General features: G+C 40.3%; 2 protein-coding genes across 6 annotated transcripts; both read right to left on the reverse strand.

Moving 5' to 3' along the window:
• Nucleotides 1–6,368: 6,368 nt before the first annotated feature.
• On the reverse strand, nt 6,369–55,216 carry PTBP3 (polypyrimidine tract binding protein 3). 5 transcript variants are annotated; one of them, XM_030511688.1, is made up of 15 exons: nt 38,713–39,542; nt 37,790–37,861; nt 31,446–31,521; nt 29,940–30,109; nt 28,919–29,065; nt 24,206–24,370; nt 19,869–19,979; nt 18,218–18,392; nt 14,857–14,934; nt 14,072–14,208; nt 11,468–11,501; nt 10,748–10,840; nt 9,959–10,175; nt 8,784–8,861; nt 6,369–8,060 (listed from the first exon to the last, which is right to left on the reverse strand). In XM_030511688.1, the coding sequence occupies exons 1-15, from the start codon at nt 38,731–38,733 to the stop codon at nt 7,928–7,930; spliced, it is 1,707 nt and encodes a 568-aa protein (XP_030367548.1). In that variant the 5' UTR covers nt 38,734–39,542; the 3' UTR covers nt 6,369–7,927. The 5 variants fall into 5 exon arrangements, with proteins under 5 accessions (XP_030367548.1, XP_030367547.1, XP_030367549.1 ...); XM_030511687.1 differs by having other exon boundaries at nt 31,407–31,521; XM_030511689.1 differs by lacking the exons at nt 37,790–37,861; nt 38,713–39,542 and adding an exon at nt 55,103–55,216 and having other exon boundaries at nt 31,407–31,521.
• Nucleotides 55,217–84,652: 29,436 nt separating this feature from the next.
• HSDL2 (hydroxysteroid dehydrogenase like 2) lies at nt 84,653–105,132 on the reverse strand. Its single transcript, XM_030469902.1, has 11 exons — nt 104,918–105,132; nt 101,760–101,923; nt 101,236–101,334; nt 101,013–101,127; nt 96,874–96,977; nt 95,801–95,899; nt 90,098–90,292; nt 87,727–87,798; nt 86,206–86,382; nt 85,563–85,691; nt 84,653–84,956 (listed from the first exon to the last, which is right to left on the reverse strand). Exons 1-11 carry the CDS (start codon nt 104,932–104,934, stop codon nt 84,844–84,846), a joined length of 1,284 nt encoding a protein of 427 aa, XP_030325762.1. The 5' UTR covers nt 104,935–105,132; the 3' UTR covers nt 84,653–84,843.
• Nucleotides 105,133–118,515: the final 13,383 nt, after the last annotated feature.

A 118,515-nucleotide genomic window follows, 5' to 3' on the forward strand; every position in this document is an offset into this window, starting at 1 on the left:
AGGGAAGGGAAGGAAAGAATGGTTTAGAAATGCTGAAAAATCAGCCAGCAACATTGCTGTGTTCTTTGGTAAGAACTAAACCTGACAATTTCATTTTTTGTCAGTTCTTAACTGAGCATTTTTAGTGAGAAAAGAACCCACAATCCTGCCTCCAAGCACCCATCCACATTGCAGTGACCAAAATAATTCATGGAGCTACAGAGAGTTCCTCCCAGATAATCAACAGAATTCATAAAACTGAGCAGAAGAGTTATCCTATTTTCTTTAGCTTTTGAAATAAGATGACCTTATGTCTTTTTTTTTTTTTTTGTTAAGATCGTGTTTTTTATTTTTACAGGCAGCGACACTTACTCACCAAACGACGTCTGCAAATATGTGCTCTAGGGGTGTGCTAGGTACCACCATACCAGGGTAGAAATAGAGACTGTATCCAACCACAGAGCCTGAAGCATTATGCAATATCCTTCAGTTAGTCCTCTAAAGTTTCCAAGCATGGAATAATGTGGCTTTTCAGACCAAGATGGGCTCTGGAGGAGAGAAAAACCCACAAAATACCCTCAATAAAAGCTATTATAAACCCTTCATCATACGAGCAATATGGACACATAAGAGAACCAGTTAAACCATAGCTAGAAAAACATGTTAGGACATTTAAAGCAGGTGCCACAGAAGGTATGCCTTTGCTTTTCAACCAAATAATTTGTAATGCTTGGATTAAAAGCTAAGATTCTCTCGGATGGACACTGGCTGGCTGTACTTGAAGCAGATTGGAAATAAAACCCAGGACCTAAAAGTGTTACATGGATAAACTGACGTAGTCTAAGCAGCAAATATTAAGGGCTGGGAATGATGACTAATTTGAGACTGAAGTTTTATTCTCCTTATAAGAGCTCTTTTGGGGTCAAGCAACTTATGTTGCTACCCTGCAGTACCCTAAAGAGGTTTGTTCTCATTGTCAATGTACAGTTTCTCTGGAGTTTTTTTGCAGCATCTGACAGCAAAAGCGTAGGTCTGGAAAGAGTCTCTGGGAGGATTCACTTCTCCAAGGTCTCTTCTCTACCTCTACCTCCCATGCTTCCTCTCACCTCTGTATTCTACCATGTGGCTTCCACTTTCACATTTTTTGTTTCATGTCCTTGTACTCACCTGCTACAACTCAAGGACAAATATCCAAGAGCACTTAAGAAAATGCAAGAAGGTTTTATTTTTAAAAAGTACATTATCTTGTGTCCAGCTCTGTAAATGGGTGAGCCCCAGTGCTGTAGAGTAATCTTCTGGCGCTGATCCAAACCATATGAGATTTTTATCTGCTGGCAAATCCGCCACTTACTGCCCTTTCTGTTTCAGGTTGCAAGTAAGAGAACAAATTCTGGTATTAGAAAAATTATATCATGCTATTTACAGGTGATTTTTCATTTTCCAAGATGAACACTTATATTAACTGCTTAGGGAAAAATAATTACTTGTGATTATATTACAGGGGTACAGCAGACAAGAATTTGAGATGGGATTTACTGTTGGTTGAGGAGCACAACAAGTAGGCATTCCACTCTCCTACCACGCTTCCTCTGGCAGACTTGGCCAAAAAAAGACCAAAAAAAAACCCCAAAAAACCAAAACCTCATGAAATACTTAAGTATCAAGAACAAAAATCAAGAGTTGCAGTTGGGGACTATATATCTAGCATTTGGAGAATATGCATTTTGCTGAAAGCCTTATTCCAGTCTAATCTATGGCATAGTAAAAGAGAAAAAATAATTCTAACTAACTGATGAGGCCCTAAGGCTTAAAGTGTCAAAGAATGTAGCAATCTTCAACTGCAGTACTGGCTCAGGGCTGTAGAATAGATTTCAGTCCTCCTGAAAATGAGGATTTCTGCCCTGCTCAGGGGAAAGTTTAGATGCTGCTGAACTTCAACTGTCACTGAAGATGTGCATTAGTCCTTTTAAAATACTTTTGATAAATAGCTTTTGCTTACATGGCTGTGTATGCTAAAAGGGAAAAAAAAAAAAGGCAACCAGAAAATAAGAGATTATTAGCTGCATAATTATAAGACAAAAAAAAAAAAAACCCAAAGTGATAGACAAGAACACAGGAAAATTTAGGAGAGTACAGCTGTAACGACATTTATTAAATGGCATGCTACAACAACTAGAGTTAAGAATTAGGTATAGATACCAAGCAACCAGCAAATACACTAAACTAAAAGAATCAGCTTTAAAAATAATCTAATTAACCATGCACTACACGGTCAGAAAATAGGTTTCTTTAATATTACATCTTCTTTTCAGTTCTAAGTCATATCAACAATCATGGAATGCTTTTTATGCAATGACACAAAGATGCTTTACAAATGAAAGCTGTTGCTTATTAAAGTATAAATTTTATTTTATTTTTTTAATATAAAACATTTTACGCTTCCATTTGTTCCCTAGAACACTTTTGCCAGGTTTCGAAAAAACCACAAAACGTGATTTTACAAATATTTACAGCATTTTCTTGGGTTAGATGAACATTTTTATAAACTGAAAGGGAACATCTATGAACAGATCATGTAAAACGAGGGAATCTCAGCAATTCTTAGTCATGCTATGTGTCTCTTGAACACAGCACTAAAAGTAGTCCATTAACCTTTGGCTTATCTCACACCATTTGGTTCACATTATAATCTCATTTTCCACTGGGTTTCACCCACCAACAGTGATCTCAGGTAAAGGCCACTTTGCGTTGGGTCTTCCCATCAGAAAGGAGCATAAGAGAAAACATAGGTTTTCCACAAGATGTCTCAGTAAAACCAGAACCGTCATTCTTTGGTCAGAGAATTAGGTGATGTCCTGATGCAAGAATCTGCTTGGCTAGCAACCTTTGTCTTGTGCTGCTGCATTTCTAGGGTGAACCTTTGCAGAAAGTGGATAGCATATTCCAAAAGAATTGGAAAGTGCTTAAAATGAAATAAGTACATAGGTGGTGGCTTCCCACTCATAAACAATGTGCAGTTTCCAAGAACTCAAAAACTGCTTACAGAGACAACATTAGTCTGCTAAGGTAAAATCTTTCTTCATCTATGTAAGCATTTAATTTTTTTGGGACTGATACAGGCACATGTTATTACTATTCAAAGTTAGAAATAGGTGGGTTATGCTTGGATTCCTGCATATTGTGGTACAAAAGAGAAAACTGCAATAGTAAAGGCAGCTGAAACAGCTGTAATTCACTTCTTGTATAGTCAGTAGACAACATTCATCTTTTACTATACAAATATACAACTTATAGGGGAAAATATGCATTGGACTTAAGACAGCAATAGATACGAAAAAACACTACATCTAAAACCACTGAAGGCACATAAACTTTGGTCCAGTTTTGTGTGTCATCGCACCCCATCCCCGCAATAAACCCCTGAAGTTAAATACCTCTGAAATACTCCATTCTTTCTTGAAATAATTCACAATCCCTAACTGTTCCAGATTTGCTTTTAAAAGAGCAGGCAAACCATCTTGCATATAGCAAACAAATCTTCAAAAAACAGAAGATAAATATAAAGAAAAGGTAGGTTCTGCTGTAGTTAACAACATAGAGGGCAAAAGGTAAACAATTCATTTTGTAAGCAGTTGACCTCTCATTTGAAAAACAGCAGTATGAGCTAACGGTATACAATGACATGAAATAGGTCCATATCCCCTATAAGAAAAAAACTCATCACTTTCCTACTGATGTGAATCAGAGGAGGGCAAGATACTTGATCACACAAGCCACACTGGCAGTATTATTAGAGAGGTGAATAGTCTTCTCAGCATGCAAATCGGTTTGCCATCTGTAATCATAAAGTGTCATATATAGGCAAACCTCCTCAGATATGTGGAATACCTTGGGCACAAAATCAGTGCACAAAAAATATGTGTAGCTGACGGGACCAGCAGATAAGGCAACCAAGTCAAATTATAAATCAAAGTTTCTAAAATTCTTCTGGTGTTCAAAGACCTTTGAAGAAATCCGAAGAAGCAGAAGTTCTAACATTATGCAACAAATCACAGGTCATTTGAAAAGGCACTACGCTGGTCCTAGGTTGTTAAAAAGGCTACAGTACACTTTGAACTTAGGGTGAATTCACCAAAAAATACAGAGTTAGAGGTAACCCAAAGCTGATTTGTGGACTTGATATGTACATAGGCAGAGAACTCTGCCCTCAACCATTCCAGTAACTGTAGTCAGGGTATAACCACTAGTGGCTTAGAGTACAAGTTCCAGGTTACACTATGATTCACAAGTAATTTAAAACAGAATTTGAGAACTTACACTAAAGAAATTATGAACCTCTCTTTAACAACTTAAGGCCACTGTATAGAGAAAATGGAGCCAGAATCTTCTTGGAAGTTGCACAGTTACAGGACAAAAGGCAACAGTCATAGGATGCAGTATGTTTAAAGCCTAATTACCTATTAGATGATAAAAAATGAGGCAGTCAAATGAAGGCAGTCCAGCACTAGAACAGTGAGGAGAATACAGAATTTGTAAAATCTCAATTCTTGGAAATACTGAAAACTTATGTGAACAATTCTCTGAGCGACTGCTCAAAGTTGGCCCTATGCAACTTTGAGCCAGGATTAAGGCCTCCAGAAGTTCCTTTCCAACCTACATCGCTGTCAGAATCTATAGAATAATCCCATTCTTTCCCAAATCTTGCTTTTTTTCTTCACAGGTATCACTGCTCATATATGCTTCAGAGAACCAAGAAATGAGATGCAACTATGCTTTAACAGCCAGGTACTAAAGAGTCAAACACAAAGTCTAAGAATTACCCCTTTTGATCTGATCCTTCACTAACAATGCATTATGATAAATAAGAGATTATGGGTTTGGTTTTAATTATTTAAGGCAGACTACTGATTGAGATAAACTAGCCTTAACTAGTGCCTTCATTCTGCAAAGCAAAGAGTAAGATGCACGGTTAGTTTTGAAGCTTGTCTGTACTTCCCGTAAAAGCAAATCTCCCTAAGAAGCAACATCTTTAAAATATACACAAATCTAAAATTAAGTTGACAAAAATAGCTCAACTACACAAGTACAACAAAGAGAAGTAAAAAAAGATACATGATAAATGTGTCACAAAACCAAAAAGCAAACATCATACTTTTTTATTTTTAAAACACTCAGATTTGTCTTAAACTAAAAAAATACATATATGTCTTGTAACTTAAACTATAGGTGTCTACATTTCAAACAGCATGGAGTTCAGAGCTGACATTAGCTATATTCTAACACTAAGTTAAAACAGATAAATTAATCCTTTCTCTTTTTGAGAGAAAGTCAGAGGCCCTCATCCCCTTATGCTTGATTAAGCTTTCCCATCTTCTGCTGTCAGTCAGTTAATTAAAATACGTGATTCACATGTTTGTATACACGTATCATCAGTATCCCTGTACCGCTCCTGATATTGCACGTTAGTATTAGCTCTCAATTTTAAGGTTCCTTTTTGCCTGCTTTAGAGTTACATTCATATCTAACACGATTCCTCTCTGCTGTAGCTGTAATTCTTGAGAAAAGTGACAAACTACATTTTATGGATAATGGCGTGGTATTATGAAAGCAATTTATGTGCAATAAACAAGGAACATTCCCAGTCCAGCAAGATTCTCTAATTGATATCAGTGTGACTGCTAACAAGGTAAAACATAGACGTGAATTGGAATTAAGTATCCTGGTGAAAAAGAGCCTATGCAAATGAACAAGCCTTCTTACAACTGCACTTGGCTAAAATCATAAATGCATAACTTTGTATCATGCTCTGGCACCCCAGAATTACTTATTTTCTTCTCTCTCTTTTTTTTTTTATTGGTTTCAAAAGTCACAAAACTGAATTAGCTATTTCTGAAAGAGGAAAATTGAAAGACTACCTCAAATTCCAATGGTAACATTCTGCATTATTCCTAAGCCAATTTAACTTTTCAGTAAATAGTATATTCTGAATACTTATTTATTTGTGTTGTACAGCACTTGTTATCACTACATACATATTTAGTCAGCATTTTAACTACTGTCAAATAGCACAATTTGTTGCAGTCTGGCACCATCTTTACTATGATTGGCTGCTGCAATTAATCTACATACATTAAAAAAAGGCAAGCTACTGCCTTGCTGATTTTGAGAAATAATTCAGAGAGAAAATTTGAAAAAGCTTACTAGAGAATATTTAGGTCATGTTAGAAACATGCTTTTTCTTTGAGAAAGATAAAGTCATACAATTCATACAAATTAATGAAAAAACCCAAAAGTGGCTAAACATTTCAGCAGTAGTTAGAAGTAAATTAATGTTATGTTTGAGAGGAATACCTCTTTAAAAGGTGGGTAAGTAAACACAAGAAAGAAAATTTTTTGTAATGAAATTTAATTTTTCAAAATACAATCAGAAAGTCACAAAAGTTTATATGTATTTTAAACACCAAACCTAACTATCTCAGCATATTCTCCAAAGAGAAATATACATTCACTATCAAATATTTTTTCATACTTACAAGACAAAGAATGACAGCTCTTTATTACTTGAAGATTAATACTGGGAGAAAAATGCAGCAACCAAGATGTCTCTTAAACAGTTAGATGAAGTCCAGAAACTGGAGTGAAATTTGCTGTTTGGTCTTTCTATACAGGCTTTTTTTTAGTGCATTTTTTTCAGCCAGGTACTGGCATCGAATAACGCAACCACGTAAATTTGAAGAATCCCCTCATAATTACACAAGAAGTTAAACTCATTCTCACTTAAACTCATTAAAGTCATTCCCACTTCTATGCAATCTCTATACCAAAGCACAAAAGACTGGAATTCAGAGTGTTACCGGGGGGGGGTGGGGGGTGTGGAGGGGGTGTGGATATTTTGAAGTATCAAGAAAAACATTTCTAAAAAGACCACGAAGAGAATTTTCAGAAAGCCCACAATATATTTTTCAAGAGACTACAGAGAAAACTCTAAGCTATTGTATCATAAGCTCATAGTAAGGCACATAATAGGAAATTAAGTAAATACATACTAATTTAAGTATTAGACATTATAGTGGTACAAAAACTCTTGAGGTTTAATTTTTCTGCTCCAAAGATGACCTTAACAAAAATAACTTCTTAAAAAGTTGTCAAACCATCAAAGACCTGAATATTTTCAGTAAGATTGTAAACATTTTATTCTTTAAAGAAATGTAAAAAAATTCATTGAAATCAGGACTATTTTCTCATTTTCTCTAAAGTACTATCATACATCACTTCGTAGTAAAAAGACATTAAACTTCCATGCCAGGATTAAGTCAAGCTACATGTCTGATACCACATATTGAAGAAACTTGTCAAATATCTTTTACTCTACAGTGAGAAGGCACTGCCTTTTCTCTAATAATTTAACCCGTATGAACAGCACAGTTTGCTTTTAAAAAAAGTTATTTGTAAAGATTTGCCAAAGAAGGAGCACATACCCTGGCAACATAAATACTATTCAGAGGACACTCACAGTCAATGCTTGCTTTTCTTCAAGAAACCCAAGCATTATTTCACATTCAAATTAGTGTTTAATCTGTGTAGTGTAGATTTACCATTTTGTTAGAAATACTTTTTGTTTGGTATGTTGTAAAAGTTCTCTGAAATGTTTTGAAAGGCTGACTTTAAACAAAAGCTAAAGGGATGTTCTCAAAATATAACTTTAGGTAGGAAACTTGGGGATAAATATTGTTGCTAAAGCGATTTCATAGAGGAATCTTTCTATGGGTGAATATTAAACTTTGATCACATACTGTCAGCTAAAATCAGAAAAGATAATCACCTAATTCTTTGTGTACGAATGAGCTTTTTCTTTTAAGAGACAGAGCTGGTCACAGCTGTTTCAGCCTCTATTTGAAGATTTTATTTAATATGTGATGCAGTCTTAAAAGGAGAGTTCACAGAAAAGTCAGATTGCATATTTTGCGAAGGAAACTCGGAGGTGATGCTTTTCTCCAAGGTCACGATTGTGAAGCGCAATGAGAGCATGAAAAGCTTCTTCCACAGAGCCCAGCTGGATAAGAGCCATTTTGCAATCTTTCCTGAAGTACAATAAAAACCATTATTAATCCTAAACAAATTTTCATTGCACTAGCCAACACAGAAAAGTGGCTCAAGTATTTTTTCAGCCACATCACACACACTGAACACACTTGTATAGTGAAAGAATCAGAACTAATTATGCACCTGCTATGCTAAAATGAAGAGATACAGAAATTTTGCAGATCAATGGCCTACAGCCATGCCATTCTTCCATTACACCACGCTTCAAAAAACAGGGTCAAAATAAGGCTTGAAGACCTCTAAGAAACACTTCTAATGTCCATATATGTGGGATTATTTTAGCTGGTATGATCATGCTAAAATAATGCTGCCAAGCAACTTTAATGAATGTTAGAGCAGGTTCACTGTCTTCTTTTATATGACATTTTACAAATTCACAGCCAGTATTTCTTTTTAAAGAAACGAGTATTTACTTTACTTAAACTTATTGTAGTTTGAACACGTGGAATTCATCAAAAGGCTGAATATTTTTCATAATTATGCTAACATAGTTTACCGTTAAAAATTTTGAGATCTGAATTATCATAAAAATTGCCATAGCTGTACGGCTTTTGCCTATAGATTTAAACACGGAGACTTTTGCCTATACTTTTATTTATATTTATTTATTATTTTATTTTTATATATATTTATTTCTCAAAAAAGCAATTAGCCATCCTCCAGGGTGAAAATTTGCTCAGCATTTTTACAAGACAACTTACTGGATGAATCTGAAGGCTTTCACAGTAGATCCTGTACTTGCAAAAAGGTTCTTCATAGCCTCAACAGTAATAGAAGGCCTATTTAAAATAAAAAACAAAACAAAACTGAAACAAAACCCCTCAACTTGTAAAAGAATACAGGGTTCTGTAATAGTATCAAAATCTCAATTCTGGCTTCTAAATTAAATTTGAACAGCAAAAACTATCTCCACCAACTCAAGCCGTGTCAACTTTAGCTCAAACATCTTGGCTTTGACACTAAGATTTAGCACCACAGTGTGCTACAAATACATTTCAGATACACTCTACTGCTTTTCATCCTACCCTGTTCCTCCCTTAAATTAAGATTGCATAAAAATCACATAAGATCTTAACCAATACCTTCAGGAATACCTTTCATCTCGTAATTACTGCAAGTGTGCTTCACATATTTTCAGTTTTGAAAGTTTTCTATTTTACTCAGAAAGACATTTTCTAAGTAGTTTTGGGTTTTTTTGTGGGGGTTTTTTAATTTTCAATTTTTTTTTTTAATTTTTAATTTTTTTTTGTAATTCGGACAAAATTCCATAGTTTTCCCTTTTCCCTCCCTGCACAGCTGCTGAACAAAAGACGCTTGTAAAAACTTATGTTTTGCTCTTACTCCACACATTGTTGACAACATTCTAGAGAGAAAAAAAGGTTGGTTGTTTTAAAGAACATGCTTCTTAATACTTCTTCTTTATAATAACTTACCCCCTATGTAAGGGGTCTGAATTCTGTAGAAAAAATTCTTTAAAAAGTGTTAGAATGATTAAAAACTGCATCTACATTAAACAATGATGCCAGTGACGAATTTGATGTAATATAACTCCAGTACATTATCTCAAAAAACATGTCTTTAATATTCACAAGTATTTATAAACACAGGACTTAATATTTGAAAAGCAAAAGCATATTCTCAAGAAAATGTAAACTGTATTGAAATGCAAAGAGGAGCATTCAATCAGTTCCATTCTTTGCTAAGAATAAAAAGTGAGTTAAAGGATTCAGTTATTGCTAATTATGCAGCAGAATGATCCAAATTCTTAGGAAAACGTAAAAGGCCAAGGCAATGTAAAGCTTATATCAGACTCCGTAACTTAAGAACATAAGCTAAAAACCATCTTTACAAGACAATCACACATGTAGATACTCACGGGATGTTGGAGAGGTGCAGGGTGGCAGATGGAGGAAAGATATTTTGGAAGTTCTTAGAGCCAGGCTTCTTAAAGCGATGTAAAGGGCTATTGCTATAGTCCTTCGTCAGACCATTGCCTTCTTGTCCCTCAGGAGGAAGTTGAATTATTTGATGTTTTGAAAGAGTAGCACGAAGGACCCTTCCATAAAGCTTTTGTCCATTCAAGTGACTCATAGCTAACCAGTGGAAATAGAATTGGAACAGGAATGAAGGGAAAGGAAGAAAAAAGGATTCTTTGCCTTCCATTTAGTGTCAGATTTCACGTTCTAAATTTAAGCTGCAACTTCCAAGTTTACCAGGTGGGCTATGCCATAACATTGTATTTAAAACAAGTATAAGAATGTAAGATATCCTCCAGTTTAAATGCAACAAAAATGCAAACAGCATTTCAATAAACAGCAGTTGATTATTCTTAAATAGCTAGATATAGGATAAACTACAGTAAAATTGTATGATGCATTAGTAAGATAAACTACAAGAAAATAGTATAATGCTTTAATTCTAACATTGACTAGATTGAGATTCACAGGATTTTTTTTTTCTTTTTTAACCACTACAGGAAAATAATATTTTTTTTTTACATGAAAGCAAACGTTATGAACATTAAAAAGGAAAAGCTTGTATGTAGTAAAGCATCACGATGATGGATTTAATTTGTTTATGCTTTTGTCACTCACAGAAGGCAAATTCCTCATCTGTATCACACTCAGGCTAGTTTAAAGCATAACTGTGCCTTAAAAATCAGTACCTAACTGAGCCTGGGTTGCATCTGCCATCTGAACCAATGCGTTGCCTTTTTTCTTAAACATGATCTTCACACGATGTACATCACCATACATACCTGTGGAAATCCAGAAAGAAAATTTGTCCAGAGCATTACTACAAACAGCACAAGGGCAAATCTGGGGTTTTTGACTAACATTATGGTTACAAAGAATAATCACCTCATTAAACAGGTTGGTTAGAATATTAGTATGAAGGAGATCTTTACATTTTGTGTATTATTTTCTCCGGCACAGAAATGGGGGAAACCCCACAGGATCTTAGTCATAATACAGCATATTTATATTCAGCTGTTAAATAGTGCAACAGTGTTAAAGTCCTCTTAATAGAGGCATATTAAATATTACTATGCCAACAAACATTGTCCTCTGCAACTGATGTACGTGCCAATTCTTTACTCCATTTCCTTTGATTCAATCTTTGTTTTTTCATTTCACTTTGCTTTCCCATTCTTTGAAGTAAACAAATTGGACCACACACTGAAATTCTTCTGATGCTGTAAACATTGTGCCATTTTGGTAACTGTCGCCTATGACTACTAACTCAAATGATTGTCATTTTAAAACTAGCACATTCTCTTGTGCATTTTCTGAACAAGGACAGAGAAATGAATCTTGCATTAGCCAGCATATGTCAGATAAATAAAAAGAATGCTAGCCCTCAAGGTATATTTGACATATCTTACCAAATAGGATGAAAAGTCCATGTGGTGTGATGGCCTGTTTAAAGGATAAAATGAGCATATTATTTTTAAAGCCATGCAAATGAAGAAATCTATTCTAGAAATGCATGGTAAACAAAAAGAATGGAAGAGATACTGCACACTAATATATGAACCTGTCTCTTCAAAAGCCATTCCCTGCAATAACTACAGTGTATAGCATTGTTGTTAATATATATTTGCTATGCACATATAAAATATTTAAACATGCTAATACTGCAGCTCATGCATTTTCATCAATCCAGACTCAGTCTGTCATGCTGAAGAAGTTATTAATATTTCAAGTGGCTTAATTATTTGAGCTCATTCTTTCCAAGCTAGCAGTTCACTCCCTGAAAAATAAAAGACATTTGCTAAACTAGAAACAGAAAAGAGCATTCAAGAACACTTCTGTATTTTCTAAACAGCAGACAACAGCTTAAAACTAAAAGCAGTTGCTTCAAAATGTTCAAATGGATACACATACCATATTTATATATGAAGCAGATAGAAAGCAGTATTTAAATTGTGTTCAACTAGAAGATGTGAACAGAAAGATAAATATTGAATGAAATAGCTTTCCTTCAGTGATTTTTAATTACATCCTTGTGTTCCAAGCCTTCCAAGCACCAAAGAGAAATTTACACCCTAATGCAGCCAAATTTTATTCAGCTGAGGCAAAGGTTTTTCCAGTACTGAGTACTAAAAATATCTGGGTATCAGAAGTGCTACTCACACTCTCTAGCCTTATTCATTCTCAACTCGCAACATTTGAAATGTGTACCAAACATACCTAAATTATTAAAAAACATCAGATAGTGCAATCTAAGTGTAACGCCATACCCTTGTATCATCAGCATTATTACTAAATAAGGAACAATTACTATCAATATAGAATTTAAATGCTTCTAGAGTTTGGGCCTTCTGGCCCAAATATTTTAATTCAGCACAGAGTTTATTTGAAGAAATTTTGTAACCAAAGGAGACTGCAATATTTATACTAAAAAAAACTTTCTGGAAGACAAAACCAGTTAATTTAAAAGTCATGAGGGAATGCTGAAATGCACACTGAAACCCTGCAACATGGTAGAAATATAAGTTGAAACAAGGTCAACCAGATTTTCTATACACAGAAAAGTGAAGGGCTCAGACAACCACTACTGAATAGCAAGTGTTACACAGTTGCCAATAAATGTATTTACAACAATTTATATTTCCAACAATTAGCACTGTTGTACATTCTTATTTTTTATCTTTTAAGAAGTTGAGCATTATTTAATGCATTCATGTTGTATCATGCATTGCAGCACAAGGTTCTGTATGACAGCTTCTTATATATATTAGTATTAAGTAAAGCAGCATGTCCAAAAAATATCTTCGACCTTGCTTCACATATCATTAGTCTTAAAAAATGCACTCTTTTAAGACTCAGATTGCTTGTGGATTGCGTATCCACAGCAATCATCAGAAATTTACTGATCAGATACATTGACAAATTAAAGAAAAGTTGACTTGTCTTACAGTCCTAATCTGTAGCTGTTTCTTTTGATGCTTACTGTGAAGTTCAGCTATTAGAACAAAACCAGAAACACAGCAATTACTTATAAATTAAATAAACTGGTCAACAGATTTTTAAACTTCAGTAATATGAAAATAACTTTCATTTTGCCAATAACTCCTAATTTTATCAGTTGTTTGGTTAAGTGAGTCTAATGTGTGTGTAAAACAAACAATTTTATATTGCTGTAGTAGAAGTGCTTATCAACAGTCAAGTAGAATTGTGTTTTTAGGCATGGCCTCCATAATGCTTGATTGTTTAATTTTTTTTTTAAGGGGTGTACATTGCTTTTAATAAAGCATAGATCAATGTGGAGTATTTGAGTAACAGAAGTAAGCTTATAGAATGGTCTGTGTCATTTTTACTATAAAAATAACTATGCAAGTTGTCCTTGGCAACTTTACTGCCAACATATATATATTGAAAAAAATAAATAAAAATCTGTGTGTGTATTATGAAATGTGAACATGTGTATTTAATAACTTTTTAAAATGGATTTACAGTGATGTCAATAGCAAAGTGCACCTGTGATCTTCCTCTCCAACCTGGGATAAGTTGCAAAAATTAAAGATCTTGCTTTGGCATGCTTTTATCTCCTTTTCTCTTCCCTCGTGTTTCTCTCACTCCTCATGATTTGTAACAAATAAAAGTCTTTGGCCTTTCTAATGACAAAATAGTTCACAAAGGAGTCATATTAACAGAGGCACCAGTAAGTTTAGTTGTAATGTATGTTGTTTACCTCTTCAAGCATTTCTCACATCTGACCATGGACTTTTCTCTAATTACCAGCTACCCTGCTAAAACAGGTTTTCTAAAGTAAATTGTGTTGGGAAGCTTTTCACTGCTGACTGGAGTTTTCAAGCATCATCAATATTGCAAACTATCCCAAACAAGAATAGAGCTGTCCTGTTTTTTGTATTATCACCACTGAGATTTACTCTCTTACTTCTTTAGCTAATGTCAGTTTGCAAGAAGAATTCTGGCAGTTGGTACAAGGTGATACTTGCATCAGTTTCACCAGTCAAACTTACTTCAGAGTTGAGGTTGCTGACTAGTAAAACAGAATTGGCTGGAACACTAGTAACACCAGGAAGAGTCACTGGTGCAGGCACTGATGATGTGGGAGCAAGAGAACCAAGTGGTGCAGGAACAGCTGGAACCGAATAACCTGAAAGGGTATTAATATATGACGTTACATCTCAAAGAAGAAAAGACATTTTAGAAGACAAAAGCAGATTACACTTGGCAAAAAACATCAATACTCAATTAAAAAATGCTTCTAAGGAATTTAGTTATTACTAGTATTTGACCAATAAAGCAGAAAGCACCTCCCCTCCAGAAATGAAGAAATATTCAGAAATATTCAGCTATACCAACAGACCCAAACAAAAGGGACAAGCCGAAAAAAGAAGAAAAATAATTTAGCGCAGAAAGGAAAAGATTGCTGAGTCTAGAAGACTATTTATTTCTCATTTTATAGCCAGAAAAGGGAAGACTTCCTTCTTTAGCTTTGAATTTCACTGAAGTCTTACGATTCTTACTAAAACATATGCTTAGTTTCTTCAATTGCAGGTAATCTTTATCACAGCATTTAATTTCTTGATCATATTTCTTAAATGATAAAATACTTCAGCATGTGAGTTTTTTATTCAGAAATTAATTTTGCTGAATAATATGCGAAAGAGAACCAGAGTGACTCAAATGAGCACTGTGTTCCAATTGCAGTGTTTGAAAACAATTTGCTGTGAACTAGTGTATTCAGATAGACCACTAGCCACATATACAAACACTGCATTTTTAGAAAACAGAAACTTACTTGCAGCTGGAGCAAAGCTCATGGCTGGAGCAAACCCAGGAGCCCCTGCATATGATGGGATGATGAAATTTTGGGTGCCTAGAAAGAGCAGACACATCTCCTTTTAAAATTTTTAGAAAACAGAAGAGACTTCAGCAGTAAGAATCAGCTTCTAGTGTTCTGACCTCAGTCTGTGACTATGTCTTTTATAAAATGTTTGTGTTAAAAACTCTTATTAAAATCCAAGATTCAATGTTTTACAAAGACAAATTTCAGCCACATTTGAAGACAAATATTCCGCTTAGCCTCAATTTTCCTCTTTAAAATGAAGCCAGAGCAAGATGAAATATAGACAAGTTTGAATAGTAGAGCACAGCATAGAATACTATCCATTAAAGTTAAGATACATTAAGATACCTGTGGTGCAATGTTCCATAGTTTCTAGTCACACAATGGAAATGTATTCTAAATGCCTCCTGGAAGTAAGTACACTTGAAGACATTTTGCAAATGTGAGATACAGCTATTTCCTAGATATTTCTAAAACCAGTATGGGCTAAATAATACAAACAACTACAATGAATCTGAAGTTCTGAATTTTACTAGCTACTGAGATGCATAAAGTATACCTATTTTGCTTTTTAAGGAGATCTACTTTACCAGGTTATATTATTTCATAAACAACCAGGGTTTTTTTATGATCCTCCTGGCAATCAAAAGCATTAAACAGATTTGCAATATTGAAATATGGAGAATGCCAGCCTCAAAGATAGCTCAGTGATTTTCACACTAGTATGTGGAGGTAAGTATTACCCAGGGCAGCACACTAACTTGTATTCTAAGACGCAGTTAGATACAAGCTCGATTTGTGGTTTCTTTCATATATTGGCACACTAGACTTTTTTAAACGGGGTATATGTATTTAGCAAATACATCCTACAAGCCTGGCAATATCTCTGTTTTACTACTCAAACCTCCACCATTGACTAAAATAGCTACATTCACTAACAGATGGTTATTGACAGGGACGATATAACAGTATAAGAAGTATCTGTTATGAATTACAAAACCAACAAATGAAACAGACACCACAGATCAAGTATTCATGAATGCTGCATCACATTACACCTTCTCTTATCTGTAGCAACAAAGTGTCTTTCATACAAACAACTGAATCCATTTATGACTGCAAAGGAAGTCATTGTGTTCTTGAAATACACACACTGGTGCATTATATTGGCAAGTCCAGGCAATATAGATATTAATCACTTATTCACACTCCAAGAATGGTAATGGAAACACTAATGAAGAAATAGATAAGGCACTTTTATTCTGCCGAATAAGACATGCATGTTGCATACTGATACCAAAAATCAGGCATGCAAAAGTCGTCAAACAGAAGTAATGCAGAAAGAGCTGGAATTCTTTGTTGCACTTTTTATGTGTAAAATCATTTGCTTCATGGCTAGCTTTCAAAGCAAGCTAAGTCATGTATCTCTGCTTATGCTCACTGGGTGAGGGAACTCTTTAAATGCAGAACATTCACAAAATCTGCTTATTTATAGTGCAGCATCTTTTCCACCACAAGCAAGTGAAAAAACCTAAAAAAAAAAAAAAAAAAAAAAAAAACCACCAACAAACAAACCCACAAAAAAAAAATCCCACCAAAAAAACCCCTCAAAAACCCCCCAACCCCTCCCCCCTCAAAAAACCAAACCCAAAACCCCCCCCAAATTTCAAAAGCAGTTCAGTTTTGCTAGTAGGATAACTTCAAGTCTACAGAAAAATTGATGTATTATTCTGATAGTTACCTGCTTTATCTTCTAATTCTCCATCGAAAATATATTCACTAGTAGTAACATCGGAAGTGCAAGTGCTAACATGACTCCCAATATCTTTTCTTCATGTCATGCAACTGAGGACTATCAGAACATGCCTACGGCAACGTATGTGTGTTGTCACCACTGATTGCAAGGCTAGAAGCGTGCTTCTCCCAGTCTACAGCTGGGTTTTTTTAAAAAAGAAAAATATCTATGCAGCTGCTTCACTGTGACTACACTACAAACATATTTTGATGAAGGCATCACAATTTTCTTTACATCGGCACCTCTGCCGTTCTTACTGTTACAGTAAATGCTCAGACTGAGAACAGGATTGCTAGCAATGACAAGGTTGGAAGAGCGAGGAGGAAGGAAACGGAGATGTGCGCATGTGTTTTCCTCCAGAAGTATGCATACAATGTTACCCCTGCTCCATAAACAAGTTTGTCCTTAATCTATTCTAATTTTACTTTCCCCTTTCATTGACATTTCAAATTGTGCAAGTCTAATTAACCAGAACATCTGATCTATAACAGCATGTTTCCATGATGCTCTATGGCAAATCCTCAAAAACATTATAAAGATGGTTGTACATTATATTAAGATCCAAGGCCTGCCTTCAAGGGAACCAACAAAAACAATCCAGAAAGTAGTGTGTGCAACTCACTTTCTTACTCTAATCTAAGCTACCAAAGCCAGCTATCCAAAAAACCCAAGTCAAACCCAGTATCTGCTCTATCACAGAAAACTAAACGAAAAAGGGGAATTCTTCCCCAGTCCTTCTCCAACCTATTCAACATGCTGAGACAGTTCTTGGCTGTGTATTAGTGCTAATGGTTGTCATTAGAAAGAAAGAAAAATAGCTAAAATCACTCAAATTGCATTGTGAGCACTTCTGCCAGATCATCATATTAATCTGTTTGGTGATTTGCATTGTTGCCGAAGCTGATTAAATAAGGATACCTGAGCTATTTATGCCAAAAAGGCTTCTCCAGTGTAGCTTCAAGCAGACACTGTATCGTCTACATCATGGAAATGACTTCTAAAATTCATAAAAATTTCTAAAATTTTATATTTTAGAAGGTGACAACAAAACATACATATATATATGGGTCTAGTATTTCAAAGTTTCTTGTGGTTTTGTTTGTTACAGGAGGCAATTATCCTAAAATAACAATAAATAAAAGCTAACACTCTTCAAAAACTTATTTTCAAGCAGCTTTAGGCAAACAGTGTCAACTTCGAACGACTGTCATTGACCATTCTGACATGCAACATTTATTATACTACCTGTACCAATGATATAACTCCACACCATTCTACAAATGTAGCTTTTTCACACCGCTTTGAATTAGCCCAAATGCATTCCTCTTGTTATAGTTTCAGATACTCGTATATCTTGAGTAGTACTTTCTGCTTTCCGTACAAACTTTATTTGACCTAACAAACAGAAATGTAAACAAAATGTACCCTTCTAGGAACCTGATATGAAGCTAAAGCATAAGTGCAACATAAAAAGCATAGTGACCTTATTGTGTATCACTAAAAATGAAGGTTTCTTACCATAGGCAGGAGCCATGGGTGGCTCCAGAGGTTGTTGGCCATCACCAGAAGGAAGGTCAGGGCGAGTGAAATCTCTGCTTTTCTCATTGTTGTACTTTACCTTAAGGCTAGCTAACTTGGAGAAGTCAATATGCAGGGTGCAGCACATAGTGTAGATATCATGGCCATCCAGACTCTGAAGAAAAATAGCAATTTGTTGTTTTTGTTATAGTTTGTTTTCAGAGACAAATCACATAGAGGCAGCCACCACTGTAAGTTTATTTTCACCCAACAGTTGTATCCAAACTGAAATGCATCTTATTTCTAAGGTGCTGCTTTTACACACCAAGTATACAACTTTGATGCCACCATCCTTACCATAACATCCTGTGTAGAGTACTACTGCAGTCCACTAATTAGTATTATGTTGCCTTGTGCCAATGGGCAAAACAGCTTTAAATAGGACTTGTCTTTCTTGCTGTGCTTCTAATCTTACTTGTCTCCCACTCAACACACGGTATCAGATGCTAATAGCAGTATTAATTTGAAGCTTTTATTGCATGGAATTGTCCTATACCTAAACTGGTAAAGCGCCTAGAACACAAATCTTATGAGGAGCGGCTGAGGAAACTGAAGTTGTTTAACCTGGAGAAGGCTCAGGGTGGGATCTTTTCACTCTCTACAACTGCTTGAAAGGAGGATGGAGCAAGGTGGGGGTTTGTCTCTGCTCCCAAGTGATATGACAAGAAGAATCAGCCTCAAGTTGCACCAGGGAATGTTTAGATTGGATATAAGGAAAAACTTCTTCACTGGCCGGGTTGTCAAGCACTGGAAAAGGCTGCCCAGGGAAGTGGTTGAGTCATCATCCCTGGAGGTATTTAAAAGACCTGGAGATGTGGTTTAGTGGTGGACTTGGCAGTGTTCAGTTTACGTTTGGACTCAATGACTTTAAGGGTCTTTTCAAATCTAAATGATTCTATAAAATCCACCTCTTTAAGAGTAGCTATGCTCAGAAAGATCACTAAAGTAGTATTTTCTGCTTCGACCAGTCATAAAAGAATCATGATGGATGAAGGGGGGTAAAACACACTCAAAAGATACTGGTTTGTTATAATTATTTAACGTAATCTAGATTGGAATTATAATTTCTGTGAAATCTTTAATAAGGTATAAATTATTATTAATACTGTTCTGTAAGAAGAGATGGTATTGTTAACAAACAGGCTATAATCCCACTTACCTTTACTAATTTCCAATATATACTTATTCACTAAAACACATAGTGAATTTACTTACTGGACTAACTTGCAAACAGAATTAGATAAATATTCTGTGCCTTAAATTTTGAAGCTGAGAATAAAGTCAACTTCAGTAACAGAAGTAGGGTAAAAGTTCCATTCACTCTAGTCTACTGGTAATTTAAAAAACAAACAAACAAAAAAAACCACCCTAATGCCAAATACCACTTAATACTTAGCAGAATCTATTCTTCTATATACCTTATATGGGAACTTTCAAATTGATTTTATTTATTTACTAATATTGAAGTGACCACACAGGTTAAAGGGAAATACAAAGTGTCTCAGGCCCAGCTATCCTTAATGTTCCCCATTTCTCTTCGAGGGTGGGAGGGGGACCAGCAAAACAATCAAGCTGAATACAGTACACTTACCATTTTGGCATAATATGCATTCATTGGATCAGCATACTGGAGCAAAGCTTGGAACTGATTGTTCCTAATGAAGGTAATAATCCTCAAGACAGATCCAAACTTAGAGAAAATCTGGAGAAAGAAAATACACGGACTTTCAGAAACAATGAATAATTCATGCACACTAAAATCTAGCATTTAATATATCACAGAGATTGCTGAAAATTATTTCTTTTGTGAGAGCTGAAGAGAAATTGAATGAACTTAAGAGTTTTTTCCATATTAACAAAATAAAAGAGGCTATAAAAGATAATGAAAAAGGATGGAATTTCCTTAAAGATTTAGCAATGGCTGTTCAACAGTCAAAGAGTGGGGAAGGCCAGCCCAAACAGGTATTTGTCCAATGTCTGCAGAGAAACTGTGGATAATCAAGGTTGAGGTTTGAGAAATAGACTTGACAAATCAGTTGAGATCGGAACTGCAATCTGCCTTTCAAGGTATGCACCTTTATGTTCTGTACTTCAAACAAGTTCTGCAAATTTGGTGACCAAAAATACATCTTAAATAGTTGATGTGTCTACAGGTTAATTACCCACAACCACAGTCCAAACTAGAAGACAAAGTAGGAAAGAAGACAAAGACCTAGTTTGGGAGCAACCCCTCTAATTTACGATTGAATGGTATTTGATTTATTGCAAATGCAAGCATTGCAGAAAAAAATAATTTAGAAGTCTGAAATTAATATACATACACTCAAAATGAGAGTGTGAACTACATGAAGGTGTCTGTACAAAAGCAAAGCCACAAAGAACGAGGGCAAAAGTATAGCTAGGGCATACCATGCAAGTGCAGAAAAAGTATGTCCAAATCAACAGTGGAAGAGGAAAGGTGAGTTTGGAAAGTACCAACAATTTTAGAACAAGTTGTTAGAATCAATGCAAGTCAGGAAAGCAGAACTCTCCCATCCCCTTCCCACCCCAAGACAAATACTAAGCCTGGAACAGAAAGAAAACGGCAGGAAGGAGGACCCTGGGAACTACAGGCCTGTCAGCCTGACCTCAGTAGTAGGGAAGGTCATGGAGCAGATGATCCTAGTGAGATCAAAAAGCATGCATAGGAAAACAGGGGGATCAGGCCCAGCCAGCATGGGTTCATGAAGGGCAGCTCCTGCTAGACCAACCTGATCTCCTTCTATAATAAGGTGACCCGCCTGGTTGATGAGGAAAGGACTGTAGGCATTGTGTATTTGGACTTAAGTAAAGCATTTGACACTGCATTCTCCTGGAGAAATTGGCTGCTCGTGGCCTGGATAGGTGGATTCCTCACTGGGTTGGCAACTGGCTGGATGGCAGAGCCCAAAAAGTGTTGGAAAATGGCATCACATCTAATTGGCAACCAGTCACCAGTGGTGTCCCTTAGGGCTCGGTGTTAGGGCCAGTGTTGTTTAATATCTCCAGTAATGATCTGGATGAGGGGATTGAGTGCACCCTCAGTAAATTTGCAGATGACACCAAGTTGGCTGGGAGTGCTGATCTGCTGGAGGACAGGAGGGCTCTGCAGACGGATCTGGACAGGCTGGATCGATGGGCTGTGGCCAATTGTATGAGGTTCAACAAGGCAAAGCGCTTTGTCCTGTTTTTGGGCCACAGCAATGCCATGCAACACTCCAGGCTTGGAGAAGAGTGGCTGGAAAGCTTCTCAGTGGAAAAGGACCTGGGGGTGTTGATTGATGGAGCTGAACATGAACCATCTTGTGCCCAGGCAGCCAAGAAGGCCAACAGCATCCTGGCCTGTATCAGCAATAATGTGGCCAGCAGGGCCAGGGCAGTGATCATCCCCCTGCACTTAGCACTGGTGAGGCTGCACCCTGACTCCTGTGTTCGGTCCTGGGCCCCTCACTACAAGCACTCCAGCACTGAGGTGCTGGAGCATGTCCAGAGAAGAGCAACAAAGAAGCTGGTGAAGGGTCTGGAGCACAAGTCTGATGAGGAGCGGCTGAGGGAACTGTGGGTGTTTAGTCTGGAGAAGGGAAGGCTCAGGGGGGACCTTATCGCTCTCTACAACTACCTGAAAGGACGTTGTAATGAGGTGGGGTTGGTCTCTTCTCCCAAGTAGCAAGTGACAGGACAAGAGGAAATGGCCTCAAGCTGCACCAGGGGAAGTTTAGACTGGATATTAGGAAAAATTTCTTCACCAAAAGGGTGATCAAGCAAGTGGTGATCAGGGCAGTGGTGGCATCACCATCCCTGGAAGTGTTCAAAAACAATGCAGATGAAGCCCTCAGTGATATGGTTTAGTGGTGGCCTTGGCAGTCCTGGGGTAATGGTTGAACTTGATGACCTCAAAGGTCTTTTCCAACCTAGTTGATTCTATGAGATAAGGACAAGCATCTCTTGCCAGACTATTAGGCCTAGAATCCTGGATACGGGACACACTATCTCAACCCTTTGTGCCCAGTTTTTCAGAATCTCAGAAACAAGGGTTTTATGCTGCAGTCGACGTTTTGTAATAGAAGACAGAACAAAAAGCTTTTTCATACTAATATAAAATTAGCCACTGAGTTCCTGTTCATAAAGCACCTTCCCTTAAGAAAGACCTAAGTACAGCTTCTGAACATAGGCTTTTCCATGTTTATTCATGAAACTAAATATACCTTTTTAAGATAATGAAATACCATTTATTCCTGTTTGGTTTTAAACCTAAAACTCACTGTATATCAATTTTGTTTCTGCAAAGATAACACTAAATATTCTGTTTCTTATAAAAAATATTTTAAGGTGAATTCTGGTTAAAAAAAGTGTTAGTTTCTTGACAAGCAATTGTAACTTAAAAAATACAATCGAAGTTTTGAATGACAGCTTGCCAGCGAAATTTCATTTCCATTAATGTTACCACACTTATAAAGTGATGTTACATTGTTGCTATCAGGCACAAAGTGCTGCTTTAATAAGAGGAGACTGACTCCTGTTAAGAACTCCAAATAAGCTCCCTTTTCAAATATTGCTTAATTCTCTAGACCTATTGCAAAAGTAGTTGAGTGATGGCCATTGGGCAACTCAAAGACTAAAAACATCGTTCTGCTGCACTGAAGTAAATATTAATCAAATTTAAATAAATTAACATGAATCCCTCTTCCACTACGTGCTTAATAAAACAAAACAAAACCCCACAACTAAACAAAACCCCATATGAGGTTAGATCCAGGAATTGCTATTGCACTATTAACCTAGTACAGCTCCCATAACCACAGGAGTTTTTTCATGCGTTATTCTGAGTGCACTAATGATCCTAAACAGTAGACAGTATTTGCACAGGCTCAATAATGAGTGAATGACACTCAGAGATACAAACAAGAGTTTAGATAGGACAAATTGCTACATTGCTACAAAGTGACAACTATAGTATACGAGTTAGTATCGTAGAGGGGAGATACTGAGAAAGGAAATATTAAGAGATAAAAGGAAAAATAAAATGTTGGTAACAATGAATAATTGTTTGAGATGCCAGTAATGCAGCAAAAATCTTCCAAAACTGCAGCTTTTTGTAAAAATACCCCAATTATTTTAAATCACATTAATTTAAGAAACTCAGATTTAGGGCATTTTTTTTTACTGCACACATTTACTAGTAATTATGAAAGCTTCAAGTATTAAACCCTTTGCAATATCTGAAGAAAGTAATAAATCCTTCAGGCACAAAGAAGTAGTCTTGTAAAGTTATTGTTATTAAACTTACAGCTCTCAACAGAGCACAACAGCGCATTAGGATAGAACCACCACCTAGCAGGAGTTATGGTAATGTCTTTCATAGCTATAGCCCGCTTCTGTGCCAGGCTTTCAGAGGCAGTTAAAGTAAACGGCATTCTAACAGTTGATGAACAATCAAAAACATTTGTCCAAGCAACTGTATTTGTATATTACATCACTTGCTTCAAATTATAGAAGTGAATATAAAAGTCTAAAATACAATGCAAACCACAGAAGTTACTCAATAGAAAGAGTGCTAGAATATGGGTCCACAAGTTCATAACAATCATTTCAGTAGCTCACCACATGGGCATAAATTAGAAGTTACACCTCAAGTTTGTGACTGCTTCCACAGAAACCAAGGAACTAAATGAAATGAAGGACAACATGAAAAGCTGCAAACAGAAGCCCTGTTTACTATGATCTTTTTTTGTGCAAAACTGATTCAAGCCTAAATCCCCATATTGCAACAAATAAATTTAAAATTACAGTCCTCATTCAAACAATTAAGAATGCACAGCTACTTTAAAAAAAAAAAAAGTTAATTGACTTACAATGGCAACAATGGAACAGATTTTAACTTTTTTGTTGTTTTTTAGCAATCCTCATTACCTGATACAACGCTTCTATAGTGACAGGGTAGTGAAGATTTTCAACAATGATTCGAAGAACTGATCCTTGATACGGATGGTGCCCACCTTCAACAGCATAAGCACTTGGAACAGCCTGGCTTCCAGGATGCGTAGCATTCACAGCTTGCAATGCAGCTTGGACTCTCTGAAATCACGACACAGCAGACACCACAATTACACACATACAAATTACTAGTTTCTAAACAAAGTTCTTATACAAAGAAAAGCATGTATAATGAATTTAAAATGCAACTTTTAAAAAACATATTCCCTTTATCTGATCAGCAGTTCAAACCCCATGTTAATAGGAAAATCATACCACTTCCTTCCCTTCCCTTCCCCTAAAAGAAGTCAGATCATACTTTCACATAATTATGACTCTTTTTTAGTTAAACTGTTCCTACTTTGTAATGCCATATAGACATAATTTTGCTTTACTGTAACAGACTAACAGTCAGTGTACTAAAAACTATTAGCTTGGCTTTACTAGGATTGCATTCTCTTCAGGAACTAAGTTTTGCTGGGGATAAACTTAAAGGTGCATAGCCTGCTCTTCTTTCTGAGCCAAGCTATCAACACAAAAATCACCCTGAAATCTCACTCCTCAAACTGCCTTATTGGGACTTTCAAAGTCTCTACACTTGTTTTTGATGGGCTTTCCTCAGAAAGGTCTTCAGACTGAGAGTACTATGGACAGGTGTTCCTTCCCAAACATAGTGCTGTGACTTGAAGTCATGTCTCAGTAACACTATTTCCTTGGAAGATGGACTAAACATGGCACACAATACAGATGTTAGCTAGTTTCAGAAACCCCTGCAAAATAATCTATACTTTAGGCCTAAGGCTAGATATTAAGTCAGTAATGTGGTGTTCAGCTGCTCTGCTAGTGTCTCCAAAATAAATAAGTAAATAAAACTCAAATGTAAAAGTGGGGGAAAAAAAAAAAGTAAAATAAAAGTAGACAATGTTGTTTTTATAGAAGGAGAAAGCAAGTGTCATACACTGAGCTGAAAATAATCTGAGAAACAGATACAAGCAGCTTTATTTGCAGGATGAGTATAGTTTTCCTGACGCTGTTACATAAATCACATCCTTAAAAAAAAAAAATCTTGTTATTTTATTTATTTGTTTTTGCAGATAACAAACCAATCCAACAATCTGGAATAAGGAAAGATACAAATAACATTTATTAGATTGACAAGCTTGCAAGATTTCAGTGACTTGTGTCAGCACAAATTAAAAATAAGCACTTATTTTTGCCCCAATCACTACTTGCAACATTCTTATAGAAAACAAAATCATGATACACACATCACAGTATATAATTTATGTATCTAAATGGGAGGTCAATTGCAATTCATCCAGGAATCAAAAAATCCAGATTTTCACTGCGATATGGTGGTTTGTATCCTTTGATATTATTGTGCAAAGAGTACTTTCGTGTTTACAGATTAGGATTTAAACCACCACCTGCAATGTTCAATTCATATTCTTACGAAATCAATTTTTCATACTTCAAAAATGCATGGAAGAAATTAATTATATTGTTTGGCATGAAGTTACGCATCAAACTGATGTTTTATCAGTGAAAATACCTACTTTATTGGATCTAGGGTTTTTCTTAGAATAAACAATCAACATTAATTTTAACCCTGTTATCTTTTTTAAATTTGAACAATTTAAAGATTATGATTTGCTATTCCCGAGTTTGGCAAGGCCTTGGAAGAGCGACAAAACCATGAATCTTTCAAAAACAGGTTACATGACCCCTCACAATAACATTGATATCTGACAAAGTACAAAGCTTCAAAAGAGTAGCTTTTGGGGCAGAAAGTGGTTCATCGTGTATCAGTTGGGTTTATTCTTCCTTGTGTTCTTCAGATAGCATCTACAGACCACATGATTGGCAATTAACTTTAAGAAAACACAAACATATGTTTTTGTGGTATTCCTGCTACTATATTGTGGACATGGGGAAAAAATCAGGACTAATTATTTAGAGAAAAGATTTACTGGAAAAGACATAATATTTTTTTCATGTTCTGAAGCTACTGAGAGCTGTTACCTGTTAAAAGTTAGGAACAGCAAAAGTTCTTTCAAAACATAAAGTAAGCAAGTATTTCTAAATAGTGTAGAATACAATAGTAGGCTCACCTACAGCAGGCTGCTTAGAACTGTTTCCCGTCAGGTTTTAAATGTATCTGAGGATGGAGATTACACAATATCTCAGAGCAACCCATTCCAATGTTTGAATGAGAGTAAGAAAGTTTCTATGAGAAACTCTTACCACTATGAGAGTAAGAAAGTTTCTTAAATGGATTTTTCTGTATTTGAAATTATGCACATTGCCTCTTGTCCTGTCACTAGGCACCACTGAAAAGTCTGTCTCCATTTGCAGACATTGGTAAGATACCCCCAGGCCTTCTCTTCTTCAGGCTGAACAGTCCTTAACCATCTTCACGGCCTTTTGCTGGATTAGCTCCACTATGTCTATGTTTCTCCTGTACTGAGGAGCCCAGGACTGGACACAGAATTCCAGATGTGATTCATCAGCATTGAGTAGAGGGAAGGTCACCACCCTCAATCTGGCAGCAACACTCCACCTTCTGTAGCCCCGGGTGCTGCTGCTGGCCACCTTTCCTTCAAGGGCATGTGTGCTGTCCACTAGGAACCTCAGGTCCTTCTCTGCCACGCTGCTTTCCAGCTCATTGACCCCAGTGTACAACAGTGCCTGAGGTTACTCCTCAGGTGCAGAAGTTGCAATTTCCCTTTGTTGAACTTAGTGAGGTTCCTCCTGTCAGTCCACTTCTCCAGCTTTTTAAGATTCTTCTGAATGACAGCACAACCATCTGGGATGTCAACTAGCCCTCCTAACTCCGTGTTGTCAGCAAACTTGCTATGGATATTCCCCCTCCCATCATCCAGGATATTAATGAAGATGTTAAACAGTATTGAACACAGGATCAAGCCCTAGGGTACTCCATTAGTGACTGGGTCCCTGCTGGACTTCATGCTACTGGCCACAACTGCTTTAGCCTTTCAGACCACTTCACAGTCTACTTATCTAGACTGTATTTAATCAGTTTGTCTACTGGGATGTTATCAGAAATAATGTTCAGAGTCTTGCCAAAGTCAAGTTAAACAACATCCACCACTCTCCCCTCATCCTCCAAACCAGTAGTCATCTCACTGTAGAAGCCTACCACATTGGTCAGGCACTACTTCCTTTTCAAAAACCCTTGCTGACTTTTCCCAACCACCTTCTCGTTCTTAGAATGCATGAAAAAGATTTCCAGGATTAGTTGCTCCATTCCGTTCCCAGGCATCTAGGTAAGGCTGATCAGCCAGTTGTTCCTTGGATCCTCCTTCTTGTCCTTCTTTAAGATAAGTGAGAGATTTGCTTTCTTCCAGTCCTCAGGAGCCTTCTCCAATTGCCATGACCTTTCCAAGGCTGTAAGAGTGGCCTTGCAATGACATCAGCCAGCTCCCTCAGTACTTACAAGTGCATCTCATTAGGGCCACAGACTTTTGTTTATCCAGTTTGCTTAAACGTTCCCTCGTGAGAGTCTTCTCTACTTCCTTCATGAAGACTTTCAAGCTGTCCTCAGTGGTTTGGTATTCTGAAGGGCAAGTTGTAGCCACTAAAGTCTGAGAAGAAAGCATCTAGTACTTCAGCCTTTTTCACATCCTTTGTCAGCAGCGCCCCTGCCCCATTCAGCAGCAGACCCCCACATTCCCTAAATCTTCCACCTGCTGCTTATTCACTTTGAGGGGCCATTCTTGTTGCCATTCATATCCTCCCCGAGCCAACTCTATGTGGTCTTTGACTTTTCTAACCACATCCCTGCATATTCAGATAATGCTCTCTATATTCCTCCTCAGTCACCTGTCCATGATTCTATCTCCCTCTTTTCTATGTCTGAGTTCAGTCAGGAGCTCCTTGTTCATCCAAGCAGTCCTCCTGGCACCTTCACTTGATTTCCTGCACATCAGGATGAACCACGCCTGAGCTTGAGCTCCTCCACAGTAATTTCAGACAGAGAATTCCCTATCTGAAAGAAGTTACTGCTTGGATAACAAGAGACAGAAATAATATCTATCAGAATTTGACTATTGGTGTAGTGGAAAGTATTGTGTTTATTTACTAAAGTTGTGGTTTAACACTGATAGGCAGCTAAGTACCACACAGGTGCTTGGTCACTTCCCCCCAGAGGTATGGGGGAGAGAATAGAAAGGGTAGAACTGAGAAAACTCATGGGTTGAGATAAAGACAATTCAATAGGTAAAGCAAAAGCTGCACGTGAAGCAAGGCAAAATGAGGAATTCCTTTACTGCTTCCCACTGGCAGGCAGGCGTTTAGATATTTAGACAAAGTAGGATACCACGCATAACAGTTACTTAGTAAGAAAACCACCATAACTCCAAACATCTCACCTTCCTCTTCCTTCCCCCAGCTTTCATTGCTGAGGATGTCATATGGTACAGAATATTCCTTGGGTCAGTTGGGGTCAGCTGTGGGGGGTGCTGACCCAACTTCTTGTGCATTCACTGTCACGGCAGTGTGAGAAGCAGAAAAGGCCTTGACATTATGTAAGAATCACAAGCTACTAGGAAGAAAATTCACTGTCCTAGCCAAAACCAGTACACAACTCATATGCAATTCTACCCTGGCAAATGGAAGTACTATACTTACAGCCTGATTAGGTGAGCTTTCAACCTTAAGTTCTCTGTGCTTGGAATACTGAATATAAACAGGCTGACTGTGGAGATGAGGTGTAGCAAGACTACAGTAGTTCACCAGAGCAGCAGCAGCTTCTTCAGAAGCCATTTCCAAAAATGCCTGAAACCAACACACAGGACTTTTCAGTGTTGTGTTGCTTACAGGAGAGAACAAAGCATCAAAGCACCATATTCCCAGTTCTAGTCTCACTAGAAAATGATTATGTGAATGTACAGTATTGATTTGTTCAGCATTAAAATGCATGTTTAAGGGGATATTTGATCTGATTTGTGTGTTTTCTTAAAAGGTTTTTACATTGTAAGTACAGTAAGTCATTAAAGATAAGTATGACATATGGGAAGCAGTGCAGCTAAAAATACCACACTGCTAATGAATTTATTAGATTCCTGAATGCAAGCACTACTACCTAAGTAGCAGATACACATACTGATTGGAAAAGCAGGAACAAGATACTAAACATCAGTTTGTGCATATTAACCCAGCTTACTGCTGCAGACAATTTTTTTATTAGTGCCTATTATTTTTAGCATTTCAGTGTTTATTCATAGTGTGAATTACCCTATTATATCTAAGAGGAAAAAATAAAACAAAGCAAAAAACCCTAAGCTATTTATTTCAGATTAAAAAGTTAACATGTATGTTAGTTATTTAATCAGGTGGGTTATTTCAAGACTTGTGTCAACATCAATAGTAACAATGTAGTTCTTTATCATCTATATATACTTACACAAGGTGGATGTAATGTTTAGCAATATTACTAACAAGTTACTAGATCATTATTTAATCCAAAAGTGTATTAAAAATTAAAATATCAGGACATTCTTTCACCTTTGAAAATACTGGGATCTTGAGCTATCAATGAAATGCCTAGATATTGTTGCAATCATTGCAGCCAAATGCAGCATCAAAATGGTCCTAACATGAACCACACCTTCAGCCTTGCTCTTATAATTGAAAATTTAAAATTACATACCTGACATTTTCCTTTTAGCATCAAAAAGTTGGTTACTTTGCCAAAAGGGACGCCTAATGAAATGACTTCTGCTTCAGTAGCATCACTTGGAATTTGACGAATATGAAGGACACGTGAAGGGGAGCATGGTGATCTGTCTCCTTTAAATTTCTTCTTGTCATTCTCATTATCTAAAATATTTTAGGAGGGTGATGGACAAACAAACAAGGCAAACTAATTACACAATGTAAGTACCAAAACCTAAAAAAAGATGAACTGCTGTCTCAGCACTTACATTAACTTACCTATAGCTCTCTGAATCCCAAGAAAGATCATGTATAACCAAAGGACAGTTTAAGAAGACCCCTTTTATCTGTTCCAAACCTCCACTGCAACTGGAGTGTGTGGTAAGTTTGTTTTGCTTTGGTTTAGTTTTGGTTGTTTGTTTTCTTGGGGGGTGAGGGTGGGTTTTTGGGCTTGTTTTTTGGTGGGTTTTTTCAAGTCTTACAGATAGAGAGGCTAGTAACTTCTTCCCAAATGCCCATGTAACACATTTACAAATATTAAATACATGGAAGAGGGGAAAGTAGTAATTGGGAGGTAATTTTTTTTTTTTTTTTTTTTAATTATTACTAACCAATCTTCCTGCATGGTGTGGATTCAGCTGTTACCTCAAACTTTTTTTTTTCTTAATTAAAAAAGCCTGCTGTCCCACATGATTGTAAGTTTTGAAAAGTCTTCAGAAAAGATAGACAGCAGTAAGGCATGAAATCAATGCAGATGCTAAAGTCTTCCACTTAAGCAAACTGCTTTTTTTCTTTCTTTTTTTTATCTTTTTTTTTTTTTTTTTCCTAAATGGCACCATGTGCTCTGTATGCATTCTGAAAAATATGAATATGCGGCACACTTGTTGGGGATGAGACTTTAAAACAAACAAAACCATACTAAACTCATATCAGTACCAAGCCACAACAGGGTATAATACCATTAAGGCCCTACAACTCATCCTGTTTTGTTAAATCTACTTTTCAGGTTCAAAATGGAAAAGATATCCTTGACTTAACTAAGTTGAGGATTGCTTGACCAAAGAAAGCAGGAAATTAAACCTAACAGGAATTTTGCCTTTAGTTTAAGATGAGAGGCTTTTGCAGAAGCAATACTTTCTGGGTTCTGACTCATTATCAGAGGCAGTGAAATGGAGCTAAGTGGCAAGCACAACATTTTCTCTTTACATCTTCACTGAGAGTTACAGGAGTTTTCAGATCAGTCAGTCAGCCAAAAAGGACAACTGACTTCAGAGCTCCTCAGTATTTTCATTAGGTTGGCTAGACTCCAATAGGTTTACTGTTGGAGTCAGATTACAATTCAGGCTTGGTGAGGATGCTCACCGTGACCATAAAGAACACACACACACTCTACCCACCTTCCCCACCCCAAAAAAAAAAAAAAAAAAAAAAAAATTAAATAATTTACAGAGAAAATACACACTGTTAAAGAACTGTGATAAAAATCTTTTCTTATGTATACCCGCAGCTGGAGTGGAATTGCTCATGGTAGGCGGCCTATTGCTGACACCAGAAGAAAGAAGCTTGTCAGGTCCACACTGAAAAATAAAATACAAGATTACTAGTAAAAACTGTTAGAGAAAGAGCTTGATATAAAAGTGCAAAAACTCCTGTAATTTATTCTTCCCAAGAACGTCCCCTTTCTATACACATTGTCAACCAATGCTGTGAACTTACTTTTCAGGAAAATGTGCCAACCACACAACTTTTCCTTCTCTCTCAAGAAGTTAGCAAGTTCAGCTGTGTTACACTTTCTACTTTCTTAATATTTACCACACTACAGTTTACATTTTAAAAGAATAGCAAACACTTATGGAAAGAAATCAGCTGGCTGCAGGCTATGGGTCTGCAATACAACACTGCTTCCAGACATAAGTAAACACACAGCCACACAGATAAAGTCAGCATTTGAGACTGGACACAGTGGACCTTGAGCAAAACTAAATCAAGACATATTTAAATATACCTACGGCACTTTTGTTAAAACCTAATTCTTGTCCTAAGAACTTGATGGTGGATCATACCTTTTTTAAAAAATACTGAATATCTAAGTATATGCTTTAGGAATGCTGACAATTTGAGGCTCTAACAGAAAATGGTTTGAGCACTACAAGTTCTTCATTCAAAAATCAGTGCCAAGCTGCCAGTTAAATCAGTTTATTCTTTAAGACTGCTCTATTATGCCAGTCAAGCATCTAAAAGTGCTCCAAAATGCCAAGAAGAAACAAGGTACCACAACACCTCTAAAAGGCAGTTAAGGTTCCTGAAACTTTCACCACACTCTTCCATAAGAACATTTTCATTCAAACATTGAGATTAAGGTCCCCTATAGGTGGGACCCTAGTCCTTCCACCTTGGACTTTGGTGGAAGGAGAGGTTCCCATCATCCCTGCCCCAGTATTCCCACCAGCTCATGATCATGAACTGTTTATCCTGCACCATTTCTGGTCCCCAAGAGATTTTCCATGAGATGACTCAGTCCTCCAACCTGCCAGCACTCTATGCTGAGTTATGTTAGTTAGTTTATCAGCTAAAAGAGGGGTTGAAAAGTGCCAGAATCCAGCATGAAGAAAGGGGTAGAGATACTTGAAGGAGACAGGACTAAGAAAGCATCATTTTAGGAGCAGCAAGCCATCATGCTAGCTAGTATTGGCTGTGGAAGTACAGCTCGTAGAGGACTGGCTTATCAGCTGTCTGTGCTTAAGGGAGCAGTTTAGGTTTTTTCATTCATAATCATAACCATGTTTTCAGGCTGCTTTTCCAGTGTAAGGAAGGTCATTAACAGCAGAAGGCTGTGACCAGTTTAGGGTGGTGAAAAACCTTTTCAGCCATATTTAGCTGCTCATAAAGGAGCACAAGTGTTAGGGTAGGATGGAGGAAAAGATGACAGTGTTCATTCCTCTCCGGCAGCAGCATAGACAGTATTCGTGGTTACTACTGTTAACCACAAAACTGCACCTTAACAATATGTTTAAATGCAACATCTAAGTGTGGCAAGCACTCTGCAAAACATTTTTACGTTAAAGAAATAAAAAATACAAAAAATTTTAAAGAATTTCCAATTCTCATTCTTTCCAGTTGCTACCAATTAAATCCATTTGCAACAAAAATATAGGCTAATGTGAAGAGCAACCTATTCAGCCGAGCGACAAAGTACACCATACATCATACAGCCCAAGAAATGCATCTTTCGATGGTCACATTTTAAACTGATCTCTTTAAAGTTTGCCAGTTAAATTGTTACTAGATGTCTGATACGTATCACATTCAGTCTGTGAAAACCCATGGTGTTTTAGCATGTTCGACTCTGACAGCAGGTGCCTTTTTAGAGCAACTTGTTGCTACTTCATATTTTCATAAATGCTGGCCCCAAACACATATTTCGACAGATAAGTTAATTTCAAGGATTTAAAATGCTTTCTCTCAATTTTGTATTTAATATGCACTGCTATTAAAAAAAACCCAAAAACCAAACCAAACCTAAAACAAACAAAACCACAAAAGACTTCTTCGGGGGGGGGGGGGGGGGGCGCGGAATCCAACCTCTTCTGTTTTTAAAAGTTGTCTCAGTTAATTCAGCTCAGGATTCAAATAAGCATCTTAGTGCAGAAACCAGAATCTACTACTTTGGCAAGCTATGTAGTTATTGTTTTTGCAGAAGTAAGGAAAATGTAAAGATTCTTACAAATTAGTGTAAGTTGTTCATGTATTAGTCTACAAATGAGAAAAATATATAAACCATGAACTGTTAGACATACATATGTGACAAAATTTATAATTTACCAAAAGAAAATTTGTTTTCAACTTAAATTTCACTGCCAGCATCAGCAATTTACAGCACTGATCACTTTGTAGGTTTGGAACATGAAAATGCAGCTGATAAATTTGATACTGATTTCTGGGCAAAATTTTTAGAGGATATCACAAGGATTTACAATAGAACACCATGTTGAGCAGATAGATCTTAAAAACAAATTGCAAAGACCAGAATTTACTATCACAGATAATACAGGAAGTCTATAAATCAACCATAATCTGAAAGATAATTTAGCTTTCTCAGGACAAGTTCTAGTGTATTCCAAAAGAAATGTATGTAACCTTCTCAAGAAGTACTCATCCCTTTTAGGCCACCCCACCACTATAGTTTCATTCAGTAATAATACTGCTTGTGGGAATTATGAACAGTTGCTTGGAAAGCGTAATTTGATTTTGGACATTTCTTTAAAAACAGGTAAAATTTATAGTGCTGAGTAACCAGTCTAGTAAGGGGCCTCTACAAAGCGTAGCACTCAATGATAGGTTAATGAAATGATTAATTCTTCTGTATCTACCATGGTCAATTTCCCTGAATAAATAAGGCATATTACACAACTTCAGACTACAGCAACAGATGCCCTTCCTGAAACTACTTAAGTTCTTCTATGACTTTTAAATTTCCGATAGTAATATATGTTAATGATTCTGCAATTCAAGTATAAAAAGCACTGCACTCATAGTAAAGAGGTGTAACAAATATCTGAAAGTCAACAACTCTAGGTTTCTAAAGTCTTTTCAAGTCATGTATAGTTTGGAACTCTAAAATACTTCCTCAGAACATGTCATTTGTCAGAACTATGGCAGGTATCTATTCAGCATTATTTCTGGAATCAGCGAATCCTATCCTGCCTTTTCATTTTTAAAAAGGCTATGTGTAATTAAGACCATCTTTTTTCCCCAACTTTTAACTGCAGTTAGAAGTGCTTTCCTGCAGTGTTTTCCTCCTCTCTTCCTTGATAGTCACAAATTCTTCAGTACAGTTTAATTAATTACAAATGGGGTAGTCTCAGAGAAACTTCTATTTCATCTGATATATATTGTTTGTTTTCCTAGAATATAGCTACTCACCTTTCTAGACTATTACTTCTAAGTCAACAACCAAGAAAAATATGATCACGGGGTTTTTTTACTATAACATAGCTAGAACAACAAAAAAGCGGGCCCAATTTTATGGGAAAAAAATTCTTTCAAAAGCACCTTTCTTCCTGCATATAAATCAAAGCTTTGTATCTTTTTCTATAAGATTCTACATGGCAACAAACTAATTACTGTTCCAAAAAGGGTACACTCTGAAACATCACAATTTCAAGCTATACCAGTGAAAAATTATTGTTAAATGTAAATTAACTGTTCTAATGCATACCTTATTAATTTTTATAGTACACGATTGTAAAAAAAAAGTAAATCTAAGGGAAGAAGAGTGAAAATTTCTATCACCTTCTACTTCTGCAGTAAGCTCTCCAAATACTTGTGATATTCCTTTATTTTTTCTTCCACAAACCATGTTTGCAAAGATGCAACTCCTACTTCCAAAATGAGGATTTAATGCAAAGTGCAATGCCACTTGTGCCAAAATAAAAAGATTTCAAAGAAAGTGCAGGTAAAATAAGGGTAACTGCAAAGTTATATATTTGTATTAAAAATAAAGTAAATTTACAAAGAAAAAGTGCCATTTTGGTAAGCTGAAACATAAGCTTTACCACAATCAAGCAAGCCTCCTTTCCTCTGCTGCAAAGATCCCTCGCAAACACATTGGCTGAACAGGCTGATTTTCAGTCATCCCAGAAGCACATTGTTCTCTCACACGTAGCTGCTTTTCTGCAGGCTTGAGTGCTTAGTGGCTCTGTTACCAATCCTGCCTGCTCTATTCCTTCTGTTATCAACTACTGAAGCTCCCTGTTACACTGGTAACAAGATACTGTACACTTTCAGTCATGCAACAGTAATTAAAAAGTGAAAAGGAAAAGAATTAATCAAATTTCAGGCTTGATTTCATTAATGAAATTCAGTTGATTTCATTAATGAAAAGATGGTGTTCTTTTTAGAACAACAAATAATTAGAAAAGCTGCAGTAGTATATACTGTCGTACAAATTAAATTATCTTTCCCAATTGTGATACAAGTTCTTCAGTATGAAGTTTCTATGACAGAAAAATAACTTGAATAAACAATTCCTAAAGCAGATGCCATACCGAAGTGGGAAATACAATACAGACTCCAAAACAGCCTAAAATATGCTATATTAAGTATTCAGCAAGAATTTAAAATCCAACAATTTCAAGAAGTGCATAAAAAGTAATTCTAGTAACTGTCCAGTCATCCCATCTTAACTTTTGCAATGTAGATAATGGAATAGTAGAAATCATGGAATCACTTCACCATTTTTCTACAAAACAGCTGGAAAAAATGGTCAATAACAAACTGATTACACACATTCGTGCTATTGTCTTTACAGCTATTCCTCTTTTTCGCAACATAGACTGCTTTTTAAGATTGATGCAGCAGTATAAAATTTAAACAAACAAACAAACAAAGTATTTTTTAAAACCACAAAAATGCTAACTACATTAGAGATACATCTTAAAAATGCGAGGAGGCAAAGAGGAATCCAGCTGTTCTTGCATATTTTCAGGTTATCCATAAAGGCAAGCATCCACAACAGCAACTTCCACATCATAGCATCCTGGCAAAGCAGGTCACCATCTCCCCGTTTTTTAACATTTGCCTTGCCACAGTTTAACAGATGTTCTAGAAATACAAAGTATAACCACCACATAAAAGTTCTGAAGTGTAAGTCTAGTGCAAAGCCAACTCCCTGTCTTTGGATGCAACATATAAGGCATAAAACTTCAGCAGACTTTGACTAAAAATCGACTAAGCAGCATCAAACTTAAAACAAGTACTCTAATTTTATACATAAGGACTAGGTAAAGAAATGTAGCTTTGACAATAAAAGCCCTGAAGTCATATTTTAAGCACTTTGAACATTTTGCATGCAGTCAGTTCCATTATTGCCACTTAATACTCATGTTTACCTCTCACTATAGTAGCAGAAACCAGAAATCCAGGTACTTGTTATTCAAAGAATTAAGGTTATATTTAACTGAATGTTTTTTCTACTATTAACAGCACTCATCAACTACAGTAACAGAAAAAGTGAAAACGTAAATTCCAGACAGACCTCAGCCCCATGCCCTAAATATGACCTAGGCATTTCTCTTCTCTACTTTCCGCACATTCTAAGAACTTTATTCTTCCATTCTCCCCAAAATACAAAGGCAACTAAACGTAAGTCAGGTATAAATACCATGAGTTTTCATTAAGCAACAGGATCAGGAAGAAGACAAGAGTCTTTTTGTCTGTATAACTAAGAACTATTTAAAATCTAAAGTATTTGGTCACTTTACCAGCATTCCAATTCCTATATAAACTGAAAATACCAGAATGTTTATATTAGGTCAGTCCAAAAAAAACCCAAAAAACCTAATACCTCTAACCAGCAATGTCCAGGAAAGACTTTTAGAAGAAAACAAGCATACAAGATTATTTTCTCAAAATATTCTCCCAGAACCACACAAACATACATGCACAGAAACACAAGTTAACTGAAGTAGAAAAGGCCACATGATACATATCCAAAGGCAAGACCAAACATCAGAGATATGAAAATGCTAAACACTTCAGTAAATGTGTTAATATAGTGTATCCTTCACAGCAATGATTTGTACCACACAATGAAAATCAACATCTAAGTAAAGGAAGAAGTAGAAATGACATTTGTCCTTAAAATACTTTTATCCTGTGCACAGGTGAGTTGTTTTAATCAAACTTCCCCTTAGGAGGACACTAATATCAGTAATCAAAAAACATGCCTACAACAAAATTCACTGCAGAACTGACTGACTTCTAGACTGCTTTCCCAAATTTTACGGCAGTTAGCCTGCAGAATAAGGTTATATTAATGTACGAACTAAGCTCCAAGTAACAAACCTTTATGCTTCTGGGACATACGTTCCTTATGTGTTCCTTATTGGTTCTGACCTTGTGAAACATATTGCAGGACTAGAGGATAAAGGGATAAACAAAAGGTCAGAAAATGTTTACAGACAAGGTTTTGTCTACTTACACAATAGAATCATACAACGGGTTGGGTTGGAAGGGACCTTAAAGATATCCAGTTCCAAGCCCCCTGCCACAAGTTAGGGACACCTTCCACTAGACCAGGTTGCTCCAAGCCCTGTCCAACCTGGCCTTGAACACTGCCAGGGATGGGGCAGCCACAACTTCTCTGGGCAACCTGTGCCAGTGTCTCACCACCTTCACAGTGAAGAGTTTCTTCCTTATATATAATCTAAATCTCCCGTCTTTCTGTTTAAAGCCATTCCCCTTTGTCCTATCACTACATGCCCTTGTAAAAAGTTTTGGTTATATCCTCTGAGTCAGGGGCTGATAGTTTGCCATTTAAAAATGGTCCTTCCACAGCATTATGTCATTATTTTCATAGGGGCAATGGCAGACCCAAAGGGCAACGGCAACCATCCAAGCACCAGTACACAGGCACAACCTGAGCGACTTCCTCTGTAACATTACATCAGCGTTCAGGCTTGTGGCTAGGACTTCTAAGAACTGATCTGATCATCCTTCACCTTCATGCATTTCTACCACCTGCTAAACAGGACTCCAAAGAGAACATTTCAGCTTCTTGAACTGTCAATAACTTGACAAGAACCACCCCTGCAGAAGGCATAGAGTTTGTCTCTATGTTTCCTGAGCATGGGGTAGTATCTTGCATTATGCTTGGATCATGATTTTTGGGCCATTTTTTCAGCTCTTATATAAGGCCTGGATGTCCCTGTTCCACCATCTGATCCCACTGGGTAAGCAGGACTGTCCATTAGGGCAGGTCAACTTACTACATGATGGGTTGAGGGCATTTTTCCTTTCCGCAGCCAGTACCAGAAGCCAAGGGGCAAGCAGCAGTCATGACTCCATTCCCCATCACTGCAGATGTTGCCCAGACTCACTTATAGATGTTTCATTCTTCTTTTTCTGTTAGGATATAGTTTTCTCAGGTCAACAGCAGCCTTGGCTTCAGAATCCAAGGAATACTTCTGTCTCTCTGTGTGTTTTCTGCCATAAACTCTGCTGGTTTGACTGGTCTCCTGCTGTTTATGCATAATACATTTCAGGCATTTGGACCCATTCTGACACAGCTCAGCACAACAACATGTGCAATTTATTGCTTTATCCGGTCAAAGGCATTTTGTTGCTCAGGCCCCACTCAAGTGTGGTTTCCTTCCTGGTGACTTGGAACAGTCACAGTGAACTGACTTTATCTTGTATGTATATTCACCAAAATCCTACCATTCAAAAAAAAAATTTGTTTCCTTTTACATTATCAGTGGAACCATTGCAACAATCTTATTAGTCATGTCAGTATGAAGACAGAGCGGCCACATCGCTATTTGACACACAGAAACTGTATTTCTAGTCCTGCAAGTCCGTCCACCTCATTCCTCTTTGATTGCAAGTCTCACATTCAGTTAAATTTCAGCTATCCTTGTCATCCACCCCTTGGGCAGTGTTTCCCTAAACTATGATGCCATCAACATACTCCAGGTGATCTGGGGCACTGTACTCCTCCAAACTATTTGCATAAGTCTGTGACAGATGCTGGAACTATGCTTCCATCCCCCGGGTAGGTGGTTCCAGGTGTACTGTGCTCCCCTCCAGGAAAGCCAAACTGCAGTTTATACTCAGGGGCCACAGCAATGGATAAAAACACACTAGCTATGTAAATGATCAAATACCAGGCAGCACGGGGGTTTTTTTGTTTGTTTTTTGTTGGTGGGGTTTTTTTTTGTTGGTTTTTTTTTTTTTGCTTTGAGTTATACTGTAGTTCTAGCATAGTAGTTCTAGATATTGCAGCGCCTAATTGTGCTGCTGCCTTATTCAGATCTCTATAATCCACAGTTAAACTCAAATCCCTGTTGAGTAATTTTGCACTGGCCAGAGAGGGCTGCTAAGGGTGAATGGGTTCAAGTAACTATTCCTTGATATTCTACTTCTACAATAAGATAACTTATGGGACAGGCCGCGTATCTTATGCAACAGACCAAGATACCTGTTAGATTTATATTCTTGTCTGCGCACTGCATTGCAGCTAGCTCTAATGGAGTCCTGCTACCTACTCTACTCCTGCAATGGCAGACAGCTAATACAGCAAAGTGGTGTTATCACTCACATCCACAACAGCTACACCAAATGCCTACAATGTCCATATGGGTTCTTAGCATCTCCATTCCTTAAAATGGCAAAGCCCAAGATGCAAGGGACACCAGATCCCATCCACATTTTGTGGTGCTTCCAGTTTCTTTTAGTAAGACTGAGTTTGGCTTCTACCACACAGAGCTTCCAGTGGCCCTTGGTGACTCTTCTGATGATGAATTGTACCTTTCCACTCAGGGTAAAAGGGAACAAGGTGCATTAAACCCCTGTGTCCACCAAGGCTTGATGTTTTCTTGGTGAATGTGTGCCAGACCACCAGACTCACAGTCCAGTAAATTCCACTATCGCCAGTAACATCACCATCCTCAGCTGGCTGGGGGCAGAACCTCACCAAAGCCACTTCTTGGAGAGGGGTGTAGGAGAAATCTTATGCTGGTAAGACTGATAGTGTGAGGCCTTCCTCAGCCTGTTGTGGCTTAACAGCTCTGTGTCAGAAAATGACAAGGACCAGCTCCCCCACAAAGAATGAAGAGCCCAGAGCAGAGAGCAGTAACAAGACCAGCAATTCAGCGCCCTATCCCATGGTATGCAGGTGAGGCAAGGAGAGCCAGTGCCAGGTTCCACTGGGAATCCACATCCTTCAACAAGTCCATAGTGGCAAGGCAAGTCCACAGTCAAGCTGGGAAGTCAAAATCAGGCCCAGTGAGCATAATCAGCATCAGATACAGTCCAGTGCAAGTCCACAACAAGATGGGACCCAGGTAAAGGTGCAAGCCAGTCTGTGGGTCAAGGTCTGGATCAGCAAGGTTCTCAGCTAGCCACAAGCATGGCTGTCATGGAACTGCAGACAGGCATGCATAGGACATAGCCCAGGCAGTGTCTGAAGACCTAGGCCTAAAACAGAGCCCATAGGCAGAGGGTGTACGTGGAGGCCCCAGAGTCATCAAGATCTTTCAGTGCACTCAGGGGCCTGACAATGTCTTTCTTGCTGCTTGGATTCACATTCCCAAGGCGGCCAACTCGTTGATTGTCCACAATTCTAACACTGTACATAGACCACAGCCACGATGCCTCCCAGTTATACACCTTTAAGCTACTGATACACACATCCCAGCATTTAATCATCAAGTTACTTGGTTTTTCTCTACTCATTTATAGTCAGTCTTTAAATCACTATTTAAGGGTCACGTGGTTTCAGTTTCTCGTATCATTAGTGGGTTTTGTGACTTTTCAACCCTTCTCCCAGTCTAGCAGAATCTGCAGCAAGAAACAACCTCTTCACATGGATGCCAGGGGAGAAAAAGTTAAGATAATACTACTCAGAGTGCAGCCATACAGCCTTGACTCCTATTTCTTCAAACTGCTCCTTAAAGAGCAGACACTGCTCCTCCCCTTCCTCACTCCAGGAACCACAGATGCCGTAGACAGCATAATGAAGATTTGCTATATCCGCTATGTACTGGGAGTTGCTGAAGGATAACAGAAAAGGGTGAAGGGAAAAACTTTAAGTCTAGTTGTTACTGTTTTAGGTGTTTCAAGATGATCTTATATACACTATTAAAACACTGTATCTGGTAGGAGTTAGTGTTATCCTACATCATACTGAATAGCAGCTAGTGTTACACATGTGGGTTGACAGCCACTACATACACTATTAAGTACACCTCACACAAGTATTGGGTACACTTCCTGCCATACCCCTGGCTTCTCTCCCAGAGAACTAACCCAGCAGCTGTAAGTGGTCTCAGCATCGTGGAGACCTTCGGACAGCAGGACACTGTACAATCGTCTTTTCACAATCCAAAGCCTCCTTCACATCCTGCATCTGACACCAGCTTTTTATTAATGGCATGGTTTAGGTCAGGACAGGCTGACACTGATGTTAATTAGTATGCTATAACTGGATTCATGTGAGGAATGTGGCTTTTTTTTTTTTAACCTCTGCAAAAAAATGATTAATAATGCAAGAAACAGCACAGGAACCACAGAAAAGTGGTTCCGTCTATTCCCCCTTTCCTTGCTGAAAGGAGCAGTGGGTGACAGAGGATTAAGGTGCTGAGTGTGTCAGTTCTAGACATAAAAGCTTCATTACAGATGTCCCTGGATATCCTTGATGGTCAGGCCTCCCAAAAGATAGAGAACAGTACTTCTTTACTGATTGGTGGAACTCTGTTACTTGTGGACTGGTGTGCTGGGTCACCAGGCAAATATTCCTATGTAAATTCAGTTTGGCCTGAATCACACCATCTTTTTTTCCCCTGTCACCTGCCCAATTGTGCTTAACCTAACAAAAATTCAGCCCTTAACAACTATGTAGCAACATCAGGGAGGCCCATCTGCGGGCATCCAACATCACCTTAACTACTCAAGCAATGTCAACTCAGCAGGCCAAGACCTATGCCACCGTGGCTCATGAACAGGTGATCAAGAGAAACTAAGTAGTTCAGATGTTAAAATGCTAGGAAACCCACATAAAGAATTTTGCACCTATTTATCGTCTTAAAACTCCTATATAGGTTATTACAAACAGCCAGCTACCACAGGGGAGTCCTGTTCTCTCTGAACTACACTTGTAGTTACACTTCAAAGCTGCTTTAGATTTATCACATTTTAAAATTCTTATACAAAATGTCTTGCAATATTCCTTCCCTGCAAGCACAGGTGAATACGAACACATGGCACGAAAACTCACACGCATTTCAATGACTTGAGACTACTTAATAAATCAACTGAGAATACTTCTTTGATAATTTCAACATTTAAATATCTATCAAACGGATAACAAAACATTAATAAAATAAGGCATTGTCAATTTTCAAGGATTACAAACTATCAATGACTACTCCCCCTTGAGCAGAATTCCTAAAAGTTAAACCCTATTTAGCATTCTAAATCTATGGATGATCTTTTAAAGTGCTCCGTATTACAATAAAAGATAGACTGATTACTAGATGCATTAAAATGATAGTTTGTCAAACTGGAGGCCAGAAATGCACCCCCAGGAAAGACATTTCACATCCCTCTCGCCTAATGATTACATCCCACAAGACAACCTGGGGGACTCTGGGCCAGGCTTAAACATGGAATGGAAAGCTACATACAGAAACCAAATTCTGCCCTTTCCACCTCCTGTGATAGTGCCCGTATGTACTAGAATGTTACTGGTTTACTTGGTTATCCCAAGTTAATCCTTTCTCCCCTTCTCCTGGAAGTTACACTGCAGTTGATTGTACAAATTTAAGAGTGAAGCTCAATGCTTTTCACATCCAAGAGTCTACCTCAGCCTTTTCTTATAAGGGCTTCAAATATATATGTAAACTTATACTGTACTGTTGAATTCAAGTGAAAAGTTATTAAGTAACATTCTCAATTATGAAAAGCATCATTTAACTTTTCAGCTGCAAGCATTTATCTGCATTAAGAGTCAACTGTTTTCAGAGAACTGCATAGCTACTCTATGAAGTAAAACAGATTCAGCACGTTAACTTGAGCTCAGATGGAGAGACCTCTACACAGACTACCAACACAAGGAAATTTAAGTCTCTAATGCTCCTGGACAAAGATCTCTGACATTTTAAATAGAAATTTCCACTGCCAAGTTGTTCTAAAGGTGGAAGTATCATGTAGTGCACACCTCTGCTATATATTACGACACAAACACTGAACTCTCTACCCCTTAAGGTCTGCAAAATTGTGCAAGTGTTGGATCAGGAAAACAACAATAGTAGGTTATTCCATGTAACTGTTTTTCTTTTGTTTTTGTAAGGTAAATAGTAATTTGTCTTTTTGTGATGAAGGCACGACAAAAATCAACCAGCACAACTTGGTAAGTACATCATTACCGTTGCTTTCCCTTCCTGATCCTGACAACTATTCGTGGAAACAGGCCAACATTAAACTTTACTTTTTCCTGCCTTTAATAGAATGACACACTTTCCAATTTCCCACAAATTCTCAAATTACTGTTTGTATATGAAGATTGTCTTAATGGCGTGAAATACAAATTAAACTAAGGACAGCTTAACTCTCATCAATCTGCTCCTAGTGCAGCACGTAGAATTCAGCAGCATTCTCCCACTATTACTGATCTGAAGTACAAGCAAAGAGAAACTGTTATCTGCACTTGCCATAGAGCAGCATCACACAGTCTTAGGAACTGACTTAAGGTTCTTTTGCATCACTATTAGATAATGTATTTGGGATATAAGACAACATATGGGGAACCAGACAATCTAAAACCAATCAAATCAAAGGAAACTCAAAATTAACAATGTTGAAGTAACAAAGTGATTTGCAGATCAGCTTTCAACACAAGCTGTTCTCTCCCTGAGCAGCTGCATTTATACAATAAAACAACTGAAATCCATGCACTTCAGCATTTCCACTTTAAGAACAATTTATTAGCAAATATGACTTCGAAAAATGTAGTAATTTACAAAAGACCACAGGAGGGACAGGCGTATTACCAAAAACCTTTTCCCCGCTTATTTATACAACACTTTGCACATTAATTTGGCTTTCAGTAAACCAGAATAGATTAATTGGAAAGTAATTAATCTGAAAGTCAGAATAATAATTTATGTGTTGCATGTTCCTGTTGTTTCCTTTTCCAGTGTACTAATACAGCCTATTCATACTTAAAGCAACTAAAATAACACCAGTTTAAAAGTTAATTTCTCAAATTTATTGAGGGGTGTTCCCATTTAGAGACAATAACACCTTTATTATTGCAGCAAAACAAAAAAGTTTCTGGTTTGTACACTAGGAGAACTGCTAAACAAGTGTCACCAATATCAAAGATGTTTGTTTGTCTCTTCCTAAACATATTAGGGTCTCTGAATAAGCGTAGTAGAATATAAGATCCAGCTATTGCTTCACTAAGTGCACAAACATGAGTGAGCAAGAGAAGTGAAAATTACAAAATACTCCATTTCTGCATCGAAGACATTTACACTCTAATGGGGACATGGTAAAGAACTGCATTGGAGATACCAGTCTAACAGTATGCTGTTCACTTAAACTGAACAATAATATGATACTTCAGACTTTCATCATTACATTTCTTTTATTACTAAAGAATAAAAAAAAATCAGTAACCCTAAATCTGCATCCAGATGCGCAGACATCGTTATACTTCCAGCTGTCACACTTGGGACTGACTACTTGAGTATTTAAAATAAGATACAACGTTACCCAGTATCACCTTGGCAGTTTGATGCGGAAAGTCCAAAAGAGACATCATGACCAGGCTCCACAGGTCAGAATACTATAATATCATACACTTTGTATTTATGCTTGATACAGGGCAAGAACTTTCCAATAATATTTTGGTTTGGGTTTTTTTTTTTCCCCGATAATTTAAATATAAACTTTACTGGCAACAAAGATTAATGCTTCCTAGTTAAACCCTTAAATACATGAGAAAGTTACTTCAGTATATTATTTTCAAATATATTCCTTTTTAAAAAAATCAGTAGGACACTCAACACAAGTTTTACTAAAAATTTCAACCTAATTCTTAATAAGCAACTGAATGTGTGAGCATATCTGTAAATAAACACTATACAGAATGAAGTCCTGTACAGTGAAAAGATACCTTGCCTTAAACCTAAGGTTTTTTGCTTGAAGTCACAAATGTATCTGTATGATGTGATATTGTGTACAGTTTTGCACCATTTTATGCTTTACAATGCACAAGTCACATGATGCTTACATGATGTAAACATCCAGTAAGCCATCTCTTTTGAATTTGGCCAGAAGAAAATTTACATAGTCTTATAAAGTACAAAAGTGCCATAACTGGACAATCTGATTTATAATTTTTTATTACTAAAGGTTAAAAATAAGAAAGAAATACAGCTAAGATAAACAGAACAAAACCATGAGGCTTATGACTATCAAGATGGTTTCAGCAAGAACAACAACAAAAAAAACCAAAACAGTAAAGGTTATAATAAAAGTAACAATGAATGTATGTGAAAAGCTGCAAAGAGATTCCTATCTTCAAACAGACTGCTAAGACATCTGTAAAACACAGTATAAAAAAATGAAGAGAAAACGGAAGATGTTAGCAAATTATCACAACGGTAAACAGGTTAAAGAAAGAAAAACATCACTACAAAGTAAAAATGCGATGAGCTATGGATTTTTTTTCTCTTGCAAAGGAAACAGTTTAACAATGCACAACACATTAAAAAAGAAAACAACTGGCAGGATCACAATTGCAATCAACAAAATTTCTGCAGAATTTCTATGTGAAACATAGTTTTACTGTTAATTTTAACTGTAGTTCCTTCTGAAAACAGAAGGATGCATAAACATGATTCCAGTGTCAATCAGCAGGTCTACCTTGGATTATGAAAGATATCTACTTTTGTAACTTCAATTTCTATTTTTCTGCAGAATTAAATACACATAATTTAGTTTAAGCAAATAATATTTGAGGAGAAAAATTCTCACTTTCTATGCATCTAAAAGCCACCATGAATTCATAGGAAGCTAGCAAAGAGATTTGACTCTCAACTGATCAATCATTCATTTTAAAAGCATGAAACTACTTTTTCTAACTTATAAATTTTCAGAGCCTTAAAAATTGACTGGGGGAAAAAAAAAAAAAAGCCACCATAAAAAAAAAGTTCCTATTCTCAAATTAACCATGACACTCTAAAGACACATGTTTTGGATTGCTTGTCTTTTGAGTACTTAATTTTCAGCTTCACATTTAAAGCTTTTTTCACAGCAATGAAAGCCAGAAATTTCTTACTGTTTAAAAGGAAGATTCATGTTCTCAAGCAAATACAGAACTCTAGGACTAAAAGCTCTAAGAATTGCACACTTAAAGTCAAGTAGCTAGAAAGTAATAGAAGTGTGCATGATCACATGCATCACATAAATTAAGTATGATTTGAATAAGCTTTTGTCCTAATAGATGAAAGATATGCATCAAGATCAACAACAGTGTATAATACTTCTATTCACAAGCTCAATTTTCAGTTACTACTTAATGTTTTCTAGGAGAGTAGAGTTGTATGCAGGAAAAATACAGTCACACCTACGATACACACAGTTCTTGTCCTTCCTCCCCACTTCCTTAGCAATGCTGCTTACCGGTTTCTCACTGCAATGACACTCTCTTATGCAACAGTCTCTGTTCCTCAACCCAATTCTGCTTCATCTCTTGGAACAATTAGTAATAAACTAGTGCTGTAAGCATCATCCTTTAGATTAAATCTTCAGTATTAATACACTAATTATGTAAATGAGGGCAAAGCCATAATAGACTGTCTGGAGACTCATGAGACAGCGTAGCATTAATATACCTCTATTTTTGTTTAGATTCTCCTGCGTATCCAGAAAGCCTACATCTTCTGTTTACATAAATATTCCATCTTTCCAATATATATGGACAAGCTCTTCTCTCTTATTCCCTCTCCTGAATATCACTAGTCACACAAAATGACCTTTTCCCTTCAGCTTTACTTCACAATAATACACCCTCTAGCAGTCTCCATTTCTTCCAATTCTCAGTAGAACGCACAAGTTAGCTGGCAAAATTATTATTTCCCCCAATCAAAGTACACTGTGAACTGATTTAACAGTAATACTAAAATGATTTTACTGTTAAGCATGACTTCTTTAGTTTTAACCCTACCTTTTTGCTAACAAACATACAACCAACTACAGGAGAAACATGATTCTGAGAAGAAAACCTATGCAGCAAATACAACTCCTGAATTTTATTAATACTTAAATCCATGCATCCTGTTAATATTCTCTGTATTTTATAAAGTACTAGTAACTATATGAGTTACCACCTTTGGGCAGTCTACAGTTTTAAATGAGATTGCTTTGGTTAAAGATCAAGTTACTAACACTTATCAGCCTAGAACACAATTTTAATCTAGTCTTTGGAGTGCATATTTTTGAGAACTCTGGATCCTGCTGAGACCTGTCTTTTTTCTGGCCATCCGTTATGAGTCCCTCTCCCTATCTTTTAAGGTACATACTGAAGCAGCAACTAGTACCATATATTCATACTATAAACAGCTCCTCCAAGAGAACATTGTTCACAACATGCTAGGCCATGCTTGTCACAAGCATGCAATAAAATGATTTTGCACACAAAATAGATGAGCCCTATGATTCACAAAAATAAAAAATGCCTAAAGAATCATAATCTGTTCCTTAATGATTCTTCATCACAGACAATATTTATGTTATTATTGTCCAGTCCTCAGCCCTACCCCGGCCAATCGTTACATGGCAAAAATAAGCAAAAGAAAGCAGAGGCAATAAGGGAACACAGCACAGACTGAATGATATTTACATTTACATACAAGTCCCATTAGTGTATACACATACAAATATACACACATACACTCGAGACTTATTTTACATGATGGTAAGCCAAAAATTGTCATTTGCAGTGCCACTAGCACACCAATTTCCCTACAGAAACTATGTTATGGGATCCTGCAGAGAAGATTTTGCAATGAAAAGCTATTTTCAATTTACTTTTACATTTTTAAAGCATTACATTTTACTTCAATACGGTGTTTTTCCTTTTTTAGAGAACAGCCATTGTACATGCACAAGCTCTATTTCAATAAATTGAAAGGCATATACTAGTGGATAAAACAGTGGTTTACAGAATAAAAGAAAATTACATACAAACAAAGCCTTCTTCAGTGACAGACTTAGGTAACACTTCCAAGCCAATGAAATTAAGACAACTCAGTTTCTGAAGCAACAGATTACTGCTTTTAATTCTGGGGGGAAAAAAGGCAAAAAAAAAAAAAAAAAAAAAAAAATCTAGAAATGCATAGAATTATAGATACTAATTTATTTTGTTTATCAGGAAGTGATGTCTATACTCATTGACCTTTCCTTCAAACACTACTATAGCTCATGCATGAAGTTGTCCTATAAGACTGGACAACATACATAGTTTTGCCACCCATACTTTCACTCACTCTTTGGCACCCCACACCTATAAATACTTGGTTGTCTGGTGGAGAAATACCAAGGGGAGTGGGGGAGGTATTATAAATTAAAACTCTTAAACAGCTCAAGAGACTGTGGATGCCTACAATTTGTACTCATCTTCTGAAACTGACCAGCTTTATAAGGAGAGCAAGCTTTTCTATACCTCTATGAAATTTTGTTACACAGAAACAAGTTTGCTAGCACTGACAGAAACCAAATGAAAAACAGACCACCTACTTTTGAGTTCAAGAAGTCTCCTCCACAGAAACTGAGTTTTGCACTACAGCTTCCACCACATCCAAGGTTTTATACTGGGCACAGAATAACTTCAAAAAAGTTCATTACAGATTTCAAATTGGCTGTGTTTTGGGAAAGGACAGGTAACCAAAATGAGGGGGAAGAAACAGACATGAAGCTAGAGTAATCCTTCTGGTAACATGAGATCAGAACAAATAGCTTGTCTCTATAACATGGATCAAGAAGGAGAAATTAGAGACTAGAAAACAGTAACAGGTGAACTGACAAATCAAAAAAAGAGTAAGAAAATGAATCCACTATAGTGGGTAGTAAAGTGAGAAAATGAACAACAAAAAACCCCACAGAAATGGAACTGGAAAAAAGATCCTAATTAAGCTATGCACAGCTAGACAGGAAAAGAAGCCCTAACAAAACCCAGAGGGATTACTTGCAATTTACGGATTAAACTAAGACACCTAGAAATGTTGTAAGTCAGTAAAATACTCAGATGCTACAGATGCTATATTCCTTTAATTTGCAGTGATCTTTGGGGTCACTGTGGCAACATGCATTTATTTCGTGCTGACTGCCAAACAGTATTATAAATGTTTCCAGCCTAGAAAATGTTATGGTTAAAAGGCTGAAGGCGTATAGAATAATGGCATCATTAGGGTTGAAAAAGACCTTTAAGATATGGGAACCTGTATCTCTAAGGGTTGAAGCACAGTTTGCACATTCAAATGCAGCCCTTGAAGTATGTTGTCACTCTGGACAAGTGCAAAAATGTGCTTGAATCCTCCATTCAAAAATATCTGTGGCCTTTTCCAAGTATTGCAGTTTAGAAATTTCCTAGTAAGCAAGTACCAAAAGTTGGAGCAATACTCTTAACCAAATCACTGCAAAGTGCAGTGGAACAGATCTGGAGCAACCTGCTTTTCATAACACATGGAAGTTATTTCACATCCTTCTCATGTGCCACTGCAGCCACCGTGCCACCTAAAGCAAGAAACGGGTTACCAGCCCCCAATTTCTCCACATGGCCTCATCCCAAACCAGAAGACAGATTTTATTTCTGCCTATTCCAAAACAGGTTTTGGATCATCCTTATTCCCATGATTAATGCAACGACGCTCCCAAGAGATTGTAATGTTTTGTTTAAATGGTAAGATCCTACTAGGGCGTACTGACCCCACCATACACTTGGCATGTGTAGCATGCATACTTGCATGCATACTTGCACAGAGTGTACATACGCAAATATTGTTTTGATTCCTTTGCTTCTGGTATTCACTATTGAGACAGAATGATCTGTCTTCTCCCAGACTCTAAATGCTATTATAATACCCCATATCATTTAGTGAATAAGAATAGCAGCAACTTACATTACTTGTAGTACAGTGTGATTAAGAAAGTTCATTGCAAAGATAACGGTTAGATTATTGAATCATGTAAGCATTCATTCCACTGGCTTTCACAGGAAATTTTGGGTGTGGTTTCCCGGTCAGTTGCAATGAGCAGAGGCAATCGTGCCATTCCTCACCTTTGTATTTTCACAGCTTTCCCTGCAGTGACTAACAACTGCAAGGCAGCATGGTAGCGGAGTAATTTACACATGACAACTGCTACACCACAAGGGAGGTGCAGAAATGCATGGCTGAGGATGGTGCTGCACTTTTGGCAACAGTCCTGAGTTGGAACAACTTTAGCTAAGAGGGAAACAGCAAGAGCAGGGAAGAGCGATATCAACAGCAACAGCCAAAATAAGTTTTCCTTTTCACCTATCCACTCTGCAATGCCACGTCAAGAATGCTGCCTCTTACTTGAATGTAAGTCACATCCACAGACCTGAAAAGATAGGCTGGGTTTTCACACACTGAAATGAGAAAGAAAAAACAAACCCAAAATTTTTTTTTCTCAAATGTCTTCCAAAAAGATTATGCTGCACAAAATGAAATTAAAAGTACAATGGTCAAAAGCACCAAAAGTGCAATTCCATGCAACTGTTAATGAGTGCAAAAGAAAATAATTAATAATTGTACCTTGAAACAGCAGCTGTAGGCATACTTTTATTATATAACTAACTCCCATCCTCATGTTCTGTCACAATATTATGTTTAATCAGGATATTCTTTAAAAGAAAGTCAACCTAAACCCACTTGTGCGTACCACTTAATACCTCCAGAGCTGCTTCAACTAGCACAGGATTAGTTCAGCATAAAACTTGATAAATACTTCCTGGTAGGACCCAGCATACTTAATTTCTTATCTTCCCCCATCAGGCACCTTAAGCAGATCAGTTTTCTTGACTATATACCAAATCAAATAAATAGTAGGTCAACAAGTGATAAGGACACTATAAGATTGATTCATATTTTGCTATTCTCATGTGTCCGATTGTGACAGGTGATTCCTTCTTCTGATCATACCAGATATTAATAGGAAACAAGTTTGTTCAGTGAACTGCAAACTCATAAGGAGAAACAATTTAATTCATACTAGGTCTACATTAGATATTTTGCAGAAGCGCTTAACTCAAGGTGGGTTAGAAACAGGGACTGATGAAGCAACTACATGATACTTTTATTCTACATAGAATATAAATTCAAAAAAGGCTTGCAAGCCAAAAACCTAAGGACAACAACGTGCAGGTGGCTGATGTCTCTAAGAGCTTGAATATCATCTTCCAGAATTCAGAAACCTTGTTAAACCTGAAGATTTAATCTGGTACCGGACTGGGCTGAATTTAACTTGCAAATATAAATTCCACGGCTGTGTTTACTGTTGTTCTTGGCTTTTTCCCTCTTAATAGCCAACAAGGAAGTTTCTAACCTCAGTTAAAAAAAAAAATATATATATATACATCTATATACATATCTGGGCTGCCTTCAGTAGTCAACAAAATAGTGTAGTTCATACCATTAGTAACTTCTTCAAATTTAGTTATATGAACTTAAATCACATTTTCCTCCAAATGCAAAAATCTTAAATAAGGAGCCAAATTCTTCGCCAGAAAACAGTAGATTTTTTTTACAGCTTTCTAGAAAATCTTCCTGATCCAAATAAAAACTGTTTCTCTGTGCTCATGTATTGTTGCCCTCTCTACATATAAGGTTTGGATCTAAGTTAGCCTCAATATCCCACAGAAATAAATTAAGCCCTGTATTTAATGTGTGTATTAATGTAAATGAAGTGTAATTTTACTTCTTTCACTCTTCCTCTTTGAAGGACATTTAACAAAAAAAAAAAAAAAAAAAAAAACAACCCACAAAACCAAAAACAAACCACAACAAAACTCACAAGCTGATTTATGAAAAGTTATAGGTAGGGCAATCATGGTCTTAACAGCCTGCATCTTCAACTAACAGTTTGAATTCTCAGAAAGTATTTAGCATCTTCTACCAAAAGAACATCCTCAAATCACCAAAAAGCAGGCCTTCCTGAACTGTCAAAGGCAACATTTAACAACTCGGAGCTTACTCTAACCTGCAGTTATCATCAGACACCTGTATTATTACCGAAACACCTAAAAAGCTCTCCTCAAGAAAATTTCTTAAAAAACCCCACTCAGTTGATTCACCTTTACTGTACCCTTCATCTTTGCCTTACTGACAAGCAAGTTTATTAGCAAGGTTCTATTCTGCAATAATTTGTACAGTTTAAGAACTACATACATTTGCTCATACTATTTCTACTCGAAACATAACTAATATCAACCTAAACTTATCTTTAGTACTAGTATCTCAGGGCAGCACACCAACTAACGCATACCTCTTTTTCCCTTCTCTCTCAACTGAAATAACAAATCCTTTATAAAATTTTAAAAAATTTGAAGAAGAAACTCCTCATTCTAGCTGAAAGAAAATAGGAACCATACACTCAGCTTAAATTGCAATTCCCCAACCTAAGAGTAAAAAAAAAAATTTATATTCTTAAAGGGATTAGAATAAAAATAAAATTACATGTTACTCATAAGCACAACAGATAAAAAAGAAGATTCTCACTCCAGTGAGAACTTTCTTAATATTCTTTCGGAATTTTCTAAGAAGTAGTTTCAAAGCAAATGTGAAAAAGTGATACATTTTTTAATAAAGTTTTCCAAAAAGATATTTGCTAAGACTATTGGCTTTTTCTGATTAATCAGCATTTACACAAGATTGGTTTTGTCAACCTGCTTCCCTATCAAGGTTTTCACTGCAGCAATGTGAAAAGATGCTAGAACAGTTTGAGCAGTACTGCTTTGATCTGTCAGAGAAAAAAAAGGAGAATAAAAAGTCCTCTTAACTTCTGTTTCAGAATTCCTAGATTTCAAGAACACTTAAGATTTTACAGGTCACTGAGGATCAGGATGCACTTCAACTTAATATCTACATATTTACATGAAGTTAGAAGTACTGTCTTCACTGATCATCTCCATTTTCACGTATGTGTACTGTCACAATGAAAAAACAAAAGAAACAGTAACGTACTTTACTGACATTAGGTATAGCTACTTTCCTGGGACTGCTGACTTTCCCCACTGCGGACAAACTTCCCAGGCTTTGGATTTGGAAATACCACTAGGCAAAGGAAAAATATACCAGCAATCATGTTTGCACTTAAAAATTAGTGAGGGAAGTTGGCAGTACACATACTAAACTTAGTTTTATTACTTACTTTCGAGTTAAGAAAATTTACGAAGACGTATGACAGAAGTCAGCACACATCACGCTACCGCAGCAGCGGGACTCAAACTTGCCAGAAATACTTTTACCTTCTGAGGACCACATACCATATAAACTTTTATCACTGTAACAACTTACCGTGTACCTAAGGCCTTCAGCACAGTCTATAAAAATGCATTTAGGACTACACTAATAACCATTCTGATTATTGATTAACCTTGTAGAATAAATGTAAATCAGTTCACTTCCACATATGCACCTCTATAAGATACCAGCTACTGACAGCAGCACCGCCGCGTTTTCTTCTGCTACATTAAGGTACTTGAGGCACAAAACTTATAAGTTACCACATGGAACTACAATCTCCAAAAGCTCATCACGACGCCCGCTCACCGCTACGAGAGCAGCGCGCCAGTGGGCTTTTTAACACGCTACGAGAAGTAACGCTACAATAAGGCTAAAAGGCCGACAGCAAGCAGCACCGGAGAGGCGGGCACCACCTCGGCCGGCAGCCCCGCGGCGCAATGGGCGGGCGGGAGGGCGGACCGAGCCCCGCGGCGCGGCGCGGCGCAGCGCAGCGCCCGCAGCATCCCGAGCCGCAACCGCGCTCTACTCCCAGCGCGGCGCCGGACGCCGGCCTCGCTGCCGGATTGAAGCCAGCCGCGAGCAGCGGCGCGGAAAAAACGAGCCCCCGACTCCGCTGAGAAAGAAACAGAGGAAGAGGGGAGGGGAGGGATAGAGGAAAGAGAAGAAAGTGGGAAGAAAGGAACCCGCACGCGCCGGATACCACAGAGCTCTCGGCGAAGGCGCCCGGTGCCTCAGCTCCCCGCCAACCACGGCCGCTGGCTTCCTCCTTCCACAAGTACCTGGTGGAGCGGCCCGCGGCAATATCCCCACCCTGAGCCCGGCCCCTCCGAAACCCGGCCCCCTCCAACACCCACCTTTCCCCTCGCTGCGCTACCTCCGCCGGGGGCGGGGGGTAACCTCCCTCGGCCCCCCCCTGCCCACCCCCGGCGCGGCCAGCCCGCTGCTCCGGGGAGGAAGGAGCGGGGCCGGGCCGGCCCCCCGCCCCCGGAGGCCGCGCCCCGCCTCAGGCGGCTCCAGGTGAAGCCCTCCGGGGGGTCGCGGACCCCTGCCCGCCCCTCGGTGCGGCCGCGGCTCCCGCAGCGGGGCGGCGGCGGCAGGTACTAACCCATCCATGGCCCGGCCAGCGGGAGCGGCGCCCGCCCGGGGCCGGGGCGGGGGCGGGGCGGCCGGGGCGGCCCGCGGATGTCAGCGAGCGGCCACCGCCCCCGCCCCGCCCTCCGCCGGCAGTTGCGCATGCGCGCTGGGGGCCGGCTCCCGGCGGAGCGAGCGCGCCTACGGGCGCGCGCCCGGCCGGGGTTACCTCAGCTCCCACCCCTACCCTCCGTCTTCCCGCGGCGCATACGCGGAGCTGGGCGCGCTGGGGCGGCCGCTGGCGGGGCAGAACGGTCTCACGTGCACCGGGAGTGGGCTGGGTGCTGGCGGGTCGTGCTCTCCAGCCGCAGAGCTGATGGGCACAGCGCTTTGAAAGCTCTCGTTCGTGTCAGAGCTGGGCTGTGAATTGGCCGTGCCCCCGCTGGGGCAGCGGGCAGAGGCCAAGAAAAGTGCGTGTCAGGCCTGTGGAGCGCGGTGGGAAACTGTTGGGTAGCGCACAGCCCTGTCTGGTGGCCTTCCGGTGTCTGAGGTGGCTGGGTGAAGGGCCAGGTGAGGTGCTTCGGCATCCTGCTCCTTAGAGGTGGGAGGCCAGGGGGTAGGAGGTGCTGCGGAGCCACTGGGAGCTACCAGATGAAGCTGGGAGGAAATGTCTTCCTCTATTCGAGTCCAGCGTAGTGCAGACTTTAAGGATTTGCCTGAGCTAGCTCCGTTTCTAGTCTATGGCATTAAAGAAACATGTATCCTCAACCAAATGAATGAGTCACAAGACAAGTCGTGCCGTTATCAAAGTCCTGTGACTCTGATAGGCTTAAGTGGGAAATAGAGACCTGCCACAGTTTTTGGGATAAAGCACTTTTTTTATTCTGTCTCTGTAGAAATACGAGATCTGGATGTTTCTCATATCACTCCTGACTTGAGCCATCCAAGAACATGGGAGAAGAAACAGCTTCTCTGCAAATGGGTTGAATATTCTGTGTGAAATGCCAGCGCTTCACATGATGTGGAAGTTACAAGTGTAACTTGTACAGTACTTGTACTTGTAACTCGTACAGTGTGTACGGCTGAGGGTTAGAGGGAGATAGTGGATAGCAAGAGGCCCCGCTGGTCTCTAAACCCCTGCCAGGAACAGGAAAGATTAATGTGTACAAGAGATGTCTTCGTGTTAAGCATGGGATATTATAACAGTTGCTTATTTGCACAAAATCCAATGCACAAAATCTGAAAGTAAAAGCTAAAAGGTGGTGAAGACAAGATAATGTTAGAAGCGGGGCAGATCCATATGCTTTCAAAAGCCTTTTGCAGGTTGGTGCAAATGGTGAAATCTTTGACATAAACTGGAAAAAGGCTTGCATTTGTATTTGTTCAGTGTCTAACACAATCACAATACATGACAGCGTCTTTTACAGGAAACAGTGGGATTTTTTACATATTTACATCTCCTGGAGTTCACTTGGTGCAAGACTTAGCCTGACACACAGGCTTTTGATGATTACAGTTCCCGATCCTCTCTCCCTTCATGTAATGCGAATATATTTAGCGAGTTAACTGCGAGCACTTCCTGACAGATGATTCCCATCATCTGTGTCCTGTGACCTGCTGGATGGTATTTGCTTTGATTGTGACAGGACAACTTTTGAGTCCTGCTGGAAGGAGAGCATGTGGAATGACTGGAGAAGAAGCTGGTAGGCAGCAGTTTAGAATCATAGAATCATACAGTGGTTTGCGTTGGAAGAGACCTGAAAGATCATCTGGTTCTAAAGCCCCATATTCACCAAGTACTTGGCCCAGTCCCTGCCTTCATCAAGGAGCACCTTGATGAGTGCTTTGGAGTTCATGGCATATACACATCAAAATGGGAGACTGGGCTTGATCAGAGGCTGTAAGTTGAGAGTCAGCCTGAATTCTTATATCTGGGAAAAGTTGCAGTCTTGAGTGAAAATTGTGAGAAGTTTCATGTGATTTCCACCTTAAACCAGGTTTTGGTTTTATGGTTATCATCACTTGCAAAAGAAATGAAGTTACGACTGTATTGTGTAATTTAATTAGTCTAGTTCAAAAGCAACTTATTGAAAACAGTAGATTTTGTTAAGAATATAGGAGTGTTGAAAAGTTTGCCTTTCTGTTCCCCCATGAAATGCCGGAGCGGGACAGATCACCATAATCAAAACCCCCCACCCAGCATACTGACAGGTGGGGCAAGATTCATTTGAAAAAATGAATTTTAGCCATAACAGGATAAATGATATTTCAATAAGTTATGATGAGAAAAGGAGGAGAGAATATACATATGATTATATGTTTTATATGTATTCTAATATGTATGTTAATACATACTTTCTGATATTAGAATATACATACATGCATACTAGAATATAATAAATATTTCCAGTATATTAGAATATATCATATATTAATTACATTTTTACAAAAATTTAAAAATTAAAAATATAGGAATTTTGGAATCCTTTGAAAGGTCTTTTCTTTAGAGGTCAAATTGTCAAAAATTCCTTACAGTTTCATCCCTTGGCACACATGTTTCTTGTTACAAGTTAAATATACAATGTAATTTAAAAACACTACGAGGGTTCTCCTGTAATTGGTCTGTATACTGTAAAAATAGAAGTGTGTTTCTCCATAATCTAGATTGTGCTGGCATTGAAGAATGCTTTTAATTTAATTTCCAACTGCAGTTCACAAAGCCAATTGAAAATTTGATAGATTGTTGTAATAGAAAAAGGAAATAAATCCTTTGTGATAGGGCCTGTGAGCCAGTTGTTCACACATGCAGGGAGCAACAGAAAGGAAGAAATATTTAAACATTCCCTTCCTGGGAGGGCAGGAACAAAGCAGAGTGAAAGAGATAAAGAGATAAAGATAATGTAAGGGAAAATACTTCTGGAAAGCAAACTTGGGGTTTGGGAGTTCAGTTCCTCTTTCCCTGTAATGCTTTTAGTGTTGGGGTTTGGGTTTTTTTCTTTGGTGTGGTTTTTTTTTTGTTGGTTTTTTTTTTTGTTTGTTTGGTTTTTTGTGTTATTTTTGTTTTGGGGGTGTTTGGTTTGGTTTTGGTTTTATTGGTGCACTTGTTTTACTCATTCTTTTATTTTCTGCTTGCTTCCCTGGTTGGTTTATCTGTTCCTTTTTCTCCTTTTTCAGTTTCTCCAAATTGCGTTCTTCCTGATTCATGTCAAATTCATGTTTCATGCAACTTCAGGGAAGTTGGTGGAGTTGTGCTGCCCATAACCTGTGTGTGACTGATTCTGTTGAATGGATGTGCTGTGTTTCAGCTGCCTCTTTTATAAGGACATATAAACTGAATGATGGTGGTGTTTACTTTAAAGAGGTATATGGTGTCTTTTAATTAAATAGAACTTCAAGCGAGAACAGGGGTCTGTATGTACAGATCCAATTATAGGATCAGGGCCTGAGTGCACAATAATTAGCCTACTCAGCATGCAGATATGATTCGACAGACACAATCAGTCAATGTGCTCTATTCTAAGCAACTGTGTTTATCTGTTTTCAGCAGCACAGCATTTTATTAGGAATGAGTTTTCTTTGAGGTTATTCTAGGTATAACACCTACCAGATTTTTCTCGTTCATATCTTACTGATATTCCTGTTTTCCATGTTACTAATACTTTCATGCCCTAAAATAACTAAAAAAAACCCCAACAAAAACAAAACCAAAAACAAACCCAAAAATCCTAAACTGGCCTGTTTTTCTGTTTTGTAATTTTGTTCTGCCAAATTTATCACACAAATCCATTTATGGAATTTTGCTGATCTGTTTATCACAAAATAAAACTTTTTATAGATTCTCAACACTGAAAATGCTTTATCTTTTTTGATTCATTAAGTTTTTGATGCTTGCCACAAAATCGGTATGTAATCTTCAAGTCACATAGTTCCCATGTGCTGTAACAAGGAATGCAACATTCTGTGTATGCTGTTTCAGCAGCGAAAGAAGATGCGGAACCCCCAGTTCTAGACCTCTCTATTTCTTCACTTGGTCTGATGTGGCATGACTGCCTACCATACTATGCTTTAGTTTGCACATCCATAGGACAGAAATTGTACTTACTATGAAACTCAGGGAAATTAATTTGTCTGAGAAAAAAGATGTTCAATCTTTTCAGTGAGCTATGTAGCACCACCTTTGTTTTTTTCTTGTCAGGTTAACAAGTAAACAAAATACGACTTTCCAGCTTTTTTCCAACATCTACTGTTAACTCATTCTAAACAATACACAAAATTACCGCAAATTATCAGCTTTGTATGGTTATCGTAGTAAATCAATAGTTTAGACATCTTTGTTACATTTGCTTTTTATTTTTGCCATCCAGATATATCAAGTAATTGCTATATGAGTGCTAACTTACTGGAACAAACTCATTAGCTTATGGGTTTAAGTTTTTTGGTGGTTTTTTTTTTTTTTTACATTAATTAGTAATTGGCACCTAAAATGTCTTCGAAACTGCTTTTCATTTAATGGGGATATATCCTCTTCTCCATTTTATTTAGCTCCTGTTTACTCAGAAATTTAATATGTTATTGTCTTCCATGTAATTCTTCTAATAGAACTTCTCGGTTCTTTGTAACATGTTACGTGTACACAGTCAGATGTGCTATGTTTCTGGTAATACAATACAATATAACTTCTAGCATGATTTTTTTTTTTTAGCTTCCTGGAAAAAAATTAGGGATTTCTTGCCAGGGTAGTCACTGACTAGGACATTTGGTTTTGCTCTTACTTGATAACACAAGGCTTTCACTAGCAACTGTAGCTCAAGAAGTAAGAGTCCCGATTAAACCTGACAATTCGCTGCAACTTTTGCCAGCTCTTCAGCTCTGCTGGCCCAGCTACTTGTAAGGTCATTCCACAAACTGGATTAGGAAGAGTAACCTTCTCTTCCTCCACCTTTTTGTGGGGGTCTATCCAGTTGTCCAAAGTGCGGGTAGGGATCTCCAGTAATGCTGGAGAGCAGACATCCGGAGAGAACAGCTGTGGAATTCCATGGTCCAACCCTTCTCTGACTTACCATGTACTGAGACAGCTGGCAGCTCCTTGTCGGGTATGGCCTCTGCACTAGACTGCCCACTGCACCGTGGCTCAGCACTGCGTGTTGCAACTTTGACTCCACTGGTAGCTTCTGGAGAGAAACTGAACAAGACGTTTCCTCTGAGCAAACCAATTCCTTTGAGTGAATCATTGACAGTGACAAGTAGATACCGGGATTTACCATTCCCTGTCTTTCACAAAGGGGCCTGATGCACTGCAGAAATGGTGCGGAATCTTAGCAGAATTTTACTGGCAGTGAAGAAAAAAGGGAGAAGTTGTTTTGCTAGGCTACTAAAAGCTGTGCTTTCCAGAATGCTAAATTTAATTCAGACTGAAATCGCTGTGTAGCCATGGTTCAAGAGCAGTTGTTTTTTATTTTGTTTTCCTGAGAAGTAAACTTGACAAATTTCCATTCAGCTGATAAGTGAGAGAATGCGTCAAAATGTATGACATTAAGTTACTACTAATAAATTTAGTTATAGTTGCTTCACTCTAAAGTCAGAAATATCCTCGAATAGGGAAAATGTTCTTGTAGTTAGGAATTGGCTACCGTTCAAGGTTATGGTGTGTCTCCTGATTTCAGTGCAGAATCATTGTAAGACCAGAGTAAACCTAAACAGCATTTGTTGACAAACGGCAGCAAATTAGTATTTGTCTATCTCAGGGCATTGCTAAGAGAATGAACTAATTATCAGTAATGGAAATGGCATAGGTAACCTGTTAACTGTAGTCCTAAGTGGAGTGCATTGCAGTATTTTAGTCTAGGGCTGCCAAGATCTAGGAATACTTTGCAGACATCCAAGTCACGTAGGGTGGCAAAAACCCATGTGAGGACAGTAAAAGGCTTTGTCAGAGTTTGAATGTAAAGAGTGTTAGGGGTAGTGTGTGATACTTAGGAATGGCAGAAACTGAAATACACTTTTTTGCGCCTGTTGACAGCAAAGTTTAATTTGTTACCAGAGCTTAAAGTTAACTTTGAAGCAAGATCTAGCAAACTTGGGATGTAAATTTGTGCTCCAAAATCAGCATTTGTGCATTTAGATAGAAATGCCAGAATGTGTAAAGTTGTGAACATACCACCCTCGAGTGAGGTAAATAAATTCTGGTTTAAAAGTTAATACTGGGCACTGGGCAGTTCAGGGGAAACTAAGAATGTCAACAAAAATCCAGGTTTAAGCTCAAGAGGTAGCCATTTGGACCACAGGGCAGACAGTTAGTAATCAAAAGACAGGCACAAGATAAGAGCAGGACTATGTTTTTTCACCTCCCTAGATAATAATTTTTCATTGCTGGTAAGACAGTACCAAACACTTCCTGTTGTGTCTGACTATTCTGAGACAGTCTGTACTGTGAGAAAAACAAAACATAATTCACTAGGATCTATCCAGTAAAAATGGCAACAAAGATCTAATCCTTAGTCCTTTTGTTTGCCCTTCTCCCAAGATCCAATTAATATGAATTCTTGGGTGTGTATGTAATACATCACTAATCTGGTGGCAGTTTTGGGGGCCTGTGGCATGTTCTCAACCTAATTCATAATACATGCCTGGAAATGGCCAGTGAATATTATCCATTGCTTCTCATTGCATGTTTATTGTGCTGAAGTGAGTTATTCGCTGCCACCATTTACAGACCTATTTAAAGTTACCGGGTGTGGCAGAGGGGAGAAGCATTCAAGCACATTTATTAAGGAGGTCTTCCAGAGGCAGAAGCTACTGCTGAAGCTGTAAGGACAAGTGGGACTCTCTTAAGAAGCCCAGTCTCACTTTTCCATGGCATGTTCCGGTAGCAGCAAGAAGAGGCTGCTCCCCAAAGGAAGGGGAGAAGCGAGCAGCAACAGGGCAGGTCACGTGGTGGCCTTGGCAGCAGGATGCAGTCCCATGGCACCAGTGGCAGGTGAGCAGAGCAGAGTGGTGACTGCAGCAGGTCCTTTTGACACTCTGGTGAGTGTCAGGGAAAGAGAAGGTAACATGCCTTGTCCAAGGTGAATGCAGGAAATCCAAACAACAATGCAGGTACAGAGCTAGGGGCAAGCATACCTATGATATAATTCAGGCAGGGACTGAAGGCCCAGACATGAAGTTAAATGAAGACCTTGGTCAGAGGGTGTAGGTGGAGGCTCTGCGAGAGGCTTGTCAGTGCGAGCATGGCCTATTTGTCACCTAGGTTCCTGACAGGGACTTACAGGTATGGGCTTTCCCACTGGCTCTGTGTAGGTCAGAGGCAGAAAGAAGATGGGATATCAAGACAGCCAGTGGAAAGGTGAAGAAGTGATGAACTGCTGTTTAGAAGGAAAGTAATGGTCAGGGCTTCTTTTGAGCAGAATGTCTGTTGGAAAAGCAGACATTGCTTTTGGGTGAAGAAATATTCCTACCTTTTTTTAATTTTATTTATTCCCTAGTGGGATACAGAGTGGTATGAGCATCTTTTATTTAAAAATATCCCCTCCCCAAGCCCTCTGAGTAACACCAAAACACTCTGACTTATGTAGCCCAATTTTTTCCCCAGATGAAAGTGGGACTTTATGATTTACTTTGTATTGGAACAGTACTTGATGTCATAAGGTAACTAAGGAGAATATCCTGATGTTGTAATAATTCTGGTAATAGTAATGAATCTCTGAATGTTGCAGATCATTTGGTTTCTTAGTTGACATGATTGTTGACTGAAGAGAAACATGGGTTTTTTTTCCTGTATTGTCTATTTTAAGCATCCTCTTTTCAGGACAGACTCTTGTTTATTGTACTTACATCTTGACATTCTCTGATCCATATTTCTGGTACAGCATCTGTTCAGTTCAGTAAAGTTACAAATTGTATGAAGATTTGTCATTCAGTGTTCCCTCTCTTTAGAGTACTCTTTTTCTCAAAGACATAAATCTAAGTTTTCTGAATTTTTCTTCAACTGAGACCACTGCTGTGCCTAATAATGGATAAATGATCACATCTTTTCCATAGACAAGCCTTTGTATTTCAGCGTGGCAGCAGCACCACACGGATATATTAGGTTTGTTACCTCCTCCGGGTGCCTTCACTTTACAGCTTGACGTCATAGGTGCACAATAGATTTGTTAGCACCTCCAGGTGTCTTTCTGATAGCTTGACGTAGCAGTACCCTCTAGTGGTAAACTTTATTTGTTTATTTATTTGAGTGTTTTGGAAATGCCAGGGAAACAGCAGAACTTCCGAGATGGCCAATTAGCTGATAACTGTTATAATGGAATCTTATTATCACACAACACCTTCTTTTTTTCTCCATGAAAAATTTCCTTGACATTCTTCCAGTGTTACAGATGAGTTTATGGTAGTAAGTTTCATTAGTGGACTAAATTTCCCATCAGTATATTTCTCTAGTATATTGAAACACATCTTTAATTTACAGCTGTAGTGTACTTGCTCATGTTCCTTCTTTTCTTTCCAAATATTCAAAGAATCTGTTTCTGGTAGGCAGCTGCCAATTTCAGTTTTCTTGGTACAAGATTTTTCTATATCCATGATGTCCCCTTACAGACTTGGATGAATCTTGCCTAGCATCATGTTTATTACTTGTTTCTTTCATACATTTTTCATTAGTTAGTTGTCCTTTAGGGGCACTGGACTAGATCCTCAAATGTGTTTATGCACCTTCTTCAGGTTTCAAACACTGTTTTCAGAACTTGCCTAATATAAGATACGGACCGTTGTAGTAGTGATGAAATTCCCTATTTTTGAGAAGGCTTTAAGGGGCATTGTGCCAGAACCAAGTTAATTAACTGTAAATTCTGCTTATATTGTTGTAAAAGTGGACAAGAAATACTTGGGGGGGTGGGGAAGGGAAGATTAAAGCAAAGGTAGCCTACAGTTGTAAGCGAAGAGAGACAGGGACAAATGGTCTACTCTTAATTTCTCATGTTCAGGAGGGAACACCTGGTTATGTCTTTGGTTCTTTGCTGTCAAGAAGAGCAGTGCCTCTGTGATTTATTAAACTTGCTTATTGGTGTTAAATGGAAATGAAAAGTATATGTTGAAAACATAAATGGAAAGATATTAAGCTACAGAAGCTACAGATGCTACCGATTTAATCATTTTTTTAAAACATTATGTCCATTTTACTCACTGTGCAAGTTCCCTCAAGCACACCCTGCAAAAGTGCCTTCACAAATTGCATGGAAATGTATCTTCAAATTTCACAGTTCCAGTTGCAGCACAGGATAATACTATTTGTCCAAATTTAACCACATTGCAGAGGGAAAAAAAGAAAAAAGAAAAAAAGGCTAACTAGTGACTGCACTAATCATTCTAAATCTACACAAAAATGCCACATTTCAAGGGAATAATGTAAGAGAAAATGCCTCTTGAAAAACTCCAGCCGAAAGTCCTAAGATAAACTACTGAAAGCTTTTCTAACAGAATTACTACTCTGAAGCACATTCAGTACTAATTCATATTTTTTTGAGAGAATCCTTGCCGCTCTCATTCACTCGGCTCATGTTTGTGAGTATGCTAAAATTTAAATCCAGTAAGTCCATATATTCAGAAGAAGGAGCTTTGAAAGAATAGTTACAGATAAGGTCAGGGCAAATCTTAAAAGCCTAGAGTGAATTCATTGTTCATCCAAAGTCAGTTATTTCTTGCTACCCACCCACTCATTTAAAACTCCTGAAGAGTGATGTGTACAGATGTTCACCAAAAAACCTGCTTTAAAAAGTTAATGTTTTTAAGCCACACACTCTTGAGGTCAGAGCCAACTTTCCGTATATTAAAGCAGTCTTGCTAAACTTGGTGGGACCTGTAGCACGTCACATGAACAGGACTGAACATGTAGCTGGCCTGTTTCTGTACCTACGAAATTGACTCATTTCAAGAAGATGTCACAATAGCCTGTGCTTCACCTCCCCTGAGAAACTTCTCAGGAAAGTCAGACCTTCTGTGTAGTGAACACCCATGTTAATTCCCACTAACATAACCTTGAGTGGGAAGGAGTACACCGCCACAAATTGTTACTTGTATTGTTTTGTCTAACTCTTGTTAAGTTCCCACAAGAGAACTGGACCGGTCTCAACAATGTCTTGAGGCACAGCACCCTAGACAGGCGTGTCTGCAAGAGGTGTGTACAAAGAAGTTGTTCAGGGTGTTTCCAACACCGGTACGGTTTTGGAGTTCTTTCACAGAGGCTGTAAGAAAGCTGTGAATTGAACTCCTGGAGCTCAGTTATCTGTGTGAAAAGCAGAGGACATAAAATTTGCTGCTGCTTTTTGCATGACACTGAAGGCATGGTCAGACATTCTTATCCCTGTAAAAGTCACATTGCTTCAAGGATAGAAGGGAGTGAACTTCTGCTTCTGAACTGCCCTTCAGACATTTTTTCCTTTCAACCAAAGGTGAAAGTTTATATATCATGAACAAAGCGGTGATGAGAGTGGAGAGAAACTGAGGTTTTATCTGGATGGCAGACCCCTAAGTTCAAAGCCTAAGCTGGGCTCCACAGCACAAGATTTAAACATAGTAGCCTTTGGTGATAGAAGCTGTTGAGGGTTATCGCTACAACTGAGGGAGCAGCCTTACTAAACCTCTATGTGTAAAAATACAACCTAAATATATGAAATATTAATTTTGTAAAGGTTAGTGTATTTCACCTACTCACGTAAAAAGCATTTCAACTTTAAAGCCCAGCAAAACAGTAAACCATGGCCAGATACACTGCATGGCACTCTTTCCTTCATAGATGTCAGAATTACAAGCTAAAAATTACAGAAAGTAAGTTGTGAAGTACAAAAGCCTTGGTTACAGCAAAGCACAGGAGGGTGCACACTTCTAGGTTCTGGAAGTATTTCTCAGGCGGCTAGACACATATTCAACCTCTGGCATGCTCCCTAACAGTGCAGTGGATGCGGGCACCAATAACTGCCTAATATATGCCCTGCTGTGGCTTATTTCTGTAATCAGTTGTATGGAGCACCAGGCACAAGACATCACTGGCAGCCCTGCTGGCTATTATTAATTATTAAGCATGTTTTCTTGGTTGTACATGTTATTTGAAGCTGCAGACATATTTGAAAGCCTTGGAAAACTTGGGTTTGTAATATATGGTATCTTTATTTTTGTTTAAGCTTCCTTTTTCCAAAGAGACACTGTTTCTCAACCCCTAATGTTGAAGATTCACTCTGTTCCAAGATTTAGGTCCTTCCCCTGGACATATTAAAGCTGGTGTGATAGATGGTCATTATTGCTTTAGAATCTTCCTACTCTTTGCTAGAAATATAGCTCATTTGCAGAGATACTTTTCCTAAAACCAGTGTGGAAAGATGTCTCTCCTGAAGAGTTCACAATATAGATAGATAGATAGATAGATACATAGATAGATACATAGATAAAATAGGGTAGAGGAAAGTACATAGAAGTAATTGCTCAAGGTCACACAGCTGAGCTGGAACTGACACGTGACAGTGTCCTCTCCAAGTCATAGGCTGTCTTGCATACCAACTTTACTTAGTCTCACTGAAATGGAGTTACTCATAAGCACTTGCTTTGCAATGGCATTTCTGATATATCCTTAATCAAGAAATGTATGGTTATATCATGACCCTACTTTTCCCCACTGTTGACAGCATGACAAATGCCAAAATCTGGCCCCTTTTTCTCTGCTGTTTTTCACTCTATTTGTTTCTTCTGTCTCATTCCTTGCCCATCTTCTTGTCAATATCCGTATTTACATGAACATCAGCTAAATAGAGCTTTCTGAAGAAAATGACAAGTAGAGGAACACTAGGATTCATTGCAAGGTGTTTAAAGAAAGTGTAATTTGTTCTGCATAAACAGCCACCTGTAATATCTTGCTTTACACTGCAAATAAGTTAAAGTAATTAAAAGCCTGCATTATCCAAAGTTGTAAAGAACAATTTTCAGTAGAAGTAAGAGTGCCTCATTTTTAAAGGCATTGGGAGATTGAAATAGCAAGTTTAGTGCTTGGCACGGGTGATCTGCCCCTGCCTGGAGTTATCCTCAATATATCAAATGAAGGAAGAATGTAGCAGAAGGGGTCTTTTTAATTGGTCTTCATTATTATATTGGCCCTTCAGTTCTTTGTATGCCTGTGTAAGTGAATGTATAAAGAGGAGGTTGCACCGTAGTTAATATGTTATGTAGTGAGATTTTGGTTTCTTTATCAGCTTAACTTTCATGGTAGTTGTACTCACTGGTAATTTATTACAGACTTATTAAAAAGCTTCTCTTTGAAGAAGGCAATGATTTCGTTACAGCTTTTTGTTTTGGTTTGCTGTGGGCTTGTTGGCTTTCTTAAAAACAAAAACTGTAAGATCTGCATCAGTGACATATCAAACAGAAATAAGAGATTAGACTTGGACACTTGGCTTAATAATTTTTCTAGCTATCTGCGTTTAGAGGTACTGTTACAATCAATATGTTCTCCATATATCATCTTATTTTGAGATATGGTACTGTGAAGACTATGGGCTAGCTATCGCTTTTATCTTTTTTCATTGCTGAAGTATGTAGGATCCACGAACTGAATACCACACACGGTGCTTGCCACTGCTTCAACATGGAAATGTAGTTGAAATAGAAACAGCCACATAATACGTCTGCATGTTATTTAGGTGTGATCATTACTGAAAAAGTTTTGCTGAGACGAATGATGCAGATTGACAAGGAGCCTGGAAAGATTGCTTACCCCCATTGCTGAACACAGCTCAGTTAAAAGTAGCTATACTAGCAAAAAAACCTAGCTAACTGAGACTAACAAAAGGATTATCATCGTTGCCATGTCTTGCTTGCAAGCAAGAGAGGATGCTTGCTTTTACCTGCATCGCTAGAGGCCTGCATTGCTTTTACAAAGAGAACTACAGCATACTTTGTAAAGTACCGGTTACTCTTTAGCAGTTGTAAAAATAACAAAGCAGAGGGTTGGCTACAGGTTCACACTCTGTGTATTTGTTTAAGGGCAGCTTCCTGTCCACCCACAGGTCAGTATTTCGAGAGGAGGCCTAAGGTGGATCTGGGAGTCCTTCTATAGAGTATATAGACTTCTGTGGGGGACTCCAGAGGTAGCTGTCAGATTGCCAGTCCCATTTCAGCAGCTTTGCCTTCTCACTGTGATTTTACAGTAAAATTCCACAGAGTTGTTGACATGAGACTAGCAATAACGACCTGCTGACTCCTATTCTCTATCGCAAAATCCGAGCTGGAAAAAATGAAGTTAACTGCCTCTGAAGAAAACATGTTTACTTACAGAAAATTGTGGAAGGGGTCTGTAAGAACACTATATCAATCACCTGAGGAGAAGTGAAATGCAGGGTTATAAAAAGAAAGGAGCCAAACTACTTGCTTTCTTTGACAATTTTTAGCGTCTCTGGCTAGGTAGAAAGTAGGGAATTCTGCTCCTTAAAAGAAAGGAATTTAGCTTCCAGTGAGCTGGAAGGAAAGAAGCTGCACTAAAAAATGTTTGGGGGTTTTCTACTGGTTTTGGCTTTCCTTCTGGAAGTGAAAGTAATGATGTTTCTAGAAACACTAAGCAAACTGACCGTCAACTTGCTTGCCCTTGTGGGCCCGAGGGTTTAGGTGTGAACCTGAAGGTTTCAGTTTTCTGGGGTTCCTGGAAATATCTTGTTTCCACCAGCAGCAGGAACTGGAGGAGGTTGGACAGAACCAAATTCAGTGGACAGGCAGCTGAACTTCAGAATCCAAATCTCTGGAAGAGATTTCGTAAAAACCTAAATGGCAGCCTGAGGAGGATGTACAGACACCTGAGGTCTGAGAGGTCGCAGATTAGAGACTGGAAGGTGATCCTAGCTGAAAGCTCAGGAGTCTAGTACCTTACCAGCAAAATGGTGAATGGCTAATTGGGGATGCTGCCAGCCACTGTCAGAGGCCCTACTTGTCAAGCCTCATCTCACAGCTAGATCTCTGTGAGCAGACCTTTGTGCCTGCACAGTGTTTGATTGAAATCATTGCATAACCTGAGGCAGCTTTTGTTATAGTAATAGCCAACTGGAGCCAGTGGATACAGGCTCCCTTTGGCTTAATGAGGAGTAATATTTTATAATCCTGTAGAGTCGGCTAGGTAACAAAGAAAACTCTTTTACCAGCTTCTCCTGGATTTTGGGGTTTCTTGTATTTTGCCCTTGTTTTAGACTAGTTTTAATGCCCATTTTATTACCTCTGCAGACTGATTTTTTTCAAAACAAGCAAGCACAGAAAGCCCATGCTAGTATTTCAAAGCAGAAGTTTTATAACATCATTATTTATAAAGTTTTGGATTTATTCTAATGAGGGTAATTACTAATATTTGTGTAAATTTGCCCTGCTCAGTTCTGATCCTGTGTATCTGCCAATAGCTTGTCTTTTAACTTTATTTCTCTTGCCCCAATAAATATTTCTCTATAAAAAATAGTCATAGACTAAAGTCATTGCTCCAAGCATTAGCATCACAGCTTCTTCTCTTGCTGTGTTTCATTGTGACTTATTATTAACTGACTTCCTTTTCCAAAAATATTTTTTTTTTTTTTAATATTTGTCACATTCCTGCTGGTATATGATATTGTTTCATTGTGCTAGGGCTGCCCTTATGTTTATTCTAACAATCAAGGTTTCTTACTTTTCTTCTTATTTCAAGGTTTCTTGAATTTCTCTTCTCCTGAATTTTGAATCAGATCTTATTTCAACTTGCTTGTCTTATACTCTTGTTTTGGAAAACTTTAATTTGGTTGTTGTTGTTGTTATTTTGGTTTGTTTAATTTTGTTTTGTTTTTTTAAATAATGTTCAGATAACCACTGCAGTCAGCTGAGGACCTATTCTCACAATTGTTCTTTGACCCACTTATTAGAATACCACATAACTCAGTGGTATGAATCAGTTTGCTGATTGCTGGCACGTTTCCCTTCTTTTCTCTTTGATGTATAAAATAACTGCTCTGTAAACTGACCTCTCTGGCAATTTCTTGTAAATAATATGTGCCTTTCCCCAGAGAGGTTCCTGCATGGATTGCAAGGCTGAAGCTGTTGGCCTTGCCTAGTGGAAGTTGCTCAGCCTGAGCTTTCACTGGAACTGTGGTTGGAAGAGGTAGACGTGCAGCAGCAGGAAACGTTTGGCTGGTCAAGCAGTGTTTTGCCTATCACTTTGGAGAAGTTTGCAAGAGATGCATCTATTAGCAAGATGCATCTCTTAGTTTGGAAACCCCCACTTGGGGTGAGCCGTTGTTCAGTTTCTGCAGGAGTGTTGCTGCATGGCCCTTTAATGGCTGTGGGCACTTCACACACAGCAGTGTGTCTCTGTGTGTGCAGAGGGGGGTGTTTTCCTTTGCAGTTGCTTGTTCTCACTCACTTCTAGGAAAAAATGGAACTATTGCAGCCACTGTTCCCCCTTTTCTGCCAGATGCCTTACCTTGCCAAGATGATTAGCTTTATTTGCTTCAGCTTTGCATACTCAGAATGAAATTAGGCAAGTTATTTCAGTGACAAATGTCAGGATAAATCCTGTACTGACCTGTACTAGTTGAATGCAGTTACTAATGGAGTCACTAGTTGATTTACACAGTAGGACTACTTAGAACGACTTCTCAGCCTGGTATATTGCCCCAGTTTTTTACAGAGTGAGTAGGAACAAAACATCAAAATAAGAAAGATGTGATATTCAGAGTCTGCAGGAGAGCTACAAATGAGAGCTACCATTTGGAAAAAAACAAAACCAAAACAAAACAACATAATTATGTTAGAGATTGACTAGTTTGCTGATCCTGCAGCCTTATTTGTGCCTTTATTTTTATTCTCACTCTCATGATTTGGAGGACTAAGATTAACTAAGACTAAGATATATAGATGTATATATAATGGACAGCACAAAGCCAAAGTTTACTTTTTTCCCCGCCGAGCCTGATGGATTGTTGAAGTTTGTGGTGGACTTTGTCCTGCAAAATTCTCAGTGTCTCTACAGCTTCCAGGACTGGATCTGAATGGTGCTGAATGGTTTGGTAGCTAGAAAAGAGAAGCTTGCTTTCTGCAATATTCCTTTTGAAGCAGTATAAGCAACACTGAAACTCCATTAATGTAATGGTTACCAGATCTCTGCTACTGATGCTAGAGAGATAAGGCTTTGAAAAATATATCAGCTGAACCAAGACATGGAGAATGAAAGCCTTTCCGATAGCATCCGGAGAGAAATGGAAGATGGAACCTTCATTCTGCTATTTGTATAGTGAGTCTGGTATTAGGAGTGTAGATCTGCAGAAGTACAAGGAAACATGAGAAAGGCCAAAATGATAAAGACTGGGTTACTGCAGGAGCTAAGCCTCTAGCAACAAGTGTTCTCATTCATGGACAACTGACTTAGGGTTGCTCTAAGTTACTGTGAACATTTGTGTTCAGAGAGTGACTCTATATCTAGAGATAAGCAGTAAATTGTAAATGATTGGTCTTCCCTCCACTGCTCAAGGATTTAAGAGCTACATGGGAAGCTTCCAGACCACTTGATGCCTGTGGCAACCTGTTCAGTCACAAACTGAAGCATAATCCTTACATGTCTGTTTTCACTGGGTATTAATTCAAGTGACTGGCACACAGAGAGGCAGGAGTAGCCAGACTGTGAAGTTGTTGAAATGTGCGTTATTTATCTCTGTATTACTTCAGTGTATGGGACCATATTTTACAGTTCACAGAGATTCCCTACACTGAGATGATTTGTGTATGGTATTTTCACAGTTTACTGCAGAGGCTACTTTAGAAGGGCTGTGGCTGTCATTTGGGAACGTGGAGAAGTAAGTGACAGAGCAGTTCAGCCTGCAGGTCGACTGCCTGAACAAAAGACTCACTATGACTTTAATCTACATTGCCAGCCATGTAAGGGCCAAAAGTCCCAGTGACACTCAGAAAGTGAAAGGGAACATGTGCTGTGGCAGCTCCCAAATAAAAGCTGTGGTTGAGCTGGAGCATTATGTGCAGTCATTTGCATCCCTGTTGGAAGGAAGTCATGTCAGCTTACATGCAGACACTGCAGTACCAAGCCTAGCATATTGAAGGTAAGCTGTGTGGGTTCAGCAGCTGCTATGTGAGCAGCAAAGCCAAAGTCCTGACCCCCTTGCAGAAAGGGTGGGTCAGCTAACTTGGAGTGGGAACCCTTTCAACCATTCAGGCTTAGGAAGCAGAACTTACAGATTGTTAGCAAATATTTGAATATGTTTGAAAGTTGAGGTCATTTAAGTTACTTCCTGTCAGAGAGAAGTGGCCACAAGGAGGACTTTTTGATTAAATCAGTGTTAGAATGCAGGTAACTGAGCACAGCTCTTGTAAGCATCTTCCTTGAAGTGATGGCTGCCTTTACCCTCAACACAATGTGTGTAGTTTGTCTTTACATAAATTCTCATGACCTTTTTTGGTATTTTGGTGAGAACAAACCTCTGAAAGAAGTGCCTGTTTCATATTCTTTGGTTTCATTTTGGAAAAACCTTAACAATTGCTATTTCGTATGCAGCTCCATCAGGCTATTTCATAACAGTACTGCAGTTCCACCAGGCAAATGGATTATAAAAAGGTGCTGCATAGCAGAATGGGTTTTATTTAAATGTATAGTAAGACATTTCTGTGAAATAAGAACTGCATTAACAAAGCTGGCTCTTGGCCACAGTTGACTTTGTTCAGGTTGCTGTAACCTGTATCACCTCAAGGCCATATACTCGTGAAGACAGGTGGAGTCGAAATTGTCCCGCTGCTGTCCCAGGAGCCTCCGGTACTGGTGCAGACTACACAGTCTGATCTCAGGTTCCTGCTGCAAATCTCTTCTGTGATTCATACTTGTTATAAAAAGTTGAATCTTGCAAGTGTAGTGCTGCGGCAAATTGCTCTGACACTTGGATGCAGAGTTCCAGCTTCTTACTTTACCTTGTCTGTTCATTGATTATCAGTTAAGTCAGAGAGAAAATCCAAGTATGAGAGTGAATGGGTGAGGGAAGGCTACTTTCTCTTTTCAAAACATTCTACTAACATTTTTAAATTAGAGGGTTTGGTTTGTTTTTTTTAAAAAGATCCTTTGTTGACATCTTTGAATGAACTGTCAGTGTAATGCTATCAAGGTTGCTGCGTTCTTGGCCTTCAGGCAGGTATGCAGGGAGGATGGTATAATGCTTTCCTCCCTCATTCCTTGGAAAAAGGATAAAGACTATCTGAAATAGGCTTGAAATAAGACTATCTCCATGAGAAAATTTAGAGAAGCAAGTTATGATGGACTTTTACTATGCATCCTAATGACAGGCAGCAAATAAATATTTGATACATTAAAGGTTCTGTGTGTGGTTTTCTTTTTGATAACTCCAAAATCAAAGCTTCTCATTACTTTGGAATTGACAACAACAAAAATTCAACACTGTACATTTCACAGCAGTAGTGAAGATAGGTATCAGAGTACAGAAATAATTAGCCATTCTATGAGGCTAATATAGCCAAAGTATGAGTAAGAACCAAAATTGGAACAGGTATTATGAAGCACAAAGGTTTCAAATGGAAGATATGATTGATTTACTTAAAATAAGACAAAGTCAAGTTAAAAGCTAGAACCAAAGGGAAACTTTATATGTTATCCACTGTTTCTTTTGCTAGCAGCTGGTTTATTTATGCAGTGATGCTTTAGCAAGTTAAAAGCTATTAAGCAGGGATACTGAAAGCAAAATCCTGTCTGTGCAGGATTTTAAGCATCAAAACCAGAAATACCTACCTAATTGCTGCCTTAAAGCTTTAGCTCATCTCCTTAAGAATCTGCTAACTCAGATTTTAGAGTTAGCAGACAGTTTTATTGAGGGGCTAGAAAAGAAGGAGCAATGCATACAATCTGTAAAACGTCGTGTACAAGAAATATTGCTGGATTTACCAGTTGCTTTTAGAACTATCTAACTTTCAATAATGCTACTATTTATGGCATTTTCTGACTGTATTCAATATTTGTCTCACTAATATCCTATGTTATCTGTCTTTGAAAGTTGACTGAGAGTTATATTCTTGTTTCACTCACTGTAGCCCTGAAATGAAACTATAGTTAACATTTAATAGTCATAACTTAAGCTAATGCTTCAGCTAACAGCTGAGCTACAGCACCGAAACTTGTAGCTCCAGGCCCAGCTAGCCCTTCTGGCAGCAGACGTCTCTGGCCCCAATGAAGAAGATGAAAATGTAGTATCTTTGCCATCCATGATAGAATGCACCAGTTCTTAATTTTGGACTTCTATAGGGTGTATTCAACCTGGGCTGCATCAAAAGAAGCGTGACCAGCAGGTCGAAGGAGGTGATCCTGCCCCTCTACTCTGCTCTCGTGAGACCCCACGTGGAGTATTGTGTGCAGTTCTGGTGCCCTCAACATAAAAAGGACATGGAGCTGTTGGAGCAAGTCCAGAGGAGGGCCACGAGGATGATAAGGTGGCTGGAGCACCTCCCGTATGAAGACAGGCTGAGAGAGTTGGGGCTGTTCAGCCTGGAGAAGAGAAGGCTGCGTGGAGACCTCACAGCAGCCTTCCAGTGTCTGAAGGGGGCCTACAAGGATGCTGGGGAGGGACTCTTCATTAGGGACTGTAGTGATAAGACAAGGGGTGATGGGTTCAAACTTCAACAGGGGAAGTTCAGGTTAGATATAAGGAAGAATGTGTGAGTGAGGTGGTGAGGCACTGGAATGGGTTGCCCAGGGAAGTTGTGAATGCTCTATCCCGGCAGTGTTCAAGGCCAGGTTGGATGCAGTCTTGGGTGACATGGTTTAGTGTGAGGTGTCCCTGCCCATGGCAGGGGGGTTGAAACTAGATGATCTTAAGATCTTTTCCAACCCTAACTGTTCTATGATCCTCTGATTCTATGATAAGCTTGGCAATGGAAACACGTGTCGATTAGTTGGTCAATTTGCACTTGGCTAAAGGGTGAGGGTGAGAAAAGGTCATTCAGAGGCTAATAGGGTTTCAATGCAGGAAAGGGTTAATAAATGCTGAGTGGTTTGCAGTGACGGAGAAACTTCAAAAGAGAATGGAGCAAAGACACTTTGCAGGCTGTTATTCTTTTGGCAATTACCACGATGAAGTATGGTCCTAAAAGTCAAAAGAAAGATTTGTTTAGAAAGTGGCAATGAACAAACAGGAAAACGTGCCATGCTGTTGTCTGCCAGGACACTGCCATTCTGGGGAAAAAATACTGATGGTGCTAGAAGAGATTTATAGCCACACAGACCACACATGGAATCAAAGCGTGACTCTGCCACACCTTTTCTAGAAACGCACAGATTATCTCATTGCTGTGTTTCAGAAAAGGAGGGAGCCCCTGAAGAAGCTCTTGAAGAGGTTTCTGGACAGAAGAGCTCCTGTTCCAGACTCCCCGAGTATGCCTGCCATTGGGGTCACCATCCATGACTGACTGGGTGTCTCCTCTGTAACAGATTTGTTGCTGCAGGTGCTTCCAAAAGACAACAAAGGGGTTGAAGGGTTTCTCATGATCAGCCTGTTTCGGCTGATTTGAAACCAGAGGCTGCTCTGACTCAGACAGGTGCCCTCTCGTCAACCTTGCTTTTAGCGTAGGAAGAACTCTCTCTCTTTGTTGCAACACTGGCACGGGCTTGTGGCTGGAGACATGGACACCTACACATGTTCAGGTAGCAGCAGAGTCTCTGCTATGAACACGCTAACTGAGCAACTAATTGCCTTTCTTGAGAATATATGAATTCATAAAACCTGTAAGAGAGAGAATTGTCAAGTTTCCAAGTTTTAAGTCTGATGGCAGTTTATCCCAGTGCAATTCTTATGAACCAAACAATTTTGTCATATTTGTAAACTGGTTCTTTACTCATATTATTCAAAAGCTAAACGTTTAACTTTAGAAATCATTCCAGTGACTGTGAGATGTTTGAAAACATCAAAAGCAAAGACATACTTAAGTACTTGCTGGATTAGACACCATGGATGTAGTCTTCAGCAATTTGTACAACTTGGGCTTTCCTTATTTACTCTGTCAAAATAGAAAATACTTATTTAGATATTTAATCTGAAATAGTCTTGCATTATTCTTTCCCTACAGGTTTCATGGTTTTAGTTTATTAAAACAAGAGGCAAAACTAAAACACTCATCAGTGTATCTTTTTTAAAACTTCCTCTTGGCTTCAAACCAACCTCTAATACATGCTGAATGAATATAACAAGATTTAACCAAAAAGAATATACACCTTACATATTCACCACCGCTTCAGTATCGAAGTCATACCCTGTAGCTCTCGAATCTGGTACTCATCTCCCGGTTTCAAGTTAATAATAATTAACTCTCACACTAATTTTGAAATAATGAAAGGCTTTCCTTTATCTACTGATTAGTAAGAAGCAAGGAAGAGACTTTGATGTCCTCCCCTCAGAATTGTTGTAATATTTTAGCTTAAGCCTCATGACCTGATTTGTAAGAGTTCAAGTCAAGAAGGATTACTATTTTCTCATAACTGAAAAACAGTTCTCTGCTGCTAGCTGCTTTTGAGATTCTTCTCTTATCTCCAAGGTCAGGTAAAAACTTCAAGGGATTAGGAATATGCTCTGTCTGTGGGATAGATCAAGACAACCTTGTAGTGTTCTCCCACATAATATAAAAAAGTTTGTTTATTTCTTCTTAATTTAAGCAATGTGCTCAGGCTCTGAAGAAAGCGGCACAAATAGCCTCCAAATCAGCCTCCAAAAAGCGGCACAAATCAACTTTAAAACTGATAGACCTTACCTAATTTTCAAGCTGTTCCAAACATCTTTCACTTCTTTCTCTGATGAGTTTTAACAACTAATATTTTTGCAGGATGTTATTGCTCCAAGTAGCTTTCTCTGCCTCTTACAGATTTTTAGATTTTTGTGCCTATTGAGCTATTTGCAAGATATACTTTGTGTTTTCCTTAAGAAATAAGGAGGATATCTTCTGCAGGTTAAATCTCTGCCACTGGATTGTTCTCATCATACTAGCTGTTAAGGGAACGTTCCCTTTTTGCAGCAGTACACAAGTGAAAGATCTATGGGTATTTTTCTGTGTATCGTGGGCTGGCATCCCTCAGCTAGCTCCTAATGAAATCAGGCTGTGCAATCTGTACATTTTGCACTGTCCTATTTTTATTTTATTTTTTTTTAATTATGTTTGTTATTTTATCCAAGTGATCTTTCACATCTCTGGCATAAGTAAAAATCCTTTTGGTCTGACATAGTGCTTTAAACGACTGCTTGACTGCTTTTTGAGCATGAAGTGATTATGTCTGTGCTGTTTAGAATATATATAAAGAAATACAGTATGTTGTTTATTTCCACGAAATGCCAGGTGAAGCCAGCGGAAAAAACAGCAAAGATTACAGGGGCGTTTATCTGCAAGCGTCTTGTTCGCAGGAATACTTACCTCGGCATCTGCTACTCACACACACCCCCGTGTGAGCAAATTCTGTATCGTTCCCTCCTCCTCCTGGTTTGCTAGAGTAAATCATCGGGAGCAGAAGTGTCTTGCTGTCCTATCGTAGCATCCTCTAAAACATGGAGAGGATTTTTGACTAAATAAATAAATAAATAAATAAATAAATAGTGTGAATCTCTCAGTACATATGTTTCTACAGGCTGGTGGTGAGATTCAAAAGGTTTTATTGTTCCATGTGACTTACACAATGCAGGGGATTTAGAGGGGATAATACGAGAAAAAGGGTTTTGCCTATAAACACTGGAATTATGCTATAAACAGGAACATCAGAGCAGTAGACCTTAAAGAGACCCTGATTTCAAAATTCCCTAGAGAAGAGTAAAAAATCTTTGCACAGGTGTATTACTAACACAGTCTTATTTGGTGAGGGAAGCCATTTAATGCCAGGTCAGTCTTGTGCATTTTACTTGGGCTCATGATAGTCTTTAGGTTCCATACTGTACCATAACACAACATACTATACTATACATTCTTTGTCCACACCATTAAGGAGAAAACTGCTGAAATGATAGCAAAAACTGTAATGAGGTTTGCTGCACTTGCCATTTTACAGCTCTTTGGTCTTCTATCAGTGTCTGAAGCTTTCATACATCACTATGAAATTTTATTTATCTCAGTCGTCAGTCTCCTTTGACAGACTTAGTCTTTAGAGTATGTAATACATAGAAAGATGTCTCCATTGCAACAAAATTATTGCAGTCCTTTTTTAAGGATTTAAAAAATTGTTTATAGTTGGGAAGGAAGTATCTTGCAGTGGAAAATGTGGTCCCTAACTAGAAAATGAATTCTGTCAGAATCCTGTATTTTAGCTGTATTTTTCCTAACTCAGAATATTTGCTATTAAACATTTTGGTTTGCACAGTAATAATCAGAGGACACCTGCAATCAAGCCAGCTGTTTCCAAGGAAGAACTAACTGACCTTGATACTAATCATCCCAGTGTAGCAGAATATGAATGTCAGATGCATAGTTCAGTGAGCATCATGGGCAGTGCTGTGATTAGAGGTCTTCAGGACAAATGTACACAATGGAACTCTGGATCAAAGGGGGACCCTCGAGGGCAGTGGGTGTTGAGAATGTTCTTCTAGAAAGACGTAGCAGATCCTACAGATCCTACAAACCTTTTGTTTTAACCAAATAGTTTCGCTTGTTTGTTAGAGTGAAATCTTAGGTGACTAGGAAAAACTAAGGACTTCTTTGCTGACTTCAGATAAATCAGAACCACAAAGTGAAGGAATAACTCAAATAGTGTAGTGGTGCTTGTTAGCATTAAACAGGTGTGAATTCACAGTATATTCTCTGTTCTGCACAAGGATCTTTGTAAGACGAGCTTTATATACGCATCTTCTGCTGTTTATTTCCTACTGAACAAATTTTATCTGTGATCCTCTACTGTTTTGGTTTTGCCTTTTTGTTTAGGTTTTGGTGTGGGTTTGTTTTGTTGTTTTGTGGTTTGTTTTTTGGTTTGGTGGTATTGGTGTTTGTGGCTTTTTTGTTTGTTTTTGTTTTGGTTTGGTTTGGTTTGGTTTGGTTTGGTTTTTTAACCATGAAAAAAGGTTGCAGAATTGATATGGCTTAACTTTGATGAGAAAGGAGATATTTTTGCTGGCTGGATTTCCCACTCTGGTTCAGGACCACGCAGCATCATACCAGCACAGCTGAGCCACAGGCACCTTGCAGGACAGAGTTGAAAATGGAGGAGAGGGCCAGAACCTGCTTCAGCTGGCAAAGGAGGTTTTTTCTGTTTGTAATTTGTCTGTTCACCTTAAACACAGAGGAAGGGAGAGCTAAACTAACAAAATCAGAGTGCAGATTTGGTGCATGAGAACATCAACCCTATCTTTAAGTGCCCAGACTTTCAATTCATTTGCTCTGTGTAGATCAGAGCATCCCAGATCATGTTTTTCTGGAGGATCTTCAGAACTTCATAGGTCTATCTGAGCCCATAAATACACTTTCCTTGACGGAAACATTCTCATAACGCCCTAACAGCATAAGAGCACCTGGCAGTGGTGCTTTGTACTGCCTGTACCCAACATGATGTGCCACTAAGGGCTGCCAAAGGCTGTGTTTGCCTGCGTGTTAAGTAGGTTACATTAAACTGCTGTATTGCGGGTATGCACACAGAGCAATGGTGGTCACTGATAGTAAGGAGTAGCTGATATTGGTATTAACTGAGACTAGTATGGCTATGCTTTGACATGCTTTATCAGATCTAAGTCAGTTTAGGGGCTGGAGAAACACTGTAGCTCTATGCGAAATATTCATAGGCTCCCTTCCACACAGAAACATTTGTTTTGGAAAGCCAAGACTGAAGCTGCATTAAACGAAGAAAGAACTAGTCCAGATTTTTCATTGAGGAAGGGTGGGCGTCCTTATTTGAGACACCTAATAAAATTCAACTTCAGTAAACCAGTATAACCTGAAGTGTTTGTGGAGCTAACAGTTTGTGGAGCTGTGTATTTTACAGCTCTCTTCCCATGGATGTATGTTGTTTATTATATGCATTGTACATATAATAAAGAGTGCTTTATTGTATTAGACATAAAAATGTATAATACAGTGCTCTTCCCTCTGCTCCTAAGAAACTGAGCCATTACATTTTCCAGCAAATCTAATTGCATAATGTATTTCAAACACAATCATAGAATCACAGAATAGTTTGGGTTGGAAAGGACCTTAAGATCATCTAGTTCCAACCCCCCTGCCATGGGCAGGGACACCTCGCACTAGACCATGTCACCCAACACTCTGTCCTGAACACTGCCAGGGATGGAGCATTTATCACTTCTCTGCGCAACCCATTCCAGTGCCTCACCACCCTCACAGTAAAGAACTTCTTCCTTATATCTAACCTGAACTTCCCCTGTTTAAGTTTGAACCCATCATCCCTTGTCCTATCACTACAGTACCCAATGAAGAGTCCCTCTCACAATTAATGTTTCCAAAAGAACAGCTAAACTATAAGAGGAGAGCTGATATTAATACATATAAGATTAAATCTGATCAGCAAGTGTGAAGGAAGCTCCTCAAAAAAGGTATTTTAAAAAAACTTGAGCTGACGGATATTTCATTCCTCCTCTGTTCTGAAACAACACTTGGAGCAGTCAAGGATATTCAAGTGCCCTGGTCTTTTTCCAGGAAATGTTGGAGTATGGTGTATAGACAAAAGAGAGAGAAAGCAGAATCTTAGAGCACACACAGAGTTGACTAATGCTCACATGCATTAGTCATGTGAGTGAAAAACTGTAGGGCCACAAACAAGGAATCGTAATCAGTTACTTCAGCCATCAGTAGATGATTTAAAACAGTCTTATTTAAATAAACACATTGTGGTTACATAGGACCTTCATTTTAGGAGTTTCTCTAAGGTAAAAAAGCTGGAAAAGATGCAAATGCTTGATATGTAACTAGTCTCCTGCTTGTACTTATATCACTGCCCCAAAGAAATCCTAAAAATAAATGCTAGAATGAATCCTGACAAGCATTTTGGTAATACATTAAATGTATTACAGACAATATACCGTAACCTGCTCATGAAATTGCCTTGTTTTTTCTGCTTTTGGTAACAGACATAAAACTTTAAAATACACAGTACAAGTCTTTAACATTTTAATCATTATGAGCTGAAAATAACGTTGTGTTAAGCAATTTGTGTTTGTTAAGTAGAAGGTAGTGAATCATGTTGGCTTATAGAAATAGCTGTTCCACAGAAGATGCTCCAGAGGTAGCTGCTTCACTGTTTAAAGCACCAGTGGAAGAAATGTATTGCCTTTTGCCAATCCCATTTCCAATAAGAAGTGCAGTCTTCTGTAATACAGTTAGAAGCCCTGAGACTGAACTAACAAGAGTTTTACCAGTCAGTTGATCACTTCATTGCCTGCCTCTGTATTTTCTGCCAGAACTGCTGTGGAGGGGCTGCTGGGGCTTGTTGAAAAGCAGGTGTACCTCCTCTGGAGTGGCTGTTGTAGTGCTTGAAGGGATTCAACACACCTCCACATCCTCCAGAGTAGCTAGAAGCCTGTACTATACACTTCTTGTGTTTGCTGTAATGCCTTTTAAACAGAGTAGAAACATTTTCAATTAAATGATCTTGTATAAGTTTATATAATGAGAAAACAAAATCTTTTATATGGAAAAGAAATTAAGTAATTGAAATCCTTCTTCCTTCCTGAAAATAAATACACTCCAGAGATAGTTGGTTCAACGGTGAGATGAAAGGAAGATTTATGTGGAAGCAACTGGTGTAGAAAAAAGCCCCATCACTCCGTTTCAGCTATTAAACACTGAAGAGGAAAAAGCACTTGAGGGGAAGAAGGCTGAGTATGATGCCTAGGGGCTTCTTCTGCAGGTACTTCTGTCCAGAGCTGAAACCAGCAGCTGTCTACACAGGCATGACGGCTCACTTACATGGAGCTCGTTGCAGGCATGTAGCTTACAATCCTAGCACTGTCGCACTCGAGCCCTGAGTTCCTCCTCACTTGGGCAGAGTGGCTGGAGAGAGGCTGAAGGAGAGTCATGCCTGAAGAAGATCTTCTCAACAAAATGCTTTTGCTTCCATCTGGGCAGAATTCCAACCTTGGGAAAGCAAGTGGCATGAAAACTGTTCCAGTTGCAAAGAGTTCAGACAGCCCTTGGCCCCTTCGGCTTGTTCACGTGTCATTCCTACACAAGTCTGCAGCTCCATGTCAACAGGAACTGCAGTGACAGTAGAACGACAGCCAACATTATGTCAACACACAAGCGCTGCTTATGGCTTAATGTGGTTCCTGTTCAAGTCACTAACCCATCTGCCTCAATTCTTACAGCGAGTTCAGCTGCACTGGGTGATTTCCCCTCCTGACATCAGCTTGCTGTGAAACCCAAATCCCTCTCAGGATGCTGTGCAGGATCTCTGTATGAAGGCTGAAGAGGGAAAAAGACAAGCCAAAGGTGGACGTTGGTGGAAGATCTGCCAACCGTAGCATCAAGTAGGCAGCACGGCAGGGGCTAGGGGAGCTTGCCATCAGGCACCACAGGGAGGAGGAGATGACGTGGGAAGAGTTACGTGCAGATGTCATAGCGCAGGGTTTGTAGGCGAAGGCTGACCCCGCAGTTACTGTGAAATGAGAGAGGGGTCAGGGGAGGAGGTGAGGGAGGGAATGGGCGCGGTTGGGTGAGCAGAAGACAGACAGTCCTGCTGCAGGTGCCTGGATCAACTGGAGAGGCACATGGTGAGATGAAGGCAAAGCTCTGGGATCTGAACAGGACCGGAGCAGAGCTCAGTTCAAAGCAGGGAATGAAAGGGTGTTGGAAACCTCCTACCTGCACAGATGACAAATGGGCATGTAGGCGCATCCAAAGGCCAGCAGGCTTGAACTGCGTCATGGAAAACAAAACCCATACTGTGCTGCAGACAAGTGTTATTCCGTATAGTTACTTGCCACTTAGTTTTTCAAGATAAAAAGGCTTAATATTTGTGAAAAACATGTAGTCCATCAACTCAACGCCCCTGAGAGATTCTCAAGCAGGAGACATTCAAATTCTCTCCTGTTGTTGTTTCCCAGTGTGCAGTTCTGAGGAAGATCAGCAGCAGCCACTGAGGAAGGGCAGCTGCAAAATCCTCTTTTCATTTGAGTTAGGACCTTACCTAATCTCAGGTTGGTTTATACCCCATAACCCGGCCACTCCACTCTCCTCACAGCCATACCCACCTGTACAAAGGGCTGCCTGTCTGCTGTCCATCCTGCTGGGAGAGCAGCAGTGTAAGCATCAGCCCATTGGTATTAACTTGAGAGCCTCTCCCCATATGCTTGGCTGCAGAATCTGATACCATCACCCCTTCAGATTGCACTCAAAAGCCTCCCAAAGGTTCTGTCTCTAGCTCTCCATCCACTAGAGTCTACCTCAAATCCAGGCCACAACAATCCATACCTGAGTTGCTTTTTCCATACCTGAGTTGCTTTTTCCAGTTCCAACACCCAAAACAGACCCAAGGCATTATTTGCCTTTATTCTTTTCCCTGTAGTGGTTTCCACTTCATAGAGAAGCAGAGCATACACACTTCCTTATCCTGCACCAGCCAGCAGGATGTGTGCATTACTGCACCATCAGTTCGATGTTCAGCCTCCTCTGGAGGACTCTGGTTTCCACCACCAGATCTTCTTTCCTTCCTATTCCATGCACAGCCTTTGCTTCCATGTCCTGGTGCACACCAGTGCTCCTGCTCTCCTTCTGCTGGCAGGACTGTGTGGACCGACACTGCTCTGGAGTCAGCAGGTCAGCGGTCAGGGACAGAGCAGCGACCAACCCAGACAGCAGGATGGGAGTGGGAAGCAGACACTGCTCAGTGGAGAATGAAACCTTTGGGCACGGCCCCCTGAGATGGCAGCACTGGCAGCAAAAGCAGGGGAAGGCAGTTGGGCTGCACAGTGGGCATGTGGCCATCATGGGGAGCATACGCTTTAAAAACTTGCAAATCACTGGACTGCTAAGTGAATTAAGAAATAAATCCTAAGTCTTGATAGCTTCTCAGCTTGCTTAGGAGGGTAAAATGCTCTCAGTTGTGGGTGGTTCTTTTGGGGACACTGAACATGTATGTTAAGGGGTTGGTGCATCTGGCTTTGCAGATGCTGCCACACAAAACTGCAGACCACAGATGATACACTTTTCCACTTAACAGACTGGGGACATGATGCTTTTACTAGTGAGCTTCGATCTTTATCAGCCAAAGGGAAGAAAGAGGAAGTGGTTGGTTGCAGTGATGTAGGTTAATCCTCATAAGGTTACCTTAAAATGCTGTGGAAGACAGTACCTTTTCTGTGGCAGTTTGAGGCAAAAAAACTTAATGAGATTTTCATTTACCAGGGGTAATTAGGGCTCTGCTAAAATTACCATATTGCTTCAACTTCTCAGCCAGCTCAGGAATCTCTCATGGTACTTCTATCACAGAAACAGATCTGCAGGGTGACATTTGCTCCCCCTTAACTTTTTGATGTGACAAGTGTGCAAGCAACTATGTGGGGGAAAAAAACTCACTTTAGGAGTCCTTCATTGATCCAGAGGAGCAGAAGTAAAGAAAACGCCAACAAACTGATACAGGTATTCTTGAGAAGGAATTTGTTTAATGAAGAACATATTCTTGTCTAAACCAAATGGTTACTTCTTCTCTAAAAAATCTTACGTTTTATCCATGCTTATATGACATCAGAGAAAACTGAGGACTACCATTTTAAAACAGCATTGCACTTATATACGAAAGGCCACAATTCTGCTAGAAAGAGCTTCCACTCACAGTTTAGAGTTAAGCTGTGTCAGCACCTTCTCAAGCTTTATTGCCAGTGCCATGTTACCTTTAATTCTCAATTTTCCTGTCATGAAGGCCAGGGTTGGCTTTAGTTTACCTGAAAAGAAAAAACAGAACCATCAGAAAATGAGAAGGAACTGGTGACAGCCTGTGCACAGGAAAACATAATGCCACTACAGCAAGACCTAGCAGCTATACCAAGTTGTGCTGTAAAAGAAGTGCACACTTAGGAAACCAGTAAAAAACTTCTCTGGAGCCAGAAAAAAACTGAGTAAGAGAGCCAAACTGCACCAGATGTGGCATGCTGTCATGTAATTAAATTACCAGATTATGACCGATTTTAACTGAGACAACAACATGCAACTTGGTCTCTGAGCAGAGAAGAAACAAACCAGCTTACTTTCCTACCAAGTTCAAGCAGCACACATTTAGGAAACACACACTAGAGATGTACAGGGCAGAAGTCCAATAGATTGACCTGATTCCTTCTGAAGCTACACTGGCTGCTAACATTGCAATGCCTGGTGAGTAACAGCAGTATCAGCTTGTGTGCTCTTCCTGCTCACAGGACAGAAGAGTTCTGAAACACTGAGGAGTTTCAGCGGAACCACAAGAAGCCCACAGCCCCTCCACCCCAGGGTCACAAAGCCCATCAGCAGGTTTTCTGGGAACCACCACCCTGGCAAAGGCCCCTGTCACTCACCTGTGAACATTTTCACAAAGTCGGTGCTCGACATGCTCATAACCACATCAGCCTTCAGAGGAGGCTTCCCGGAACCAATGCTCCCTCCCTTGGTTTTCAGGTCAATGTACCAGGTGCCTGCTTCATCACCTGAACAGACAGTGAGAAAGGAGGTGACGAGGCAGGAGAGCATAGCCCTCCCAGCTCCTTGCTGTCAGACGGCGTCTGCCATGCCCATATGGAGCAGTTACAGGATGGTGCTTGTGCTGGCCGTGCTTGCCCCATATGCTGGCGAAGCCAGCCCCAAGCAGGTGCCTGCAGCACTGCATCTCGGGTGCACGGGCAGGAGAGCCCCAAGGTATTGTCCTGCTGACAGAGCTGGTGGCAGCTGGTGCTTTCACCATGGCCTGTAAGCGCCCCCATCTATCATCCTGAGAACCCTGTGCATGGGGCCAGCACTGTGGCAGAGCCACCCCAAGCATCCCAGGAGCAGCAGCAGCTCCCATGCGGTCCGGAGCTGGGCCCAAGGAGCATCCCATGGAAAGGAACAGAAGGTGGTCTGTGTTGGGATCGGCTGGAAGAGGTGAGTGTTGCTGTCTGAAAACACCCTATGCCTTCTGCTAGGAGCGTGAGCATGTGGAGGTTGTACAAGTGAGGGTCTTACCGGATAACTCAAATTGAAAGATGCCCTGAGTGGTTCTCACATACTCTTCAGTTATTGCTCCCTGAATAACTCTGAATGTTTCTGCAACAGGACTCAACAGCTTGGCTGCAGCAGATTCTGATCCTTCTTGCTGGGATCCACTTAATTTCTTCTCCTCCTTGAATGCTTGGGAACCACCTACAAGAAAGTGATTATTTTCCTCTTTCAAATGCAAAACATTTTAAAACTGCATGTAAAAACATGCATAGAAAACTTAATTTGAAAAAGTTTGAACTCCACAGTACGGAAAATGAGTATTTCAGTACTGATACTGACAAAGGATGTTTTCTGCACCTGGGAATCTGAACAGGCGTACAGCACTGACCATATTTCTGCAATATATTTCATTTCCTAATACATCAAAGAAGAGTGAAAATAAAACCACAGAAAGATTATAATTCTGACTGTTCACAGTTCATTACAGATGCTTACGCAGCACACTGATTTCTAACACAATCCATACACTCCTGACAGCACTCCCATAAAATAAATCTGTGTCTTTAATACATACCACTTTCATCTCAAAATACTTCCATTTTGTTTATCTTGCTAAGAACACGGATATTTTCATTCATTCTTCTGCAAAGGCTTCTAAGCTGTAAATCCATTCACTGATTCAATCTGCATTTTATTGTACTGCAGAGAACGTACATTTTACATCAAAGGACAGCATCTGCCATTTACAAGGCTGATTGAATTGAACAGCCTCTAAAAAGGCTGTTGTAGAGAGTCTCTTTGGTGTTTTCAGTATCAAAAAAACAGGTAAGACTATTCTGTGGCTCCCTACAAAATAACCTGCATTGTGAGGTGCAGGGAACCAACAGCATCCGTCCCCAGTAGAACAGTCCTAGTGCGACTGCTCAAATGGCATTTCCAACCGAAAGTGACTGTGTTCCAACTTTGCTCCTCTGCCCTCCTCTTATTCCTATTTTGCCACTCCTATGCAACCTGTCCAGCATTCTTAGTTGCCCTCCTACTTGACACACTGCAATTCTGAAAAAGCAAAACCAATGCTTTTCTGTAGAAGACTCTTCCATTTCATCTAAGAGATATTTAAATTGTGTAACTGCGTTAAGTTTTGTCTAAGAAGCAATGGAGGCTTTATATTGTGTTCTTTAATATGAATATAGCAAGGCAAATGAGACCGTCCTGCAAAACGTGCAGTCTGCTATCCAGTTTCTTTTTCCAGCAATATTTTTCCGTCATATTTATGCTACCACAATTCAGATGGTTAAGAGAAGACTTCTCAAACTAAGGCTCTGATTTTATATAATGAAAGTCCTGCAGGAGGTAACATTTTTTCCCTAGCTTGAGGTGCAGAGTGGCTTCCATTAAATTTTACTCTCCAAATGATAAAAGCTTTTTGTCAAATAGCTTGAGTGGAGTCCCAGCTCTTGGGAAAAAAGAAAAAACATCTTGAAATAGAGAGAGCATTCAATATTGTCAGAAATTATGGACTTTTACACACAGTGCTTTCCTTACCATATCCTTCTTGCTTCCTGCCTGTCATGTCAGTTTCAAGATCCAAGAAGAAGTCAGGCACCAGGGGGTGACCTAAAAGAGAGGAAAACTGTAAGTCCAAGCAAAGGTGAACAGTTCAAACAGGAATCCATTTCATATAAAACTACAGCCAAGTTGTTTAAGTAAATAAACTACAATTTGAAGGAAAGACATAGCATGAAATAACGTGTTTAGAGTTTGGTTCATTTAAAATCTGACCTAAAAGTCTCTTAAAGTTGCAATGAAAAATATTTGAAGAAAAACAAAACCTATCTCACTAGCTGGTAAATAGTAATATATACATCTACAGAGCAGGTACATTTTCTTTTCATGAAATAATAGGTAAATAATTCTCTTCATTAAATAGGAACCTGAAGGCGCGCAACTCTGTGGGACCTGACAAGACGCATCCGCAGGTCCTGAGAGAACTGGTGGATGTACGTGCCAAACCATTATCTATCATATTTGAGAAGTCATGGTAGTCTGGTGAAGTTCCTGCTGACTGGAAAAGGTGAAACATAACCCCTATTTTTAAATAGGGGAAAAAGGAAGACCCAGGGAACTACAGGCCAGTCAGTCTCATCATGGTGGCCAGCAATATCATGGAACAGATCCTCCTGGAAACCATGCTAAAGCACATGGACAATAAGGGGGTGATTGGTGACAGTCAACATGACTTTTTGTCGTGGTTTGAGCCCAGCTGGTAACCCAGAACCACGCAGCCTCTCACTCACTCCCACCCTTCCTTCTCCCCCCGCTCCCGGAGGGATGGGGAGGAGAATCGGAAGAATGTAACTCCCACAGGCTGAGATAAGAGCAGTCCCGCAACTAAAGTATAATACAAAACCACTACTGCTACCACCAGTGATAATAATGATAAGGGAAATAACAAGGGGACAGGATACAATTGCTCACCACCCGCCGACCGATACCCAACCCGACCCGAGCAGTGATCTGGGCCTTCCGGGTAACTCCCCCCGGTTTATATACTGGGCATGACGTGCTGTGGTATGGAATACCCCTTTGGCTAGTTTGGGTCGGATGTCTTGTCTCTGCTTCCTCCCGGCTTCCCCTCCTCCCTGGCAGAGCATAGGACTGAGAAAGTCCTTGGTCGGAGTAAACATTACTTAGCAACAACTAAAAACATCGGTATTATCAGCGTTGTTCCCAGGCTGAAAGTCAAAAACACAGCACTGCACCAGCTACTAAGAAGGAGAAAAATGACTGCTGTAGCTGAACCCAGGACACTTTTCTAAAGGCAAATTGTGCCTGACAAATTTGGTGGCCTTCTGCGATGGGGCCATGGCATTGGTGGGTAAGGGAGGAGCAACCAACTTTATCTACCTGGACTTGTGCAAGGCATTTGACACTGCCTGCACAATACTCTTGTCTCTAAACTGGACAGGAATGGATTTGACCATTATGCTTCCTTATCCACTGAGACAGACTACTCAGTGGATAAGGAATTGGCTGGATGGTCACTCTCAAAGAGTGGTGGTCAATGTCTCAAGGTCCAGGTGGAGATCAGTGACAAGTGGTGCTCCTCAGGGGTCGGTGTTGGGACTGGTCCTGTTCAACATCTTTGTTGGTGACATGGACAATGGGATTGATGCGCCCTCAGCAAGTTTGCTGACAACACCAAGCTGTGTGGTGCGGTCAACATGCTGGAGGGAAGGGATGCCATCCAGAGGAACCCTGACATGCTTGAGAGGTGGCCAAAGCCAACCCCGTGAAGTTCAACAAGGCTGAGTGCAAGGTCCTGCATCTGCATCAGAGAAATCCCAAGCACAGCTACAGGCTGGGTGGAGAACGGATTAAGAGCAGCCCTGAGGAGAAGGACCTTATAACGGGACCTACAGGGGACTTACAAAGAAATTTGGAGAGGGACATTTTACAAGGGAGAATGGCTTTAAGCTGAGAGAGGGGGATTTATATCAGACATTAGGAAAAAACTCTTCCCTGTGAGGGCAGTGAGGCGCTGGCACAGGTTGCCCAGAGAAGCTGTGGCTGCCCCATCCCTGGCAGTGTTCAAGGCCAGGTTGGACGGGGCTTGGAGCAACCTGGTGTAGTGAGAAGAGTCCCTGCCCATGGCAGCAGGGTTGGAGGTAGATGAGCTTCAAGGTCCCTTCCAACCCAAACCATTCTATGACAATTTTTTAATTTACTAAAATTTTACGGTTAGACTCTCAGTGAACTTGTATGTGCTTTCCAGGAAGGCATGTTCTGAAAGCTGAAGCAAAGCAACTCTTTACAAACTAATTAAAGAGTCCCTATAAACACAACTGTATTAATATTCTCCATACCACCATCCCTCCTTCCTGAACCTACTTCTCATCTTAAAGATGTGTATTACCTGGTGCAATTGCATAGGCATCAAAATCCTTAACTCCTTCTTCTCTCAGCAGAACTTCATCAATAATGAAGTTTCCAGTGAAACTTTTTGGTTTTGTTAAAATGCAATATGCAGCATCTGCAATGATGTCCGTTTTCCTGCATTGTTTTTCTATTCCAGATCCTCCTAGCATATCCATAGCAGCTGTATGTATGGCTAGAAAGTTTGGAGGGTAAGAAAACAAAGCTTTAGCAGTGACGACATGAAATTCCCATTTCTCTGTCAAGCACACAAACTTTGTTCTCCTTTCATGCAAAAGACTGTATCAAAACAAAGCTATGAAATACTACTAACCAACAAATTATTCTCTAAAAGCACTAGTAAAAAATAAGAAAACTATTACAGGAACCAAAAAGAGGAATAACAAGCAAAACAATTTATGATGTTCACATCCCTCTATCCCTTTACCAGTGAACCCCCCTGGACTTCCTCCAGGTTATTCAGGACATGAAAAACTAACAGGACAACTATTTTTCTTAAAGTGCATGCATGGCACATCAGTGATTAAGAGATCTTTGCTTTGGTGATTATCACACTGAAAATCTTGATGCTTAATTTTAGCCATGTAATAACTCCCATGAAATAAAAAACTGTTTCTCTGAGGTTACTGACAAACCAAATAGCAAAATTTCAAGTAACTTATTCAGTACCCACAGAAAGGCTACGTCAAGCACAAGATTACAATTCAGACCTCCTAAACTTCTGGTTGTCTTATTAACCAATTCCACTAACTTCTGCACCATTCCACTAGTCTTTATTATGCTTCCCCCAAAGATGCTACTAACACTGTGGCATGTTCCAGTTCAAGCCTGTCATTTGCTCTTCCAGGCTGAGGTATCTGTCCCATTTTTCTTTCATGCTGTTCCACAGAGCAGCTATTTCATTGTAGCTTTTGGCATTTGTCACGTTACTGTTTTCCCCTCATACAGTTCTGCTTCATGACTTTTTTCCCATCTGCTGTCTGAGACTCAACACTCTGACCCCAAGTTTTGGGACAGATTTGCAAATCCTCTCCTACAACTGGGGCTGGCAGGTCCTTGGAGGATAAACCTGATTTCAAATCACTTCTGTCCTCCTTTCTGTGTTTCCATTCCACACAAAGTAACAGCAGCTTTGATTCAGAAATTACCCCAGCATCCCTTAAAAAGCAAAGAATAGGCATTGTGCAGGACACATCCATCTGAGCTGGATCATCAATTTCCAACATAGGAACTGGGAAAAAGGATAGCAGTCTTCCATGCTAGCAAGGAGATTCCATCAAAATGTTTTCTAGGAAAGTGCAAGAGTGGGTAGATGTCCTTGTTGACTTACATATTTACTTTCCTGTGGTGAGGATTAGTCCCTAGGTTTCATTTACCTTTGACCAACCTCAGCTTTTTTTTCAAATCATCTGAACTGCTACAAATATGCACCCAAATAAAAAGCAGCAAATAGATAGACTAGTACATATTCCTAGGTTTCCCTGGGCCTTCTTCTCATTTTTAAGGATAGGAAATAAGTTTGCCTTTCTTTGATCCTCTCAAATGTGATCTGTCCTGAAAGATGGTGGTTGTTTTTTCTTTTCTTCCAGTAACTGCCAACAGTTCAGGTAATATTTCTGCCCAATACTCTGATGAAATTTACCAGGCTCTGTTGACCTGAATATATTCCACTAACCTGTTCACTTTTCCTGGCCATGCTTCTGCCACTTCTCTGTTAGTGCCAACTATTATTCTTCTGAGCACAGTGAACCTATGTGCACATACTGAAGCAAAAAGGCTTTAAACTATGAGGTATTGCCTCATAGTCTGGCTGCCCGTTGTTCCACCTATTTTATATAAAGTGCTTTATATGAGGTTAGATGGAGAATTCCTAGCATCTCATTACCAGCATACTTTCATGTGTTTCAACAATCGGTTTAATCAACAAATACCGGCATACATACTAGCACTGAGGCTAATCACATTTGTATGAGATTATAGTGGATTTTTTAATTAAGAACTTTGCAACTGTATCTTAGAGACCATGGAAGTCTATGTCTCTATCTCTCTGGTGACCATATGAAGTAGTTAACTTTGTAATTTTTGGAAGATAAACCTTTTGAAAGAACATTTTTTTGTACTGGCAAATTTGCACATTATTATCCTCTTTCATACTTGAGGGCACTTCAGTTTTCACAGAGGCATCAATTATTTATATAAATTCCGAGCACTTATCTAATGTTTCTACCAGTCTTAAACCAAATGAGCAAGAATGGATTCAGCAAATACAAAGCTCTGTCTGCATATCTTTGATTTTATAGAAAGCTTAATAACTTTTTTAATTACTTTGCAGCATCTCACATAGAGAAATCATTATTTAAAAAACGCATTTATTAGAATATACTGTTGTCATTTGTAAACTGAATCTTCACGTACTTCCAAGCCTCATGTTCTGCAGGTTCCTGAGGGAAACAGATATCAGCTGCACTCTGTAACAAGTGCCAGCTTCTGCAGTGTTAAACTCTTTCTTGTTTTAGCAGGTACACAGTAGCACTCTAATGCACAAGAGAAGGAAGCTTTTCTTTGGTTTGGGTTTCTCTTCAATAAGAACGTCAGATTTTGTAGAAGTTCCTTTAATACTAGACTGTACCTGGGACACTGGTACTATTACTGACATTTGAAGTGCTACAGCATATGCAAACACGAGAAAGAAATCATGTATTCAACTACGTAATATAAGACTTAATGTAACTTCTGCCTATAAAGTTAGCTATCCTTCTGAACAATTCTTCATCATGAGTGGGTGGACAAATTCTCCTAGGTTCTGTTTTCCCTTGCTATGGAAAACACAAAGCTGAATTAATCAGATGGGTGGGGGAAAACACCCACGTTGTAAAATAAAGACCTAGCATAACCAGCTGGTCTCTGCAGGAAGATAGCTTCCTGCTATCAACAGTTCCAGTTTTCCACACTACGCTGGGACCCATAAAACCACTGAATCATTTCCACAATAGTAGTGGATGTTTTCTACAGCATATCCAGAATCATAGAGAAGGTGTTTAAGAATCAGAAAGCTGCAAATGGTGCAGCTAATGTGCCTATACAGCTTGTAAATATGTGCATTTACAAGACACAGGTAATCTTGTAACACCTTTTTGCGCTAGAAAATTAGTAATGTTGTCCGTAGCTTGATAGCACATCTCTGAAGGAAATACTCTACATCAATTCCTTCGCTGTCCCTAACTCTCATACACAATTTACATTGCTTAATCAGTGACAAAAAAAACCCACAAAATGGTAGGTAAAAGATTACCTCTGCTAATGGAAAACCAAATTACTCCTACATATAAGATTCTGAGGAAATATAAAACCCATTTAGCAGCAGCATTTTAGGGACTAGTGAGGTCTAGTGAGCTAAAGGCTTTAAAAACCAAGTTTCATGGCTCTATTCCAGATAAAAAGACCCTGGGAAATCTCCACTGAAACTTTCCTGAGGTTTTCCTGGAGCATTCAAGAAGCAAGTATGTGAAAACAAGCACATATTTATTCTATCTCCTTCAGAAATAGAAAAATACACCAGACCCAAAACGTGAAGGGTGAGCTTTCACTCTACTGCCAGGAAGGCAATCCAGACCCTGAAGTAATACGTGCAGTTGCCTTTAGTACATCAAATACTAATATCTTATCCTCTTCAAATTAGACAGTACAGGTTTTGTGATGATATAATTATCATAAATTATATAATTAGCGTTCAAAAAGTCAATCCCTTATCAAAATATTTCTATGGATAAAACTGATGGTGCAAGCAGGATTACAACGCATCAATTTCCTGCAAGAATTTAGGATGCAGGCATCCAGACCTACGAAAAGGGACCAAGTCTGTCAGAGATACTAACCGAAGTGTTCAACTGAGGATTCCCTAAAGCATTTAAGCAAAGAAACCCAGCTGATTTTATTTGAAATAATTAAGTTTTGCTCATATGCCTCACTTCAGAGGAAGCAAATCATAGCGTTGCAGGTCACACTAGAAGTTACAAGGCGCCTGCAATTGTGTGGGGACAATTGCAAAAGTGTCTGGGGACAAAACAGTTCTCACACAGGAGCCCCAGGCCCAGAAGAGGATCTTGCTGCGTATTTCATTTCTTCTTCCTTGGCAATCCCAGGCACAGCTATGGGTTGGGTGGAGAAGAGATTCAGAGCAGCCCTGCAGAGAAGGACTTGGGGGTGTTGGCTGACGAGAAACTGAACATGAGCCGGCTCCAGTGTGCGCTTGCAGCCCAGATACCAACCGTATCCTGGCCTGCATCAAAAGAAGCGTGACCAGCAGGTCGAAGGAGGTGATCCTGCCCCTCTGCTCTGCTCTCGTGAGACCTCACTTGGAGTGCTGTGTGCAGTTCTGGTGTCCTTAACACAAAAAAGACATGGAGCTGTTGGAGCAAGTCCAGAGGAGGGCCACGAGGATGATAAGGGCGCTGGAGCACCTCCCGTATGAAGACAGGCTGAGAGAGTTGGGGCTGTTCAGCCTGGAGAAGAGAAGGCTGCTTGGAGACCTCATAGCAGCCTTCCAGTATCTGAAGGGGCCTACAAGGATGCTGGGGAGGGACTCTTCGTCAGAGATTGTAGTGATAGGACAAGGGGTAACGGGTTTAAACATAGACAGGGGGAATTCAAGTTAGCTACAAGGAAGAAGTTCTTTACTGTGAGGGTGGTGAGGCACTGGAATGGGTTGCCCAAGGAAGTTGCTCCATCCCTGCAGTGATCCAGGCCAGGTTGGACAGAGTCTTGGGCGACATGGTTTAGTGTGAGGTGTTCCTGCCCATGGCAGGGGGGTTGGAACTAGATGATCTTAAGGTCCTTTCCAACCCTAACTATTCTATGATTCTACGATTCTATTCCTTCTTCCCTCCCTTCACTAGTTAAGGGAATGAACTGCTGTTGCAGTGTTTCATAGCACAGTGACTGGGTTCACACCATTAAAGGGCAGGATTACCCTTTCTTTGCTGATATTAACATCAGTATCATTTCTGTACATAGATGAATTTGAGGTGAAGAGACTGGCCTCTTTGGCAAACAGCTGACCAGATGCTTAACAGCCCCTGTGATCCTAACTGACTCATAGACAACAAACTTAAGTTAATACAACATGGGAGCACCAAGTTATTTTTCTTCCACAGCGCTCTTTAATTTCCTGATGTTTGCAAGCAGATGGTTCTATGAACAACATTTTGTTTGCTGCAGGAAACTTCCAGGAAATACAGAATTATTTCTGCATTTACAGAGGCATATATCTTGTTAGTTTCACCTACGCTCTGGCAATTTAACTAGCAAGGAATTCTTAACAGTACTACATACACAGACATTTAATTCCTACCAATGAAAGCATGCTAGTACTGTTGTGATTTTGTCCAAAACAAAACTATGAGCGCATGATAAAGAGCACAGAGAAGCCAAAGACTGTGCAGAAGCTTCAGCCAACTGAAAGGATTGAATGAGTTCCAAACTAGTGTTTGGATCAAAGTGGCAATGGTCTAGTGAGAACAACAGTGCAAGATCACAAAGAATATGCAAAAGAAGTGCTCGGTCTCCTGAATCAGTTCCAGAAGTTTGAAGTATATTCAAAGTCAAATAAAATAAGCTGTAGAGGACAAAATATAGAAAGCCATTATTTTAGCACCATTAAAAAATAAAGTAAAAAAACAATCACCTGTTTTAGGCCATAAAGCATTGACAGCAACTTCTCCTCTAAATTCTTCTGCCATTCCCAAAACGCACATGGACATCCCATATTTCGAAATGGTATAAGCTAAGACAAAAAGTGTAAAAAAAGGAAGTTACAGTCTATCAATCAACGGAACTTTAACTGTGAGGGGGGGGGGGGAAGAAAGAAAAAATTATTTTTGTCATAAGGAAAATTAAGTTTTGGGGGACAAAACTTAATCCTTTCAAAAACAAAATTTCTCCCTTCTCCCCATCACATACAAACTGTAGTCTGCCAGATTTTCACTACAAATAAGAGCTTGGCAAAAATGACAACTGAAGCCTAGCTGTATGGTGGTTTTGTTGTGCTTTTTATACAGCACACTGACAAGAATGCTCAATTTTTTAAGGAATCTTAAGGCATACTAGCTGCTAACAACCAAAGTTGTATGCTATGGAAAGCAAAAAGAGAGGGAAATAAATAAATAAATAAATAAATCAATCAATCTAAATCCTTGTCATCTACCCGTTATGAGAAGGGAAGCTTTTTTGGGGAAAGAACTGGGACTTGCTGGAAGATTTTAACATGACAAATGTCTAAAACTGAAAGGTTGTTTTACAGTTTCAACATACGCAACATTAATGTCAGAAAAAATGGGGTTGCTTTCCAATCTCAAAATTAATTTCCGTTTTAAAAGACAACATTCAGCTTTATCTCAATTAAATCAAGTAAGAAGCTGAGTGAGTCAGTAAGAAAACAGATTTTGGGTTTCCATCTCTATTTGGAACAGAAAATGTTTTCTAGTCTTCAGAATTCCCACGAAAAAGCAGAGACTCTTACCTTGAAAATATTCTTGAAAACATAAAGGACGTATTAGGCCATCAAACCTGCTAATCGTTTTCCCATAAAATAGTATCTTCATGTTAGGTACAAAATACTCTGGGGAACCATTAAGGCCAGTCTGTATACAGTGCTAAAAATACAAGAACTGGAATTCTGGGCTGGCATTCCTGCACATTTCACCAGGTATTTACATGGTTCTCAAAAAAGTAACAACACTGGTTCCAAAAGCTACTCACCACAATGATTTTTGAACCACATGGGATTCAGATTCATAGGTGGGCTGAGGTTCAGGATATGGGGGTTCATACTCTTTCTCAAGTGGGGAAGGCATATTTTAGACCTGAAAGGAAGATTAGACATATCAGTCACCTCTTTTTTTATTGAACACCTATAAATACAGTAAGACCATACAAGTAGACCAGTATTATATTTTTCATGAAAAGTCCAACACTGACACCCCAACCACATCACTTATTTAACTGATGTAAACAAACAAACAAACAAGATCTGTCCTAGCTTACTTATCTCAGGCCTAGTGCTCATTCCTGCTAACAGGAAGAAGGGTAATATAACCCCCATTTTCAAGAAGGGGAAGGTGGAAGACCTGGGGAACTACAGACCAGTCAGTCTCACCTCTGTGCCTGGAAAAATCTTGGAGCAGATTCTCCTGGAAAGCATGCTAAGGCACATGAAAAACAACGAGGTGGCTGGTGACAGCCAACATGGCTTCACTAAGGGGAAATCCTGTCTGACCAATTTGGTGGCCATCTGTGATGGGGCTATGGAACTGATGCACAGGGGCAGAGCAGTTGACATCATCTAGCTGGACTTGTGCAAAGCATTTGACACTGTCCCGCACGACATTCTTGTCTCTAAATTGGAGAGACATCAATCTGATGGATACACCACTCAATGGATAAAGAACTGGCTCGATGGCCACACACAAAGAGTTGTGGTAAACGGCTCAATGTCCAGTAGTAAACCAGTAACAAGTGGTGTCCCTCAGGGATCGCTGCTGAGACCTGTCTTGTTCAACATCTTTGTCAGTGACATGGACAGTGGGATTGAGTGCACCCTCAGCAAGTTTGCCGACGACACCAAGCTGTGTGGTTCGGTTGATACGCTGGAGGGAAGGGATGCCATCCAGAGGGACCTTGACATGCTTGTGAGGTGGGCCGATGCCAGCCTCATGAAGTTCAACCAAGCCAAGTGCAAGGTCCTACACCTGGGTAGGGGCAATCCCAGGCACTGCTACAGGTTGGGCGGAGAAGAGATTCAGAGCAGCCCTGCAGAGAAGGACTTGGGGGTGTTGGCTGAAGAGAAACTGAACATGAGCCGGCTCCAGTGTGCGCTTGCAGCCCAGAAACCAACCGTATCCTGGCCTGCATCAAAAGAAGCGTGACCAGCAGGTTGAAGGAGGTGATCCTGCCCCTCTACGCTGCTCTCGTGAGACCTCACCTGGAGTATTGTGTACAGTTCTGGTGTCCTCAACATAAAAAGGACATGGAGCTGTTGGAGCAAGTCCAGAGGAGGGCCGCGAGGATGATAAGGGGGCTGGAGCACCTCCCGTATGAAGACAGGCTGAGAAAGTTGGGGCTGTTCAGCCTGGAGAAGAGAAGGCTGCGTGGAGACCTCATAGCAGCCTTCCAGTATCTGAAGGAGGCCTACAAGGATGCTGGGGAGAGACTCTTCATTAGGGACTGTAGTGGTAGGACAAGAGGGAATGGCTTCAAGCTTAAACAGGGAAAGTTTAGATCAGATATAAGGAAGAAGTTCTTTACAGCGAGGGTGGTGAGGCACTGGAATGGGTTGCCCAAGGAAGCTGTGAATGGTCCATTCCCTGGCAGTGTTCAAGGCCAGGTTGGACAGAGCCTTGGGCGACACGGTTTAGTGTGAGGTGTCCCTGCCCATGGCAGGGGGGTTGGAACTAATGATCTTAAAGTCCTTTCCAACCCTAGCTATTCTATGATTCTCCAAACAGTGCAGCAGCATTTACTAAAGCTGATTTTCCAGATGCTCAGAATCCACAATCTCCTTGTAATAGTTCTGGCAGGGAAAACAAAACACCATGAGGCAACAAGTGAAATTAACAGAGCATCACTGAGTCATAAATATATTATCTTCTGATCCCGTACCTATTTCTTCTTTAAAACCATGATAAATAAATAATACTGTAGAGTGAAAGGCTATTACAAATATTCCAACCAAAACTGTAAACCTATTATCTGCTGACTGAACAAGTCACTGTTTCATTCAACTTACACACTGATCCATACAGACATACACACTTACACACAGATCTGTAAATCATAACTTTCACTTTACTTTATAGAAACTACCATTTGACTTCACTTGTAGCACTAAGGTAAATGTTTGCATTTCATAAGGAGAACAGCACCACAGTGGACTACATTAGTGACCTGCTCTTTACACACTTCACCAGGACCCACGCATACTGTCAGCCACAGCAGGAATACCTTCAATTGCAAAATCATGATCGTAAAGTAAATCACTTACCACCTCCTTAAACATTCTGGGGTTTCAACTCCCTTCAGTGTTGGTGTGAGAGGTTCACTAACACACATCTCAATTTCTTAATGTAAGGAACCAAGAATATGTCAACATGTATACTCTGCCAGATAGAACATCCTCCCTACCTCCTCCACACAGACAAAAAAATCCACTTTTTTTTTTTTTTTTTTTTTGGTATTTTAACTTCTTAAACATTATTTGAAAACAGATCTCTACAAATTACAGAGGCAACATACAAAGCAAGAGGAAAAAAAGGCTGAAATCACAGAATCACAGAATGGTTTGGGTTGGAAAGGACTTTAAAATCATAGAGTTCCAACCCCCCTGCCATGGGCAGGGCTGCCTCACCCTAGACCATATCACCCAAGGCTCCGCCCAACCTGGCCTGGAACACTGCCAGGGATGGAGCAACTTCCTGGGGCAACCCATTCCAGTGCCTCACCACCCTCACAGTAAAGAACTTCTTCCTTATAGCTAACTTGAATTCCCCCTGTCTTTGTTTAAACCCGTTACCCCTTGTCCTATCACTACAATCTCTGACGAAGAGTCCCTCCCCAGCATCCTTGTAGGCCCCTTCAGATACTGGAAGGCTGCTATGAGGTCTCCACGCAGCCTTCTCTTCTCCAGGCTGAACAGCCCCAACTCTCTCAGCCTGTCTTCATACGGGAGGTGCTCCAGCCCTCTTATCATCCTCGTGGCCCTCCTCTGGACTTGCTCCAACAAATGCTTGACGAGGTCTTCCCAATTGACAGTTATAAAAGCAATGACAAAAGACCATTTTAACTTTCCTTGAGAGGTATTAATATTTCATATACTCTTCCATTCACAGCAACACGGAACCTGCTTTTTGATCTTTTTAGGGCACAGTAAGTTAGATCCCTTCCAACCCAAACCATTCATTCTATGATTCTGTGAGAGTAGCAGCTAAAGGAAAGATGACTTGCTGTCTTGCTATGTCTCTCTAATTAAGAAAGCCTCTATTTATGTGTGGTTTTACACTATTCTAATGGCAAATCGCTTCACTGATTCTTAGCAAAAGAATATTAAGGAATATAATCATATCTGACAAACAGATTCATTTGCACAAAGGGGAACGACAGACACTCTTCTAGATAAAACTCTGATACAAAAGCTCCTGATCACATCAAGCAGCAACTGAATTTAGAGAATCTGCATCATCCTAAGGGTCTGTGTTTGTTGTTATTAACACAACCCCATCAAAATCAATGTTTTCATTTTAAAACAGAGCAATTTTGAATTATGTCCTGTAAATCTAAAGATGATCCCACCTACTGAATCCATTTCCAAAAAATGAGCAAAGTAAGGATCACAGGAACTGTGAAACCAAATCTTGGTGCATTAATTTAAATAGATGACAGAACTGGTATGCTGAATGTAGGCAGAGAACACGTTAGATTGTTTAGTTACATCTTTAACAGTTCTCTTGTAACTATGGGAAGTTATATCATGTCTCTAAAGATGAGAAAGGAAGCCAGCAAACAAGATGCTACACTTGATGTATGCAAAGAGTTACTCATTTTGCTTGACATGAAAGAGCAGACAGGATTTAGCAAAGCCAAGCTGGACCTCCATTTGAAATAAACTATTTTCTACTTCCTACCTGCATGGAGGGGCTTGTGAACACTTTATAATTGCAATTTGCAATTAATTCCTGGAAACATTAATTTGAAATCAGTTAGCCAATAACTCAGCAATTTCTTCTGAGCACATGTAGAACACTTGCACTTCAACTCTAGGGCAGCAAGACAGTTACACAATTTCTTAGAGAAACTGAGGCATACATTTTGTTACAATTACTTTGCTTCCTTCTCTCAGCACTTACGTAAGGTAGGTTCCTCGTACATTGACATCCATCATAAGATTTACCTTCTTCGTTTCTGTTTCCAAAGTGCCAGTCAAAGAGATGGCGCTTGCATTGTTCACCAAAATATCAATCCCTGGTTTTAAAATAAGCCATTTCACGTTAGCATTTAATGACAAAAGCAGGCTGTTCTTTTCTCTTTTTGTTTGAACACTGCCTGTTAATGCCCCACACCTTAGCGTACCTCCAAAAGTCTCCACAGCTTTCTCCACAGCATTAATAATTTGCTGTTCCTCCCTCACATTAACGATGCATGGCAAAGCCTTTCCTCCAGCTGCTTCAACTGCACAATTAAAAAATTAAACATTTAAAAATTTGCTCTCAGACGGAACAAATGGCATGAAATTACTGAAAATCTCTCATTCGACGATATGCTTCAAGGCGGCACTGAAAATCACACTCTCAAATTGCCACCTTTTTACATATTGCATAAAGAATAGAGAAGCCAGACCCAAACCTTAACACCGAGAATGTGTATGGTTCACACATACATCTCAATTAACATAGCACTTTCACATCTATACACATACATCTTCATTACAGTAATATTTTGATACCTCCCAGCATTCCTGGAGGGCAAGAGAGGCGCTAAGCTTATTCTATTAAAGGGGAATTGGAGCTAAGAAAGTTTATTCAGTTTTCCGCTCAGGTACAACAATTAAGCCAGGGCATACACCCCTGAAGCCTTCCTCATTTGTTACAACTTACTCTCTGCTGCAGCAGTGTAGATAGTCCCTGGAAGAGTCGGATGAGGCTCAGCTGTCTTGGCTGCTATCACAATGTTTGCACCATCCTTGGCAGCTTTCAAAGCAATGGCTTTGCCGATGCCACGGCTTGCACCTGTGATGAAGAGCGTGCATCCTGCTAGTTTCCTAAAGTGCAGGGGGAGAACAAAGCAAAACTTGTAAATCATTGACTTTTAGCAAAAGTAATTAGCAAAGTCTTCGAATCGAATGCCTTCATCATTTTACTAAGAAAGCAGCCTCTAAGTACAAAAGAAAAGGCTACCACACAGCAAAGTACAGTAGCACTGAAGGTAAAACCACTCCCCAAATCTGCAATCACCATAAGGCAAGAAGGTTACACAGGTCACCCAATTACACTTCTCCCTTTTTGTAAAATGACCCAAGACACTGTTCACAGCAGAGCTGCTACATTCTCCAACAATGGAAAAGGACTAAGTTGTAAAAATGAAATACTGCTTTCTAATGAGACAGCACGTCTCTCTAATTTACTAGTCACTGCCCTCTGAACACAAAAAACTGCTGCCTCAATGTGGTATAAAGTTCAAGGCCAGAACCACAACGCCCTTGCAGGGTGCTACACGCAAGTGCCAAAAACTTCCATTTTCAGAAATGGCAATTATTTCTTCTAAAGGTTTAACACTAAACTCAACAGTTTCCCAGTAGGGAGGTGACAAAATGCCATGGGGGTGGACTACAACAGGTTCAGAAGCTAGAGGGCAGGGCTGCTATCCAGAGGATCCCGAGAGGCTAGGTGAACAGAAGCCTTGTAAAATTCAACAAGGACAGATGTACAGCCCCATAACTGGGAAGAAAAGGTCCTGCAAGGATACAGAATGGGACTGAACGGCCAGGGAGCCCTCTCTGGAAAAGGCCCTTGGGGACTGGCAAAGAGTAAGCTCGGCATGAGCCAGCAGTGTGCCAGGCAACAGAGGCTGGCAGCATCCTGGGCTACAAGAACACCATAACCAGAAGGTGGAGGGAAGGGATTATGCCCCTCTGTTTGGCACTTGTAAGACCACATTTACATCCTGTGACAAGTTCTGGGTCCCTCAGTACAAGCTATATGCTGACAAACAGGAGCAAGTTCTGCCAATGGCAGACAGAGATGGCAAGAGGCTCAGCACTGTGAGAGGCCCAGTTCAGCCTGGAAGGCAGCCCTGGGGGGATCTAGCAGCAGCAGCCCCCCAATACCTATGCAGTGATTGCAGAGACGAAGCCGAGCAAACATGCTACAGTGCAGTGCAGGAGGATGAGAGACAACAGGCCCTTTCAAACTGGAAGAAGAAAGGTCTGAACTGCAGAAGTTCGGACTGTCTTGCCCAGGACGAGAGCCAGGCAACAATGCAGGGGACTGAGCTGCTTCCAGCCTTGGAGGTCCTCAAGAGCAAAATGGACAAAGCCCTGAGCAACCCTGTCTGACCTCCCAACTGACCTTTCTTAATGCAAGAGGCAGGGCTGAAGACCTCTCGAGGTCCCTTCCAACCAGACCTATCCAATGATCCAATCTGGAAGAGTCCACCCAAAGATTCTTTTCCCCAGATTACTACCTTATTTAAAATGTCAAGGAACATACACTACTCATTCCAGTCACACTCCCTCTAGTTTTCCCCTCCAACCTTTCCCACACTATCTACCTGGCTATCACCCTCAAATTTTCTTTTTTCTTGGTACAACTGCATCTCCAAACTACACAAGCCCCTTTTTCCCCCTATGCTTACTATCACCATTGACTATATTCCCTTGACTACATTCCCTCTCCGGCACTCCCTTCCTTCAATTCTAGCTCCACAATCTCCAATTCTGTCTCTACAGCACACAGAAACAGTGTTCACCAAAATAAGTAAAAGTCCTACTAAAAGGAAAAAATTATTTTCATCCCCTCTGAAACACTGAGCTGACTTGATACTCTCTCACGCGCTCCTTTTATACTTTTGTCAAAAAATAAAAAAAAAACAAGCCAGGCCCAAAACATTCTTTCTTCTTCCTTAATTTTACTTCTAATCCTGTCTCCCTCCAGAAGCTTCATTTATCATCTGCAAATTGGTGTGACAGCATCCTCACAGCCAGATGCACCAACCTCTTAAAATACTTTCTCGGTGTTCCCAAATGAACTGCCCATAATTTGGAGCACTTTACTCTCCTGAGCTAGATACGTTCACAAGACTTGTTAGCCCAATACTTCACAAGTTTTTAAATCTGTGCTTGTCTAAAACTGCTTATGGCCTGTACTGTGAAGGTTGCACTCTCATTGCTTCCACCATAGTTGGTCAAATTCACCTCTGTACCCAGCAGTCTCAGGGATCTTGGAAAAACAAGACAGGTTCCTTTCTCACCAGGCACAAGTGCTGATACAGAAACCTGCAGGTCACATCAGAGGTGCTTTTTACCACTTGCTTACACATACATTAGAAATTTAATGAACAATCCTGCTTATAACATACAGGTGCATATAATACCACCTTACCTTACTGGCTGTTAGCAGTGCTGGCTCTGAAAAGCCAAAGGTCATGAAATGTCTTTAAAGTAAGATCCTATATTGGAAGCAAATTTGATTGCCAGGTAAGAAGTTACTGGGTTGGAACATGAGCACGAGAAAGGGATAGAGAGAATAAAAGAGACAGAGAGTTTAATACCTGTAAAATTACAGCTACACTACCCAATTTGGATGCAAGTTCTCCCATAGCTATTCCCCCCGCAAACCGCTCTGCTCAAGGACACCACTAACGATCCTCACCACCACTTCCAGCCCCCTGCGAGGCCCCACCTGCCCCGCGCCTCCCGGAGCTGCTTCCAGCCTCCCCGCCGCGGGGAGCTCCCATACCGCCCCGCCGGTGTGCCCGCCCCTCGCCGGCCGCGGAACGGGGCCGGGGGCCGGCTGGGCGCGCGGGGAGAGCGAAGGCCGCTCGCAGGCCCGTAGGAGACGAGCCCCCGGCCGAAGCCCTCCTCGCCCCCCGCCCCGAGAGGCCCTTCGGTGGCTGTAAAGCGGCGGCTTCCACCTCAGCCTCCCCTCAGCCCCGCGGCTCTGCCCGCCGCCGCCTGAGGAGCGGGAAGCGGCGGCCGGGGCCGAAGGGAAAGGGAGTCCCGCGGCGGGGGCGCGGACGGGAGCGGGAGGCGCCTTACCCCGTGTTGGGCAGCATGGCGGCGAGTATCGACCCCGGGACAGGCGATGGAGCCGCCCCGCTTTGCGCAACCGCCGCGGCGGCGAAGGGCGGAGCGGTCGGGCGAAGCTGAAGGGCAGCGTCGGGCCCGCACGGGCGTGTGGGGGGAGTGGGGCGGCCGGGCCCGGCGGGAGCGGCGCGGGCTGTGGCGCGGCCCCGCGTGTGCGTGCAGGCAGGCAGGCAGGCGGGCGGCCGGGGAGCCACCGCTGTGTGAGAGAGGCTGCGAGGAGAGCAGGGGCGGGCTGGTCGGGGACATAGACTGAGGTGAGACCAGACAGGGGCGTCCATGGGGTGAGACAACTGGCGCTGGGAGGCTCCCAGCACCCTTTACTGGTGGGCGAAGTTTTGCTTTGGCCTGAACTCTGCCCCGGTCCCGCTCAAATTGCTGGAGTTTTGATCAGGAACACGTAATAGCACTCCTCCATCTCACCTTCTGCCTCCCGGGCTCATCCGAGCGCCTGTGGCAGGACCGTCTGTCTGCTGCTCGCCCAACCGTGCCCGTTCCTTCCCTCCCCTGCTCCCTTGGCACCTCTCTCATCTCACACTAACTGTGAGGTCAGCCCTTGCCTGCACGTCCTGAGCGCTCGTTACCCCTCGTTTACGAGCACTGTTTTCAGCACAAATCCAAACCATTGCCCCATACGAGCTACTAAGAAGAAAATGAGCCCTATCCCAGCCAAAACCAGCGCTGCAGCTGGTGCTGTGGCACTGCCGCTGCTGCGCCTGCCTCTGTCGACCGCTGTCTCTGCAGGGCCCTGCTCTTTTCCTCAACCCCAACCTTCCCCATGGCTGACCTGGCTCCACCCGAGGAAGGTGATGAGGAACATGCAGCCTTTCAGAAGGAGTTTGCAGGAATGGTCCTGATGAGTGATGCCAGCCGGGCCCTGGGTATCCTCCAGACAGAGAGGAGATCTTTCAGGCCAGCGATAGGCTTTGAAACAGTGCTCCTGACAGACCCAATGAACGTGCTGCTGGCCTTCCAGCCACCTGTGTGCTTCACATCACAGAACGGTTTGGGCTGAAAGAGACCTTAAAGATCACATAGCTCCACCCCCCCTGCAACGGACAGGGACATCTTCCACTGGACCACGTTGCACAAAAACCCATCTAGCCTGGCCTTGAATGCTGCCAGGGATGGGGCAGCCACAGCTTCTCTGGGCACCCTGTGCCAGTGCCTCACCACCCTCACAGTGAAGAGTTTCTACCTAACATCTAATCTGAATCTGCCTTCTTTCAGTTTAAAACCATTCCCCCTTGTGTGATTTCTACATTTATCCCTATTCAAAACAGTTCTGAACCACCTTTAACAAAATTTCAAAATGGAATTAGAAGAGATTAATCACGAAAAAAAGAAGTAATAAGTTAATCATTATAATCAAGTTCTCAAAAAATACCTTAAAAAGTGGATGGGAAAAGCAAATTCTATTTTAATTAATCATTAAAGTGCTTCAGTATTGTGATACATATATGTATATACACAGATATATGGAAATATTTTGTTAGACTGAGATATTTGAAGGGTATGAGATTTAATCACAGAGTCCGATTTAGCATTTTTGCCATGTGGATAAAAATATGAACTATATACTTATAACATGCAGGAACAAAGAGGTATTTCTAAAGAACTCAGAGATCTTACTATAGCAGTATTACTGTTTCCTGTGCACAGGCTGTATCCAGTTCCTTTTCATTTTCTGATGATTCTGTTTCTTCTTTTTAGATAAGCTAAAGCTTTCATGTCAGGAAAATTAAATGTTAAAGGTGACATGGTACTAGAAATGAGTCTGGAAAAGATGCTGCCACAGTTCATTTCTGAACACTAGCAGAACAGTGGCCTTTCATGTATAACTACAACACTGTTTTAAAATACCAGTCCTCATTTTTCTTTGATGCAGTATAATAATCAATAAAATTTGTCATTGCTAGAGAAGACACAACTCAGTCTGATTCTAGTGCCCAACAATGAACATGTTTTTCTTAATAACTTGCTATAACAATGAAAAGAAAAAATGTCCCAAAATTCTCATGTTTCAGGGATTATTTTTTTTAATTTTCACTTTTTCTTCTGATTGCATGCCATCCTGTGTTATTGCAAGATGTAGAGCTGTAGAATTTTATTTCTTATAATGTTTTCTTGCCTTTGAATTACGTGACGTCTAATGAGACGTGAGTTCGGATCCCAGGATTAGGGGATGCACAACATGTTTCCAGTGTGCTGTAAGAGCTGATCTCAGCACTAACTTTTCCTCTGACTGGGAGACAAACAGCATTTTTCTCTCCTGTACTGGTTTCACAAAGCTTGTAGGAATCGACCATCTCCATCAGATGTTATTAGAAAAGGCTGACGATCTCAAGCTATTGGAAAAGTCAGTGTATGTGCTTTTGTGCAAAATATGGTCACAAAGTTTGTTTCTTTTAGGAGCTACCTTAAAATACTTAAAATACATATTTCGAAATGTACAGATATTACATAATATCTTTCAAGTCAACATACATATTCCAATATCTTTCCAAGACTGTCCTGTAATGGGTATTGGGAGCAAGGTTGTTTAATTTTGTTCCTATTTCATCATTAATCTATGCCTTTGCAGTTTTCCCTTCTGTGCAACTTCTCTGCCAAAGCATTTTGGGCTTTTTTCAGGATTGTGGGGGTGAAGGATAAAGGCGAGAAGGGCAGGAACTACCACATCCAAGACTTTGATTGGTATAAGTGGTTATGTATTCACACCCAACTGGACAAGCAACTTAGGACGAGAGGAAACAGCCTCAAGCTGCTCCAGGGGAGGTTTAGATTGGATATTAGGAAAAATTTCTTCACAGAGAGGGTGATCAGGTATTGGAACAGGATGCCTTGGAAGCGCTCAAAAAATCTGTAAATGTGGCCCTTAGTTATATGGTTTAGTGGTGGACTTGGCAGTCCTGGGGTAATGGTTAGACCTGATGATCTTAAACGTCTTTTCCAATCTAGTTGATTCTATGGTTAGCAAGAAAAGGAAAGCCAGAAAACTTGGACCTCTGTTTTTCAATTAAATGTATTAACACTATCTACTTGACCCAGGATGAGTGTGCATCCCATAGGCAGCATAACGAGCATGTGGGTAAGTATCCCACTGCCCTCCCCTCAAAGTCCTTAGGATAAGTGAGCTGGTGGCTCTGCCATGGGATGGGTGCTGTGGGACCTGGTGATGCTGAGTATTAGGGATATTTGATCCTTACATTACAAACGTTCCTATTATGCTATTCCTGGAGTTCCTGCTGTGAACAGACATGGCTGAAAACCATGCCAGTCTGCTGTTTGCTGCTAGAATGAGACCTACAATGGGTGCTGTAATGGAGGAATTACTGCAGGTTTTTGCATTCCACAGAGGATTTTTGCATGAGGGAAGGAATGTGTCGCTTTTTAATCTATTGCTCAGTGCGCTGCTGTTGAGGCCCATAAAAATGAAGTGAATAAACAGTGACTGTTTTGCTACTGTGAGTAACGGGAGAGAACACCACAAGTTCTTGGAGTGTGTCAGTTGGACAACTCCAACTGATACATGAAGAAACCAGCTCCAAGACCTATGCAGAACACAGACATCCTCCGCACACTGCCCATGGTAGGGAGCAGGACTGATGGCTCACCGTGCTGCGAAGGAAGTGGAAGCTCATGCCCCATGTGCCCAAAGGCTCTATTTCTGTGCCTTCTCTCCCACCTCTTGAGCGCAGCTCCAGCTGCCCCGCGTTGCCCCGGTGCAGGCGGGCTGGGTCCGGCGCCGCCGCCGGTGCCAGTAGAGGGAGCAGTCGGCAGACACACCGGAGCCCTTTGCCTCCCGGCCCTCCATCGCCCCTGCTGCGCCAGTGAGGGTCTACTCGGTGACAAAGCACCGGGACTTGTCGTACCTATTTGTTCCACCCAAATAGTCAGTGAAAGCGTAATGCTTTGCTGCCAGGGAGAGGCTTGGTTCGAAAGAACATTAGCCTGAATGCGTAATACTTTGACAAAAATTAAACCCACTGAATCTCGGCCTTCGTAATGGAGTATTGCTTAATCTTAGTTCTGTGTAGCTTTCCGCCCTAGAATAACGCATTGCTTTATATAGCAAAGTTAAGCAATAACTACCTAAATATAACTAACTCAAGCAATAATACATAGACTCAGTATTTCTTACTGGCGTGTAGCCATTCCTCTGTATCTCTGCTTCCCACCATTCCCACTGAGGGCTGATGCTGGAAGAAGAGGAGGGGACCTTGACAACTGTATGGGGACAATATCAACACTCCTTTTGAGACAGGTTTACCTGCACAGAGTTTTATCAGTGGGGTCCACACATCAGCTTGAAGTTACCATAGGGGGAAAAGAACAGAAAAATAAGGAAGGGGGAAAGCTGCCCAGCGGCCAGCCAGGAAGCTGGGGCCCATAGAAGAGTGTCCTTTTCAACGTCAGCAAACCATGAGGATGAAGAAGATGACCATAACTATTCTTGCCAGGTTTTTTCCTCTGTTAACTTTTTGCTGGGTATTAGGACCCAGTTAAACTCCCTCTTATCCATGTACAGGATGCTGTCAGTGTTGACAAGATCATATCTAGTCGGTTGCAGGTGGAGCATGCTGGTCACTCCAGTTTGTGCATGCTTATGGCTGGTAATGGCTGTGGGGTATTTACATGACTATTATCTGCTTTTCTGTTTGCTAACTGTTAATTTTCCCCTAATGTAAACTAAAGTTGCAAAACAGGCAGGAAATGCAGGGGGAGTGAACGGGGAAATCTCAGAATGTTAGCAATTGCTTTCCATGAGAACCTATTGTAATACTGAGGTGCAGCAGGTGGGAGGCCATTAGAATAACAGCACAAAGGCAACAGCATAGGAAGGAGAAGGGAAACAGACTGACACAGCAGCTCAAGTGGAAAGCTGCAGGGCTGCAAGTGAAAGGCTGGCCACAAAACTGTGCACAGAAGGCCCTTGGCATTGCAAAGGTGACTGCACTTGTGCACCTGCATTGATGTGTCTGTCGTTTGATGTTCAGTGGTAAAAGAGGTTTATACAATTAAACTGTGATCACAAGATTGGACTTGGAGGCATGTTAGAACTTCACAACTAACAGGAAAGTGCACACAGTTTCTGCATGGCATGGTTAAGCTCAAGCTCTAAGGTTAAGCTCAATCTCTATGCAAGAAAGATAAAGGGGGTTCTGCTAAATTTCTTAAACTTGACCTGTAATTTTAAGCTTTTTTTCTTGCTCTTACTTTCTCTCATTGATAGGAAGCACATGGCATGAGCATCAACTCTCAAAAGATACCTTTTCATCAGTGGTTAAAGTTTTAGCAGGGTGGGGGACAACAATCATATTATCTTCAGTTGTAATGTTTGTTCTAATGGTGTGACTGTGTGACATAAGGTATTGGGAGGATAAATAGCATAAAGCTAGTATACAGAAATCTGGATTTATTTTTTTTTTCCTAGGAATGTAATTCATAATCCATAAAAAATATTTTGTTCAGAAGGATGTCGTCAGCTATTTATTTATAATCTAAGCACTTACTATTTCCGCTAAACAATTAAACACGATACAGGGGAACTTTGTGATCTGGACTTTACTGTAAAAGCAGAGTGCCCAATGTCACATCTATTCACTGAAACTCAGGTCTCTCAAACTTCTAAGTTTACCAGGCAAAAAAAGAAGGGAATAAAAGAATAACATGGTTGCATCACCCAAAGCTGGGAGGAAACAAACCCATTTGGCTCACTTGGTTATTTTCTTTGCCAGAGGAATAAATTCTTCTGTGACAGTGACAATTGAACATATCCTAAGTAAATAATGCCCCATCTCATCTTCATGTTTACCACGTTGGCTGTTTTTATTTTATTTTCTTTGAAGAAAAGGAGAGCCCCCCAAGACATGACATATATGAGACCCTGTTGTCAGCCTGGTACAGACAGGTAATGCACCAGAGGCTGGAAATGGCCCCAGGATTTCTGTGGTGGAACCAAAAATCAGCCCCTCCATCAGTGCAGCTCTGCCACTGCAAAGCTTTTCCACATCCTCCACCTTTTTGTGGTTGCACTGTGAGCTCTGTAAGGCATCCTGTAAAAAGGCAGGTCTTCCCTCACAGACCAGCGTTAAGAGGGGAGCAGAAATGGACATGCTATGGGTCTGCTACAGCCTTCACATGTCACTTGTAGAAAGCCACCCCTTTTCTGAACTCAGGAACTCACAGCTAGGAATGCAAGGGGGTGAAGAGCATGACCCAGTTATGTTCTAAAGCCACTCTCTGTTTTGGAAAGCATATAAGGGCATAACTTGAGGCCACAGGCTGGAGAGCATCAGCCTGGTTTCTTAGACATAGAAACAGCCCTTTGCCCTTACCCTATATGCCAAAATTACACACTGCATGTTCCTACAAATATCAGCCAAATCTCCATCCTATAATTAGCACATGCTTATACTGCCAAGTCTCCTGTTTTCTTTCAAGTGGTTTTCTTGTTAAGCTGTTATTATACTTTTTTATCACACTCATTATTCAGGGTTTTGTTTAAATTGCTCTGCTTTACCTGTGTATTTCTGTCATGCACAGCTGACACTTGCCTGTTGTTGCCACAGATATGTGTTGTTTCACCAAAACCCCAGGTGTCTCCACAATCATGTTTTGAGTCTTTCCAAAACAGACAGGGAGCTGCTATCAAGTTAAAGAGGAAATGCAGAACTCCAGTCCCATCCTATTCTGTCTCAACACTTTCTTGCACATGGCTGCTCTAGGGAAGCGGTACAATGTACACCATTGAGGCTATATCTGACTCTGTTTTTTATTTTCCAGGTTAGTCTCTCCTTTTTTTTTCTTTTTGGCCTGTAAGACATTTCTATTGTTCACTTAAAGCAGAAGTAATTTTCAATCCTGAAAGCAGCTCATTCTTTGAATTTTTGAAACATTTTTGTAAGAGCTCTGTCTTCCAAGCAAACATTGAAGAAATCAGAAGCTTTTCTGTATTGCAGCAGCTCATATTCTGATTTACACACAGAGACCAGTCAACCTCATTTGTCCTTCCACAAGAAAAAACAACTGGAACTGCTTCATTTGTGTAGTAGAGGTGCAATGAGTGCTGAAAATGAGACTTCTTGGACTGTCTGAAGCCATATCAGACAGGAGGAGCCTAGGAAGTACACTAAATTTAAATGTACATGAATTTCATACAAAGCAGAGTTGTGTGGTGACAACTCTGAAAACTGACTGGATTTTCAAGGGTATTTCAGGCCTCTGTGAAGTAGCATAGGATTTTTAAAAGTATCTTCATATGCTTTTTCCTGTGTTACTGCTAATTGCAGTCTAGTAACAGTCTGAGAAGTGAAGGACCAGCAGGAAGTTAGCTCTGCCCTGATATACTTGGGTGTGAATGCAAAGTAAGCCTTGCGATGGCCACAATGACAGGTTTTGTCTGCTGTGTTTCCTACAGCTTCATGTACATGTGAAGGAAGGGTGGTTGCTGAACATGACAGTGTGAGGTCTCGGTCAGGAGGAAAACAACAGGTACCTCTTTCAGTTTGTTAGCTACCCAAGATGAGTCAAGAAACAAAATCTAGAGCTGACAGAGAAGCTGGGTGTTTTTCATGAGTGTTACTATGGCTCTTCAGGCTCTTGTCAGCTGTTTTGCATTTCATCAATACTCACTCTTACTCACTTTGATCTTAACTCTGACTTGAAGCTAGACATTTTGCCCTTTTGTTTTTTTTACATTGAAGTCTAACTGCAGTGCTTAACAAATCCAGCCACTGTGAGTCCAGTCGTCTTCAGTGCTGGTACTTATTCCCCCATGTTCCTTCAGGATGTCAAAAGGAAAATGGGAGTGCCCACATGTGTGCCATAGGCTGGGTTATGACTCTCCAAATGGAGTCTGGGAAGGGCAGGAGTCTTCTGGCAATCAGTGATTACCGAATAAAGACAAAACCTCTGCAGTGCATTGCGATGGCTAAATCCCTGCACCTCAGATTTTCCCACCCTGCCTTCTGCTTAGGAAACAAGCCCAGGACATTCCTTACCTGATCACCCCTTTTAATTCAGCCTCATGTTTCTTACAGGACCAGAAAGACGTCTGCTAGACCTTTTGCATAAGTCTGCCCTGACCCAGTCAGGCAGCATTTGCAATGCTTAACCACAGCAATCTACTGCAGGCAGCTGGAGCAGAAGAACATTCTCCTTCAGCTTTTCTGTTCAAGTCAGGCTCCTTTTGGGCTTGTGTCCCCCTTACTGATCCAGAAGGGAGCATGCCTTCCTCTCTTGTTGATCCCTTTAGCTCTCTGTGCCCTGGTTTCTGACCTGTGGAGCAGGGACATAGGGTCAGTGTTAAAAGCAGGATTAAAATTGCTGAAGTTCTGTTGAGCAGGGTGCAACCAGATACTGTGGTGATGGTCTAGCAGAAAGACCGTGGCCTGCCTAAGCTGAATTTGTTCTGAAATCATCTGCAGAAGTGACAGAAACCTTATGGCAACATGCAGTGCCCTCACAAGTAATTTCTGGACGGGCAGGTAAGTGAAGGGCAAACTGACACTGCTTTGCTTTAACATATTGTGTGTATTTAATTGCAGATATTCCAGGAATACAGGTATGATGCTTCACAGACTCTGCTTGTAAAAACTTCCTTACATAAAGAGAAGGTGTGTGGGCATGAGGGAGAAGTTGCCTGGTTGCTCTCCCTCTTTAAGGATTACTCTTAAGCAAGTGGACCATGTTGTGATGCTCCTTTGCCATGCCTTGGTAAACGAATTGACCTTTCAAACATGAAATTTCCAATGTTTGCTATAGGAGACCTGAAAAAAACCCTGATCAGGCAAACATCTGATGCACGGCTATGCTCTGTTCTCTTTATTAGCAACTTTCCAAGGAACTTTTCAATTGCAGCATCCCTGTCCTGTCCCATGCTTTACTCCCTGACAGTGCCATTGAGCTGGTGCCCACTGAGGTGCTCTCAGCCCATTTGATGGTTTTAATTCTAGACCTGCCTTCACCAATGTAGCTCTGCTACACTACTGCTGAAAACAGGGGCACAAATGGCTCTGCATAGGCCATGAGAGAAGGACTCTGCTTTCTTATTCACTAACCCCAGCATGCAGGAATGTTGTAATACCCTGCCTCCACTCAACACACCGGTTGTCTGCGAGTCAGACTGCTTGTCTTCCTGTGGTGAGGGAGGAAGCTGCCTCGCACCTTGCTGTCCTCAGCTTCCAGACCTCATGGCTATGTGTCTGGGAGCTGTACCTGCCCCGCACACCCATCCCTTGCACTGCCCTTCCAGAGCACCAATGTCCCACCAGGGAGCCCACCCCTTGTCCAACATCAATGCTGCCTTGCAGGCGCATGTCCCTCACCAAGCTCTTTCATCCGGAGAAGCTTGTAAGCAAAGGCTGAATGGGTCTACTTCATGTTTAGTCCTCTGAGAGGGGACTGCAGGAGTGCTCCAAGTGACACACGGATGTTTGGGGTGGGAAGCTGACTCCCTGGATTTTCTTGTATCTTTGGCTCAGCTAGAGACAGCCACAGTGAAGATCCAGCTCTCCGCTGGAAGGCTGGCTGAAGCAGGCTCCCCTTATGGTGGTATGGGGGGACAGTGTGGGACACCACAAGGTTCTGCCAAGCATTGCACTGTTTCTGGGACATTCTGGGACCTTCCAGATACTAGTCTTTCCATGCTTCATCTAACTGATGGGATCAAATTTTTCTTGGGTGACAGTAAATGAAGTCTAAAAAGGAAGATGCGTCTTTTAACGAACACTGCTGTCTCAAGGGGCTGCCTTTTTCAGCAAGATACTGGCTGTGCAAGAAAATTTTTCTGACGCAGAAGTGGTTCTGGCTTAACTTCTTGCACTGCAGGAGCTAGTTTAGTTGGGCACACATTCCTTATAAATCACAGTAGAGTATTCCTACTATGATAAGACACTGGTTTGTGATCTGCATTTGACCGATGCCAGCTGTGACCAGCAGGCCTCAGAGGGGACATGCCAGTGGGAGCCTGTGGTGAAGTGATACCCTGGTGTGCAGTGGTCTGATTTTGCCCCTCTTTGTGTGATGCAGCCAGCCCTGATTGAAACCTGTGTGAGGTCAAAAGCATCACTCTTGACCTTTCTTGTCTTCCACTTTCATCCCAGCTATTCTTCTGGTAGGTCTTTAGCATACGGACAACCTTCTGCTAAAACCAGAAGTATTTTCTGATTGCTTCCATCTTCCCCCCAGCCTGTTCAGCATCTTCCAGAACAGCTTCCCTCCTGCTAGGAAAGCTAGAGGATTTCACAGGGTGCTGTTTCATCTTTGAGTTTCAGTTAGGTGGCTTCTGGCCCTAGGTCAGGCTCACGAGTGCTAGTGGGAGCTGATGGAGAGCATATGTGCATACTGGCACACTGCTCAGCTGGGCAGGAGTGAGTAAGCATGGCCAGGGCACAGACCACAGGGACATGATTCATTTATTGCTTCATTACTGCTTGGGTCAGATGCAGGGCAGAGCTGGGTCAAATGCAGCAGAAACAAACTTCTCAGCATGAATCCCAGCTCGCCTGCCTGTCCTGCACATACAGGGAAGAGGCCCTGGCCCATGCCGCTGATGGTTGTTGGTACCGGGCTCTTCTCACAGAGGACATCCCTGGGAAAAGCCAACCTTTGCTCTATTACTGCTTGAACGATATGGTGCTAGAGGGATGCTGGGGAAGCTGAGTGGGTTCATAACAAAGCCATGCGGTCAGTGGGTGAGTGTGAGTTTTCTATGAGGTGGTGGCACCTCTGCTCTGACGTAGCTGTAGCTCACCATGACTGAAGGACCTCTCTTCAAGCAGACAACCAGGTGTGTCCAAACAGGAGGAGAGCGATTCCATTCCCTCCTGTTTGACAATGTGTACGTCCCATTTCACAGCTTACTGGTCTAGCCAGTCTTTCCCTGCAGAAGACCTGTGGCATCTGGAAAGCATTTGCCTTTGCCCACTGTTTTTGGCCCACTGGTGGCACTGGTGTTAATGGGATGGCAGATAACCCAACAGGCTGCCCAGCGGTTCAGGAGGGGAGAGCATGAGCTTCCGCTGAGCACCACGAGCTGCATTCCTGGCACTGGGGCCTGGAGTGAGCAAATTCCTCCTTGTCACACAGCCTCATAGGGTTGTGTCACAGCACAGGCAGTAAACAGAGGCTAGTGAATTGACCAAGATCACAGAAGAAAGTCTATGTTAGTTGTGGGATGAGGATGTGACATACCTTCTTCTTCAGCCCACTAGATCCAGCACTAGTGACAGGATCCTGCTGCCTAATCTGAGTATGCCTCATCTGTGAAGAGAGGCTTAGCACTTCTGGCAGGTGTCTGTCTACACTAACAGTCAGAGCTCTGCCTCGGTGTGTTTTATGCCAAGTGGGGAATAGGAGAAGAGATAACCATCAATAACACCACCTCACTGTGGCTACCTCACTAGTGCCTCAGCTGTGCAGGGGCAGGGCAGTCTGCCCACCCGCTCCGCAGCAGATAGCACTGTCCTGTGGAGTCAACAGCAGCAGCTCCCCTCCCCAGAGAAAACTTTGCTTTTGCAGGAACATAGCACACGCTGCTCACCGCACTTCCAGTGCAGTTACTAATGCAAGCAGTGAGTTGAAATCAGTTAATCTAAAATTGCAATTCTGTGCTGAAGTGCTGGTGACATTACTAGGCTAGGCGAGCTCTTCGGCAATGCGTATGATACGAACCAGAAGCCTCTGATGCAATTATGGCCCTGCATACAACACTGTGATGATAATAAGGCATGATAGCCAAGCAACCACGTCAGATGTTTAAGAAGCATTTTCAAACCCTCTTTTTAATTAATGAGTGCAGACACAGCGTTGACCTGGGGCTGCTCCTAACAATGAAGAAGGGAAGGAGTAGAAAGAGGTGGGGGCAGAAGTTGGAAGGAGGGCAGATTTAGGGGCTACTTTGTCCTGTTGCCACAGAAGAGTATAAGAGGAAATGACAAAAGCAAAGAAAAAATAGAGAGGAGTCAGAAGAAAGGAAGGAGGGATGAGAAATGAGAATGAAGAAGCCATACAAGTAAGATAGGTAGTGGCTTTCACGGGCTGCTTGCAAATGCTCTGCAAATTTGATTGCAAAAACCAAGTTCATATACAATTCAGCAGCCTACATAAAAGTTATGGCCAGCAGAGTCAGCTCTGCTGCTGCAGAATGGACACAAACAAGACAGAAAATCAACAGTGAAGAGCAAGCCCCTTACATTGCGTGAGTGCAAATGCACATGCTGTGCCTGGTTTTAAGGCTCTCAGAGATGCAGAGTGTTGGTTCAGAAGGCAGTTCTCCTGTTCAGGAATTCCTTATTGATATCATTTGGGAAAATGTAATTATTTGATATCGAAAAGTGAGTCAGGGAGCACTGGTTTGAATCATATAACTCATGCAGCCTCTGCCCGGGAGGTGTGTTTTGTGGCCTGAGAGGCGCTGCTCCCCAAAAGGCAGCCCATCCCAGCCCTGCCAGGAGCCTGTGGACACAGCAGAGCCAAGGAAGGTGGTGGTCTTGTCCTCAGTGTCGCCAGTGCTTTGACTCCAAGTCCACACACGCTAAGTGACATGTGGGAGCAGGGTATCATGTGTTTGATCATTATGGATGGAGGCAGACTCTCCCTTTACTCCCTGGAGTAATTACTGTTTCCATTAGAGGTCCTCCATCTTTAGGAGGCTAGCAGTGAACCCTTCAAGTGTTAAAGACCTCCAATGAGTTGCAGTGACGTGGCAATGACATCTTACAGAAAATAAAGGAGCAGCACGGATGGTGATCTTCCCAGGCAAGGTTCACACTGCTACCAAATTCCCCTGCTGCACCACAGGCAAACCCGGAAAGAGCATTACTTTTGGCATGTATACACTTCCAGATTGCCTCCATAATACTCTTGCATAAGTATCGTTGCCACCGTAGCTGGCAGCATGTGTTAGCCCATTCAAGTTTTGCAAATGTTGGTATAAGGAAGATGAGGAAAGGAAACCTCTGGAGCATTGGGAGCCTGATACTCTCACAGCAGCAGCCAGGCCTGTCTCCTTCTGGAATGATGCAACAAGGCAGGGGCAAAAAAGCCCAACTGAGGAGGTGAGTGGAGTTTGCTTTGGCACGTGCCTTGCTTGTTACGGGAGAACCAACCCTCAGAGAAAATCCTGCAAGCTCATGGTGAGCCCTCCCATGATTAATTGCAATTAAAAAAAAAAAAAAAAAAATCCCAATGTGAGTAATGTTGCTGTTGAGATCTGTGGTTGCAGAGAAATGAAGAAAGTTGCAGTTTTCATAACAGATAAATTGCAATTTTTATTGCTCTGTATGCAGGGGTAGAAGGGGTGCACATATATGTGTGTGGAGTAAATACTCCACACAAAACTCATGAAAACGTGGTGCTGCACCTATGATCTCATGCAAAAAGGTGAAGTAACTGATTTCTGTATACCTGGGCAATGCTACTCAGTAGCAGTCGTTCGGACACAGATACTTTGAACAACTCAGCTGGTGTAAGGCAACAGACCTTCATCGGAATAACCAGAATGGCATCATTCTGTGTGAGCGGAAAGCATGTTCCTTAGCCTTACT

Source organism: Strigops habroptila, chromosome Z, assembly GCF_004027225.2.
Source record: "Strigops habroptila isolate Jane chromosome Z, bStrHab1.2.pri, whole genome shotgun sequence".
Lineage (NCBI taxonomy): Eukaryota > Metazoa > Chordata > Aves > Psittaciformes > Psittacidae > Strigops > Strigops habroptila.

Excerpts from the sequence above, each read along its gene's own strand:
- HSDL2 (XM_030469902.1), bottom strand. Across the intron at positions 90,293-95,800 it reads TGCTTTATGGCCTAAAACAG|CCATACATACAGCTGCTATG; the intron begins GTGATTGTTTTT and ends CAAACTTTCTAG. Across the intron at positions 84,957-85,562 it reads CTTTGTGAAAATGTTCACAG|GTAAACTAAAGCCAACCCTG; the intron begins GTGAGTGACAGG and ends TTTTCTTTTCAG.
- PTBP3 (XM_030511687.1), bottom strand. The coding sequence starts at position 38,733 with ATGCCCTCAACCCATCATGTA. Across the intron at positions 31,522-37,789 it reads TATGTCCCAGAAGCATAAAG|TGTGGACCTGACAAGCTTCT; the intron begins GTTTGTTACTTG and ends TTTATTTTTCAG. Across the intron at positions 14,209-14,856 it reads GAGCTTTGCTCCAGCTGCAA|GTTATTCGGTTCCAGCTGTT; the intron begins GTAAGTTTCTGT and ends ATACCCTTTCAG.